The sequence below is a fragment of the Pinus tabuliformis genome, chromosome 3_1 (genome assembly GCF_031772625.1).
Source record: "Pinus tabuliformis cultivar Carrire ecotype Pingquan chromosome 3_1, CPIR1, whole genome shotgun sequence".
NCBI classification, from domain to species: domain Eukaryota; kingdom Viridiplantae; phylum Streptophyta; class Pinopsida; order Pinales; family Pinaceae; genus Pinus; species Pinus tabuliformis.
This window is the reverse complement of record NC_142301.1, coordinates 304,622,872-304,744,767: the sequence shown is the minus strand read 5'-3', so window position 1 is coordinate 304,744,767 and position 121,896 is coordinate 304,622,872. Positions and strand designations below refer to the sequence as shown.

At 36.5% G+C, this 121,896-nt stretch overlaps 1 pseudogene; it reads right to left on the bottom strand.

The window, feature by feature from the left end:
- Nucleotides 1-5,659: 5,659 nt before the first annotated feature.
- LOC149186996 (F-box/kelch-repeat protein At5g15710-like) lies at nt 5,660-76,126 on the bottom strand (annotated as a pseudogene).
- Nucleotides 76,127-121,896: the final 45,770 nt, after the last annotated feature.

Here is a 121,896-nt window from a genome sequence, read left to right as displayed (position 1 = left end):
ACAACTTCTATGGATGATGCAAACATTACAAGATAAACAAATCAAATGCTATCCACCCATCTCCATCGTATGTGATAATGCAAGTGCTATTAGTATTTCGAAAAATCTTGTTATGCACTCCATAACCAAGCATATTCCAATTAAGTATCACTTTCTATGAGAACAAGTTCTTGAGAAAAAGGTTAAATTGGAGTATGTTCCCTCAAAAGAACAAGTTGCTGATATATTTACTAAACCTCTTCCCAAAGAAGCATTTGAATATCTCAGATAGAAACTGGAAGTTGTCTCTACCTCATTTTGCTGTTAATCTAGTCTTCTTAGACTACAGGTGAAAATTCATAAGGTTTCTTTCTGTATGCGGGTTTCATGAAGTATAGACGAGTATATACACAAGTTTCTTTGCAGACAGTCGCATATGTTTTTCTGTGATAGAAAAACAGTGGGACATACTCAAGATCAACCTCTGACATGCTACTGATAGCTATGATTTGATTTTTCTTGGTCTTATGTTAATGAATACATTTTGTTGATATGGTATTGAGTTATGTTTTTCTCATTGATATTTATTTGTTAGATGAAGATGCTTTGATGAATGAGTTGTTGAAAATGAACAGGTAGCACAAGTTCAAGGGGAGAATTAGCCTTGTAGAATATAATGCATTGTTTGCATTATGGTTGCTGAATTATGCTACTATTAAGATCTTTTAGTCTCAGTTATTAATGTCATATCTGTCATTTGATGTAAAGGTTATGTGGAGACCTATGCTATAATAATTGTTACATTTAGTCATGTATGAACTTTTGAGGTCATGTCAAATATGTAATCCCACTTGGTTGGGTGGTAGTGTCAAAAATGTAATCCTACTTGGCTGGGTGGTTGAATCAAATATGTATCCCCACTTGGTTGAGTGATTGTTGTAAGTATGAGTCCTTGGTGATAGGAAGGTCATACTCAATTGAGTTATAGATTCATGTTATTCATTTGAAAATCTTTCTGAAGATTCAACATGTGCTTAGGGGGAGTTTGGACAGTATAGTGCAAATCAAATCCAAAGGGGGAGCTTTGGTCCACCCTTTTCCCTTGATGTCAAAGGGGTCTTCTTAGACTATAGGTGAAAATTCATAAGGTTTCTTTCTGTATGCGGGTTTCATGAAGTATAGATGCGTATATACACAAGTTTCTTTGCAGACAGTCGCATATGTTTTTCTGTGATAGAAAAACAGTGGGACATACTCAAGATCAACCTCTGACATGCTACTGATAGCTATGATTTGATTTTTCTTGGTCTTGTGTTAATGGATACATTTCGCTGATATGGTATTGAGTTATGTTTTTCTCATTGATATTTATTTGTTAGATGAATATGCTTTGATGAATGAGTTGTTGAAAATGAACAGGTAGCACAAGTTCAAGGGGAGAATTAGCCTTGTAGAATATAATGCATTGTTTGCATTATGGTTGCTGAATTATGCTACTATTAAGATCTTTTAGTCTCAGTTATTAATGTCATATATGTCATTTGATGTAAAGGTTATGTGGAGACCTATGCTATAATAATTGTTACATTTAGTCATGTATGAACTTTTGAGGTCATGTCAAATATGTAATCCCACTTGGTTGGGTGGTAGTGTCAAAAATGTAATCCTACTTGGCTGGGTGGTTGAGTCAAATATGTATCCCCACTTGGTTGAGTGATTGTTGTAAGTATGAGTCCTTGGTGATAGGAAGGTCATACTCAATTGAGTTATAGATTCATGTTATTCATTTGAAAATCTTTCTGAAGATTCAACATGTGCTTAGGGGGAGTCTGGACAGTATAGTGCAAATCAAATCCAAAGGGGGAGCTTTGGTCCACCCTTTTCCCTTGATGTCAAAGGGGTCTTCTTAGACTACAGGTGAAAATTCATAAGGTTTCTTTCTGTATGCGGGTTTCATGAAGTATAGACGAGTATATACACAAGTTTCTTTGCAGACAGTCGCATATGTTTTTCTGTGATAGAAAAACAGTGGGACATACTCAAGATCAACCTCTGACATGCTACTGATAGCTATGATTTGATTTTTCTTGGTCTTGTGTTAATGGATACATTTTGCTGATATGGTATTGAGTTATGTATTTCTCATTGATATTTATTTGTTAGATGAAGATGCTTTGATGAATGAGTTTTTGAAAATGAACAGGTAGCACAAGTTCAAGGGGAGAATTAGCCTTGTAGAATATAATGCATTGTTTGCATTATGGTTGCTGAATTATGCTACTATTAAGATCTTTTAGTCTCAGTTATTAATGTCATATCTATCATTTGATGTAAAGGTTATGTGGAGACCTATGCTATAATAATTGTTACATTTAGTCATGTATGAACTTTTGAGGTCATGTCAAATATGTAATCCCACTTGGTTGGGTGGTAGTGTCAAAAATGTAATCCTACTTGGCTGGGTGGTTGATTCAAATATGTATTCCCACTTGGTTGAGTGATTTTTGTAAGTATGAGTCCTTGGTGATAGGAAGGTCATACTCAATTGAGTTATAGATTCATGTTATTCATTTGAAAATCTTTCTGAAGATTCAACATGTGCTTAGGGGGAGCATGGACAGTATAGTGCAAATCAAATCCAAAGGGGGAGCTTTGGTCCACCCTTTTCCCTTGATGTCAAAGGGGGAGAGTATCTTGGTGTTTGAATAACGGTTATTTGATGTATCTAACAGGTTTCTATAGGTTGAGGTGATCAACACCAACATGGTTTCCATCAAGTCCAAAGGGGGAGATTGTTGGCATTATGATGCATGTGTTGTCCTTGATGGCAACTCACTTGTAACAAAACAAGTATATGGTAACTAGATGAATCCACAGGCTAGTTTAGAGGTGATAGAGTGATGGAATAGAATAACAGAATGATGGGATAAAGGTTTACAGATCAGAATCATAAGTTTGATAAAGGTGAATATTAGAAGATCTATATGCAGGTCCATCAAGGCCAAGTCGCGTATACATGCAGGTACAAAGAAGAAAAGTTGGGTACATGGTGGTGCACTAATTTAAGAATACCAAGGGTCCTTACCATGGTATTAGGCCACAATATTGATCGCAGTAACAGTTACTTGATCCTGTCCAAGATTACCACTGGCACTAGTGTAATTTTGACTCATGGTATTGGCAAAGGCTCTAAATATATAAGGATGTGGAGATCAAATTTCTAAGTGTGCATGTGAAAGGGTTTTTTGATGACTACTTCAATCTGAAGTGTATTTTCATTGTAAGGGCCATAGTTGACACATAGATCTAAAATAATTATGCACTGATGAATAAAATGATGGATCAAGATCATGAGACTTGAAATGAATTTCCATTATATGATCTTCTCATGGATTGAATAGATCTAAGTATTGACACATGTTTTTATCTCTGAATATTATTATCTCGATCTATTTGAAGTTTTGAAGAGCTGTGCAATTTTAGGTCAAAATTTGGAGATTTGGACGCAGGTTGGTCTTAATTAAGTCATGTATACACGTAGGTTCGTTTCTTCAAAGTCACGTACATAAAGGAAAGGTTTCTATTAATAAATGTCTGATCAACTTGAGCAGTGCTATTGTATCTCTACTCTCTGTCAATGATGTCCTCATGTTGATCTGGGGTGAGTGTAATGTCTGAAGTATAATTGATTGAATGATGAAGTTGAATTTGGTTACATTTTAATTGGTTGAAAATATTATTGATGCTGATAACTGTATGAGGGTTCTGTAAGCTAACAAAATATCTCAAAATAACTCTAGTCAGCTCTGTGTCTGATTCAAAATTACAAGTTTTTAGTATATTTAGATCTATACGAAGGTTTCTCTATAGAAAAGTTCGTATACAAGTGAGTTGCCTTAAGTGAAGTAGCATATTCATGTTGGCATATGAATGATGAGGGTTGCATTTGATTCTGTGTGTTGATGCAGTATTCTGAGTTCAGTTATGTGTTATCGTTACAATGATCTCATTGTTTTGTTTGAATTAAGTTGGTGTTTGCTTTAGTTGATCTACAAGTTGTGATGTATTAAAGCAAGTGGAGCCAGTGTGAAAATTTATGAAACATGGTCCAGGGATGTCGCTGAGGGTTGGAGCCTTCAGTGAGGAAGTCAAATATTCTTGCCAGTAGTAGTTGGTAATCAAATTAGGGGGTTGGAGCCTTTAGTGGGGAATCGAAGCTTCCTGCTAGTAGTAGCTAGTAATCAGATTAGGGGGTTGGAGCTCCCTTCTAGTAGGAGCTGGAGAAATAGTGAAGATTATAGCCTTCAATAACTGGGTGCCTGCATAATGGCATGAGTCTGCACCAGTACAAGAATGTAAGAAGTTTTGGATATTAATAAGTTTGAAGACTAAGACGAAAACAATAGTGGTTTTCTCCAACATTGGCTTTCCAAATTAAACCTTGGTGTTCATGTGTGTTTCTTATGTGCAATACTTTATTCTATTCTTACTGCACCTCATTAATTCTTATCTAATTCCTGATAAATATCTTACATTATAGTTTAAGTTTAATAGATAAAGAATTATCTGCTTTACAAGTTTACTAAGCATACACTAGTTTCTTTTACAACCATCGTGTACATATGAGAGTTGGGTTCAGTAAAGTTGTGTACATATTTCAGAAAAGAAAATTATTATTGTGAGTTTTTAAAATACTGATTCACCCCCCCTCTCAGTATTTTTCCCAACAATTGATCCCCCTCAATACTTACCTTACTTTCTTCAAAAATCTATGCCTTTCCAGGACCCCATATTTCTTTCCTTGAAAGGGTAAGTTATAGTTTATAAAGAACCAATCCATCTTCATGTCTGACCCTTCCTTATATCATTTCCCCTTCAAAGAACTTTGTGAAGAGATGGATTTATTCAAGACCAACCAAAACATTTGGATAATCTGGAATGTGACATGGCATGCCTGAAATCCCCAAGAAATGCATGGGAAAGAAGGTTGAATTCACCCCAAAAAGAGTGATTCTAAGATGGATTTGACTTAAAATATGTAGAAGTCAGTCTAGCGCCATAAGAAAAGTAAGAAAAACCTATAACATAAATACCAACAATGTTAGTAACAAGGGTGGATGTAGAACCACCTACAAAAGCAAGGGTGGCAACATATGTTGCAAAGGCAATTGTTTAGTATCCTATAGTGGTTTCAAAGCTAGATGTTTCATATTGTATCTTAGTTCATTCATGAATCAAATAGTAGCATTAGTTAGTCAATTACATAGCTAGGGAATATTGTATGAGCTTGGAAGCAAAGAGATAGGAGAAAAACCTAATGAAATGGTTCTAAATATTTGTTTCTTACAAATAGGAAGCGTTGATGGCTTCCCATCCCACCTGCAATGCTTATCAATAAAATTTTGTGATTCTTGTTAGCAAGGCTATTTGAGTTTTCCTCTTTAACTATTTATGTAGATATGAAAGGGCCAATAGGGAAAACTTAAATATAAAGTCAAGCCTATCCATGGAGAAATGTTCTTCTACATGGGCCAGTCAACAAAAAGCCATATAAATGAGTAGAATTCCCTATCTTTGTCACATAATTATGGAGAGACACAAATGAAGGTAAGAAAGCCCACATTTTGAATGCAATTTACAAGATTTCATAATCAGGAATAGTTTAACTAAGATACCTGCATTATACCATTGCATTAAGGAGGATCTCCAATGCAAGGAAAAACCAGCTTGGCTTACACAAGTGACTGCAAAGAGAACAATGTGGTAATCCACACCATCTATTCTCCAAAAGATCATACTGAAAATTACTGGAGAGTAGTTTCTGTAAAATCAAATCTTGCCCCAAACACCAACATTGAAAAAGTGATTAATATTACCATGATTGAATTTAATGAAGGGATGATCAGGCATACTGCACACTTTCTGTCATTGCTTGACAGACTCATCGAGCTCCCATATACTAATCTTCTTCAAAAATCCAAGCTCCTTGATACCCCCAACAAGAATCAAGGACCCCTCGTGCTCTAGTATATGTGGGCAAACTACAAGGGGCATGGTAACCTCAACCAAATCCCAAGTTCCAACATCAACATCAAAGGCCAACAAGTGATCACGACCATGGGTGAGGCAGAACAAAATGTCTTCTAAATGAGCAAAATTCCCCAACATGGAAAACCTCTTGTCAAAAATACCACAAATGTTCCATGAATCACTCCTAGAATCATACACCTATGAAGAAATCCCATCAACAATACTTACAACTAAAATTTGATACTCACTATCTCTCTCTGGATACACCACCATTGCTACCACATAGGGAGACTTCATAGGTAACATGGGAGGAAAAATTCTATGGGTTTTGGTGAATAAATTACAGACAACAAGGGACCCCTTTCTATTCTCTGCTACCAACAGACCCCCACCTAATACTATAGGATTACAATTGCAGGCTTACTATATGTCAAATTCAGGTAAAAATAGTGATTACTTAATAAAACAAAGGCTTTTCCATAAAACATTAACCCAGTACAAGGGCTCGGAAATACCTTTCCAGTAGTAGTAACAACCTTGACTTAAACAAGAGCACATTCGATAAAGGAAACACTTACACTGTAGACTTCACACACCCGCACTGTAGAGTTTACACACGCACAACTTACACATCCGCAGCTCAACAACGCTAGGTTACAGAGAGAAAAAAAAGGATGACTTCCAATCTCTCTTTCTCGAATATTTAGACCAAGAGTCCACATTATCTCGCCTTAAAAATGACCTGTGCTCTTCCACCTCCTGAATTGAGCGGAAAAAGATGAATATTAACTGGTGCAAAATCTCGATGGTCTCCTCGACACTGCTCTGCTATGATACATTATGTCTATAGACCAAAGTGTCTTTCTTGAAAACAACCTTTGTTCTCTTCTTTCATGTAAAACTCTCGAATGGAGACTATATAATTTATAGAGGCAAATCCCTCGAATTCAACCCTGCCCTCGATTTGCAAACCAGGAAATCAGGGCGATTGCAACCAAATCCAACCTCCAAACCAGGAAATCAGGGCAAGTGCAAGCAAATCCAACCTCCAAACGAGGCGAATCGAGCCTTTGCATTGTTTATCCACCTTATTTTTTTATGGCTAAAATGTAATAATTATTTATTTTTTAAATAAATTTTGGGCTAACTATAGAAAATGGGTGTAATATAAAAAATTCGCCCCTCCAAAATATAAAACCCCTTAAATTTTTCCCTTGGGCTAAGATTCGCCCCTCAAATTTTCTATGCTGAGGAGTTGGCTACTAAGAAGAGTTACCAGACTACGTAGCAACTCGTGACCCTTGAATCATGCAAACATGTGAAGATCTAGGCTCAGATGACACAAACAATGGACCATAATATGCCCCAAGTAACAAGGAATCTTTATAGACTTTTGGACCAATCTTAGTAAAATATGGCATTGTATCATTAGAGAGATTTTGAGGTCTAAATGGGCCTCAAAACAAAAATTTGCAACCAAAATCGACTTTATGAGAACTGATAAGATTCAAGTTGATGATGTCAACCATGGGGGATGATTCACCAATTTTGGAGTAAAAAAGTAAAAACATTAAAAAAAAATGAAATTTTCAACTCGTATTTTCAACTTATCTCCCTATGATTTTAATCAAATTTTGAGAGGGATCACTCATTGGATTTGGAATTTAATTTATCATCCAAGGAGTACCCACGTTGCATACTTTTGATGGACCTTGCTATACAAAAAATGAGAAATACATGAAAAACATTATTGCAATCACGTTTTTCATGCATTTCTCATTTTTCATGTAGTAGGGTCCATTGAAAGTATGCAACATGGGTAATTATTAGATGAGGAATTACATTCCACATCCAACAAGTGCTCTCACTCGAAATTTGAGTAAAATTGTAGGGAGATAAGTTGAAAATACGAGTTGAAAAAATAGTTTTTTTCTTTTTTCCCTCTAAAATTTGACAATGTAATCTATTCTTATTTTATTATTTCCACTATTATTTTATAGTATTCCTTAGGAGGCCCAATTTATACCTCAAAATTTCTCTAATGGATTTCCATCCATGGATGAAATGACATTCTTGGGAGATGCCTTAAGCTGAGGATCGGAGTATGTCACGTGGTCAACGATAACGATCTTCCCATTATGGGGGAGGCTCATATGATGATATACAAAAGAAGAAACTACCTTCATGACGAATATGAATCTACATACTAACAAAAGGTTATAGTCAAAGGGGGCATCAATAACCTCCACATGGAGCAAGACTTCCTTATTGGCCAATACAATGGGTTAATTTTGGTACAAACCTACAGGTCGTGAAGGGATACCATCATATGCATGAAGGTGATAGTGGATAGTAAAATTTCAAGAGAACCATGATGCTTATATACTTGGGAAAAAATCATGTAGGTGGATGCACCTTCAGCGTATTGAAGAATCTAGGGAAAATGAGGTTAATGAGATTATTCTTATCATGATAACTATTTGTGAGGTTCTTTAACATTTTCTTATTAGTACAATCATTCCTAATCATTAGAGTGTGTTTAATTAGTTCATCAAATAGTTACCAAAATCAAAAGAGACAAGAACACACGATGTTGGATTTCTGCTAGGGCCAAAACCTCTCACTCTTTGAGAGGAAAACCTGCATGAAATTCTTCTTATAGATATTCCCATTGATGAATACCAAGACCAAGACCATGACCCTTAACCTAATCAAGCCACTCCAAGACCGACACATAAATCCTCTTCTTTGTCATTGCTGAGATTATCACCATCATTGCTGCTTCCCCAAGGTCATCATTGAGATCATCATAGCTTCTCTATCATCAAGATCATTACTGTGAATTCACTAATATGATCATTGTATATTTACTGAGATCATCACTGTACAATCACTGATATCATCACTGCACCAACAAAATCTATATATTGAAGCTGCATCGATATCTTTTATTATGATGATGAATTTATAATTATATCTTCATGAAATCACTGTGCCAAGATTATGACTACGTCCAGAATATGAGACAGAGTGTGTCTCTGTGGGATCACCGAGATCCTTGTCATCACACTTATGCTTTGACTGTGACTTTTCCTCAAGAGTATGAAGGATGTGTATCTCTTCATCACAAATATACCGAGACCATGACTTCATCTTGAGACAAAGATTATGATTTGTATGTATCATGACTTTGTTTAGTATGTCAAGATTGTGATCTTTAGATGGCTGAGACATAGAAATGTTGTCACTGTAATTACCCATCCAAATTATACTCCTGTAGTGCAGATCATAGAGAGTGTACTCTTTCGAACATTGCATAGGATCCTCACTCCTATAATGCGAATCCTTGACTTGTACCCATCTAGATTTTACCTCGTGACAGACCCCAAAAATTTTAGGTTTTAACCCCGTATATAAATTACTTGCATACGAATTCTAAAACACAGAAAATAAACAATGTGAGAGCATAACACATAAAACACATATACACAAAGATTTTCCTCTGGATCCCAAAACTGGGACTACCATCTTGATTTTTCATTATGTTCCTTTCAATGTTATAATACATATTTATACATGTCGAAGCATCCAATACCATGGACTGAAAACCATCGCATCCAATACCATGGACCAAAAACCATCGCATCCAAAAACATGTGTGAAAATCATGCACAAAACCATAGGTGGGTCCGCCCATCCTAACATAGGATCCAAAACCAAAATTTTCTAAGGCACTGCCCTGGGCCCCATAAAGTGGGGTTACGAGTATGCCTCAAACCCCCTGTGACCCCCCCCCCCCAACTACACAATTGGCACAATGAAGGGGGGCTCTGCCCCCCCTCTAACCCCCCGGTTAACTACATGGGCTAGTCGTGGAAATAATATAACACAACCCAACATTCTACCACTTGTTGTTTCTTTCCACAGGGGGCCACAAGAGAGCTTAGTCATTTTTCCAGCCCTGAAATGCCCAATGCATCTCTACACCAAGAGAACTTCTTAGAGCTCATAGATTTTGTCAATGCATCTGCAGTATTCTTCAAAGTGTCCACCTTTACCAGCAACACCTTTTTGTCGTCTATCATATCCCTCACAAAGTGATACTGAACATCAATGTGCTTTGCCTTTGAATGATATGTGGGGTTCTTTGCCAAGAAAAATGCACTTTGGCTGTCACAGTCTATCCTTATAACTCCCTGTACTAACCCCATACTTGAACACAATCTCTGCAACCAAACTGCTTCCTTGCTTGCATGAGTGGCTACCATGTATTATGCCTCTGTAGTTGATAGTGCCACTACAGATTGTTTCTTACTCATCCAACTGACTGCACCTCCAAATAGGTTAAACACATACCCACTTGTAGATCTTCTCTGATCTAGATCTCCAGCCCAGTCTGCATCAACAAAGCCACGAATATCCAACATTCTATCCAATCCTGGTCTTCATTGGTAGCACAAACCATAATCACTAGTGCCACGAAAATACCTGAAAACCTGCTTCATTGTTGTCTAGTGCTCCTTCCCTGGCTTTGACATAAACCTGCTCAATACTCCCACTGCATGTGCAATGTCTGGTCTAGTACAGACCATTGCATACATTAGGCTACCGACTGCACTTGCATATGGAACACAAGACATGTCCTCTTCCTCTTCTTGTGTCTTGGGACACAATTCAGCAGATAACCTCAAACCTACAGGAATAGGAACCTTCATCGGTTTACTATCCTGCATATTAAACCTCTGCAGTATTGTCTCAACATACTTCCTCTAGTTTAACTAGAGCTTCCTCTTTGCCCAATCTCTTTTAATTTCCATGCCCAAAATATAGTTTGTAGCACCAAGATCTTTCATGTTGAATTTGGAGTACAATTGGGTCTTCAAATCCTGGATAATTTCTTTGTCATTTCGAACCAGCAACATATCATCCATATACAAGACCAGATAAATAACACGGTCACCAATTAATTTAAAATAAACATAGTGATCTGCTTTGCTTCTGGTGAAGCCAAGTCCCCGTATAAATGTATCAAATTTCTGATACCACATCCTTGGTGATTGTTTTAACCCATACAAAGACTTTTTTAACTTGCATACTAGTTCTTTCTTACCCTTCACTGCAAAGCCTTCAGGTTGCTTCATGTATATTTCCTCTTCTAGATCCCCATGAAGAAATGTTGTGTTCACATCCATCTGTTCTACCTCAAAATCAAAAGCAGCAGCAACAGATAAAAGTAATCTAATAGAAGTTACCTTGGCAACAGGAGAAAAAATATCACCAAAATCAATTCCCGACACCTGGGAATAACCTTTTGCTACCAACGAGCTTTGTATTTCTCCACCTTTCCTTCTGCATTTGTCTTCTTCTTGAACACCCATTTGCTGCCAATGGGTTTCCTTCCAGCTAGCAACTCCACCAGATCCCAAGCCTCACTTTTGTGCAAAGATGCCATTTCATCAATCATGGCCTCTTTTTAGAGTTTTCCATCCTCTGAATCTATTTCTTCCTTCACAGTTTTGGGATCATCATCAGTAATAGATAAATAAAAATTTGAATAGAAAGCAGATAGACTATACCTTTCTGGCTGCCTTCTTTCTCGAACTGATCTTCTCACACCCAGAGTTTGTGGCTCTTCATCTTCTGATTCCTCCTCTACTGTAGAGTCTGATTCTTCCTCCTTAAGCTCAAACTCTAGCTTCTCAGGTTCCTTTGGTTGGACTTCATGTTTAATAACATCTTTTACCTCTATAAGCACCACATCTTGGCTGTACACAACCTTCCGTGTGACTAGGTTCCAAAGCTTATAACCCTTTAAACCATCCTTATACCCAATAAAGATGCACTTTTCAGATTTACTATCCAACTTGGTTCGTTTCTCCTTTGTAACATGTACATATGCATCACATCCAATTAGATGTGAAAGAGAGGGTTTCTTACGAGTCCATACCTCTTGTGGAGTCTTATCCTCCAACGCTGATGAAGGTAACCTGTTGACTAGGTAACATGCAGTATCCACCGCTTCTACCCAGAATTCCTGTCCTAACCTGGCACCACTGAGCATGCTTCTTTCCCTTTCCATCAACGTCTTATTCATTCTTTCTGCAACTCTATTTTGCTGAGGTGTATATGGAGTAGTCTTTTGTCGTGCTATACCACACTTCTTACAGAATTCTTCAAATTTCTTGCTGCAAAACTCTCCACCATTATCTGTCCTCAACACATTTATCTTCTTCTCTATCTGATTTTCCATGAGAGCCTTAAATTCTTTAAACCTGTCAAAGGCTTCAAATTTCTTCTTAAGGAAATATATCCATGTATTCCTTGAGACTTCATCTATAAATGATACATAGTACACAGACTTACCCAGTGATGGAACCTTCACAGGTCCAAACACATCATTGTGCACAAATTCTAATATATGTTTCACCCTCTTACTACCAGAGGGGAAACTCACCCGATTCTACTTCCCATATACACAATTTTCACAGAAATCAAAATCCAGAGAGTTATTACTCATACCTTCTACCATACCTTTACCATGAAGTATTCGAAGGCCCTTCTCTCCAATATGTCCAAGCCTTTGATGCCACAACATGGTCTTCTCTCCAGAGACCACTAGATTTTCTGCTCCACTTTCAGGAACCACAGAACTATTGCACCCATCAATAACAGTGCTACCTTGCAACTTGCACAGAGTTCCAATTCGAACTTCCCGCATCAATGCCAGTGCTCCCCAAACCATTTTGCAGGTATCCTTCCCGAACACTGTTTTTACACCTGCATCATCCAGCTTGCTTATAGAAATCAGATTTCTGGCCAATGCAGGAATATGCAGAACAACCGAAAGTGTTCTAACCCTTCTAGCTTGCAACTTCAACTTTACTTTTCCACGACCAATGATTCTAGCCTTCCTATCATCCCCTAAGAAACCACCACCACCATCGTATTTCTCATACTCGCAGAACGACTCTCTATGGGGAGTGAAGTGAAAGGATGCACCTGAGTCAATCAACCATGCCTCATGATCTACATGTGTACTTGAAGAAGCCAAGTACACATCCCCACCTTCATCTGAGGTGGTTTTAGCCTCTGCAGAAGGAGCATCATCAGATCCCTTTCCTTTATTAGGAGCTTTAGATTTACAGTCCCTTTTGTAGTGCCCTTCCTTTCCACATTTTCAACACAACACCTTTACAGGTTTTCCTAGAGATTTAGATCTCTCGCTAGATTTAGATCTCCCACTCGATGACTTATTTTTTTTTCTATTCTGGGACCATCCTCGTACAGACAAGGCATCACCATTCTGGCTCTCCATATTTTTCCATCTCATCTCCTCCGTCAGTAAGGATGAGACTATTTCATCAAACTATAAGGCAGTTGCATTGCTACCTATTGCAATAACCAGACTATCCCACGAATCTGGTAGAGAACACAACAAACTGATGCACTTATCTTCATCTAAAATTTTAATATCAACAGATGCTAACTGACTTACAATAATATTAAATGTGTTCAGATGCTCTTTGACTGAGTCTCCATCTTTCATCCTCAGGTTATATAGCTTTTTCCGTAGGAACAGTTTATTCACCAGAGACTTAGATTGGTACAAAGTCCCTAACTTTTCCCACAAATCCTTTGCTATAGCTTCCCCTGATACATTTAGCAATACTGAATTTGAGACACACAATCGTATTGTTCTCTTTGCCTTCCGATCCAAATTCTTCCATTCTTCATCGGACACTCCCATTGGTTTAGTACCTAGATCTACTGCGATCCACTGATCTTTATCCACCAACAGATCCTCCATCTTGAGTTTCCACAACTCAAAATTCTCACCATTAAATTTCTCTATCTCTATCTTTCTACTGCTTGCCATCTTCTTTCACCACCATAATCGATCTCACAGATCTCCCATTGAACAGGGTCTACCACACGCCCGAGCGAAACCCCTCAGCAACAAAGGCGTCCCATTGAAGCCAAAACTTCTCTGATACCAAATGTAGGTTTTAACCCGATATAGAAATTACCTGCATACGAATTCTAAAACACAGAAAATAAACAATGCAAGAGCATAACACATAAAACACATATACACAGAGATTTTCCTTTGGATCCCAAAACCAGGACTACCAGCTTGATTTTTCATTATGTTCCTTTCAATGTTATAATACATATTTATACATGCCGAAGCATCCAATACTATGGAATGAAAACCATCGCGTCCAATACCATGGACCGAAAACCATCGCGTCCAATACCATGTGCGAAATTCATGCACAAAACCATAGGTGGGTCTGCCCATCCTAACATAGGGTCCAAAACCAAAATTTTCTGGGGCGCTGCCCTAGACCCCATAAAGTGGGGTTATGGGTTCGCCTCAAACCCCTTGTGACCCTCCTCCTGCTACACAATCGACGCAACGAAGGGGGGCTCCACCCCCCCTCTAACCCCTGGTTAACTACGTGGGCTAGTCATGGAAAGAATATAACACAACCCAACAAAAATCTCAGACAAGTCTAAGTTTTATGTCTCTATTTTGCGGATGCCCTAGCTCGGTATATATAGGGGTTTTTCCTCTATATTTAGCCAACCTGACATAGTGAACCAATGTGTCTCCTTCTGCAAGACGACATGAATTCTACTTAATTCATTTTTTGGCTTATGTGAAGAGGATTGTGCTTGTCATTTTGGAGGCCTGTTAGACAATTTTTATAGACTTGTATACATCATACATAGGCTCAAGAAGAGCTCTTTATACATGACTTTGAATCTTTGACTTTCCTAGACCTATGAAATGAGAAATAAACTCATTCTTATAAATTACAAAATAATATTTCTTTTTCCTGACAAGGACAAATATCAAAATTACATTTGTAAATACCAAACCTAGTTACACTTTCTTCAACACTCCCTTAACTAGGGAGGTATTTATAATGGTACTTGGTCATTCTCAATGTGAATAATTTCTCATAAGAAGAATCAGATTGGTAACCCATCTGTATAGCATCATAGTAACCAACATTGTTTCCACAACAAGGCCTTTACTGACATCTCTATCTCTCATCAGATCACAACACAATGTTGGCAAGACCAATGACTACAAAGACCTTCATCATTGTCTCTCAAGGTACATACCCACCCGGGTGCTCAATGAGTATGCCCTTCGAGGACTATTCTTCTCTTAGATTCCTAGCCCTCAAAGAATATCGTTCCTCTCTTGTCTTGGATTCCCTACACATCCTCAAAGAGCATTGGATTCCAGATGATTACCCAATCCTCCATTCTTTCTTCCAAAGTGAAGAAAGTAATGTTGTGTTTATCTCTCCCTCTCAACTGGGGAAGATATGCCCAAGCTCCCTTTTAATTAGAAACTTATCAGAGATCCCTCTTAGTTAGTAGCTCTTCTATATATCAAAAACTTCTTCTTTGTGGGTCCTTCAACATATTGATCAACTTTTCTCCCTGATGTCATGAAATTTAGTTGAGCTTTTTCCTTGTAGGGAAACAACCATCGGTCAATTTCCTCCTTGGTTTGTCATGCCATTCCTTTCTTCATGGAAAGTGGCCTTATTCATATCTAGAAACTTCATCATATGACTACTTCTTTTTCATCATTCTTCTTCCATCCATCACATGAATGCTAGTTGTACTTGTAAGTAGTCTAGCATGAACTTATCCAGATACTATTCAAGAAATCAAAACATATCATTAAATCAAACTGTACCTTACTAGATGGCTCTTCATCATGACATATTTCTATAGGTATCAACATCCTACATACATGTTGACACATCTCCCAAATATATCCATTGTCAAGGGTCTTCATCTTTTCCATCAAAGTCTTCATATCATTTTGGGAGATTTCCTAGTTAAGTCTTCCTGGTCTTTTGGATGTTGATTGCCTTTATTAGGGTTGCATATCTCACGATATCTTCCTTCCTCATACATTCTATTCTCAGGGTTTTCTAATCAAAGTTATGTAATCATAGTCAACCACCTCATACTTTATATGAGGACATATTATGTTGATTTCATCTAGTGTGACTTATGCCTTTCTGCATCTTTTCATAAGAGGAGATCCTTTTCCCTTGATCATGCTTATTAAGATAGAAGTCATGATCTATATTACCTACAACCATACGACATGACATTATAAAATTAAATACACGCATACATAACTCATTTCACCTTTGGGTCATCAAGGATTCTTCCAACAATTTTCTTGATTGAAGTGTCTTCAACCACTTGATCTGCTTCTCTTCTTATGCCACCATAACATCATCCATGAATTCCATGAGTTGGAGTTCTTGATGAAACACTTACTTCCTCTCTATATTAGTGAATCCTCGATTAGGATTCTATCAGAGAATATTGAGGATCTTGTATATTCTCATATGGCAGATTTTTCCCTTTTGACTTGATGTATGATGAGACCTGTCCTGGATTACTTCTTCCTTTCCTTCAATGTCCAATGAGGTTCCCAAGAGTTATGTCTTTCATGTTTGACTTCCATGTATTTTGTTCTTCATGATTCCCATGTTGATGCCATGAGATATCGATTCTAATGATTTCATGATGCCATGATGCATTTTAATATCATGGTCATATATTTAACAAAAGATCAAGGAGCTTATAATAATATCTTTTTGTGAGGGAGGAAGTCTTAATCGTAGTGGAGATATATTGCTCCCTCTTTCCTTGGCCCTTTTCTTCAGCTTCCTCCATCTTTTCAGTAGTATGATCTTCTTTCCATATTCTTTCCATAACATTGGATCTTATACTATTATATCTTTTCCTTTCCTTTCTACACATAATTAAGTCCTTCAACATTTTTTCCTTCTATCTAACATAGATACCACAAGTTGTCGAATGAGGTAACCTTCTTTTTTCATGGATATTTTTTACCTTAATGATTATCTTCTTATCATATTTCCTAGATATCTTAATTAAGATTGTATGAAGATATTATTTCTTTCTTTGGTACCTTCATTTTGTGTAGATCATGTCGAAGTGATGTGATCTTCTATACTACATTATTCAAAGAATGTATCCTCTAGCATTTCATATATCTCTTTGATGTCTTCTTTCTTGGTACATGAGGATGAGAGAACCTTAAGAGTTCCTTCCCATGAATTCAAAGAAGACCTTTTACCTTGATATGATCATCGCATTCTTTTATCTATGAGGATTATGACAATCCTCCTCATTTCATGCAAGGACCTTTGATGACCCATTCAATCCATAGATCTCCTTGCAGTCATGAAGTCATTTAACCAAACTTGATTATAAAAATGAAAGATACTTACTTGACAAGTGAAGATGAACTCTTCTACTTGATCGCTTTGATTCTGGTTGGAGAAGATGTATTGAAGTTTCCTCTTGGATGATCTTCTCTTCGATGGAAAGCCTTTATTCAATGGAAAAGGTTGATCCCTTTTGATGAGGATGATCTGATCTGTTGATTCCCTTGGATAATATTATGCTAGGGAAAGGAAATGATCCTTGCTTTTATAACCTAGAAAGTGATGAAAATGCTTTTTCTTCTTCAATATGCTTTGCCTTCTTTAGTAGTGTAGATTAGGATTGTTTCTAGGGTTTCAACCTATTTGATCTTTGATTTTGTGATCCTTTGAGTTACCTTGCTTTGTAAACATATTGATGAGGGTCTTGGTGGCCTTTTGATGATGGTTGTGGAGACACACGTTATTGTTGTTGTAGACTGCATGTTGCAAACTTGATCCTTCAATCTTGACAAAACCTTCAACTTGATTTGATGCCCTTGAAGAATGATCCTTGTATGTCTCTTTACTTCCCTTCCTTTGACTTCTGAACCTTAGCTTTGATACCATGTTGAAGAATCTAGGGAAATTGAGGTTAATGTGATTCTTCTTGTCATGATAAATATTTGTGAGGTTCTTTAAAATTTTCTTATTAGTAAAATCGTTCCTTATTATTAGAGTGTGTTTACTTAGTTCATTAAATAGTTACCAAAATCAATATAGACAATAACACATGATGTTGCATTTATACCTGGGCCAAAACCTCTCACTCTTTGAGAGGAAAACCCGCATGAAATTATTCTTATAGAGATTCCCATTGACGAATACCAAGACCATGACCCTTAACCTAATTAAGCCACTCCAAGACCGAGACATCAATCCTCTTCTTTGTCACTATTGAGATTATCATCATTACTACTGCTTCATCGAGGTCATCATTGAGATCATCGTAGCTGCTCTGTCATCGAGATTATTACTGTGCATTCACTAATATGATCACTATATATTTACTAACATCATCACTGTATAATTATAGAGATCATCACTGTACCAACGAAATCTATATACTGAAGCTGCATCGAGATCTTTTATTATGATGATGAATTTATAATTACATCTTCATGAAATCACCATGCTGAGATTATGACCGTGTCCAGAATATGAGACAAATTGTGTCTCTGTGGGATCATCGAGATCCTTGTCATCACACTTATGCCTTGACTGTGACTGTTCCTCAAGAGTATGTAGGGTGTGTATCTCTTCATCACAAATATACCGAGACCATGACTTCATCTTGAGACAGAGACCGTGATTGTATGTATCATGACTTTGTTTAGTATGTCGAGACTATGATCATGAGATGGATGAGACATAAAAATGATGTCACTGTAATTACCCATCTAAATTATAATCCTGTAGTGTGGATCACATAGAGTGTACTCTTTCTAATATTGCATAGATCCTCACTCCTATAATGTGGATCCCTGACTTATACCCATCCGAATTTTACCCTATGGCAGACCCTATAAATCTCAAACAAATCTGTGTTATGTGTCTCTATTTTGTGGATACCCTAGATGGGCATATATATTGGTTTTCCATCCATATTTAGCCAACCTGACAGAGTGAACCGATGTGTCTCCTTCTGCAAGCCAACATGACTACTGTTTAATTCATTTTCTGGCCGACGTGAAGAGGATTGTGCTTGTAATTTTGGAAGGCTGTTAAACACTTTTTATAGACTTGTATACATCATACATAGGCTCAAGAAGAGCTCTTTATACATGACTTTGACTCTTTGAAATTCCTAGACCTATGAAATGACTCATTCTTATAATTTACAAAATAGTATTTCTTTTTCTTGACAAGTACAAATATCAAAATTACATTTTTAAATACCAAACCTAGTCATACTTTCTTCAACACATCCATGATACATTGCTAAACAATGATGTTCTTGATGATGACTAGGATCTAAAAATAAATAGATGGGGGGAGACAAAGATGAACATCCTTAGTAATTTCAAATTCAATCATGCGATCATCTGAAGGATCCACAACACCTAAAGTGGACAATAGAGCCTTGCATTGTAGGTCTAGAGGACTTCAAACATTGACATGTTAGTAGGAGACTATGCCAAGTCATGTACTATGAAATAGTTATGGACAAACTGGGAGTTGGAAAATTTTTTATGTAATGGTCCTTTAGTGATTTTGGGAGGAACCTCGACCTTAGGTGGAGGGATCCTTAAGGTACCATTGGATGATGAAGGAGGCTTTGTGGTGAATTTCAATTGCAACTCATGAGGTGGATCATATTGGCATGATTGAGTTTGAATGTTGACTTCCTTAGAATTCATCATGAGGATTTAATAAGACCTATTCCCATTCTGATGGGGAGGGAACAAGAGGATTTTGGCCAGCCTAGGTGGCCACATATTGTTAGTTGGGAAAATGATTCCTAAGCATTACTAACTACATAGAGGGAGGGGTGGATGAAGGCATAGGTTTCTTTCCTATAGAGGCAACTTCTTGGTCTTCCCATGATTTTCACTTCTCAGCTGAGGGAGAAGGGGATAGTCATGTGTGTAATGACCATAAGTATCACAACATGCACAAGGTTTTTTCATGTAAAGGGCCTTGTTATGATTAGGATGGGTACCCTATTACTAGGTTGTAGTATGAGACTTATCACCCTTGTTGGCATAAGGCTAATTACCTTGGTTTCCTGATTTTCCCTGAGATTGCTAATTTTGGTTACCCTTCCCTTTATTCCTTTACTTCTGATGAAGGGGATGAGAAACATTTTACTGAGTGTACACCTACGTGGTGGTTACTGTAGTAAATGGGGATGAGGCATGGGAGGATAAGTTGTTAGTACCATTGGGGTTGGATAATTATCTAGTGCATAAGAATAATACATATTCCCAATCACATTCTAGTAACTAGGTTGAGAAATAAATGGCCTATGCATCAATTGATGTGAATGGGGAAATGCGTAAGAATTACTTGTGCCTTTGTATGAGTTAACACCTGAAGGGTCAAGGGGAGGATAAGCGTATATGGTACTGAGTCACCCCTAAGGATGGACATATCCCATAGGTCCATGTGGATATGTGGAAGGATGCTAGTGAGAGACTGATCCAATCAAATCGTCCATGGCATGATATTCCCTCAGTGCAAAAGAAGCACCAAGTCAAGGAAGGTCAGGAAGAATAGGAGTGTAGACATAACCTAATTAGCCATAGATTAGATCAAGTTACATAACCTTTTGAATGACTTCTTATTTGGTTTAAGGAAAGGTGGATGCACCATATTTACCAAATGGTGCATGAAGGGATCTCATGAACCAATCCAAAAAGATTTAGTATTCAAAATATAGAGATTTGCATAAGCTCTGCCTTCTATGTCATTCCTGGACATGATCAACAATATGGGTTGTAGAGGTTTGTCGAAAGGTGGTAAAAATTTCAATGTTGGTATCATAATGGGTGGGTAACTAAAAATGAGATAAAAAATCATTCGGAAGAGTTGTAAATGCTTGGTGTGATGCATGGGGTTTCTCTACATACCACTTCGTGGTAGAGCCAATGAGGGTGCATTGAAATAGGTGTAGATGAATGTAATCCTTCATTATGGAATTGGAGGAACACCACATATGGAAGGACCTAATGTGATTTGTGGGATCCTCCCTAGAGTTCCCTTTGAACTTTGGGATGTCTAATGGGATCTTGGTTGGCATAGGGGGCCAATCAGGGTCATGTTGAAGAGGATCAATAATTAATCGGTTCGAACTAGGAAGGTTTAAAACAACCATATAGGGAAGGAATGGTTGAGTGATAGTCATTCCTGGTGAGGTTCCTATGTTACCTCTAGGAGGGGGACCCTGAGTATTACCCTCATTTCTATTGGAATTTCCTTTGTTATTGGTGCCTGCATTGGGGCTTAAATTTCCACCATCATTTGCACCAGACATGGTAGTGGATCAGGGTTGACAGGTTTCAAAATTTCCGTATGCAAGTGGGAATTGGAATTGTAAATAAGAAATTGGGATGAATAAAAAAGGAGAGCTCAAATGTTGTAGGATAAAAATGACAATGATGATAGTGATCATATGTAAATGGTGAAGGAAAAACCTCTCTATTTATAATAAAATGCTAGATTAAACTAGATCTAGTCAAATAATAAAATATTTGGTTGACAAGATCAAGATCTAATCATTATGAGTATTTTATTATTTTTGGGACAGGAAAATATTAGAGAAATGGTCAATAATCTTTATTTAGTTAACTAACTCAAAACATAATGCTTAATTGTGTTAATAAGAATAGTGGTTGAAATAATTAATAAATGAAATGATTTATTAATTATTTCTAGGAGATATGGTCAAGATAAGTTAGAAACAATTATTAAATAATGATTAAAAAATATTTCCCGGAGAAAAGTGAAATGATTAAGGAATAATAAATACATAATAATTTATTTAATTATTCTTGTAGAAATGGTAAAAGTGGGTGAAAATAAAATTTATTACTTTCATATAAATGGGTAAATTAAATGGAAATAATTGAGGAAAAGTGGTTCACTAAATTATTTCTTATGGTGAAAGTGGGTTTTAATGTGTAAAACTCATATTACATGGTGTTAGGTCCCTATAATACTAGTGTATTCATTTATTATTATTGTCATTGTGTCCCTTTATTGTTATTGTTGTGCCCATGTTGTACCCATATTGTTATTATTGTGCCCCATAGAATCCCACTATAGTTATTGTTGTGCCCTTACATTATTATTGTTATGTCGGCTTTGACTATATTGTGACCCCTTAGACTCCTATATATATAAAGGAGGTATTGTCATTTGTATCACCCAAGAATTGTTCATTTGTGTAATGTAAAGGAGTTTTCCCCCTCAAAGAGACTGATTTTGAAGTCGTTGATTTATATTTTCTTCTATTTTGTGAGCTGGTTGCATAACAATTGGTATAAGATCTTTGGATTCTAGGGTTTCATTGCTTCAAACAGGTCATCATGGAATTTGCATTATAACGGTTTTTATACGATGTTTTAGAAGCTAAAATTAAAACCCATTTGAGCAGAACACTTGATGCACCTCGGGTATGAATTTCAGAGCTTGTCTCGCTATATTTTTAGAGATATGATTCAAGGAACTTAGGGTTTTTTGCAGTCTCCAGAATTATATCTCCAACATGTGACCTATGCAAAATTGTCATAACTTTCTCTCTAAGCATCAGATTGAAATTTTGTAAAAAGGTACATAAATAGGACAAAATTTAGTTTTATGTGTATTGGTTTCAGGTCTGAAGGTCAAAACAGTGACACATGGTACTTCATACAAATTCGCTCTACTGAACCCCTCTATAATCAGGTCATCGTGGAATATTTGGAATAACTTTTTCTTGGAGAATCCAATCTGGATCAGACTTGCCGGGTTGGAACGAGGACTTGAAGGGATACCACAGGACAAATTTCAAACCTTGTATATTTGAACTTACAGAGATACAACATATTCAATATCGAGCTCCTACAACGCCAAAAAAGGTGTGTAGTATTTTTAAAATTTTGCATACGTTTGGTTTGAAAAATTAGTTTGAAGGAATTCAAAGGACATAGTGAAGCATAATTATCATTAATTGATGCCTCGAAGAAATAAAATAGAAACACCTAGTAAGAAAACTAAAAGCTCTAACATGACTCTTGAAGAAGAGGAATAAATGCAACATGATATATCAAAATTACGAGACCAAGTGCAACAAATTTCACACTCACAAAAATTAGCAGAAGCTAAGATGGATGGTTTAAAGAAAGACATGGAAGCTAATATGGATGGTTTAAATAATGACGTAGAATCTAAGGTGGATGGCATGGAAGCTAAGATGGATGGTTTAGAAGCAAACATTGAAGATTTGAAGAAAGACATGGAAGGTTTTAAAGGAGGTTTGGCAAAGTTGCTACAAGAAATGCTTCCTAATGGCGAAAATGTTGCAGAGGAAACTCATGATGAGAACAAAAGAAATTTTAGTCATGATTTCATAGACTCTAATGTTGGATTGAAGACCCACCATGTTCCAAAGATTAATATGAGGAAGTTTGATGGCAAGGATCCCATAACATGGATACTACAGATGGAACACTATTTTGATATCCATAATGTGCAAAACACACAGAAGGTACACATTGCGACTTTATATTTGGAACCCAATCAATTTGTATGGTATCGATGACTTTTCTCTCGTAAACAAATTGTCACTTGGGAAATTTTTATGGAATAAATGATAGCACATTATGAGGATACAAAAAGAAACACCTTTTTTAGCCAATTGATAAATCTCAAACAAAAAGGTTCAATGGTGGAGCACATTGAGGACTTCCAAAAATTGAATATAAGGGTAAAATATATTCCAGAGTGTTAGGATATTCCAACACATAGGAAATAGTTAAGTATAACTCGGTCTAGTGTAGAGTTAGGTAAAGTGTGTTTCTTTACTATGTACTTTTGTAACTTACAATCCGACAATCACAGTGTGTTCTATACATGAAGTGATCCGACGGTTCATTCTCTCCTCGGTATTAACGACACTTGATCTATGGCTTAACACTCGATTGGTCCATGATCTCTATTTAAAGAGCATGGAGGGTCATTTGTAGGTTAACCGTTCATGAGAGAAGCTTATGTAAATTTTCATTCTTTTATTAATAAATTGCCTGAAGTGGCCGCATTAGCTCAGGCCATGGATTGTTTCCCTATTTGAGGGTTTTAACCACGTCAACAATACTAGTGTATTGATCTGTGATCTGTTTGTGAGCAGTGTCCTTTGTTGTTCTGTTTGTAGAACTTACCCTGTAAATTCCTACATGGTATCAGAGCTATTTGAGGGCCGCATCCGTTGGTGATCCAAATCTGAAGCCGATAGAACTGCATTTGACTATCGTTTCGTAGATCTATTGTTACTGAATGCTTTCGGGATGAGAGGGCTGCTCTATTGTGATAGGAGCATCTGTTCCAGTGAGGAACCCCTTTCGTTTGACTCGAAAAGGTTTCCGGTAGCCCTAGCTACATCATTTTTAAGATCTGGAGGTATAAAGTGTTTATTTGCAGTTTTTAGTTATTTTCTCTTTGTTTATTTCAGTATTTTTAGCTCTTTGTTTTTTTATTACCTGATCTATACCTTTCATTTCTGCGTATGCTCTTTGCCCCACGACTTTGTGTGATCTGGGCAAATTAGAAACAGAAAGGAAGGATTTTTCTCATGCGTATGCTCTTTTCCGCTGCGCCTTAGTTGGATCTCAGAAAATCAGAAACATTGTTTTTTTTGTATGTTCATGTTGGGTTTTGTGTTTTTTGTTTTGTAGGCAAAAGAAGAGCTTTTTCAAGTATGCACGCACCCCAAAGCTTCAGTGACTCAAAAAAAAAAACCCCTTCCTCTTTTCCAAAAATTACTAACCTTTTAATCTAGCTCACTTGGTCCAAAGCTACTTTATGAGAGTAGAGGTCTTGAGTTCAAGTCTTTCTTTTTTTTGAGATAATTAGATTAAGTTTGGAAAGGGGGCAGATTTTTTTAAAATATAACATTATCATTCATTTCCGCACATTCTCGCACTTCGTCAGCATCTTCAACAACTTTTCTTCAAAAAGCCATAACTTCTTCATCCAGAAGCTGTTTTCAGAGCCATTTTTTTCGAATCAGCCTAATTTGTCGAGATCTTTCCATTGGAACACTTAGTTTCAACATATATAGCTTTATTTTCTATTAAAATGGAAATTCCATGCCAAGTTATTCTTGATAGCACCAACTACTTCCAATGGTGGTCCTACATTGTGGATTTACTTGAAAGTAAAGGTCTTTACAGAATAGCCTCAGGCCAAGAAACCAAACCGAAACATGAAGATAAGGCAGCCAAATGGAAAAATAGGCAAGATCAAGCACGTGGGTTGATAGGGATGTCTATTTCTCCAGACCTTAGATTCCATATTGCAGAACTTGATACTCCTAATGAAGCAATGAAATAGATCACTAAAAATTTTGGAATTAAAAATGAACTTAGAGCCCATCAACTCGAAAATGAGTTGCTTACGTTGGACCCCAATAATTTTTCTTCCATTGAAGATTTTTTGTCCAAGTTCAAGACCCTTAGACTTCTCTTGGAAGGTGTTAAGGTTAAGAAAGAAGATGGTAACCTTATCTATTCCATTCTTACTAAGTTGGGACCAGCCTACTCTGTGTTTGTTTCCACCTTCCATTCTACAAGAGAAGCCTTCATTTCTCAAGGACAAGACTACAAGTCCCCTTCCTTTGATGCCTTTTGTGATTCTTTAATAAGAGAACAAGAAAAACTCTTACATCTTGGTCTTCTTAATCTTGGAAACTCTTCTAAGAAAGCCTTAGCCGCCTAGTAGCAACCAAATTCAAAGAATCCTAAGAAGCTGTATCCTAAAAAGAATGGTCCTAAACCAAACAAGGGTCCTAAGCCATTTCAGTCTCAAAATGAAAAATCATTTCAACAAAATGATAAGGCAAATAAAAACAAAGAGAAGAAGATTGATAGACATTGCCACTTTTGTAATCGAGATGGCCACTTAGAATCCAAATGCTTTAAGAAGATGGAAGCCTTGGAAGCAACAATGAAGAAGCATAACATCCTTTTGTAGCACTCAACAACTTCAACTTCATCTTTAGGAATAACACTTTCTGCATGTGGTTTTCAAACATCTCGGTCTGGATATGCACTAAATGTATCTTCTTCTAATTCTCATGAGTGGATCATTGATTCTGGAGCTTCTTATCACATGGCCAAAAACAAAGCCATGTTTTCTTCTTTAAATGATTGTAACACCAAAAATATATATGTTGGTGATTATAGATCTCTTAGTGTTGTAGGGACTGGAACTGTTCATATAGACAATGGTCAATTTAATGATGTATTATGTGTTCCAACCTTATCCTATAACCTTCTATCTGTATATCAGATAACTCATTCAGGTGAAGGTAAAATCGTTGAATTTTCACCTCACGATGTTGTAATTAAGGACCTAAAAGATCCTAGACAGATTTTAGCTACTGGCATTGCTAATGATTCTACAAGGTTGTATAAGTTTAACAACTTTGGGTCATCAAATCTTCCCTCGGTATTTGTTGCTCATAACGATGAAGTGAGCAAACTTTGGCATGAGCGATTTTCTCACTTAAACTATCGCTCCCTTCAGAATCTATGTAAAGAAAATATGGTGACAGGTCTTCCAATGGTATCTTGTAGAGATGGTGTTTGTTTCGGATGTGTACTCAGAAAACATCATCAAAATAGTTTTGAAAAACGTGCCTCTTGGCACGCCTCAACCCCTTTACAGCTTGTGCATAGTGATTTATGTTGTCCACTTCCAGTTGTTTCATTCTCTAGCTACAAGTATTTCTTAACTTTCATTGATGATTTCTTCGGACGCACTTGGGTATACTTCTTAAAAATCAAGAGTGAAGTATTTAACATGTTCTTGGCCTTTAAGGCCTTTGTTGAAAAACAATTTGGACGTCCAATTCTTAAGCTAAGATCTGATAATGGCGAAGAATATGTTAACAAAAAATTCATCAACTTTTGCACTGATAATGGAATTCAAATGAAACATACTATTCCATATACTCTACAACAAAATGGTGTAGCTGAAACGAAGAATCGCACCTTAAAGGAAATGACTAATTGTATGCTTCAATCTAAAGGACTTAGTCTTAATTTTTGGGCAGAAGCAATTAATTTTGCAAATTACATAATAAATCGCACTCCTACTAAGGTTTTAAAGAATAACACTCCAGAAGAAGCATGGAGCTCAATTAAACCAGATGTAAGTCACTTTTGTGTTTTTGGAAGTGAAGCATGGGCCCATATTCCAGATGAGAAACATAAAGCTTTAGAACCTAAGAGTGAAAAATGTATTTTTTTTGGATATTTTGAAGATGTCAAAGGATACAGTCTTATTCCACTTAAGTCCAAAAATGTTATCATTAGAAGAGATGTAAATTTTGCTGAAAATATATCGGCCTATGAGCCTAGTTCGACGACTGTGCCACCTCTCTTTATCCCTTCTACTTCTGAAAATATTTCTTCTTCAGATGATGATAGTGAGGATGACAATCCTCCCCCACCTTCTCAGGATCCTCCTTCAGCTCCTTAGCTTCCAAAATGGGTCTGTGCTACTCACGATGTAGTAGGTGCTCTTGCCGACGATCTTACAAATTAGCGTCGTACACATTCTCAGTTCGATAGAGCCTCTTCTTTACTGGCTCAAGCTTCATCGAATTATGATCCTAACACATTTGTAGAAGCTTTAGGCCATCCAGATTGGGATGCAGCTATGAATGAAGAATATCGTTCATTATTGGCAAATGATACATGGGATCTTGTTCCTCTTCCAAAGGGATGAAAACTTGTTGTATGCAAATGGGTTTACAGAACCAAGTATGGTCCAGATGGAAAAGTTAATAAACATAAAGCTCGTCTTGTTGCTAAGGGTTTTTCACAAGTTGAAGGCATTGGATATACTGAAACCTTCTCCCCTATTGACAAAATGAACTCTATCCGCCTTGTTCTTTCCTTTCCTGCCTCTTTCAAATGGGAAGTCCATTAGATGGATGTTAAATCTACCTTCTTGCATGGAGACTTGCATGAAGAAATCTATATGGAACAACCTACTAGCTTTATACAAACATACTCTAGCCTTGTATGTCAGCTTAAGAAATCCCTTTATGGTCTCAAGCAAGCCCCTCGAGCTTGGTATGCCAAAATGGATAGCTTTCTTTTAGAAACTGGCTTTTCTAGGTGTCATTCTGACAATACTATCTACACCAAGAAAGTGGGCAAGTCTCTTATCATTCTTGTTCTTTATGTTAATGATCTTACCCTTACTGGTAGTGATCCCAACCTTATAAACCATGTGAAGTCCAGCCTTAAAAAGAAGTTTGAAATGACAAACTTAGGACACTTGCATTATTTTCTTGGTCTTCAAGTCTTGCAATCCAAGGAAGGTATTTCCCTTTACCATTCCAAGTATGCCTGTGATCTTCTATGCCATTTTCACATGGAAGACTGTAAGCCAACCCCTTCTCCCTTTCAGTCTGGAGCCAAACTTTTAGTCACTTGTACTTCCCCTAAAGTTGATGCTACCTTATACTGTCAACTTGTAGGAAAACTTTTGTATATGACCCATACTCATCCTGACCTTTCCTTTGTTGTTGGCCTTATTGGTTGGTTTATGCAAAACCCACATGAAAGTCATTGGAAAGCAGCTAAAATAATACTTCATTATCTTCGAGGTATAGTTCAGTTTGGGATTCATTACAGTGTAGAAGCATCTCCTCTACTGGTTGGTTTTATTGATTCTGATTGGGCTGGTGACCCTGATGATCAGAAGTCTACTGCAAGTTATGTGTTCACTCTTGGTTCAGGACCTATTACATGGGCGTGCAAGAAACAAAGTGCCATTTCTCTTTCTTCAGTGGAAGCAGAATATCATGGTGTCGTAGAAGCTAGTAAGGAGGCCCTATGGCTTCATCATATCCTGTCAGATTTTGGCTTTCAGCAGCAGCATACGACTACAGTTTGGTGTGATAATCAAAGTGCCATTCAACTATGCAAAGATCCAGTCCAACATCAGCACAACAAACACATTGAACTGCACATGCACTTCATCAAAAAGCTCATTCATGACCATGTTCTTGAAGTGCAATATTGTTCAACAGATGATCAAGTTGCAAACATCTTTACTGTTAGGCCAGGAGGTAACTCCTCAAATCAAATCATTTTATTCATTTAGGTTGTTCATTATTATATACAAGAGGGAGTGATTGTTCAGTTCATCTCTCAATGACTCTCCATCTTCTCTATTATTTATTTAAACTAATTACAGTTGTTCACCCAATCCCTATGATTAGGTGTCAACATTCCCCCCCTTAATCTGAAGGGATGTTGGTGAGTCCAAGCATCATTCTGAATCTTTCAAGCTTTTCCCTTCCAAGCGCTTTGGTGAAGATGTCTGCAATTTGCTCATTAGTGGAATAATGGCGAAGATTGTTTTGGCCTCAACATGATGTCAAATCAGATGATATTTTGTATTGACGTGCTTTGTTCGATCATGGAACTTTGGGTTCTTAGCCAACTTTATTGTCAATCATGAGTGGAGTTGATTGTACTTGTTTTACCTGCAAACCTTCAAGAATTTTCCTGAGCCACACAATTTCTTTTGTTACCTCAGCTGCTGCCACATATTCTGCCTATGTTGTGGAATCTGTTGGAACTGATTGTTTGCGTGATCTCCAGGAGACATCTCCTGATCCAAGACTCATAGCATAACCTGAAGTAGATACCCCGGTTTCTTTATCTCCATCAAAGTCTGAATCAGAGTATCTAATCAAGCTGAAGTCGCCCACCTGTGTATACTTGATTCCAAAGTCTTGAGTTCCCTTCAAGTACTTTAGAACTCTTTTTGCAGCAAACCAATGTCCCTCACAAGGCTTTTGCATAAACCTGGAGAGGATTCCAACAACAAACGAAATGTATGGTCTGGTAGTAGTTAGGTAGTTGAGACTTCCTACAAGCTGTCTATACTTTGTTGCATCCTCAAATTCTTTTCCTTCAATGGATGTGAGCTTTAAGTTTTGTTCCATTGGAGTAGTCAAAGGATTGCATTCAGTCATGCCAAACCTGTTCAACAGATCTCCAATGTACTTCTTTTGAGAAAGGAATATGGACTTCGGATGTTGAGTTACTTCAATACCAAGATAGTAATGAACATAGCCCAAATCAGTCATTTCAAAACCTTTCCTCAATTCCTTCTTTATGGATGCAATGTAGCTCTCATTGTTCCCTATCATCAAAATATCATCTACATATACCACAAGATATACAACTGTTTTTCCAATCTTCTTAACAAACAAAGTTGCATCATCAAGATCATAATGTTTGAAATTGAGTTTCAGAAAATACTCAGTTAGTTTTCATACCAGGCTTGCGGTGCTTATCTGAGTCCATACAAGGATTTCACAAGTTTTCATACTTTATGTTCATGTCCTTTTACAACAAATCCTTCAGGCTAGGACATAAAAACATTCTCTTTTAGATCTCCATTCAAGAAAGCAGTGTTTACATCCATTTGATGAACTTTCCAACCGTTCTGAGCTACTAGGGAAAAGAGTGTCTGGATGGTAGCCCATTTTGCTGTGGGGGCAAAAGTCTCCTCATAATCGACCCCTTCTTTTTGTGCAAAACCTTTTACCACAAACCTGGATTTATGTTTGTCAAGTGAGCCATCAACTTTATACTTGTTCTTATAGACCCACTTGCAGCCAATTGGTTTGGTTCCCAATGGAGGATCAACCAGCTTCCAAGTGCCATTCTTTATCAGGGCATCATACTCCTTTTGCATCGCTTCTTTCCATTCATCATGAGATGCAACTTCTTTGAAGGAAGTTGGTTCAAAATCTGTAGACAAATTAAATTCACAATCATAAGAAACATCCATATCAACAGGTGAATCAGAGTCATCTACATCACCTCCATTTTTCCAGTTTGAATTTCTAGTTCCTGTCTTTCCAACCTCATCAGGATGAACACTTTCAAGTGTCTTTTTCAGCCACTTTGGGGGCCTTTCTCAGATGGTCTAGGCTTCTCCGTTGATTGAGTTGGGACTTAATCAAGATTGAGTTTCCCAATTCTGTCAATCACATCACTCAAAGTATCATCCATTGTTGGAGTTTCATGCGGGGGAGAGAGTGCTTCAAAAGAAGATTCTACAGTTTGATCTAGTATAGGAATCCCCCCTTCAAGAAGTGGAATCTGGTTATCAAGTTCTTGAAATGATTTTGCATTTGCAAATCTATCCAAGCAATCAAGATACCACTCAACAACATTGTCAGCTTTGGATGATTCAAGAAAGATTACATCTCTAGATACAACAAACATTTTATTGACTTCATCATAGACACAGTATGCTTTGGAGGTGTTTGAATACCCTAGGAAGATATACTTATGACTTCTTGCACCAAGTTTGTTTCTATGTACCTTTGGTAACAAGGCATAACATGTGGAACCAAAGACCTTGAGATGCTTTACCAAAGGAATGTGCCCATACCACATTTCATAAGGAGTCTTGTTTCTAATAGCATTAGATGGACATATATTCTTTACATATACAACACATAGAACTGCATCAACCCAAAATATCAATTTTAAATTTTTGAAAAACATCATGGAGCACACCATATTTAAGATTGTCCTATTCATTCTTTGAGCTACTCCATTCTGTTGGGGATTATAAGGCATAGTTGTTTGATGTTTGATCCCATGTTGGCGAAGATAGTTTTCAAATTCATTTGAAGTGTATTCTTTTCCATTATCAGTGCGATAGATCCAATATGAGATTGTGCAAAATTTTCAATCCATGTATGAAAGTTCTTGAATGTTTGAAAAGCATCAGATTTGTTCTTCAATAAATAAACCCAACGCATTTTGGTGTAGTCATCAATAAATGTCATCATATATTTATTTCCATTTGTAGAAGGAACATGCATTGGACCACATAAATCTGAATGAATGAGTTCAAGTTTTCTATGTGCTCTTGAATGTGAATAATGAAAACAATGTTTGCTATGCTTTCCTAAAATGCAAGCATCACATTGCTTAAGTTTCCTAGGAATTGTAGGCAAACCAGTAACACCATGTTTCTTCAACAAGCGAAGGCTGTCATAGTTCAAGTGTCCAAATCTAGCATGCCATAATAAACTTGATGGAAATGTATCTTCTTCATAATGAGAATTGTATGAGAGATTTTGTGCATGAGCAGAGGTACCCTATAGCTTGAGAAGTCTTTCTTCTTCTATCCCCATCATGACAAGTGACTGATCTGATTCTTTTCTCACCTCAAGCTTGCCATCAAACATATGAATGAAGTGTCCTTGCTGGTGGATGTGGACCAAGGACAACAAGTTTCTCCTTAGCTGTGGGAGATATAGAACATGATGCAGAAGAAAGTATGGAAGACCAGGCAATTTAAGCCTGATTGTGCCAAGCCCTGATGGCTTGAGTTTTGATTTGTCTGCAAAGTATACTGCTCCATCAACATTGTCAGTAAATTCTTCAAAAAAATCTCTTCTGAAATTCATGTGGCAAGTTGCTCCTGAATCAAGCAACCAATCATTTTTCCAAGAAGCAAGTGAAGCATTAAATAAGCCTTCATTTACTCCAATATTACAGTGTGCCACAACATAGTGAGCGGATTCAGGTGCTTTACCTTTCTCTTTATCATTAGTTTTACCTTTGGGTTGGTTTATTTCCTACTCAATTCTGTCCCAAGGAAACTTGCATGTGGATGCATCATGTGATCCATCTCTTTTGCAGCGTATGCAGTGCAAATCTAACTTTTCTCCTTGAGAGTGTTTGCCCCCTTGCCTCTGAAATTTCTTCCTCTTCCTCTTCAACCACCTCTTCCTCTGGAAGAATCTTGAGCAAGATTATTTTCTCTATGAGCAAGGCACACAACCTCTTCAGAAGACTTAGGAGCTATCTTCTTCCCAAAAGCTTTCTCTCTTTCAACAAATTTTTTCATAAGGGAGTCAAAGGTAATATCTTTGAGGTTTCCATTTGCTTGCAATGACTCAAGATAATTTGAGTAAGTGGGATAAAGTGCCTTGAGAAAAGCTATCAGAGGAATATCCAGTTCAACATTAGTGACTTTGATATCATGCATTATAGATTTTACTTCTAATGCAAGAGAAAGAGGATCATTATTTTGTAATTCAAGGGTGAAGAGTTTAATCATGAGTTGAACAACTTCAAGTGTAGAGTGTGAGTCATAGAGTTCCTTCAGTTTTTGTAAGGCTTCGAAAGCATTTGAAAATGGAAAAATATGGCGACTCACCTCTTCATTTACTGATGTTGCAATCAATGCATAGGCTTTGTTGTTCTTATTTTCCCAAATGGTGAATTCCTTGTCTGAAGTAGGTTGTTCTGGCTCTTTGTCTCCGTTTCCAACACACACTCCTTTCCACAGCTCATTAAAAATGAGAGTGTGTTTGATTTTCCGCGACCATTCTGGATAGTTATCTTTGCCGGTGAGAACCAATCCAACTATAGAGATCAATGAATGCATTTAAATGTGTACTATGTAAAAAAAAATTCTCCTCTACTAGCAAAAATTTGCACTTGTTGTGTAGACAAAAATGTAAAAAATATTATTCTGATATGTAAATATCAGAGGGCTTTTTCGAAGTTGTCATAAGATATAAACCAGCTTACAGGGTCACCTATGGCGGAATTGGTAAGAATTTATGTTCCTCGAACTAACTCGGCATATGAACAGAATCAGTTAAAGCTGTAAGCAATACACGTTATATATATATGAGGTTTGGGAGCGTTCGAAAATATATGATATGGAGGAGTTGTGAGGTGGTATAATACCTGTGTGGAACAATGTTATATATGAAACAAACAGCGTAGGAGTCAGTGTAGGAGACAAACAAACAGCGTAGGAGCCAGCGCATATATATATAACGTGTTTATGTATATGGAATAGCATAGGACCAGAGCGATATATGTAGGGGAGAGGGCCGAGATTATGTAGTTGGGAGATCCGGTATTACAAAAGTAACAGGTATACGAGGTGGATTAAACATGTAGTAGTATTGTAGTGGAGTATTGACAGGATATATGAGGTTTGAACCCTGTTGTCAACGCCACAGCAGATTCGGCAGCAACATGGAACAACATATACCAGGAATTATTTCAACAATTTTCAAAAAACCATTGACATCAATGCATATGGTTGATAGCATATGAAATGTTAGTGTCAGTCTTTGAAGCCTTCTACCAGTGATCAAATATGCTCTTATAAGGTGGTATTAGGGTGTCAAAGTCAATTTTTTCCATTTCAATGAGTCTTCAAGTAAAATTTGGTCACTAGGTATTAGGTCTAGGATTTGTTTTCACTCCTTTCAAATTTTTCCAAGTGTTGGTCCATGTCACCATTCGGCTAAGTGTACCATCATTCAAAAATTTGTCGTCTTTCAGTTTCCAATGGTTCATTTTACATCTTGTTTGTGCTTCAGTTGTGCTCAGGTAATGCACATTTCCCTCTCCTAGGGTTTTTGTTTCTGAGCAAGAAAAAATGAATTTGGAACACATGAGAGAGGTTTTTGTCCACAATAGGCCAAGGAAGAAAAACCTCCTTCACTTTTTACACAAGTTTCATGGTTTTAGAGAAATTTCAAATATACGGTTGCCTCAGGAGAGTTAATGCACCTCTGGAGTGACCTTGGGAAAATAAATATTTATCCTAACCTGGTTGACCAAATGACTTGCTTGATGAGTTAAATGATAACTATACACAAAGATATTTCCAATGAGCTATCATGAGCTCAATTTGGAGTTAAGGAATACCTTAAAAAGTTGACTGCAACAGTACTCTGCATTTTGGTAGCCTCATTCTACACATTTTGACCAGTCTTGGGAGATTGGACTTTTGACAGGGAAAATGAACTCCAAATTGGAAAATTCAAGATGTTCTAGAAAGTAGACTCGATAAGATTTCCAACGAGCTATCACACGCAAAATTTGGACATAGGGAAGGCCTCCAAAAGTAGGTCTGAAGTAGCGTTGCGCATAGGAAAGTGGCACTGCGCATAGGATAAATTTTGCAACACAGGAATTTGGCATAGGTGCGCAGTGCCACCGGCGCTGTGCTTTTGATGGAGACACTTTTTGAAAGAATGGCTTGCATATTCAGATTCAGCATGATGAGAACATCAATCCCTGAAAGTTTCAGCAATTTTGGAGCAAATCTTGGTCACCTAAAGGTCAAAAAACCATCAAAAAATGCCCTCTCTGCCTCTTTTTGGACACACAGGAAGCAGTCTTGGGAGATTCCACTTTTGAGGGGGAAAATGACCTCCAAATGCAAAAATTCAAGATGTTCCAAAAACTAGACAGGAAGACCTTTTGAATGAGCTATCTTGGGCTCAATTTGGTCAAGGGGAAAGCCTCCAAAATTGGGTCTGAAGTGGCATTGTGCATAGGAATAGTGGCGTTGTGCATAGGATAAATTTTGCCAGTTTTGCTCAAAAATCAAAATTTCGCCTAGTTTTTCTACAAGTTGACTTTTTCTTTCATCTTGGATGAATTTATGATTGTAAATGATGCTATGCTATGTAAATGTAATTGAAAAATGACCTTAGAGGGTAGATTCATCATTTTGAGGTGGTTGAGGGGTAAATGAATCAGTTTCCATGGTTATAGAGGCAAGCTGTCCACTGCCTATATTCCTGTTCCTAGTTTAGAAATGGTTGAAACCACCCCTCTTCTCATGGATTCGACCCCTGATGGCTAGCATAGGTGGTTTGATGTCTATATTATGTATTTTTTCAGTCATTAGCAAGGGTTGGACTCTTGTGGATGCTTTGAGCTACATTGTACATCTCTGCAGCAGTTTGGCAAGGAAATAAACCAGGATTTGCAGCTATTTTTGTGGGATTCTTGTGGTAATGTGTTTTAGCATTGTTTCTCCTTCTGTCATTAGTTTTTCTCATGTGTTATGTGTTCCAAAATCTAATTCATTCTTCTAAACTAAATGAAATCAAGATAGATAGGTAGAATACATTGGTAACAATGCTCTGCCTTGGGAATACGTTTGGTTTTTTATGTTTTCAGCTATTTGAGGAGGAATCATGATCTTTTCATGCCCTCCTTAGCTCCTCATCAGTCTTATACCTACAATCTCATTCAATTACAAGTGCATAAACACCTGCCTACCTCGCCCCACAGAACACCCTGCATTCCTGACTTGATTTCTCGGACCCAAAGCTGCTTGCCCCATTTGATCCAGCAAAAAAACCATCAAAATCAACCCAAAAACCCTAGAGCTACTATACCTAGCCTAAAATCCATATTTGATTCAGTCATCTCAACTGAGATTGACAAGAAGAGAGCCCTCTCTCGACCTGGTAGGGCTAGCTACCAAGTTAAGCGTGATTTGTGGTTACCCTAGAATTGCTTCAATTCAGCCTGAGGTCAATCTAAGCTCTAACACAAAACATACAGTAAGATTTACCGCTCAAGAGTTTTGACCAAAGCGCAGTTCAACGCTTCAACTCCTTTCACTCCTTTCACTCTCAGTGAATATTATGAGCCCACACTTCAAAACGCTCCATTTCCTTCACAAATTATTACTCTTGGCAATGTTCAATCCAGCGTGGAGGCAGAGGGATAGAGGAAAATGGCAGGAAATGCAGGACAAATTTATGAAAAAAATGGCAGAAGGGAGTTACAATGGCAGAAAGGGATGCCAAAAATGGAGCTGGCTCTGATACCATGTCAGGCCAGGAGTTAACTCCTCAAATCAAATCATAGTATTCATTTAGGTTGTTCATTATTATATACAAGAGGGAGTGACAGTTCAATTCATCTCCCGATGACTCTCCATCTTCTCTATTATTTATTTACACTAATTATAGTTGTTCACCCAATCCCTATGATTAGGTGTCAACATTTACAAAGGCTCTCACAGAGGTGAAGTTTACTAAACTTTGATTTATGGTTGGAGTTTAGGAAGTTGTCAATAAGGGGGGATAGGCTCTAGTGCCTCCTTCCTTCTCCTATTGTGTCATATTTGTACATCCTTCAATCCTATCCCAAGTTGTTCTTAGGGGGGGGTGTTAGGATATTTCGACACATAGGAAATAGTTAAGTATAACTTGGTCTAGTGTAGAGTTAGGTAAAGTGTGTTTCTTTACTATTTACTTTTGTAACTTACAATCCGATGGTCACAATATGTTCTAGGCATGAAGTGATCTGACAGTTCATTCTCTCCTCGGTATTACCGACACTTGATCCATGGCTTAACACCTGATTGGTCCATGATCTATATTTAAAGAGCATGGAGGGTCATTTGTAGGTTAACCATTCATGAGAGAAGCTTGTGTAAATTTTCATTCTTTTATTAATAAATTGCCTGAAGTGGCTGCGTTGGCTCAGGCTGTGGACTGTTTCCCTCTTTGAGGGTTTTAACCACGTTAACAATACTGGTGTATTGATCTATGATCTGTTTGTGAGCGGTGTCCTTTGGTGTTCTGTCTGAGGAACTTACCCTGTAAATTCCTACACAGAGGAGCATAGGATTGATGTGTTCATAGGGACATTAAAAGATAACATCCAACATGAGGTTCGCCTTTGGGAACCTAATTCATTAGAGAAGGCATTCAGGTTGGCAAGAAAAAATGAAAGAAAAATTATGGCAACAAGGAAGCCTACCAATCAAAACTATAAAGATGGAAGTGTTGTTACTCCTAGCCTTCCACAACCTACAAGGTTGACACCACAACAATTGGAAGAAAAAGGAGAAAATAGGTTTTGTTACACTTGAGATAGAAAATACACTAAAGGTCATAACTGTGCTGAGAAGAAATTATTTTACATAGATTGTGAAGAGGAAGAAGAAAAGGAACAAGAAACATCAAAATAAGAGGATACACACTAGGAACAAAGCCAAGAGAAAGAAGAAATGAATTTGACCATATCTTGTAATGCATTGGTCGGAATAACCACTCCTCAAACTATCAAGATAGAAGGACATATCAAGAAGAAAAAGGTAATAGTGTTGATTGATTCGGGCAATACCCATAATTTTATTCATTGTAAGATAATGAAGAAATTGAATTGCTTCCTATATTCAACACCAGAGTTTCAAGTGATGGTTGCAAATGGAAGAACCATAAATTGCTCTGGAAAGTGCCATAATATCAATCTATCCATGGGGGAATATGTTTTGAATAGTCCAATGCTTTCCATTCCAATGCGTGGTATTGATGTTGTAATAGGAGTCCAATGGCTACAATCTTTGGGTACAATAGCTTTTAATTTTGAAGAACTTTTCTTGAATTTTTTTTTTTCAGAAGGAAAGGAAGTTGAAATAAGGCATATTGTAGGGAAACCGGGAAATATAATTAGCTCTAACGGCATGAAAAATCTTCTAAATAAATAATAACATGGCATAATTGCACAATTATGCTCGCTAGAGGTTCCCACGTCGAAATCATCTATTTCTCTAGATCTCCAAAAAGTCTTGGACAATCATTCCAAGGTATTTGAGACTCCCAAAGGCCTCCCACCTAGTCATGATCAAGATCATGCTATTCATTTGATTCTAGGAAGTGTTCCTCCAAACATCAAGCCTTACACATATCCCTATGCCCAAAAGAGTGAAATTGAACGTATGGTTGTAGAAATGCTAGAGGCTGGTATAATTCAACCTAGTCAAAGTTCTTTCTCTGCTCCAGTAGTATTGGTGCACAAGAAGGATGGATCATGGCTCATGCGTCCGGATTAAAGGGAGCTCAACAAGCTCACTATTAAAGATAAATTTCCCATTCCTGTCATTGATGAATTATTGGATGAATTTCATGGAGAATTTTCTTCACCAAGTTGGACCTTCGTTCAGGATATCATCAAATCAGAATGAAGACTGAAGACATTCCGAAAACAACACTTAGAACTCATGAGGGTCATTATGAATTTTTGGTCATGCCTTTTGGCTTTACCAATGCACCTTCTACATTTCAAGGTTTGATGAATTCCATTTTTAAACCCTTCCTTAGAAAATGTGTGTTAGTATTTTTTGATGATATACTAATCTACAACAAGTCTTGGAAGGATCATTTTCAACATATTGATAGAGTGCTCAAACTATTGGAGGAGAAACAATTATATGCAAAAACCTACAAATGTTTCTTTGGAGTACAAGAGGTGGAATATTTGGGTCATATTGTATCTCATGAAGGTGTTAAGGTAGACCCTAGAAAAATTAAATCCATTAAGGAATGGAAAATCCCCACATCCATAAAGCATCTACAAGGATTTCTCGGATTTATAGGGTATTATCACAAGTTTGTTAAGAATTATGGGAGAATAGTAGCACCTCGAACAACATTACTGAAGAAAGATGCATTTTCTTGGACTCCAGAAGCAACGAAAGACTTTGAACATCTTAAAGAGGCAATGTGCCAAGCACTAGTCTTATCTACGCCAGACTTCAAAAAAACCTTTATTGTGGAATGTGATGCCTCAGGAAATGGACGTGGTGTTGTTTTAATGCAAGAAGAAAGACCCATTGCTTTCAAAAGTCATCCAATCAAAGGAAAGTATTTACACAAAGCTATTTATGAGAAGGAAATGTTGGCAATACTACATGCACTTAAGAAATGATGACCTTACCTAATGGGAAGACACTTCAAGGTAAAAACGGATCATGATAGTCTTAAATACATTTTAGAACAAAGGTTATCTTTATAAGAGCAACAAAAGTGGGTCACAAAGATGTTGGTTTAAGACTTTGAAATCATCTACAAAAAAGGGAAGAAAATTGTTGTTGTAGATGCACTCTCAAGAAAGGACGAGGATGTGGAAGCATTGCTTTATGCCATTTCTATTATCCAACCTGTTATCACCTAGATTGAACCTCAGGATGAAGGAAGGCAATGCCAGGGTAACCACAAACCACGCTTAGCGAAGTAGCTAGCCCTACTAGGCCAGGAGAGAGATCTCTCCATAAGGATCTTATCCAAGATGACCGGATCACGAAAAGGATATTAGGCTAGGTATAGTAGCACAAAGTTTGATTTGATTTTGAAGGGGTTTTGCTAGATTAGGAGGAGCCAAACAGTTAGGGCTAGGGAATTAGGTCAAAATTGCAAGGTGTTCAATGGGGCAAGGTAGGCATAAGGTTTAGCACTCTAGGGCTTGATGGGTGAGGTGTTTTAAGACTAGTAAGAAGCTAGGAAGAGCATGTTATTACCATGGATCCTTCCTAGACTGTAGAAAACATATAATGGTGAATATTTCCCCAAAGCAGAGCAATGATGTTATGAATTCTACCTATCAACTTGAAAACATTCACTTAGAAGCAATGAAATGATTAATGAAGTACACAAAACATATTAACATATGATCACAAGAGAAGAAACTAAACTAAACTCCATACCACATGGATCCCAAAGAAATATCTGCAATTTTTATTAATCTCCTGCTAAACTGCTACAAAACGATGTACAATCAAGGCATAAGCATCCAATTGAGTCCAACCCTTTACAATGAGAAAGAAGAAGAAGATATAGGAAATGTTTCAACTTCCTCCCATACTTAGGGGTCGAATCCCTAAGATGAGGAGCTAATCTAACCAACACTGAACAAGAAACAGGAATATAGGCATCTTAACAACTTGCCTCTAAAAGTGAAAAACTGATTCATTTGAGCTCAAATTGACTTTTAATCTAATGAATCTACCCTCTACTACTAATTATCCATCATATTTACAAGCCAAGTCATCATTTACAATAGTAAAACATCATCCATGAGAGAAAATCCATGAACATAGTCAAAACACAGAAAAATAGCCATCCTGTGCAAAATTTGCCCTACGCACAGTGCCATTCGCCCAATGCACAGTGCCACTCTAAGGTCCTTTTTGGAAGTTTTCCCGGCATCCAAATTGAGCTAATGATAGCTCATTTGAAAGGTATTCAAGTCTATTTTCCAAAACACCTTGAATTTCTTCATTTGAAGCTCATTTGACTCCTCAAAAGTTGATTCTCCCAAGACTTCTTCTGTGTGTCCAAAAAGTAGCAGAAAGGTCATTTTTAAGGTGTTGTTTGACTTTTTGGTGGACTATTTCTGCCCCAAAAACTTAGAAAATCCATACGGTGCATGTAATCATCACTATGAATCCAAAAAATGCAAGCCATTTGTCCATTGGGTGACCCTAGGAAAAGCGCAGCGCCACCGCCAGATTTTCTGTGTGTGCAATTTCCAAAATTTGCAAAAAAAAAATCTTCTCCAAACTTGACCAAAATTTGTGAGCAGCACCATCATCAAGCATCTTGATGAGCCAAGGAAGCTTCAGCAAGCAACCTAAGCCTATCCTCCTCTTTTTTTCCCTTTAGAGCCCGCCTTAGCCTAGCTTTCATCTTTTTGACCCTCATGTTGCAAATTTTGTTTCAGGTCTTGTAATGGTAGGCCATGTGCCTGATCATATGGTTGTCCCTATTGGCCTTTTGCAATAGCTTCTCTAGATGAAAATTGACTCTCTCAAGCCAAGTCTCTCTATCATCCTCAATTTCCTTCTCAATAGGAGTCAAAGTGACCTATGCCTCCTTGTCACCTTGTCGTTTCACCTTGAGAAGTTCCAGCTCCATGAGGACCTACTTGTCACTCAACTGCTTGTTCTCTTGTTCCAAATATGTGATGACATACTTGGCTCTCTCCAAATTGTCCATCAATGCTTGGACTTGAGCCTCCTTTTCCTATATGATGATGTCCTTTATTGTTTCTTCATCCTGAGCCTCTAAGTCAATTATTTCCATGCCATGATGAGTATAATGTTGCTCCGGCTCATCATGCTCTATCAAATCAAAGTCTCTCTCTTTCTCCTCATCATCAAAACTTTCCTCCAACATCTTTTCTTTCCCTTTGTGTAGCTGCTGCACCCGTACCTGTTGTGTTGATGAAGAAGGCAAAGCCCCTTCCACATCCTATGGAGCTAGCATTTACCTATGAGTTGATGAAGAAGGCAAGGTACCTTTAACATCCTGTGGAGAAAACACTTGCCTATCAACTGCAAACAATCTCCTTGTGCCCCTCTGATATGTCATGTAAGTCCCAGGCACCTCTGTAGCTCTAGTCTCTTTGGCCTTCTCATATGTCTTCACCTGAGCAGTGCTAGAAAGTCCTCCTGATTCTTGGGACACTGGTGGAGGAATTTGAGGACCTCTGAAGATGTCATGAGCAATAAATGTCTCCCAAGAGATGTTGAGGAGGCTAAGATGATGAAGCACAATCATCTTGATAAGGGAATAATGATAGAGACTGCTAATCTACTGAGGGTATGGATTTTTCTACATGAAATGGGCCATCTTCTCAATATTCTTGAACAAGAAATAAGGGAGATTCAACATCCTCACCTTGGTAAAATGCATGAGAAGCCTGATGTGATAGGTGTACAGTCTAGAAAATTTTCCCTCACAAGTGAAATATTTCATGATGATTTTCATCATGGGGGCATACTTGTCTTCAAGGAATCTGAAAGGAAAAAGTCTTTTTGCCTCATTTCTGTACCTGGGTTTGATGTAAGGCTCATAACAGTGTTCATCCAAGTCTTGTGCCTTGTACCACTTCTCCCCTATATTCAGAATCCTGGTTGCATCTGTAATAATCGAAGGTGAAACTGTAAATGTCACCCCAGCAAGAGTCACCTTATTGTCCTAAATATGGGCTACAAAAATCCTGGTGAGCTCAGGATGGTGTTGAACTCTCTCTACCTGCTCACAGAACTCATAGCACCCTAGATGTTTGAAACAAGTGACAGCCAACTGAGAGGCCTGCAATTCTCTGAGGTTTGATGGCTCTTCCTTGATAATTCTGCCTCCCTTGTGTGGTTTTCTCTGATGTCGAGGTTTATTTGTCGAAATGTCACTGCCAGTGTTTTCCTCCTCCTCATAGTCTTTGTCTTCTTTGTCCATATTTGCAAAGTTTGAGGTTGTGCACTCTCGATTGAGAGATGAGAGGGTTATTTGGAAGTTTTTATGAAGTTTGGAGGCTTTCTGGTCTTTGCTACTCAACGTGCAGCACCAACTACAGACGCGTGGTGCCCTCCTGAACGCGCAGCGCAATGTAATTTTGCACTGCTAAAACCTCCCTACGCGCAGTGCCTGGCTCAGAGGCGCAGCGCCAACCTCCAAAAGCGCATCACCACTTCTTCTTGGCCCAAAACTCACTCAACCTCTCCTCTTTTCCTCACTTTTTGACTCCTTCTTTTCCAAATGAGAATGATGAACTTGAAAATTAAATGTGACACCTTATATAGGAGTAGATTTTGATTTTTCACTAGAAAGACCCACTTTCTAATGTTTCTTGACCTTTTCCAAATCTCTGTTTTTAATGCCTTCCCTTCTTTGTTCCTTTTCAAGTGAATGATGCTCAACTTGAACTGTTTTTTGCAGTGTTTTTTTGTCTTGTAGCAAGGAGAGATGCATTGGTGTAGCCGAGATCATTTATTACATAAAGTGACTTAAAATTACATAGTAAATACAAATTAACTCAAAATACTTTGTTTTCACCTCAAAAACATGTTTTTTGAGGTGAAAAATACATTAGTTAAAAAGATAATTATATAGTGACTATGACCTACAAGCCATCATACTTGACTTATTTATCATCCTCATACCCTTGCTTCCCTTTATTTACACTTTTAAATCATGCTCTTGACCTTGGAAATGAAACCCTAAGACCTAATGAAAACATGCCCTATGACCTAATGAAAGCATGATTGCAAATTGATCATGAAACCATACCTGAAGACAACCTAAAGAAGGGTCAGCAAGTATACTCTATGAGCAAGAAATTAGATTTTCTGAAGAGAAGACAACCATCAGTGGATCAGTTTGACATGACCTAATGAATTGATGTAAAAAGTTCAGTATGGGACCCCTAAAATGAAAATGAAAAGAGAAAATTTGATCCCTGATGGAAGTATGCAGATACTGACACTAACATTTGCCTTATTGGCGATGGCAGCTCCTTGGAGGTGTCAAGAACACCGTAGACCAAGTTCCTCATTCATTGGGCAATACGGTCAAACAAACAAAAGACTAAAATAAGAAAAATGACTCAATACAAACTGAAGACTGACTCACGACTGACACTAAACTTGAATATAAATCAAATCAACCAAACTCGACACAAATCATTCAAGCTTTATAGCCTTCACTTCAGGACCCAAGCTCAGATGACAGTGTACTTGAAACCTGGTGAGGAAAAGTAAATCGGTATATACAATGAAGGTGAAGTAACTTCAGGGAACAACCTCAAAAGTAGTAGTGTTTCAGGAGCCTACCATTCACTGGTCCTCCTGAATATTCTTGACCGACCATTTCCTTTAACAAAAATGCATTATGTCCTTGATAAGCAGAGATCTTATACTGTCCTTTCCATAGATTGTCAAACTTACCATGCTTTCATTTTTCTTCATTTTGTGCATCCCATCACAGCACTACATCTTCCAACTGAAATTTTTCTGCCTTGGTTTTGCGGTCATAAATTCTCTTGCAACTAGAAAGTGTTTTGGGAAACTTCTTCCCTTATTTGCTGAAGGTGAATCATTTGATTAATTCTGTGCTGAATATCATCCTCTTCGCTATCAGCTTCCTGTAATAATCTCATGACCGGGACTACAAGTGATGTAGGAAATACTGTATCAGTACCATAAACCAACTCAAAAGGTGACATACCTATTGATTTCTTGTTGCTCACTCTGTCGGCCCACAAGGAATTAACAAGCTTTCGATGCCAATTCTTCTTGTTTGCCTCCAACATTTTCTTGATAATGTTCACCAAGGATTTATTTGATGACTCAGCCAATCCATTACCCTATGGGTAGTATGCTGTGGAGTGACCCAATGTAATATTATACTTGTTGCAAAACTCAACCATCCTCTTTGACTTAAATGCTGCTGCATTATCTGTTATAATATTGTGAGGAAAACCAAAATGAGACAAGATATTAGATTCTAAAAACTGGATAATTACCGTGTCCGTGGCTTGCCTTGTCAGAATGGCCTCAATTCACTTGGTGAAGTAATCGGTAGCTATCAAAATCCATCTGTGTTGTGATGATGATGTAGGATAGATTTCTCCTATAAAATCAAGTCCCCACTGCTGGAAAGCTGCATTTATTTCAATTGGCCTTAGAGGAAGAGGAAGCACCTTTCTTTTTCCTTAAAAAACTTGGCATTCATGGCAGCTCATAACTGTCTTATATAAATCTGAAAACAAAGTTGGCCAATAATATCCTGCTCTCAACACTTTGTTAGCTGTTGTTTTCCAAAACAAATGACCGCCACAATCACCTCTATGAAAATCATTCATTACCTGCTGAGCTTCATCTTCAACCAAACAATTAAGAAGAACTCCTCCCAGATCTTTCCAATAGAGAGCACTATTTAAAATGCAGAATTTTGCAGACTTTAGTTTTAGTGATCTACCTTTACTTCTTGACATTCCAGGAGGTGGCGAAAGATGCTAAAGAACATAAACTATATCAGAATACCAAGGTGATTTGAGAAACATTTCTGATACTTGAATGAGTGAGCCATCATCTTTGTCATCTGACATTGCTGCAATGAGATTTATGTCTAGAGCGTGCAAATTTGATTCAGCCATCAGTTTTTCCAAGCCTTGTCCTTTGATCAGTTTGGTAGGCTTAATCTCAAGATCATACTCCAACATTGCTGCTATCCACTTACCTCTTCTTCCCTCCGGATCAATTTGCATGAGAACATCCTTGACAACTACGTTAGGAACATATGCTATAGTATGTGAATGCAGAATGTATACTCTGAAATCCTTCAATGATTTTATAAGAGCCAGAGCTTGTTTTTCAATGATATTGTAACACAAGGTAGTATCTTGAATAGTCCTACTAAAAAAAGCAATGGGTTTCTCCACTTGATCCCTCCTTTGCATCAACACCACAGCCATGGTGTGCTCAAACGCAAATGAAAATATAATAAAAATTATAATCAAGACTGATCAAGACTAGGGCTGTGGTCAAAGAAAACTTTACCAAATTGAATGATTTCATGGCATCCTCGGTCCATTTCACAGTGCTATCCTTATTCAACATATTAGTTAATTCACGTAAATGCTCAGCCAAATTTGGTATAAATCTACGTAAGAAATTCATCTTACCATTGAAAGCCTGAATCTCATTTTTGTTGTGCGGAAAGTCTATTTGTTGGATTGCCTCCACCCTTGAAGGATCAATGTGAATACCATCTTTAGAAATTATATGACCAAGGAGTTTACCCTCGTCCATGGAAAAAAGACTCTTTTTTGGGTTTAGAGAAATCCCGAACTTCCTACATTTCTGAAATACAATCCTTAAGTGGTGCAAATGCTCATCATCAAAACCAGAAAATACCATCAGATCATCTAAATAGACTACCAAGAAAACATCCTTCTCATTAGCAAAAGCTATGTCCATCGCCCGCTGAAAAGTGGCTCTGGCATTCTTCAACCCAAATGGCATTTTGGCATACTAAAAAGTTCCCCATGGTGTTGTGAAGGCAGTTTTGTCTTGGTCTCTTTCATGCACCAAGATCTGATTATAGCCTGAGTAGCCATCTAGTAGTGACATCCATGATGCTCCAACTACTCTTTGCAGAATATGGTCCATCTTAGGAAGAGGGTAATTATCCTTTAAGGACACTTTATTGAGGTTCTAGAAATCTATGCACAACCTTATTTCTCTGGTCTTCTTTCGTACTGGGACCAAATTTGAAATCCAATCAGAAAATCTAATTGGAACAATGATGCCAGCTTTAAACAATCTATTTACCTCTTTCTCGATGGATGGCAGTAGCTTTGGATTGATTCTTCTCAACTTTTGTCTAAAAGGTTTTTGATCCGGCTTGATAGGAATAGTATGTTGAATGATATTCTTGTCATACACTTTCAAATCTGAATAATCCCATGCAAAAACATCAGAAAATTCAGAAAGTAACCTAACATACTTAGCCTTTACTTCAGGAGACAATGTTTTTGATAACTTTACAAGCTTGGGCTGGTCAGTTGTTCCAAGATTTACATCTTCAACTCCTTTGTCCATAGGAACCAAGGTCGGTTTTCTCGCCACATCATCCTGATCAAAGAGCTCCTCTAAAGGTATGAGACCTCTAGGAATAATATTATCCTTTAGCTGTAAAACCTCCATCTGATTTACCTCAATATCTTGTTCATCAGAATCACAAGCATCATCAATGAAAGCATTTTTAAACTTTCATTCATTCTGAAAAAGGCATTAATTTCATTGTCATCCCAAGAAACTTGCCAATACCTCAAATTATCAGGAACAACAGGCCTATGTTTGACATGAATTTCAAATTTGTTGCTAGAATTCATTGGAATCTTCAAATTGCTGGCTACAGTGGCTAATGAATCTGCAATGATGTTTTGAGTCTGGGGTACCACTATTAAGGTATATTCCGAAACATCTTCAAAATATCCAGAACTGCATTTCTGTAGGCTCTCATCCGCAGATGTTTTGCTTGATATTTTCCTTTTACTTGTTTAATCACCAGATCTGAATCACCATAAACAGAAAATACTTTTCACATCCAGTTTCTTTAAAATTTTAAGATCTGTAATCAAAGCCTCATTTCTTTAAAATTTTAAGACGTGTAATCAAAGCCTCATACTCTGCTTCATTATTAGAACAATCAAAAGCTAACTTGTAGGAACATACTCTAACATTACTTGGGACCTTGGCAAGCTGGAAAGCAGGGCTTCGAATCCAAATTCCAATACTAGCATTGTCTTTACCCATAGCTCCATCGAAGTCCATGCTCCAAAGGCCGGCTTCATCTTCTAGATGCTAGAATTTTATTTCTTTCTCAACCTTACCTTTGCTGATTACTTCATTTTTCTATTGTTCACTGACCTTTTGCTGTTGTGTAGGCTGCTCAGAAGAAATTGCTATTTTTTCTTTTTCTTGATTAAGAACTGCTCTAAAATTCTTGGAAATTTCTGGTACATCGTCTACTTCTACAAGCTGAATATCTACATCATTCAATCCAGTATCAGAGTACAAAATAAAGGACTCTAAATCACTCTGTACAACATTTATCGGATGATTCACAGGCTTCTCTTTACTAGTGATCATATACTTCATTTTCTTTTCCTGGTACAAATTCCTCAATTGACCAAAAACAAGGATTGTAGCATAAGAAAAGTCAAGTTTTAAAGTGCCTTTGAGTTTAGCACCCCACAATCTAGATAAGAGCATACCAAATTGCGGTGGTATATCAGCAACTACCACATCCATCAAGACATTTTTGGCTAGGATTTGATCTAAAGAAACCACCAAATCTTTGATGAGACCAATGCAACGAACTCTACCAGAGTCAAATGAGTACAAATAATGATATTTCTCCATGATATTCAGGCCCAACTTTTCCATAATAGCTTTGGGCATCAAATTACGGGAAGCTTAGGAATCTAACATAGCATTATGGAGAATATACTCATGCAGTCTAAGACTCAAATAAAAGGGAGGGGCTTCTCTATCTTCAGGCTGACCTTCTATGGTTGGACCAAAAATGAGTTCAGGATGATCATCCTCAACATTCACCATGTCTGAAAAAAGGATCTATTTGAAATATTCTAGATACATGGTGTTTATAATTTCTATTCTTAATAAGTTCAGTCAAAGTAATGGACACTTTTAATTTAGCAATTTCACTTTCTAAATTAAAGGATGAAACTTTTTCTACCTATTTGACACCAATGTCCTTCTTATCTATTTTCTCTTTCATTGCACTATCTTTTTGTTGATTGCTCTTCTTGTTTGTAGCGACACTTGTTGATGGTACCTTGTTGGGATTCGGATCAACAAGCTCTTTTCCTTTCTTTTGAGTGTTTGAGGAATCACTCTTTGATTGCACATCCTTTCTTTTCTGAATGGGATTGACCGGTACATCTCTACTCCTTAAAGAGTACTTCCTCTGTTGTGCAGTCAAAGCATTCATATAACCACGCTGATAATCATCAAATTCAGCCTCCAAAACCACATCATTTTCTAAGATGTAATCCTCATCCCTTTGAATGTCTGGAACTTCTGTGTGTTCTTCATCTTTGGTCAGAAATATGGGCATACCATCAACAGTGAAAAAGTGATTTGTTTCAATTATCAGATCTTCCTCATCTTCTTCTTCCATTCCTTGAACATAATTTTGCTGTAAGGGAGTTTTGATCTGTTGTTGTTGTGCTGGTTGCTTTGGTTTTTTTTGTTCTCTCTACTTGATTCGGAATTGGGGCTATTGTTGTCCTATAAAATTTGGATTCCGAATTTGTGGTTCAGATCTATTTGTGATGGATAACCGATCAACCATCCTCTCCACTCTTCGAATCAATGTATCCATATTTACATCTGATGTAGATGCTTCTGTTGGAAATAATACTAAGAGGGGGGCTGAATTAGTATTAGCAAATCAATAATTTTACATTTCCATAATCAAATTCATATACGCTACTTCAGTTAAGGGAACCCACGTGTACATGCAACTGTGTTTAATGCAACTAGCGTATATCCAATAAACTTATGATTTTGTTAATTCATCATATTTTGATAATCAGTGCATCAAAACTTCATTAACCATATAAACAGTAACCAAGTGCAGTAAAACAGAACATATCATCACACATAAGAAACACACATGAACACCATGATATACGGTGGAAACCCAATGCGGGACAAAAACCAGCTGTTGCTGTTTTCTTTAATATAAGAAAAACATGTTTACAATCTTGTACTAGCACAGACTCATACCAGTACATAGGTATCCTCCTGTAGAAGGCTACAACCTTCTCTCGTTCTCCAGCTTCTACTAGAAGGGAGCTACAACCCCCTAGCTCTTGTACTAGCTGATATATTTACTAGTATGTAGGCGCCGACCTACAGAAGGCTACGACCTTCTCTTTTCTTCCAGGGACCACGTTTCATAAATTTTCAGACTGGATCCATCAATAACATCAAAGCACAAAATCAATCACCACTACAATACAACCATCAACTATATCTGCATCATCAATCTCTGAATCACCCAACACTGAATCACTGAAACCCTGTCATCAAAACACAGTCACCAGAACACATAGCAGAACCTAGAACTCTGCAACAACCACTAGAACCAACAACAACCTCAAATATCAAATCTCATAATGTATACGCTACTTGGCTGTGTCAAACTAGCGTGTATACGCTCTTTCACCAAACGGAACCAGCGTACAGATATGAAAATAAATACTTATACCTTCGCTGCAATTTTCTACTTTAGATATACCCAGACCATCAGATATAAAGGATAAGACATGCGTCAATATTCAGATCTGAACTATACCATATAATGATAATGCGTTTTAGTCTTCATGATCCCGGTCCATCAACCTTCATTCGCCACATAGGTGTATCCTTAACAAAGCATCACATACCCATAACCTGCATACCAGATCTCACACTTCATCAGATATTCAATACTTGAGTGCCTTGGCCTAATGATCTTCTCCTCCTTTTATAGTCTTAGGCCTTTCTCAATACCATGGACCAAAACCAATTAGGATCAATACCTTGGATCCAATACTTGGGGTCAATACCTCGGACTAGATACCTTGGATCAATACCATGGATCAAATACTTCGGACCAAAAACTTAGTTTTCCAAGGTATACGCGCTTTTCCTCTTGTGAAAGTGTGTGTGTACGTATACGTGACTTTGTATATAGTGAACCTACATGTATACACTACTTAGTCAATGGTGAACCTACGTATACCTTATTCGTATACGGTGACTTTGTATATAGTGAACCTACGTGTATACGCAGCTTGGTCAATGGTGAACCTGCGTATACCTTTCTTTCTTCATTCTTTGATGTTTACCTACTATACTGTGATTTGTCATCTGAGTGAGTTTCCATCAAGGACAACACCTGTATCATACCTGTATCATAATGCCAACAATCTCCCCCTTTGGACTTGATGGCAACAACCACACCAAGTCACTCTCCCCCTTTGACATCAAGGGCAAAGGGTGGACCAAGATATTCTCTCCCTTTGATATACGTTATGTTGTCCATACTCCCCCTGAGTACATGCTGAAATCTTTGATTGAGCTCCCCCTTTGTACATGCTGAGATGTACCAATATGCAGAGTGTGCAAAAAAATATTTTTCGAAAGAATAACATGACTCTACAACTCAACTAAGTGAGTGTGACTTTCCTATCACCAATGACTCATACATACATCAATCTCCCAACCAAGTGGGGATATACCAAATGTTTATACATGACTGAAATAGAAATTACATCATCCTTCCCATGCATAATGGGGTTACAAATTACATCATCCTTCCCATGCATAGTGGGGTTACAAATTACATCATATGAATCATGGGTATTTAAAAGATATACATGAAATTTTTAACACAGACCAAAGACCTAAACAAGACCATGATAGTCATCAGCAACTATCATACACCATATGAGCTGCACCATAAGCATTTCTCAGCAACATCAGCAACCTATAACCTGCAATACCATTCTCTTGGCCAACCAACAATAAGTGGCAAGATGTATCATTTAGCCACATAAGCATCATCACCAAACACTTCTAACCATAATGCCAACAATGCATTTTTCGAAACATATGCTCCCCCTGAACCAGTGCCAACCAACACAGACCATGACTGAACCATATCAAACTTCTTTTTCTTGAGTCTATCCTGCTACTTTTTCTTCAGAGCACCATATACACAACTGTGCAACCTCTAAATCACGTATATACATGACTTCTCTTCATAATAGCTATGTATGAAAATTGGAATGTTGAATATTTACACTTTTAGCTTCCCCTGGGTTTGTTATGTCTACAAACTGAGCTATGCCACATCTTTCTGACAATAATTCTATCTTCTTCAATACCTGGGATTGGGATGGTGTATGCTCCTTTTTCTTTGGTGTCCAAATTTTGCTCCTACATTCCTTTACTTTATGTCCAAACTTGTTATGCGCATAACATCTTAAATGTTTCATATTCCTTTTATTGCAATCAATAGCTTTGTGACTGAACATATTGCAAGCAAAACAGTATCCCTTAAAGTACCTAGAATTTGATGATTTTTCTATGTGATGGTCTTGAACCATTTTACTTCTGCACTTGGCTACAACATGTCCAAAATCATTCAACATCATTCTTTGAAGAAAATAACCGACTATTACTTCCACAGTTAGGAGTAAAAGATTTTCTTTGAACAATTTCTTTCCTTAGTAGTTGATGGGGTTGTCCTTTCATCTCCTTGTTGAGCATTTTAGATTTCTTATTAGAGTTCCTTGCCTCACCTTGTGAGCTAGATTCCCCTTCAACAGATTCATGAAAACCAAGACCAGTTTTGATGGTAGGAGACCTTTGACTACTAAGAATATTATCCAAAATCTTAGTACTGTCTTGTAATCGTAATAGTTTATCCTTTTCTTCTAACTTATATTTTAAGATATTTACCTCAACCTGATGTTGTTCTTCCTTTTCCAGATATTTCTTTTTTATGTTTTCTTCAGCTTTTCTTCCTTTTTCCACTTGTTTCCTTAATTCGAGAACTTCATGTTCTTGTTCTTCAAGAGCTTCTTTATTCTTCTTCTTTGATTCTTCAAGATCTTCCTTTAGAGAGAGGATCTTGGATTCAAGTCTCTGGATTGTTATGCTCTGATCATTTATTTCATTTCTTAATGATATCACTACATCCCGCAGTTGCTCCCTTACTCTAGTTACTGTCTCCAGCTGATCTTTTAATCTGGTAACTTCTTCTTTTTCTACGTCATTATTTTCATATGCCATGAGAAGTTTAATTTCCTGATTGTCTTCATCACTATTGGACAAGCCATCACTATTATCATGAGTATAATAACTTCTATTTCCTTCTTCAGACATCTTTCCTTTGTTATGAGGGCATCTAGTAGCGTAATGACCAATTCTACCACAAGAAAAACATTTGAAGGGTAGCTTACCTTTGAACCTTCCAAAACCCCGTTGAAGCTTCTTGACAAAATTTACCTCATATTCATCTTCTAAAATGTATCCTAATTTATTGAGTTTTTCTTTTCCCTTTGTTGATGCTTTAAATGGGGCTTCTCTCATATCTGATGGTCCTCCTTTTCTCATCTCAAAAGTAGTTAGGATTCCGTGAAGCTGCATCATAGTGATATTCTACAAATCCTGTTTTTCTTCTATGGAAGATACTTTGGGTTCAAATTTAGCAAATAAGGATCTCAAAACTTTCTCAACTAAGAAAACTTCCTTAATTTCTTCACCCAGATTCTTCATACAATTGACAATCTCATCTATACGTAAGAAGTAATTAGCTATGCTTTCATCACTATGCATTTTAAGAGTTTCATACTGAATTCTGAGAGTTTGAAGCTTAGCACGTTTTACATGAGAGTCTCCTTTGTAGCTCAGAATGATTTTGTCCCATATTTCTTTAGCTGATTTGAGTTGCATGACCTTGACAAACTCTGATTTTTACAGACTTCCCAATAAAATAGTAACAGCTTTGGCATTGGTTTCATATTGCTTTCTACCTGCCATATCTATAGGAATCGCTAATGGAAATGTATATCCTCCTTCCATGATTTCCCAAATATCAGTTCCAAGCGATTGTAGATAGGCTATGGTTCTTATCTTCCAGTAAACAAAATTTCTCCCATCAAAGATTGGCGGTCTGATGGATCCCTCTCTTTCTTGATTACTCATGATTATGGATGTTCCTTCAAGTGATCAAGCTTCTTCTGAAGGACCTGCTCTGATACCAATTGTTGGAAATAATACTGAGAGGGGGAGTGAATCAGTATTAGCAAATCAATAATTTTCCATTTCCATAATAAAATTCATATACGCTACTTCAGTTAAGGGAACCCGCGTGTACACGTAACTGTGTTTAATGCAACTAGCATATATCCAGTAAACTTATGATTTAGTTAATTCATCATATGCTGATCTTTAATCAATGCATCAAAACTTCATTAACCATATAAACAGTAACCAGGTGCAGTAAAATAGAACAGATCATCACACATAAGAAACACACATGAACACCATGATATAAGGTGGAAACCCAATGCAGGACAAAAACCACCTGTTGTTGTTTTCTTTAATATAAGAAAAACTTGTTTACAATCTTGTACTGGTGCAGACTCATACCAGTATGCAGGCACCCACCTGCAGAAGGCTACAACCTTCTCTCGTTCTCCAGCTTCTACTGGAAGGGAGCTACAACCCCCTAGCTCTTGTACTAGCCGATATATTTACTAGTATGTAGGCGCCAGCCTACAGAAGGCTACGACCTTCTCTTTTCTTCCAAGGACCACATTTCATAAATTTTCAAACTAGATCCATCAATAACGTCAAAGCACAAAATAAATCACCACTCCAATATAACCATCAATGATATCTGCATCATCAATCTCTGAATCACCCAACACTGATTCACTGAAACCCTGTCATCAAAACACAGTCACCAGAACACAGAGCAGAACACAGAACTCTGCAACAACCACTAGAATCAACAGGAACCTCAAATATCAAATCTCATAATGTATACGCTACTTGGCTATGTCAAACCAACGTGTATATGCTCTTTCACCAAATGGAACCAGCGTACAGATCTGAAAATAAATACTTATACCTTTGCTGCAATTTTCTACTTTAGATATACCCAGACCATCAGATATAAAGGATAAGACATGCGTTAGTATTCAGATTTGAACTATACCATATAATGATAATGCATTTTAGTATTCATGATCCCGGTCCATCAACCTTCATTCGCCACATAGGTGTATCCTTAACAAAGCATCACATACCCATAACCTGCATACTAGATCTCACACTTCATCAGATATTCAATACTTGAGTGCCTTGACCAAAATCTTCTCCTCCTTTTATAGTCTTAGGTCTTTCTCAATACCATGGACCAAAACCACTTAGGATCAATACCTTGGATCCAATACCTGGGGTCAACACCTCAGACTCGATACCTTGGACCAATACCATGGATCAAATACTTCGAACCAAAAACTTAGTTTTCCAAGATATACGTGCTTTTACTCTTGTGAAAGTGCGTGTGTACGTATACGTGACTTTGTATATAGTGAACCTGCGTGTATATGCGACTTGGTCAATGGTGAACATGCATATACCTTGTTTGTATACGCGACTTTGTATACAGTGAACCTGCGTGTATGCGCACCTTGGTCAATGGTGAACCTGCGTATACCTTTCTTTCTTCATTCTTTGTTGTTTACCTATTATACTTTGATCTGTCATCTAAGTGAGTTGCCATCAAGGACAACACCTATATCATACCTGTATCATAATGCCAACAGCTTCTTCTTTCATGGTCACTCTTTTCTCAGATCTCATTCTTGCTCTTTTGGTCAACAAGTTTGCTTCTACACTCACAACATTCTTTTGCATGTCTTCTAGTGTGGTAGGATCATATTCCTGCAACTGATATGCCATATTAGCATCGAAACCGTCCAGAAACTTGATCAAAGCCAATCCCTCCAATGGTTTAATGTTTGCAGGAATAGCATTGTATACTGCATTAAACCTCACACAATAGTCTTGCACACTCTCGCCAACATTTCTTTTGATGTTCTCATACTGGGACAAAATCTGAAGTGGATTCTTCTTCACCTCCCATCAATCCAGCAACTGCGTATGGAGGATTGGTAAAGTGGTGATAGAAGCTGTTGGTAAAGCTCTAAACCATTTCCGAACTTCACCTCCAAAGCTTTGTACAAACAATCTCATCATCACATCTTCAATTTGTACTTCATGGAGGTCAAAGAAATAATTCATTTTATCTACATGTTGCTGAGATGTAATGGTTTGAGTGGCATCAAAGAAATGTATTTTGGTTTGATAATCAGCGGGCATGGCACCAAGATTCTGAGGTAAAACAAGGGGTGCATACCAGGCAGCCATAACTCGAGGTGGGGGTGGTGGATTTAAAGCAAGGATTGGGGTACTCAGTATATTCAACGGGGAATTAACAATAGCTAGAGTAGTATGAACTATCTGTAAAGATGAAAGCAGTGGGTAACGAATTGTTAGAGTTGCAGTAGATGTAAAGGAACTATTTTGAAAATTAAAAGATGGCCTATTTTTCACCCAAGTGTCTACATTTGAAGAAAGTTTTTACAACTGATCGAGAGCATGAATAAGATGTGACCCTGATTTACTTTGTGTAAACAAGTCTTCAACGGGGTATTCAAGAGATATAGAGGAATCAACAACTATTTGATCAATCCAACTCAAAGATTTACTACGAAATAGACTTTCCTCAAAATGAACATCGAACTCAATATCTTGCAGAGTGTCTAACCTTTCCAGGAGTGAATGAACACGAGGAATGAAAACTTCACTTGATTGTTTTTCTGCTACACTAAGTTTCTCTACAGCTTTCTTAGATTTCCGCCCAATTTTGTGAGAATCACTGACAATGGCTGGAGGATTTGGATCTGGATTGGATTTGGTGTACTTTCGCAAAGCCAGTATGCTCAATTTTGAAATTTTATATATTTCTTTACAACTTTCCAATTCAGCCTAGTAAATTCTAAAAATCATCATCCATAAACTTAAGAATTCAAATGAAATATACTACTGGGGTGATTAATCTTTTGTTCCCTAGTATGGTCCCCACTATGTTATCACCTGGATTGAACCTCAGGCTAAAGGAATGCAATGCCATGGTATCCACAAACCACGCTTAGCCAAGTAGCTAGCCCTACTAGGCTGGGAGAGGGCTCTCTCCGTAAGGATCTCAGCCAAGATGACTGGATCAGGAAAAGGATATTAGGCTAGGTATAGTAGCACAAAGTTTGATTTGATTTTGAAGGGGTTTTGTTGGATCAGGAGGAGCCAGATAGTTAGGGCTAGGGAATTAGGTCAAAATTGCAGGGTGTTCAATGGGGTAAGGTAGGCATAAGGTTTAGCACTCTAGGGCTTGATGGGTGAGGTGTTTTAAGACTAGTGAGAAGCTAGGAAGAGCATGTGATTACCATGGATCCTTCCTAGACTGTAGAAAACATATAATGGTGAATATTTCCCCAAAGCAGAGCAGTGATGTTATGAATTCTGCCTATCAACTTGAAAACATTCACTTAGAAGCAATGAAATGATTAATGAAGTACACAAAACATATTAACATATGATCACAAGAGAAGAAATTGAACTAAACATCATACCACATGGATCCCAAAGAAAAAGCTTCAATTTTTATTAATCTCCTGCTAAACTGCTACAAAATGATGTACAATCAAGGCATAAGCATCCAGCTGAGTCCAACCCTTTACAATGAGAAAGAAGAAGAAGATATAGACATTGTTTCAACCTCCTCCCATCCTCAGGGGTCGAATCCCTAAGATGAGGAGCTAATCTAACCAACACTGAACAAGAAACATGAATATAGGCATCTTAACAACTTGCCTCTAAAAGTGAAAAACTGATTCATTTGAGCTCAAATTGACTTTTAATCTAATGAATCTATCCTCTACTAGTAATTATCCATCATATTTACAAGCCAAGTCATAATTTACAATATCAAGACATCCTCCATGAGAGAAAATCCATGAACGTAGTCAAAATATAGAAAAATAGCCATCCTGTGCAAAATTTTCCCTACTCGCAGCGCCACTGGCCCAACGTGCAGCGCCACTTTCAGGCCCTTTTTGGAAGCCTTCCCGGCATCCAAATTGAGCTCATGATAGCTCCTTAGAAAGGTATTCAAGTCTATTTTCCCAAACACCTAGAATTTCTTCAATTGAAGCTCAATTGATTCCTAAAAAGTGGATTCTCCCAAGACTACTTCCGTGTGTCCAAAAAGTGGCAGAAAGGTCATTTTTAGGGTGTTTTTTGACTTTTTCGTGGACCAGTTTTACCCCAAAAACTTAGCAAATCCATAGGGTGCATGTACTCATCACTCTGAATCCAAAAATGCAAGCCATTTGTCCATTAGGTGCCCCTAGGAAAATCATAGCACCGGTGGCACTACGCGTTGAGCTAGATTTTCTGTGTGTGCAATTTCCAAAATTTGCAAAAAAAACAAAATCTTCTCCAAACCTGACCAAAATTGGTGATAAGCACCATCAGCAAGAATATTAATGAGCCGAGGAAGATTCAGCAAGAAACCTAAGCCTATCCTCCTCTTTTTTTCCCTTTAGAGCCCGCCTTAGCCTAGCTTTCATCTTTTTGACCCTCATGTTGCAAATTTTGTTTCGGGTCCTGTAATGGTAGGCCATGTGCCTGATCATCTGGTTGTCCCTATTGGCCTTCTGCAACATCTTCTATAGATGCAAATTGACTCTCTCAAGCCAATTCTCTCTATCATCCTCAATTTCCTTCTCAATAGGAGTCAAAGTGACCTATTCCTCCTTCTCACTTTGTCATTTCACCTTAAGAAGTTCCAGCTCCTTGAGGACTTGCTTGTCACTCAACTACTTGTTCTCTTGTTCCAAATATGTGATGACATACTTGGCTCTCTCCAAATTGTCCATAAATGCTTGGACTTGAGCCTCATTTTCCTGTATGATGATGTCCTTTATTGTTTCTTCATCCTAAGCCTCTAAGTCAATTATTTCCATGCCATGATGAGTATAATGATGCTCCGGCTCATCATGCTCTATCAAATCAAAGTCTCTCTCTTTCTCCTCATCATCAAAACTTTCCTCTGGCATCTTTTCTTTCCCTTTGTGCAGTTGCTACACCCATACCTACTGTGTTGATGAAGAAGGCAAAGCCCCTTCCACATCTTGTGGAGCTAGCATTTGCCTATGAGTTAATGAAGAAGGAAAGGTCCCTTCCACATCCTATGGAGAAAAAACTTGCCTATTAGCTGCAAACAATCTCCTTGTGCCCCTCTGATATATCATGTAAGTCTCGGGCACCTTGGTAGCTCTAGTCTCTTTGGCCTTCTCATCTATCTTCACCTAAGCAGTTCTAGAATGTCCTCCTAATTCTTGAGACACTGGTGGAGGAATTTGAGGACCCCTGAAGATGTCATGAGCAATAAATGTCTCCCAAGAGATGTTGAGGAGTCTAAGATGATGAAGCAAAATTATCTTGATCATGGAATAATGATAGAGACTGCTTATCTGCTGAGGGTATGGCTTTTTCTGTGTGAAATGGGCCATCTTCTCAATATTCTTGAACAAGAAATAAGGGAGGTTTAACATCCTCACCCCGGTAAAATGCATGAGAAGCTTGATGTGATAGGTGTACAGTCTGGAAAATTTTCCCTCACAAGTGAAATATTTCATGATGATTTTCATCATGGGGGCATACTTGTCTTCAAGGAATTTGAAAGGAAAAAGTCTTTTCGCCTCTTTTCTGTAGTTGGGTTTGATGTAAGGCTCATAATAGTGTTCATCTAGGTCCTGTGCCTTGTACCACTTCTCCCCTACATTTGGAATCCTGGTTGCATCTGCAATAATGGAAGGTGAAACTGTAAATGTCACCCCAGCAAGAGTCACCTTGTTGTCCTGAAGATGGGCTACAAAAAGCCTGGTGAGCTCAAGATGGTGTTGAACTCTCTCTACCTACTCACAGAACTCATAGCACCCTAGATGTCTGAAACAAGTGACAACCAATGGAGAGGCCCACAATTCTCTGAGGTTTTATGGCTCCTCCTTGATAATTCGGCCTCCCTTGTGTGGTTTTCTCTGATGTCGAGGTTTATCTGTCAAACTGTCACTGCCGGTGTTTTCCTCCTCCTCATAGTCTCTATCTTCTCTATCCATGTTTTCAATGTTTGAGGCTGTGCACTCTTGTTTGAGAGATGAGAGGGTTCTTTGGAAGTTTTTATGAAGTTTGGAGGCTTTTGGGTCTTTATTGCTCAACGCACAGCGCCAACTACAGAGGCGCAGTGCCCTCCTGAACGCGCAGCGTAGTGTAATTTTGCACTGCTGAAACCTCCCTATGTGCAGCACCCAGCTCAGACGCCCAACGCCACCCCGTGAACGTGCAGCGCTACCTCCACTGCCTGAAACGCGCAGCGCCAACCTCCAGAAGTACAGTGCCACTTCTCCTTGGCCCAAAGCTCACTCAACCTCTCCTCTTTTCCTCACTTTTTGACTCCTTCTTTGCCAAATGAGAATGATGAACTTGAAAATGAAATGTGACACCTTATATAGGAGTAGATTTTGATTTTTCACTATAAAAACCCACTTTCTAATGTTTCTTGACCTTTTCCAAATCTCTGTTTTTAATGCCTTCCCTTCTTTATTCCTTTTCATGTGAATGATGCTCAACTTGAACTATTTTTTGCAGTGTTTCTTTGTCTTATAGCAAGGAGAGATACATTGGTGCAACCGGGATCATTTATTACATAAAGTGACTTAAAATTACATAAGAAATACAAATTAACTCAAAATACTTTGTTTTCACCTCAAAAACATGTTTTTTGAGAAGAAAATTACATTAGTTAAAATGATAATTATATTTATGACCTACAAGCCATCATGCTTGACTTATTTATCATCCTCATACCCTTGCTGCCCTTTATTTACACTTTTAAATCATGCTCTTGACCTTGGAAATGAAACCCTAAGACCTAATGAAAACATGCCTTATGACCTAATGAAATCATGATTGCAAATTGACCATGAAACCATAACTAAAGACAACCTGAAGAAGGGTCAACAAGTATACTCTATGAGGGAGAAATTATATTTTCTGAAGAGAAGACAACCATCAGTGGATCAGTTTGACATGACCTAATGAAATGATGTAACAATTTCAGTATGGGACCCCTAAAATGAAAATGCAAAGAGAAAATTTGATCCCTAATGGAAGTATGCAGACACTGACACTAACACAACCAGATTGGATAAACAAAGCAAGAGATGAATGGAAGAATGATGAAGAAGTGTTGGCACTCATTTAAAATATACAACAAGACCCCAGTATATCTAATACATTTATCTAGAAAAATGATTCGTTATGGTACAAAGATCACTTATACCTCTGTAAGAATTCCCAACTCAAATAAAATATTCTTATGGAATTGCACACCTCTCCCTTAGGAGGGCACTCGGGATTTTTAAAAACTTACCACAAGGTTAAGAAGGATTTTTTTTGGGATGGCCTTAAATATGATATTCAAAAGTTTGTGGCGGAATGTTTGGTTTGCCAACAAAATTGTTGGGTGTGGAGCCTAATTATCTTCTTTATTCAGAGGTATTGCCGCATTGGACACCTATTTGTAATGTGGCAGCAATGCCACCCGTAAATGTATGCCACCAGGGGGGTCCAAGGGGGGGCGATGATGATTATTTGGAGCCCCCCCTAGCAGGGGATCAGGGGTAGCGCCCCTGAAGCTAAAAATAGATGTAAAATTGCTTTGTAAAATGTTGTAATTTTGTAGTCAATCTGGGCCATTCATTAGGTGGAGATCTGACAGTAGAAGTTATGTTTAATTTAGGGTTTTTTACCCTAGAAGGCAACCCCTCGCTATATATGAGGGAATTGTATTGCGTCTATGTAGATCTATATTCTGAGTGAGAAAGAGAGAGGAGATTGTGTGAGAGCGAAGAGGGAAATATATCGTATCTATTGTAGGTTGTATCTCTTCAGTTTTCTAGGTAATATAAAAGGAAGGACTGGTTGTTTCTCCGTGGACATAGCCCAAATTAGGTGAACCACGTATATCTGTGTCTCTCTTGTTTTATGCGTTTTCTGTGTTTATATTTCTGCAATATATTTTATGTGTTCCATTTCTTTGTAATATATAATTTTCTAGAAATTGGTATTAGAGCCGAAGGTCTATTTGGCTGATAAAATTGCAGGAGAGAAGGGTTCCTGGTTCAAGTGGGAGCAATGGTTGAAGATGGTAGGTTTAGGGTCAAAAACTTTAACGGCCAAAACTACCAGCTATGGAAGATGCAGATGGAAGATTATTTGTATCAAAAATATCTGTATCTACCATTGAGCGGAAAGACAAAGAAACCGACAAGTATGATAGACACAGAATGGGATATTATCGACAAAAAGGCACTTGGAACAATACGGTTGTGCCTAGCCCCATCAGTAGAATTTAATATTTCAAAGGAAGCAACAACAGAGGGTTTAATGTCAGAATTGGCCAAACGATATGAAAAACACTTGACCTCAAATAAGGTATTTAGTATGAAGTGTTTATTTAATATGAAGATGTCAAAAGGTGGATTTGTTGCTGATCATTTAAATGAATTTAATACAGTTACCAATCAGTTAATTTCTGTAGGCGATGTGTTGCACGATGCTTTGATTCTTTCATTAGAAAATATTATTGATGCCTGGGTGGTAGATTCAGGGGCCTCATTCCATGCCACACCTGATAGGAAACATTTTCGTGATTATGTTCAAGGAGATTTTGGATAGGTTCAATTGGGTGATGATAAACCTTGTAAAATCAGTGGAATGGGTACAGTTTTCATAAAACAGCAGAATGGACATCAATGGCTAGTGAAGGAGGTAAGGCATGTTCCAGATCTGAAGAAAAATCTAATTTCAACAGGGTAGTTGGGAGGTGAAGGTTGTGTAACTACTTTTATAGATAAAACCTGGAAGGTCACTAAAGGAGCCCTAGTAATAGCAAAAGGAGAAAAGGTTGGTACATTGTATTTATGCAATGGTATTTCTAATTCTATTAATGCTTTAACCTCTACAGGAGAAGATACGACATTGTGGCATCATACGCTTGGGCACATGAGTGAGAAGGGGATGCAGGTTCTTCACTCAAGAAATTTGTCTCTAGGTTTGAAGCATGTTGATTTAAAATTCTGTGAGAATTGTGTTTATGGAAAACATAAGAGATTCAGATTCCTCAGAGTTAGGAAAGAAAAGAAGAGAAAAAAATTAGAGCTTGTGCATACATATGTATGGGGACCTGCTCAGGTATCATCTCTCGGTGGCTCTCGTTATTATGTTACTTTTATTGATTATGCAACCAGAAAAAACTGGATTTATTGTATTCGAAATAAATCTAATGTATTTGATACTTTCAAGAAATGGAAAGCTTTGGTTGAATATGAGACAAGGAAAAGGTTGAAGTGTCTCAAATTAGACAATGAAGGTGAATATTGCAGCAAAGAGTTTGATAGGTAATGTTCAGAGAATGGAATTCACAGAGAAAAGACAGTTCCAGGAACACCACAAGAAAATGTTATGTCAGAAAGGATGAACAGGACAATCATGGAGCATGCAAGGTGCATGAGATTGCATGCAGGATTGCCTTTATAATTTTGGGTAGATGCTGTAGATACTGTTGTTTATCTAATAAACAGAGGGCCTTCAAGTTCCTTGGATGGTGGTATTCCAGAGGAGGCATGGATAGGTAAAAAGGTAAACTACTCATTTTTAAAGACTTTTGGTTGTGAAGCCTTTGTCCACATTAATAAAGAAAATAGAACAAAGCTTGAAGCAAAATCAAATAAATCTACCTTTATTGGATATGGTGTTAATGATTTTGGTTATCACTTTTATGACTATGAAAAACACAAAATAATTAGGAGCAAAGATGTCATATTCAATGAAAAGGTTTTGTATAAGGATTCGATGCAGGAAAAGAAACATGAAAAAGAAAACAGAGAATACACAGTGATTGATGAGATCACAGAAAAAGTGAAGGTGCCTGAAAATCATAATGATCAACAGCTAGAACAAAAACAACAAGCACCTCAAATGCCTGAAAGTGGTGTTAGAAGATCTACCAGGATAGGTAGACCCCTTGACTGATACTCTCCTTCATTATATTATGTATTGTTGACTGATTCTGGTGAACCAGAATGTTATGAAGAAGCAATACAGGTAGAAACTAGGAAGAAGTGGGAGCAATCCATGAAAGAAGAGATGGACTCCTTAGCACATAACTAGACTTGGGACTTAGTCAGGTTGCCTGCAGGTAAAACAACATTTAAGAATAAATGGGTTTACAGATTTAAGGAATAAGAAGGAGGTATAAAAAGGTATAAAGCTAGACTTGTGGTGAAGGGGTTTGCACAGAAAAAGGGTATAGACTTTGATGAGATATTTTCTCCTGTTGTTAAAATGACTTCAATCAAAACTATTTTAAGTCTAGTAGCAGCTAAAGATTTGCATCTTGAGCAGTTAGATGTAAAGATAGCCTTTCTCCATGGGGATTTGGAGGAAGAGATATATATGCAGCAACCACAAGGATATGAGGTCAAAGAGAAGGAAAAACTAGTGTGCAGGTTGAAGAAGAGCTTGTATGGCTTAAAACAGGCTCCAAGACAGTGGTATCTAAAATTTGACAAGTTTATGTCTGAACAGGGTTATACTAGATGTCACTCTGATCATTGTGTTTATCTCAAAAGGAAAAATGATGGCAGCTATATTATATTGTTATTGTATGTAGATGACATGCTTGTTGCAGGTTCTAACATGCAGGAAATAAATGTGCTCAAAAGAAAATTGTCAAACTCATTTGCAATGAAGGTTTTGGGTGCTGCAAAACAAATCCTTGGTATGAGAATAACTAGAGACAGGAAGAATAAAAACATCGTCTCAAAGTACATAGAAAAGGTGTTGAAAAGATTTAATATGCAAAATGCAAAACCTGTTAGTATACCTTTGGCTAGCCATTTCAAACTAAGTAAGGAGGTGTGTCCCAAGACTCAGGAAGAAATGGCTTATATGTCTAAAGTTCCATATGCATCAGTAGTTGGAAGTTTAATGTATGCAATGGTCTACACAAGGCCTGATATTGCACATGCAGTGGGAGTTGTAAGCAGGCACATGAACAATTCAGGAAAAGAACATTGGATGGTGGTGAAGTGGATTCTCAAGTATTTGAGAGGTACCACAAATCAAGCATTATGCTTTGGTGGTTCAAACATTTCTCTACAGGGATATGTTGATGTAGATATGGTGGGTGATAGAGATAACAGGAGGAACACCACAGGGTATGTGTTTATTGTAGGTGGAACAACTGTCAGTTGGGTTTCAAAACTGCAAAGTGTTGTTGCACTCTCAACAACAGAAGCAGAGTATGTTGTTGCTACAGAGGCTAGTAAAGAAATGATTTGGTTACAAAGGTTTCTGGATGAATTGGGTAAGAAGCAGGAGTTGGGCAGGTTATACAGTGACAGCCAGAGTGCCATACATCTTGCAAAGAACTCTGCATTTCATTCCAAGACTAAACATATACAGCTCAAGTACCATTTCATACGATCAGTGTTGGAAGATGGATAGTTGAAGCTAGAAAAGATACACACTATCCAGAATCCTGCAGATATGTTAACAAAAGTTGTAACTAGGGAGAAATTGAGATTTTGCTTAGTTTCAATTGGTCTTCAAGTATGACGATGAAGATGAGAAACAACCAGATCCAAAGTGAAGTCATTGTCCAGCAAATGAAGTAGCGGTGGAGTTGCTATAATTAGTCTCCAAGTGGGAGATTGTTGGGTGTGGAGCCTGATTATCTTGTTTATTTAGAGGTATTTATGCATTGGACCCTAGTTCGTAATGTGGCGGCAACACCACCCGTAAATGTACGCTACAAGGGGGGTCCAGGGGGGGCGGCGATGATTATTTGGATTCCCCCCTGGCGGGGGATTGGGGGCAGCGCCCCCGAAGGTAAAAATAGATGTAAAATTGCCTTGTAAAATGTTGTAATTTTGTATTCAATCTGGGCCATTCATTAGGTGGAGATCTAACGGTAGACGTTGTGTAAAATTTTTATGGGCAGGTCGGCGGAGTCAAACCCGTGACCTCAGCCGAACAAACCACATGACTTACCACTATACCCGCACTTTAGTTCTTAACATATTACCGTCACAACATATATTTAAAGTCATAATTGTTGGCTATTGGGGGGAGGAGGGAGCCAGCCCCCTCCCATGTGAACACATCACAAAAATCAGCGGCTAGTGGTACCATAACCATCAACTTAACTCGTAGCTTAACCATCAGATAATCTGCATGTGACCATTACATCATTATATGCCAACCATAAACACGTGGTATTAGCGCTAATTGCAGTTTTATTGTAATTAATATGAGCTTATCCTAATTAACTGTGGATTAATTAAGATGGCGGAAAATTGCTTGGTCCCCCAAATTCGGCGGTAACTCCAGATTTAGTGGAGTTAACTGGAGTTCCTCCAGTTTTATTAGAGAATTCCTAGGAGAAATTGATTTTTCCATAACTTTAGCAAAATTTAACCAAATTGGAATCAGGAAAAGGCATTCCTAGATGATTTGGATGTATAGAGCACATTGTAGTAGGTTTCAGGAGTAGTATAGCATTGTAAACAACACTTTTTTCCATTTTGAGTTAATACAAAGGCCCAAGCCATGGAAGCTGGACCAAGAAGATGTAGCCCAGAATGGGTGAACTCCTTCATCAAAACACTATGTTAAGTGTTCATTTTGATGGTTTGTTGTACATTTGTTTGCTATTGTTTAGCACTTTAATTTCATGCTATTTTTCTCATAAATTTGATATAAAACTTGATAAAATTTACCTGTTACATTCATAAACACCATAAGGGAACCTATGCACAAGAAGCAAATGATAAGCAAATGTTTTTAATTCTGAAGTTGAAATTAGCATAGCAAAACTAACATTCAACAATAGATCACTCATTAATAAAAAGGCTTCTCAGGATTAGTGGGCAAGACTTGATCAGTTCAGTTTTGGAGCTCTCTCATTATTCTTTCTCTCTCTCCTACTCTTGGATACTTATAATTTTCTTGGAGCACTCTTGGCAGGTGTGGCGTACTTGGATTTTTGGAGCAAGAAGGCAAAGGAATAGCAGGAAGGCGCAAGAAGGCATTGACATCAGTAGCTACATCAGATTTTCTTGTAGGTACCGAGTTGCATGTATGATTTCTTCACTAGTTTGGACATGCATGGTATATGCATGTGGATTCTTGGTGATGATCTTTCATTGGCATGGAGGATTGCCTAGATTGATAGTGGATTGCCTAGCCTTTCCATTTCCTGGATAGTCATGGTGATTGTGGGTTTATTTTCATTGTTTTGTTTTGGTTGGTTCTCATGTTTCCTTAGCTTGGGTTGAGTTATTAGTTCCTGGAGCCTTGGTTGGAAAAACACTCTGGAGCCCTATAACAACTTGGGTTGAGTTACTAGTCCTGGAGCTTGAGTTGGATAAATGTTCTAGAGCCCTTGGTGGGTTGAGTTACTAGCCCTGGTGCCTTGGTTGGACAAACGCTTTGGAGCCCGATGACAGTTGTGGGTTGAGTTACTAGTCTTGGAGCCTTGGTTGGAACAAATGCTCCAGAGACCTGGATGACTAGGATGGAGATCGATCTGGTAATGGTTTTGGTGATGTCTGGCTATGAGGTGGAATCACTATTTGATGGGTTGAGGTGGATGGCATCTGGAAGCCCTGGATGAGTTTGATTGATGTGTTCTATGAGATCCCACATTCATGCTTGGAATATGGCATGGGGGTGAATGGATGAAGAGAGAATTGGCTCAGCCATTCTATGGTCGGGTGGAACATGGTAGTCCCATCTCTGGTTGGTTCATTGCATTAATTAATGAGACATCCTTTCCCTTGAATTTCATGTGTAAAGGTATTGATGTATTTATGGATTTGATGGTTGAAATGTTTATTGTATTTTTGTTCCTATTATGCTAGTTGTATGCACATTTTATGACAATAGCTATGTATGGCTCTCAGCATGTTTTTACTTGTATGTGAATGGATAATGTGCCTATGACCTAATAGTTGATAATGAAGCAAATGGAATGAGGGAACAATGGTTCATAGTGATTCTTAGATAAGTATGAGATCCCTACACTTAATTTTGTTGTTTACACTTGTAGGTTACATGTCGATGATATGTTTGATGAAATGTCTGTCATGGATAGTAGGGAACAAGTCAAGGTCTTGAAAAAATATTTTCTTTAGTACTTTCTTTTTTTTGGTAGGTAAGCACCCATGGTGGATTTGAACTAGTGACCTATAGCAAGGAGTTCCTTAACAATGCACCCATTCACTGTCAATCCAAAGCCCTGTGGGAATTTTCTTTAGTACTTTCATTTCCATGTTACTTTACTGATTTGAAGAGATGGATTAGTTCTGGGAAGTGTCCAGGGCTCTGGGCCTGAAAAAGTGTCTCAAATCCTAGAGTCGTTGGCACAACACTAGAAATTTTGGTCCACAATTGCTGGTAGGTAGGCCTGTGAGAGTGACTTTAGGTTGTTGGTCGCTCCCTTTCCCATAGCATGAGAGTGATTGTGGCCCAAGAGACCCAAAACAACAGTGGGACCCAGGGACAAGCTGTATGAGTGGCTGACTTGTCTTCTAAGGGTTCTATTCATGATGTTCGATGTTTGTATGATGTGTTTTTGTTGGTTCCACTTCCTTAATGTGACTTAGGAGGTTGAATCATATGATAGTGGCCTCTTGTCGCATGTTTACCCTGGCTAGCCAGTTTCTTGGGTAGATGTGAGAGGAGGGTGTTACACCTTTTAAAATATCAATAAAGTGTTTTATCTTCTTTAAATGTGTCACTTTTATTTTCTGTTATTTAAAATTCTTCATATAAACATCACAATTCTCTATATTTTCCATACAATATAGTATATCTTCTACATACTCCATCATAAATCCTCATAATCTTCCTTTCTTTATATATAAATTTTATATTATCTTTACACCGTGAATATGTCACCCTCAAACTAATCCATTCACACTTTCCTTCATCATATTCTATCTTATACTATCCACAATCTACCTAAAATTTTCATAAATACTTGTACAAATTGAGGTATACAAATGTTTGATACAAGACTTTACAATCCTGATTCCACTCAGAAAAATGGCGTAATCTGACTATTATACATATTGGATTTTTTGGCCAGAATCTGGCAATTTTGTTTTGGTCAAATCTTGATCTTTGTTGTTTAAAATGGGATTTTTACTACATATATGGATTCAAAACCCTACAAAACTCTTGGGGCATTCGTATTGTGGAGAGTTCACAACTCAGACTTCTAATTCCAATAAATACCTACTGGATTCTGGGAAAATTATACTGGAAAATATGGACGAAAACCCTCCAAAATTTATAATAGATAAATTATGGCTAGAAAAAATAGTATGCCATGGGTACCTATTAACATTCTGATTTATATGTATTCATGATATCCCTTAGCTTAATGATTTCATTGTAAATAAATGTGCATAAGTTTAATTTTCGTTTAAGTATGCTACATTAAAAGGCATATAGACATTTAATCATCAGTAATTTTGTTGATGGTAATTGTTTGTAAATTCGTAATTATGTTTTTATTTTATAAATAAAGACAAAACAGGAAATTGATGGTTAAAGTGTATATGGCTGAAAGAGGAAAAAGGTTGTAATTTTATTTTGGAAATTATCATTATCCATCAACAAGTCCTATGCATCTAATCTAGGTGATTAGATTTAATTATGGAATTATGATATTGGAAAATTAAATGTTTACTAGAAGACGGTGAGTTCTCTTTAGAAGTGGGAAACAAGAGTTCATTAATGAGCAGTTAATTGCGCACCACTTGTTGGTGAGGTGGAGGCAGTTAATAACCCCCCAAAGAGTGGTGGATGGATAATTTTTTTGTGATTTTACTTTCTTTTGTCACACAATTTCCAAGAGAAGAATTTGAGAGAAGGAAGAGAAGCAAAGGGTAATAGACAAAAATGGAATTGTAGGCCTAGTTTCTTTGGGGGACCAACATTGGTTGTTTCAAGGTTGGGAGGAGCCAAATACTTAACTCTTAATTTACTAGGAAAATTGTTCAAGTCAGTGTCTCTAACTCTTGTATTTTCTTAACAACATTCAAATGAAAATTGTTTATTTCCTTTATATCTGGTTTACTATTTCTTTAGTTATAATGAAGAAAGGAAAACTAAAATTAATATGTTACTAAATTTAAGTACTAAGTATTTATATTTTTTTCCTTCGTATGATGATATTAATTAAAGAAAGAGAAATTATATGACAAAAGGAATAATATCTATTTAAAATACACAATTCGAACTTGGTAGAAGAGAATAGATATTATTAATACTAGAATTTCTTATATATGTATGTATGCTACAAGTGGATGCCATATGAAAACATATAGATAACACAACTGAACCTGTAATTAAAGAAAAATATTACAAATAAAGAATCATAAAATACAAAGATGACATTCAGAAGAGAATGTACAAATATACAAGTTTCCTTTATAAACTTGAATAAACCCATAGTATGTCAAACACCATGTTATTTATATACACATAGACATATATTAAACCATATTCATGAATAGTGTTGTTTAGGAAGAATTTGAAGAAAGTGTGTAGTTGTTTCGAATGTTCTAAAGGAGAAACAATAAAAATTCTCCGATCAAAAGCATATGTAAATATAAATATTAACCTCAACACATAATCCTTGAGGTAGGAACAAGAGGAATTGATTAAAACCATAATAAATAAACTATATACCTAAATATTGAACTAGAGTTTAATACTACTCAGAAGATTTTCCTTTGTGAATTTTTTTAAGGAAATAATGAATAATTCCTACTAAAATAAATGGTGAAGCTATTCGGATGAAACAATAAACACATATATAACACGTTAAGGAGATATCCAGAATAAATGATGTTCTCTTAGAAAAGTTAAAACAATTCTATAACATAGTATTTGTATTTGGATTTGTAATAATCCTTTTCATAAAACAATAATTTCCTCAGTTTGGGAAATCATATTCCCTTGACAAATGACAAAATAAGAACTGAAAAGAAAAACTAACAAGAGCATATAGCTCATTATCACTATCCACACACACATATATTCACCTTTTCCCAATGAGAGGCTAGAGGGTTTGAAGGGTTATCCAACCCAGAGAAAGTACAAATCCAGCATTAAAATTTAAAACCCAGAGAAATACTTTTATTTCCAGTAACGCCTTTGCAATAGAGCACTTTGGAATAATTCAAATAGTGAATATTTGTTATAAGAAGAAAAAACAAAAGTCTAAATGTCACGATTGAGCATGAGTTTGTAAAATGGATGAATCTATGAATTGGAATTTTTGTTCAAGAGTGGAACAAGAATATCACCTTGTATGGTCATTGAACCATTTATAGGAAAACTTTGTTGTATAAGAAAGAGAAAAATGGCTAGTTAAATGGATAAAACAAGGAATCAAACAAATAAATATAGAAGTATTCAAAGAGAGAACTAAAAATATGTGTAATTATAACCATGGAGATCGAAACGTTCTAATACGATACATAGATACAAGGCCAACAACTCTACAACTATCTAGAGTGAAAATAGAAAAGGGAAAGTAATAAGATTTCAACAGAGAAGGCTCGATAGACTTGGCTAGCCAATAATAAGGGCACACATTGTTAAACAAAACCCAATAATACCATCGATGAAATTTCAACACATAAATAATAAATAGAAACTACCCTTCTTATAGCAAAAAACCCTAGGGGAAGAAAACATCTTCTTGTAATCCTAGTGGCTATAGAAAATATTCTGAAACTTAGGCACTAGCCGAAAGAACAAAGGTGAAATTATAACAACAAAAATAAGTATTTTTATAATCAAACACATGAGAGTAGTTACAATGTTTCAAGTCTTAAGGATGCACTAGAGGAATTTGCTCATAGTTCCTCTCTGAAATCTATGTGAATATAGAGATTCACTTCCTCAAGACTTAAGGAATGTCCTTGCAAATATGCAAGAACATAAATTGTAACGTTAGACATGTATTTATACCATTGCAACCGCAATTTCATGTTAAAAATTGAAAATAAATCTACTATATAAATCAACCTTTAACTTTGGAAAGGATGTTGACACATTTCAGGGAGAAACAATTTCCACTCGATAGAAAACTGAGTCAACTACATATAAGTGACAGATGGAGATGTCATACCTAATAAAGATAACTAGAATACACCTGTGGATATGGAGCCAAGGAAAGCAGTGGTTGTCATTGAAAGAAATATTAAAACCCTAGCCGCAAAGTGGCATAATCAAAGAAGGGAAAGTGAGGAAATGAATCAACACAATAGTGACCAAATGAGGTCATTAACCAAGTGATAAAACTCTAATTTCAATACAACCATTGATTCATTCGCAAATAATCTGAGTCATTGGTTAAGGTCAACCCAAAACTATATACATGGCAAGTGGGATGATATTCCCTCTTAAACATAGAACAATCTAGAAGGATGTTGATAACACATATAACTCAGAATAATTATTCAAATAATACCACATCAAAACAAAAAACTTAAAACCAAAACATTATATATGTGTCTCTGATTACAATAATTCCAAGTCGAGAAACTTCTTCGAGGAGGATGTGTTGCATAGAAGGATAACCAATAATGTATTACAAACATTAAAATGATTAATGTTTAGAGAAAAAGATATATATATATATATATATATATATATATATATATAATAGACTCTAAAGGAGTTGACTATTTGTTTATGAAATTTGATAGTACAAAGTCGCTCGTTCTATCATACCGGGAGAGGAATACCTTTCAATAAATAACCCTTCCATTACGAATACGAATGAAGACCTTTCCTAGATATATAGCGAGAGAGAGAGAGATATACTTACTGAGGAATGAACTAAGTCCCTTCCTTTTATTAAGGTCGAAAGAGAACCTTACAATAAACCTAGAAAACAATGTACCACATGCATCATCCAAACAATAAAGTAAACACATAAATAATCATAGGTTGGTTGTTTGAAAAAGGAAGGTAGTCATTTATTAAGATAGTGTATTAGCTTAAATGTGTATAGTGGAAGAAATAAGAATTAAGCATTATGGTTTAAATTTATATCTGATGAAATTAAATGTAGCACCATTGTATTGATAAACCTTTGGGAATAAAAATTGTGTAAAAAAGGCATAGTTGGTATGTGAATAAAGAAGATTATAAAATTGTTTCTCAACACAAACTTTTAAATACAAATGTAAGAGATGATAAGAACATGACCTCCATAATAATTGCATTCATTCAACAATGAGTTATGGAATATGACATCCTTATAAACATTGTTGGGACTAGCTAATCATCCATAGACAAGTAATTATCAAAAGTGAATATTTTGTAAGCATATTATCTTTATTAAAAAAAGAATTGGAATATTAGGGGTCTTTACACCCTGTAAGCTATAAAAGTGAATATTTTGTAAGCATATTATCTTTATTAAAAAAAAGGTAAATTATTAAAAGTCTTTACACCCTATGGGCTATAAAATAGTTTTTTTATTGAAATTCTTTTTTAATTTATTTTTCACTAAATTATTGAACATGTAATATAATACCATCATTTTATTTTTATTATATTTATAAAAATATATTATATTCATATTATATTTAAATTTTTTTATAAAAAGAATTTATAACTAAAACATACTTTCAGCCACTTTATCAAAGATCACGTTACATTATTGTCGGTATAACCCTGCATTGCATTACTATTCCTATAACTTTTTGGACTAATATTAAAATTACTATAACTTTCAAAATAAGTGACTCTCATAAAATTCTCAATAGGTGATATCATCTTTTTAATTTCATTTTTTAATTATTTAAATTACATTTTTAAATATATAAATAAATCAGTATCATAATTTATTAAAAATATTTAGATGGTATAAACTCAACTTAAATTTACATTTTTAATTAAATTATAAAATAAAAAAATTAAATGGTAAAATATTTACACTTGATTTTTAAATAAATCATTACATTATAATTTTTAGATCATTAAAATAATTTACTTAATAATATAATAATGAATAAATTACAAAATAAATATATATAATTCTTCAACCTTTGTACATCACATTGTGAAGTGTATGCTATAATAAAAAAATATAATAAAAAGTTAGATATAACATACTTTTATAATTGTTTAAGGCAAAGTATAATATAATCAATTTGGATTAAAATGTTTTAATTTTTAATTAATTTACAAATTTTTAGAAACTATTTCCAAATTTTATTAAAATTTTGTTAAAATTAAATATTAACTTATTTTTTTTAAAAATTGAAAATTATTTTTTTAATTTTTAAAATTTGAATTTCTAATTTTTGATTGGTGGATGACTATTTTTATGTGGTTTAAAATCAATTTTTCATAGTTTAAAATTGTTAAAAAAAAATTCACAATATTTTTTTTTTTGGTTAAATATATAGATAGACCTTAATGATCACTCCTTCCTTAAAGTCCGATAGACCATATGGTCTTAGTGGATGGTAATCATCATCATCCTCAATTAATTGTTGTATTCTTTCTAATAAAAACTTTTTTTTCTAATAACAATGTTTTTCCACCATTTTTCATTAATATATTTTATTAATCATAATATTTTTTTATTGTTAATTATTTAATTGTTGTGGACACTTTTTCATTAAACTATGTTATCATGTACGGATAGATTGTTAGCAATTTGATTCCCCCTCCACAAAGGTTGTGGTGCTTAAATCATGCACTTAATATAACTAAGTTATATGATCACATTCACCTAGAATTTCTTCCCTTGTCTCTCCGCATCACCTATTATCTCCATGAAAATTAAAATGATTTATATTAATTTATTATTCTTTTCTCTACTTATATATTTCAATTTTAGGAGAGAATGAATGACGTTTTATGGAAAGATCTTTAATACTTCATATGTTTGTTTATTTAATGTTCTCTAGAATATATATCTCTCTCTCTCTCTCTCTATATATATATATATATAATCATGCACTTAATATAACTAAGTTATATGATCATATTCACCGGATAAGAATTCTCTACTTTTTGTATAAGAAACAGGTACTAAGCAGCAACATTGCATAGTACACTTGTTAAAATAAAATTTCTTCGATTGTCTCTCTACAACACCCCAGTTCTCCATGAAAATTAAAATGATTTCTATTAATTTATTATTCTTTTCTCTACTTATATATTTCAATATTGGGAGAGAATGGATGTCATTTTATGAGATGATCTTTAATACTTTATTTGTTTGTTATTTGATACTCTCTTTTATATATATATATATATATATATATATATAAAAGTTGTTAAATAAATTTTGTATTTATAAATTTAATTAAAATAAATATTTTTATTTTTATTTAAAATATATAAACAACAATTATAAATAATTAAATAATTTCACTCAACATTAAATTAATTATATTGTGAAATATTAAAAAATACACCAAAATTTATAATTTAAATGATAATAAAATTAAGTATATTATTTATGGTGTTGAGAGGTGCCTTATAACTTAGTATGGTAGTGATGTTATAAAACGTTATTTAATATAATGTTTTTTTTTGTAAGTTGAGGTAGTGCCTTTCTATTACTTCAAACTGTAGTACGTATTACAACATTTTTATCCATGGCCAGATGGTTTCAACCTCTCTAGTGGGAAACTAGGTCTGTTAACCATTTGGTTGCATCATAACTAGTCCAAATTTGGAAATGTCCAAGAATTTCGAGCAAGGAAAAATAAACAAGAGTGCCCTTATACCCTCTGATATCAACTAGCCTACTAAAAAAAGCCAAAAATACCTTCCTATATATTTGAGCAAACTTAATCATCTAATGATTCTACTAAAGTTGGATCTTTGGAAATAGATCCAGGCTGCTCTAACGGAGGCATGCATGAGATATGTCTCTCAATGGGTGCCAGGTGGGCATTATGTTGCAGAATTTGGCATTAAATCAATTAGAGTTCCCTCTGAGTTATCTACATATCTTCTAAGGGCTCTGGGATACCTGTAAGTGGCAACATTAATGCCTTAGCTAATAAAATCTTCATCATCTAATAAATATGAAGAGTTTACATTAACAAGGTTCGTCTACCATGTGTGTGGCCCAAGTCTGGTAAAATATCACCAAAGTCAGCCAAAATCTCTTGGTCGTTGGGATCCGCCTCATTATATATTTCCTCCTCCCATTCTCTAATTTCATTTCTGGCCCATGATGGAATGCATGTTCTATCAGCATTAGCTACTACATTCCCCATACAACTGATTCTCATATGTCCACAGCCCCTGAAGGATCTATTCTAATTACCTCCACGACCACGCCCCTTGCCTGAGCGCAAACCATGATTCCAGAGGGACGACGAGTGTATCATGGTTGCGTGAAAGACCCCTAACAAATATTTCCAAAGTGTCCTTGCAATTAAAATCCTAGAGTCGTTGGCTCTCGATTGGTTGTCCACAGAAGGTAACCCAGGTGCAAATAGAACAATATAAGGCTTAGTGTCTCAATGAGGGTGGGTTCTTGTGAGAAATAATAGACAACAACAACCAAATAACAATTCAATAAAACTGAATCGTAATTTCATATCTTGATGTTTCCCAAGGATTCTCTTTACTAGATTAGTCCATTCTCGATGATATGAATCTTAAGAAGACTTACGAGGCTTATCTTGTAGAGTGTAACCTTGAACCATATTATATTCACTACACCAATGACCAAGAGACCCTATAAGGAAATAAAGGGTTTTCCACCTTCTTCCCAGACTGAAACCAATAACCTAGGTGTACTGACTTCCAATTGACCATAGACACATCAGACTCAAAGCAACCCTTTTCAGAAAAATTAAACTGTGATTGGTGTCCCCTGAGCAACTTTGCATGCGCTAGAAACCACCCATGCTCAAACCCCAAACTGTTATAGATGAACCATAATCAAAAGAAGGCTCGACCCCCCAACCCCAATCAATGGTTTGGCTTTGGTTGTGGAGAGGAGGGCTTTAAGGGCTTGATAAACCCACAGACCAAAGGGCTTCAAAAGTGCAAGATATAAAACAAACACCTGCATGTACATACGAATCCCAAAACCTGACAGAAACTGCCATGCATACAAACCAAAACCATTTGACATGGAGAAAAAGCATCGAAGACATAATAAAAATAAAAGGGTCGACTGTAACGTACCCACAGGAGTGAAGGCAATGTGGAGAGGACCGGACACCTGCCTAGTAAACTGCCCTCGATGACCCCTATGCAGTATACATATCACTCAACCCCAATGCCTGATTACCTGCAGAAAGTTTATGGATCCTTCCTCCCAAAATTATAAGACAGGTTTTACCCTTTGGATTGATGGCCTCACACACCATTGTATGCCACCACCTCTTTGCATCAATATGACTATTCTTTCCTTGCATGGGCTTATGCGTGTGGGGGTGGCCATGTCTTCCCCCATCCTTCATTACCATCATTACCATGGGCACTGCGACCCAAATCCCACAGTGCTTCCTTGCATGCTTCGCACCTGATCGTGGGCTTATGTAATGTAATGTTATGTTGATTCAATCAAATTATTTAAAATAAAATTAGAATTAAAAAGTAATAATTAATACTTAATATAGTTAGATAATTTTGAGTTATTTGTTCGATGGGTTTACTAATGGTGATTTACAAACCCATGGTATTGCATAGCCCATGGTATTTGTCTATGATATTTGTTATGATGGAGCCCATTTGAAGGTTTGAAGAAATACATTATGGAATGCAATAGTACTAGTTTAAATCCATATTAACTCCAAACTCGATCCCTCTTGATGCTTGGTAGATCCATATTTAAGATGGATCTAGGTTGGTTTTATTTTAGAAAACATAAAATTTATGTCAACACACACACACAACATATTATAAGATTTATGACTTAAAATAAATATAAAATTGAGACATCTAATTTTTGTTGATGATGATGATGATTAATATATACTAAAATTAAAGTTGGTCTAACCAACCTTAAGAAATGTAAGAGGTTACTTAGATTTCTTTAAAATTTTATTTCTATAATAAAAAAAAATTAAGATAAGTACTCCAATATCACCATAGTTTTGATGACTCGAGAGGTTAGGAAGGTTGATATTGTGATAGATATTTTGAAATTCTAATCCAATTTGAGTATAAATAGGGCACTAGAGAAGAAATATTTTTTCATCTTCAAACTTCTTAGTATAACAAAGAAGATAGATTCTTGCATCCAACTGTATTTTGGGAGTTGTAGATCACCCAATTTTTCCATCTAGGGCTTGCGAATTGGTAAGAATTTTACCAATGTTGATTTTCTTCTTTGCACTAGTTAGAATTGAGAGATACTTTTGATCTTCTAGATTAGGGTTGAACACTTCCTTATAGTATATTTAGCTTCTTTTCATCTTCTTATTATCATTATTTAAAAGTAATAATATTTTTAATATTTTCATTATTTTGTAAAATAACATCTCTTGTATATACCAATAAATTAGCTAAGACTTTACATTTTGATGTCATCCTAGTTTGAGTTACTTGTGGTTTTGGCTAGAACTCCAAGAAATCTTGGGGATCCTCTTGGCATCTATGTCATTTATCTTGGTCTTATACATTGAGTGCCTAACCATGGTCATGTACTCAATGAGGACAAGGCTCACTTCAATAAAGAAAATAAAATAAAATGTATTGCCTTTAATTTTGATATATTTGTTTTTACTTTTTTCCTATAAGTTTTAAAAATATTATATCCCAAACACAGTTTGAGTGGGCCTAATGGTTAAGAGCAGGTATTTTCTCTTAAGAGGTCGCAAGTTCAAAACTAGAGGGGGGTAGAGTATGTATGTCTTTATAGACTTAGCAGTCAAATCGATGCACGGAAATGGATCCCTTGTACCACAAACAAAAAAGTCTCATACACTAATTTGGCGTTTGGCTTGATCGTAACCTTAAAATTAAATAATAATAATAATTTTATTTACTTTTCTAAAATAAAAAATACCAATACCAATTAAAAAAAATGGATACTTCTAAGGTGAAATTAATTTGGGACCCATTCTTTCGCAAGTAGGTTAGCTGTCATTCTATTCTCACGTACTTGTCATGCTTCATGCTTCTTTTTTAATGTATGAGATAGGCCTAATACTTTTTCACACACTTGAACTAGAAGTTCAAGCAATGACTTGTGAGTGTTGTTTCACTGGGATGCGTAGTGTGGAATGGCAATTGCATGTGAAAATTTAACGGTGGGGGCATGGAAATATCAGTGCGAATAATTACTTTAGTGGGGCGACATGAAGAATGGGATCTAACTTTATTAAATTCTTGCTTTTCTAATCTTTAAAAGAAAGTAATTGTATACTCGTTCTTCTTTATCTTTATACTTAATTTGATAGGACTGTGTTTCTATGAATTAAGATAAAATAAAATAATGAAATTTTTTATATTATATAATATATTTCTTAATTATAAGTTAAGATAAATTAAAATAGTGATATCTTCTCTAACCATATATTTGTTAATTATACAAAAAATAGTTTGTAGACTCAATATTGCATATCGAAATAATGAATACTATAATAATGATTTTATAAAATATGATAAGTAAATGAAAAAGATGCGAGAACACTATATTTAAAAGTAAATGAAAAAGATGCGAGAACACTATATTTAAATATAAATTGAAGGGATTTATATTTAATTAAATGTATAGTTTTATATTGGAATTTACAGATTTGGCTTTGTTATTATGTTATTAATTTTAATAATGGTAATTTGTATATTATTTTTAACAATTTACATTTAAAAAGATAAACAATGTTGATTCATATGAGGATTTATTTTTAAAGATAAGTTTATAAAAAAAATTGATAATATTATTAAACTGAAAATAAAACACTTTTCTAAATGACCATAAGCTTTATGATTTCTTTAGTGTTTTATTTTAAATCAGTTTTTTTTTTAAATTTTATTTAAATTATTTATTTTTATATATAATATTAAATATTTTATTATTAATTTGATTTTAAATTGATTTATTAATTTCAAGTTTTTAAAAATGAATTTATCAATGCCAAAATATTATGGTATATGAGGATTCATCATATTTGCAATACTAAGAGGGTTGAAGATGAGAAAAACTCTCCTAAAAACATTACCTATACTCAAATTAAATCACAATTTCAAAATAACTTTATAATGATATTCAACTTCCTAACCTCCTAAATCATCAAAACTATAGTAAAGTTGAAACATTTTTCTTGATATTTTTTAAATATGAAAATAAACTTAAAAAATAAATCTAATAAATCAATTATAACTCATATATATTAATCATTAATATTAAAATAAAAAATCACTAAATATTATCATTATAATAAAAAAATCACTAAATATTATATTAGTCAAAAGATACTCCAACTCATAAGCATACTTTAACAACATTCTATAAAGATACTTTAACAACATTCTTAAAATTCTTTTATAACTTAAAATCTAAAAGTTAAAACCTTAACCTAAATAATAATATATAAAGAGCAACAAAGATAAATAATGTTGATTCATATGATGATTTACTCTTAAGTTCATAAAAATCATTTTGATAATATTATTAAAATAAAAGTAAAACACTTCTCTAAATGACCATACGCTTTATGATGCCTTTAGTGTTTCATTTTAAATTAGTTTTTTCTAAAATTTTATTTAAATTATTTATTTTTATATATAATATTAAATATTTTTATTATTAATTTGATTTTTATTTGATTTATTAATTTCAAGTTTTTAAAAATAAATTTATCAATGTTAAAATATTATGGTATATGAGGATTCATCATATTTGTAATATTAAGAAGATTGAAAATAAGAACTCTCCTAAAACACATTGCTTATACTCAAATTAAATTACAATTTCAAAATAACTTTATAACAATGTTTAACTCTCTAACCTCCTAAATCATCAAAACTATAAGAATGTTGAAACATTTCTCTTAATATTTTTTAAATATAAAAATAAACTTAAAAAATAAATCTAATAAATCAATTTTAACTCATATATATATTAATCATTAACATTAAAATAAAAAATCACTAAATATTATCATTATAATAAAAAATTACTCCAACTCATAAACATACTTTAACAACACTCTATCAACATACTTTAACAACATTCTTAAAATTCTTTTATAACTTAAAATCTAAAAAGTTAAAACCTTAACCTAAATAATAATATATAAAGAGCAACATTACAACAAAAGAGAACACATGCATCAAGACATAATATCTACACTAAACCCCACTTTCATATCGACATCAATTGAAAAAAAATTAGTGTATCAATTATAGTTTCACCTCATGATTCCCAACTTTAAAATCCTAAATAATTATAATCATACTCACTTAAAATAAACCAATTATACCTGAAACTCACTTATTTATCATCCCGTCGACATAATACTCTCAAAAGTCCATGCTATCAAACAATAAGATTCCTTCATAACTATCTAGTCGGTAACCGCCTGTGTGATATTCTTTTATTTAAATAAAATAATATAAAATTTTAATTTAAGGCCTTATATGCTAATCAACAAATTTTAACATTGTTTTTAAAATTATATATATAGTAAAGTTTAATATTATATATTTTTATCATAACATTTATCTATAGTAAGTTTAAAAAAAAGTTATAAGATCTAATTTTAACGTTGTTTTAAAAATTATGTATATATAAAAGTAAAGTTAAGTTTAATATTATATATTTTTATCATAATATTTATCTATAATAAGTTATAAGATATATTATAATACATATGATTTACACGATTTAATAAGTTTAGAATAAGTTATAAGATATGTTTTCCGAATGTAGATTTTTATTGTTCTAATTTATAATGAGAAAATAATGTTTATGGAGAAATTACGTTAATAATAGTTGAAATATTTTATTTTTTAGGTGAATCTTTTACCTAGGAAGGACATGAAGCAAGAAACAAAAAGAAATAAGAAACATAGATGAAGAGAAAGAGACTAATTTTTTAAAAATGCAATGGTATTGGGAAAATGTTGGGAAAGATGTTAGAGAAAGACGTTAAAAATTATTGAAAATAGAAAATGTTCAATTATTCCTTAAAAAAATATTATAGAAAAGGTTTAATTATTTCAAGAAATAATATTATAGAAAATAATAAGATATAACATGATATGCTTATATTATTTATTAAAAATTGAATAATTATAACTAATTAATATTAAAATAATTATTATTATTATTAAATTAAACAATGTAAATTTTTAAGCGAAACTATATACTCAAAACGAGAACTCTAGCCAAAAAACCCACAAAAAAACCATGAAAAACAACCCAAAAATAAAAAGTGTGTATTTTTGAATGATCTTTTTTTAAGGGTAAATTTTCAACATTTTTTAAAAATGTCAGTAAAAACCAATTTTTTTGTGCAAAATAGATGAAAAACACACTGAAAATGAAAAGTGTTGATCCTAGAATAATTTATTATTTTTTCAAAGTACAATTTCAACATTTTTTAGCAATGGCATTAAAGATAAATAATGGGACCCGGAAAACCTTAAAATTTTGACCATTTTTCAACCATGGAATTAAAAACCCTTAACTTTTCAACATATTTCAACCATGTCATTATGAACAAATTATATGACTAAAAAAAACTTTAAAAATGAAGACTTGAATGAAAGAGTCATTATTCCAAGAGTAATTTTTATTTTAAGGCTAAAAGCATAACTCTTTTCAGATCTTAGCCTAAGACAACTTCCCACCGTGACTAAGGGGCCCTACGAGTCACAAGCCTGGACAAGGGCACATCTCCCATCCCCGCATAGGCCTGCAGCCCGAAGGTCCTAGGCGCCTAGGGTCGATTCTTGGAATCGGCTCTAGCTACCCAGGGTTGATTCCTGAAATCAGCCCTCGACTCCTAGGGCCAATTCTTGGAATCAACCCTAGGTTCCCACAACTTCTCGCCTAGGGTCGATTCCAGGAATTGACTCTAGGTGCCCAAAGCTCCTAGGGCGCGGGCCTCGGCGGGGGCACGAGCGGGTGAGGTGACCAAGCTCGCGACCCAGTGGCCCTAGGCACCTAGAGCCCATGCGTTGCAGGCCTAAGTGAGGCATTCCCCCTCTCCCCCCCCCCCATGCTTACAGCCCAAGGACCTTGGGCACCCAGGGCCGATTCCGGGAATTGACCTTGGGTACCTAGGGCCCCTGGGCCACTGGCCAGGGCAGGGGCATGCAAGGTACCTCCTCCCAGGCTCCTGGTCAAGGGCCCTGGGCACCGGCGAGCGAGGCGCCCCCACCCAGGCCCGCGACTCAAGGGCCCTAAGCACCCAAGGGTGATTCCCAGAATCAACCCTCAGTTGCGGTCCTTGACGCAAGTAAGAGAGGCACCCTCGCCTAGGCCCGCAGCCCAGGGGCCCTGGGTGCCCAGGGTTGATTTCAGGAATCACCTATAAGCACCCAGGGGCCCTTGGCGAGGGAGGGTTGGCACTCCTACCTAGGCCCATAGCCTAGAGGCTCGAGGTGCAAAGACTCAATTCAAGGAATAGACCATGGGCACCCCAAGCTGATTTCGGAAATAACATAAGTCGATTTCGGGAATCGCTGCTGGGCGCCCTAGATAAGGGTCGATTCCTGGAATTGCCAAGGGTTGATTCTAGGAATTGCCCCTGAGATCCATGGATGTCACCTAGGGTCAATTCCAGGTATCACCTAGGGTGTCAATTATGGAAGTCACCCAAGTTTGATTTCAGGAATTTCCTAGGGTCAATTCTAGGAATCTCCCAGGATCGATTCTAGGAACCGCACAGGGTCGATTCCGAGAATTGCCCAAGTTCGATTTCGAGTATCGCCCCGAGTTTATTCCAGGAATCGCCCCTAGGTTCCCAGAGTATTGCCTAGAGTCGGTTGCGAGAATCGCCCAGGTTCGATTCCGGGTATCTTCTAGGGTATCGATTTAGGGAATTACCCAAGGCCAATTCCAAGAATCACCTAGGGTCGATTCCGAGAATCACCCAGGGTCGATCCCGATAATCGCCCAGGGTTGATTCCGAGAATTGCCCAGTGTCGATTCCCAGAATCACTCAAGGTTGATTCCGAGAATAACCCAGGGTTAATTCTGAGTATCATTAAGGGTTGATTCAAGGAATTGCCCCTAAGCGCCCAAGACTAGGGTCGATTTCGGAAATTGCCTAGGGTTGATTCTGGGAATCGCCCAGGGTCGATTCTAGGAATCACCTAAGGTCTATTCAGGGAAGTGCAAAGGGTATCGCCCAAGGTCAATTCCGGGAAGCGCCAAGGGTATCACCCAGGGTCGATTAGGGGCCTAGAGCCAAGATAGATTCCGAGAATCTCCCAAGATCGATTCTGAGAATCGCCTAGGGTCGATTCCAAGAATTGCCCAGGGTCAATTGCAAAAATCACCCTGGCTCAATTCTGGAATTCGCCCCAAGTCAATTCCAGGAATTGCCCCAGGTCAATTCTTAGAATTGCCCGGGGTCGACTCTAGGAATTGCCCAGGACTAGGTTCGATTCTGAGAACCACCTAGAGTGAGGGTCAATTCCAGGAATTTCCTAAGGTATCGTCCATGGTAGATTCCAAGTATAACTCAGGGTATCGATTCTGAGAATCACCCAGGGTTGATTCTAGGAATTGCCTGGGGTCGATTCCAGGAAACGCACAAGGTTGATTCTGAGAATCGCCCAGGGTTGATTCCAAGAATATTCCAGGGCTAATTCTAGGAATCGCCTATGGTCGATTCCAGGTATCGCCTAGGGTCAATTCTGGGAATCGCCCTTAGGCACCTATGCTATCACCTAGGTTTAGTTCCAGAAATATTCTAGAATATCACCAAGGGTCAACTCTGGGTATCACCCAGGGTATCAATTATGGTAATCATGAAGGGTCGATTCCAGGAATCACCCATGGTCAATTCCAAGAATCGCCTAGGGTCGATTCAGGGAATCACTTAGTGTCAATTCTGGGTAAAGCCTAAGGTCAATTTCGGGAATCACTCTTGGGTATCCATGTGTTGGGACGAGGTCCCATGGGTTAGATTTTGTTAAAGTTTTGTTAAGTTTGTAAAGGTATTATGAAGTCTCCGCATTTTAGGGAGTGGGGCGTGATTAGCGTAGGTCAATAGGAGTCAAAGGGGATTTAGGAAGGTCAAAGCCCCTTAGTTTGTTAAAGTCAAGTTGTTTTGAGACCCGCCCATGGTTTGTGAACCATGGTATTGTAATGAAGGAAGAGTATAAAAGGAAGTCATAGAAGAGTCATAGGTTAGCTAAGTAGGAAGTGCATGAGTTGAGTATGAATTTGTCTATTTTGTACTTGGGTGAAGGGGAAGTCTGCTGCAGCTATGTGCGCGGAGACCTTGGTAGTCTACAGTTGAGTGCACGGGCCCTTGCAGCTATGTGCGCAAGGTTGGAAAGAGTTTGTAACTGAGAATCTGAAGAACAGCAAAGACATATTTTGAACTGATATCTGTGTATCTTTGTATTATTGTTTATTTCTAAAGTTGTTGTATTTATGATCTGTTGAATGCATTTAATTAGGAAAAGTACTTAATAGATCCACGAAGAGGTAGATTTGCTTATTTGTATGATGTTATGCATGTTTAGCGTAAGAGCTGAAGGACATAAATCTGTTAACTGTTATTTACTGTAAGTTCTAGGTTTCATGGGTTAGGGTTCATGAAGGTCAAGATAAAGCCCTAGATCTGTAGAAAAAATATTACATAACCCTCTGGATGCAGAAACCTAGTTCTAACATCCCCCAATATTGCCTCAGGTGAGACTGCAGCCTGCGCTACGTGGCTTATTGTCGAAAGGGTTGGTAGTGTAGGGTTTTTTGGTTAGCACAGCTAACTTCGAACCTGGGTCCAAGCCCCATCAATCCAACACCATGGCTAGGGTCGATTATGGGGTCATGAATCTCCCAGGGTTGGTTCTGGGAAGCACCCAGGATTGATTCTTGGCCTAACGCGAGGGTTGATTCCGGGAACCGCCTAGGGTCGATTCAGGGAATCGCCCAAGGTCGATTTTTGGAATCGTCCCTTGGAACCTAGACTATTGCCATGGTCAATTCTAGGAATCTCCAAGGGTATCGCTCATGGTCGATTCCAAGTATCACCCATGGTATCAATTCCAAGTATTGCCTAGGGTATCGATTCTAGGAATCACTTAGCGTCGATTCAGTGAATCACCTAGGGTTGATTTTGGGAATCGCCTAGGGTTGATTCCGGGTATTGCACAGGATTGATTTCTTGAATTGCCCAGGGTTAATTCCTTTAATCGCTTAGGTTCAATTCCCAGAATCACCTAGGGTTGATTCCGAGAATCACCTAGGTTCAATTCTGCGTATCGTCCAAGTTTGATTCCAAGTATTGCCCAGGGTTGATTCTGGGGATCGCACCTGGGCTCCTAAGGTATCACCCAAGCTTAATTCTTTGAATCACCCAAGTAATCGCTAGAGTTTATTCTAGGTATCACCCAAGGTATCGATTCTAGGAATTTCTCAAGGTCGATTTCGAGAATCACCCAAAGTCAATTCTAGGAATTGCCCAGGGTCGATTCTAGGAATCATCAAGGGTCGATTTCGGGAATCGCCCAGGGTTGATTCTGGGAATTTCCCCTAGGCATCCAGGGCTAGGGTCGATTCTTGGAATCATTCCTGGGTGCTTAGGGCTATGGTCGATTCTGGGAATCACCCCTGGGCACCCAACAACGATTTTTGGAATCACCCAAGGCTAATTCTGGGAATCACCCAGGGCCATTTCCGGTAATCGCCAAGAGTTGATTCGGGGAATCTCCCTTGGGTGCCTAGGACTAGGGTCGATTCTAGGAATCTCCCAAGGTTGATTACGAGAATCGCCCAAGGTCAATTATGGGAATCACCCAGGGTTGATTCCAAGAATCATCCAAGGTCGATTGCGCTAATTTCCCCTGGGTGTCCAGGGCAAGGGTCGATTTTGGGAATCAACCCTAGGTATCCAGCGCCCCTAGGTCGTAATCATGCCCCCACCTAGGCCCACGGCCCTGGGCGCCAAGGGCCGATTCCCGGAATCAACCCTAGGCATGCAAGGCCCCTGGGCCATGAGCCTTGGCATGAGCAGGTGAGATTTGCAGACATTAAAGATCCATCAAAAGATATTTTGGGAGAATTGCAGACATCGAAGATCCATTTAAAGAGGAAAATGACGAAACTAGAGCACAACATATTATGGAAGAAGACAATAATGAAACTCTAGAAGATGGTGAGAATGGATTATATGATATTATTGATTAAATTTAAATGATGCTTGCAAATCAAACTCATTTTTTAGTACTATTCAACAGTTATACTTGTAATGTTTTGACTTTGAGATTTTATGTGTAGAAAATCATGTAGATTCACAAGCTCGTGCAATGTACTAAAGCACAGGACAAGAATCTACTTCTACTATCAACCAATGGAATCCAATAGATTGATTAAAATAATATGAATAAGAAGAAGATAAATCAATGACACATAACACAAGATGTATCTGGGGAAATCCATTGCTCAAAACCCTACTATATGTATTGCATATATCAAAAATATGAGTGAAGATACAAAGATTTTTCTCACTAGAACAATTCCACACAAGTATGCTCAACTCTCTCAGCTCACAAGCTAGCTCTTAGCCAACACTTAGTCAATTCTGCAGTTCTCCAAGCCCCTAATCTCTTGTGTAATTCCTAGGATGAATAACCTGTATTTAAAGGGAATTCATGTTTCCAAAATTGCGCAATCCAAACATAGGATCAATCACTGATGCATGCATGATATTTACACTCCAGTAAATAATACAACTGATAGTAAATTGTCCCTACACTCTAGTCTCAGCTAGGTCTTTCTCAAAATAGACATGCATGAGTTTCTAATGATGGAATCTTCAGTTAACTAGAGTGACACTTGTGGATGCACTAGTGCAAAAAATGACTATTAACTCTCCATTAGTTCCTCAAACAATTTGAAATTAATTTAACTTAACTTAACTAGGTAAATTGAGTGATCTAATTTCCAACTCAATTTAAACTCATACTAGACCCCTAAAAAGTAGGGAGAACGTATACATGAATACAGAAAGACTTCCAACTCAAAATTCCTAAGTCAATTAAGTTAATTAAACTTAATTAACTATTTATAAGTTGCTATGAGAATATAATTTGATTTTAATTCTCAGTTTAATTCAAGGACAAATTAAACTGGAAATTCTTGTTGCCATTTCTCAACTTTATGAGAAGAATAAGTATCCAATTATTGTTGTTATATGTTTAATATATGTATTATATGATTTTTCACTTTACTTTTTATGTGAATCATTATTTTTTTTTAAACTATGATTATTATTAATTTTTTACATAAAATTCATAAAAAATTGCTATCTTTTAAACTTTTTTTTTGTTAGAAATTTTCCATAAAATTTGTTTATTTGACAAGTGACTTTTAGCAAAAAACTCTCAAAATGTGTATTTTTTTCATTATATTTATATCAAAAAGTGTATTTTTATGTCAAATATTAAAAATTATTGCTTTTTTAGTGACAATTATTTGATGTGCATTGAAATATTAATTAACAATAGATAAATTATAGAAAATCGTAACTTTAAAATATACTATGCAAAAAATGAAGATCTCACTAGAAAAAGAAGAAGAAGAAGAAGAAGAAGAAGAAAGAAGAAGAAGAAGATGATGACTACTTCAAAAATTGTTAAATTTAAAAAATAATTATCCGCACTTGATATATTAGAAATTTTAAAGTGTCAAAAATAAGTCTTCTAAAAAAGGGGGTTGATGTTGCATCAAACACTTTTCAAAATAAACATGAAAATCACTAACATTTTAAAAATAATGTGCATACTTGATACATAAGAAAACTTAAAGTGTAAAAAATATGCTAAAAAAAGGTATTTATAAATCAACATTTTTCAAAATCAGATGATTTTTTGGTACTAAAAAAACAGGGTCTTAGTACAGTTCACGTTTGATATTTTACATTGTTATTAATTAATATCGAAATAATTATAATTATTAAATTAAATTATTAACATTGTTAGAATAGGACCATAAGGTGTTATAAAGAAATAATAATTAACATTTAATTAATAGAATATAGCTATTAAAATATTAATATTAAAATAATTATATTATATTATTAAAATAATAACTAATATTAGTGATTATTAATACAGTTTCTCCATAGATATTTTCTTTTTGTTATAAGATATACTACCAACCTAGATCCATCTTAACTTTGGATCTACCAAGGATTGAGAGGGATGAAATATCTTTTCACTTTAAAATAGGCTTACATCTCAAGGGATTTGACGCCTCTCGATGCTAGGTAGATTCAGAGTTAAGATGGATCTAGGCTAGTTTAGTTTCACCCTTTAAATAAGTTATATTCCACATGAATACCTTGGGTCAACACTATGAGTTATTTTCATTTTTATTATTGTTTTATTTTTATAGGAGTAGTCTTTAAGTGTGACTTTTGTGAGTTTCTGGTGGATTTCTGGCCGTAATCGAGTGAAAAATTATGTGGCCAAGTCTTGATTTTTATTGTTTAAACTAGTTTTTTTACTGCATATATGGATTCAACAACCTCAAAAACCCCTAGGGAACTTTTATTGTGAAGAGTTTACCTATCCAACTTGTGATTTTAGTGAATCCCTATTAGATTCTACACAAATTAGATCGGAAAATAAACTAGAAAACTTTCCAAAAAGCCACACTTAAAGACTACTCGATTTTTATAGGGTTATTTTTATTTTTATTTTGACTGAGTTAAAATGTTTACATTACATGACATTACATTACATTACAACATCTCTACCATATTGGGCTAGAGAGCACCTCTCAATGCAATAATACATAGAGTTTATGGGATTTATAAGATAGTTTATTTAGTGTATGATTATGATTTTGTTTTTTTAATTTAGAAAAAGATTTTATTAATTTATACTTATATAAAAATAAAATACATTTAATATTAGTGGAGGTTTACAATAGGAAATATGGCATCTCCACTAGCATGATATTAGTATGATTAATATATGTTGTTGTGGTGTTATTTAAATATGAGTAAGCAAAAGAAATTATTACTACTAGCCTATGAAAACCAGACATAAAGAGTAGTAGATTAAGACTAAAACATAAATTACATAACTAGGAATGATGGAATTTCCTCCATGACGAGTTCCAAAATCATAGAGTTGGATTTAAAAGTAGCTTGGGCCAAGGTAGATGGTTGAGCATCCTTAGGGAGATCAATCGGGTTGGATGGCACACCCATAGAATCATGGGGGGCATCCTCACCATTTCCTTTGTTTTCTTTCTCATGCACAAACTTCACTAAGATGTTGACCTTGAAAATCCCTTTGAAAAAGGCTTTGAACTTTCTCTCAAAAACATGGATCAACTACCTAATGTCTTCCGTCTCTTTCCTACCTAGTTCCAAGGCCTAAGCAATCCCAAACTTCACTAACCAAAAATTTTCCACTAGCATGAAATACTTGATGTCCCCTATACGAGAGTGGACAATATTCTTCACCCAACCTTCAACCTCTTTCATAATCTAAGCATCACTTATCTCTAGGAATTTTCATTTCACTGCTGCCTCAATTTCCTCCATTTATGCTTTGGTCACTCTTGAATAGTGTTGCATGAAATTATCCTAGCTTCCACTTCCTCCTTCCCTATTTACATGACATGTCAGGAGCAAGAGGTCCCCCTAATGGGGTAGACATTTCACTCATCTTCATGTGCATCCTCCCCTCATCTAACTACTAGAATGCTATGAAAGAATAGTGTCCCTCTCCCCCTTGGCTGGTAAAGGACCATAAAAGAAGTTAAGACCATCAAAATCCTCTGCCCACCAGTAAGAATCCACCATTGTGCTAGATTGATTTGAGTGAGATGGGGGATAAGGATACCTATATAGATATAAGCACATGTAATTCCCTTCTTAACTATAAGCTCTATGAGGATTGCAATTTCATCTTCTTCTCCCTAAGAGTTGAGACAATATCTATATATTCCTCTAGCTCATGTTAAAACTCTCTCCCTATCGTCAACACCCATCAACCAACCACTGACATATATTCTTGCATTCCTTAGATCATTATGGCCTTGCATTGGTTTTGTACCAAACTTGCGTTGGAGCTCATTTTGGACATAATGACCCCTTCCCTGTGATTTTTTCCACCTTCGATATTGATGAACTGTCACCATCCCCTGTAGATTTACCTATGTACAAATATGGCAGTGTTAAATATCGCAAGCCCCCCTCCCCCGGAACCTTGTTGGAGCATTAAACTTGTATTCATGTCCCCATGTTACCCATCTATTATGAAGCAAACATCTTGAAAATCATAAAATAATCTCAACCAATAACAATTTACTTATCATGGGAAACATCATATTATAGTAAATCAATGTATAAGACAAGTTGAGATTATTTTAAAACTAGGTCTTCTTAGTATATATGTAGGAAAAAAATGTTACAATAATAATTAAAAGGTCTAGCTGATCTAGGTGGATATTGGTGGCCACCCACCTATTCCACTTTGACCCACACCATTGTTTCTTTTAGTTTCCCTAATTGTAACAAAATTTACTATTTTTGGCATTTTTCAAGTCCTAAACTTTCAGAGCCATTTTGAGGCCCTAAACGACGTTTTTTTGGAATACGAGCAAACATGTGTCATACAACACATGATTGAAGTTGAGAGTTGTATTACTCATATATATATATATATATATATATATATATATATATATATATATATATAGAGAGAGAGAGAGAGAGAGAGAGAGAGAGAGAGAGAGAGAGAGAGAGAGTGAGGTATCATATGTGTCAAACGAAGATCATATTACAAAGTTACGGCCTTGAGAAGTTAATGTACCAATTTACCCCAACGAGGCCCACAAACTTTTGGTGCTTCATCTCCTAGGTTAGGATTTTTGATGTTTAAAGTTTTCCATTGTTTCTCAATAATAAATAGGCCTTCAAGCCTCATTGTAACACAGTTCAAAAGGCATGTACCCACCACATCGCTTCTCAGAGATAAGTTACCATTGCTTGAGCTATTTTATTTCCATTTTGCATGTAAACACTTCTCAATACTTTGTTATTAATTAATTGGATTTTTGTTTCCACTCTATCACTCTATTTTGTTTATATATGTATTTCATTTTGTTCATTCATAAAATCTGGATCACTAAGTAACCATACTAATATAAAATTAGAAATATAACTCATTATCTAGAGATTTACATGGGGAATTATGTTTAAAATGGGGCTTTGTCTATGGTTTAACATTCCCCTCCCCTTCAAACGAATGTTTTCCTCACTAACTACAATTGTTTATGCATGAATAACTAATCTTCCAATGTTTCATTTTCTACTGGTAGGTTCTTCCATTTTAGAGGTGCTCAGTAATTGTTGTATTTCATAGCCACTTAATCTTTGTTTGAAGGATTGTTTCTATTTCTAGTATGATTTTCTCTTCTTCATTAATCTTTGGTAAAATAATTTGGACTATGATCTTGTCATTGATTACCTTCCTTAAACAAGAAACATGGAAGACTAAATGTACACATGAAGATGGAAAAAACTCCAATTTGTAAGCTATACTTCAAATCATTTGTAACACCTTTTAGGGGCCATAATATTTGGGTGTTGATTTATTATCCTTGTTTTGTTACTTGAGGGACATATATTTATATGGTTGTAGTCTAAAAAATACACAATCTCCAACTTCAAATTTCCTTTCATTTTAATGTTGATCTACTTGTTGTTTTAGCCTTTTCTATGCTATAACCAACTTATCCTTTACTAATTTGAGAACCTCTTGTCAGCACCCTATGTTGTCCTCCATTGCTTAAACCTTTGTAATCCCTTTCAAGGGTGATGTGATGGATGGAGGATGATATCCATAAAGTTCCATAAATGGGGAAATTTTCGATGAAGTATAGAAGGATGTGTAACATTTCTTAATTAAATTGAAGTTAAAAATTTTCTCTTTTGAATGTGCTAGAAAATCCTCATGAAGACCTAAAACTTTTGAAGCGTTTAAAATAGGTTTCAAGATGCAACACTTCCATACAAAAGTATAACCATGATGGTTTCTAATTTGGAAAATTAAAGGGTTACTAAGAAGGAATAAATAAGTTATGTTTTTCTTTTCATATGATAGCCCCATGTCTTAGCTACATCCAACACTTTATGAAATAAAAAAAGAGGACATTAGCCCAAGATATTGTCAATTTTCATTCTATCTTAATAGAGATTTTCATTGTATTCTATCTCCATTTTTACCCTTTTACCATTTACTTTTTGAATTTACTATTTATTACTTTAACTCTTCCATTTACCATCAACCACTTTCAATTTTCCATTATTAGATACCCTCGTGTTATTCTGAAATTTTTCATACTCTCGTTCTTCCATACTTAGCCTTTTCACTTTTAATTTTCCTTCTCTTTCCTTTTACCAGTTCGAAAATTGCCCATTTCCATTTCCAACTTATTTTTAATAGTTATACATTTATATTTTCTAAATAACTAAAAATAATCTTTTGTTTTCCATATTATTTCCCTTTTCCATACTTATATATATTTCCATATGATTTCTAATTTCCCCCATATCTAAAATCTTCTCTCTCTCTCTCTCTCTCTCTCTCTCTCTCTCTATATATATATATATATATATATATATATAGATATAGATATAGATATCTGTTATAACATTTAATTTTTTTTTAACATCCTTTCTATGGAGCTTTGGTGAATATTCCCTTTATACAAACCTTTCCTTCACACAAACCTTTTCTTCACACACCTCACCTTCCATCCTTGCAGCTTGATTTATTGCTTAGTATTTTTTACCTTTTATTTTTACTTCTTCACATTTAAAATATTTTCCAAATTTTTGCATCTCACCTCAATTTCACCTGGTGTTCATGTTGACATTTCCCAACTAGTTGTTTATGATCAATATGATGGTGAATTGAATCATGAAGTAGGATTACAATCTGATCACGAGTTTAGTTCTTGTTTTGAACATACTTTAGATATTTTTAATACTTGTCAGAATAAGGGTTGTGATAACTTAACTGAATCAACATTTTTGCAACCTGTTTATGATAACTATGAGGAAAATGAATTTAAAAATGAAAATGAAATTAAACATATCAATTCTTTCCTTTCATCTCCTCCTAGTTATTATAGATATAATCGATCTAATAGCCTACAAGATAATCATGATTTAAATTCACATTTTTCTAAGCATAAGCCTTATAATGAGGAAAATGCAGTTTCTCATATTTCTAATGATGAAACTTTTAACCAAAATTTTTAGGTTGTTGCATCTTATAATGACAATAATGATTTTCATTTACAATCTCTTTCACAACATGCTGAGGAATTGGATCATAATACTACAAGCTTTAGTTTGAAATATGAACAATATGCTTTACCAGTTTTCAATCATGAATTATTTGAAGAATGTTGTGGGACTGATTGTATCTCCATCTTAGAAATCACTAAAATACCACCCTATGAAATGATGGCTGAAAGTTATATGTGTGAAAACTTTGATCATTTAAATTTTCAAACGGGATATTATGACTTTGTGGAGGAATGGATGAATCAAGTTTTCAAAATAACATCAATATCATGCCACTTTTACTTCTACTATTTTATAGGATGCGTGTTAGTTGACGAATGTTATGCTCTTAACCTGCAAAGTAATACCGAACATAGAATATGCGAAGAAAAGATACCCAGAACACAGAATATGCGAAGAAAATATACCCAGAACACAGAATAGCAATGATTTTATTACTCAGAGAGAAATGTTCACAGGCCTCTTCAAGGGGGCAACCTCCAATAGAGCAGAGCTCGATTACAAAACAAGACACGATACTCCTCGCAGGGAGTCTCTATCCTTTATATATGACTCATATATGCAATTCCACGGGCCAATACCGTGGGTTTTATTAATACCATCTATCTAATACTACCGCCCATTTACCATCTATCTAATATTACCGCCCATTTGCAACTAACTGTGGTCCTGTCTTTAATTGCGGGTTAACCACTTACAAATATTAATATGGGCTTTATTGACTCTTGACTATGACGTGATCCCATGACATAAATAAGGGGGTTAGGGTGGGACCCTAACATGCCCTCCCCCTTAAGACTAGCCTTGTCCTCAAGGCTGAAGCTGCGGAAACTGCTGAAGAATAGTGGCTGGTTCCCAAGTTGCATCTTCCGGAGAGGTGTCTTTCCATTTGACGAGGACCTCCTTAATCATGCGGCCTCGCAGGTGCTTGTCTCGTGTGTCTAGAACCTGTTCAGGTTGAAGCCAGATTGACCCTTCTTCGTCCAATTCAGGTAGACTGGTTTGAACTCGGCAATTGTTCCCAATCACTTTCTTGAGGCACGATACATGGAAAACTGGGTGGATTTTTGCTGTAGGTGGCAAAGCCAACTTGTAAGCCACTTCTCCAATGCGCTGAAGTACTTGGTATGGTCCGTAGAATTTTGGAGAGAGCTTTTGACAACCCTTGTCTTTGAGTGATGTTTGCTTATATGGTTGCAGCCTCAAAAAGACCTGATCCCCTTCTTGAAATTGGCGCTCTGAGCGATGTTGGTCAGCCTGTTGCTTCATACGGTTCTGAGCTTGATGAAGATTCTTGCGCAGATGGGCGAGCATGGTTGCGCGATGTTGTAGGAGTTGATCCACGGCTTGTACTTTGGAGCACCCCGTGAGATAAGAAGTAGGGGAAGGCAGAAGTTGACCATAGACTGCTTCATAGGGAGTCATTTTGGTGGTGGCATGATAGTTGGTGTTATACCACCATTCCGCCAAAGGTAACCACTGTACCCAAAGGTGTTGCTTTTCTGAAGTGAAACACCTAAGGTAGGTTTCTAGACATTTGTTGACGGCTTCGGTTTGACCATCTGTTTGCGGATGATATGAAGTACTGAGTTTGAGTTGAGTGCCTTGTATTCTGAAGAGTTCCTGCCAAAAATTACTGGTGAAGATTGGGTCGCGGTCGGACACAATAGAAGTGGGCATGCCATGCAATTTGAAGATCTGATCCACGAAAGTTTGAGCAACCAAAGTTGGTGTAAATGGTTGGGGTAGGGCGCAGAAATGAGCATACTTCGACAGTCGGTCCACAACCACCATGATGACTGACTTGTTCCCAGACTTTGGAAGACCTGTAATGAAATCCATGGAGACCTCCATCCAAATTGACGCCGGAATGGGCAATGGTTGTAATGTGCCTGGTGTGTTGACGGTTTCCCCTTTGTGGCGTTGACAGACGTCACATTTTGCTACGAAAGTAAGGATGTCCTGTTTCATGCCGGTCCAAAAAAATGATCTTCTGGTGCGAGCATACGTCTTCTGAAAGCCCGAATGTCCTGCAATGGGAGATGAGTGCAATTCTGCCAAAATGCGACTTTTGAGGGTGGATGTTGGTGATATTACGACTATGTCCTTATAGCGAAGAATATCATTCAACCATGAGTAGCCCTTGCTGGAATTAGGATCTACCTGCAATTGAGAAATGAGTTGGGAGAGCCCGGGATGTGAAAACCATTCCCTGCGAGCCTCTTCAATCTAGTCTGGAATGGGGAGGGAAATTGCGAGCAGAGTACTTTCCTCCTCAAATTGGCGCGACAATGCATCTGCTACACTGTTGTCTTTCCCTTTCTTGTAAATGATCTCATAATCATATCCCAGCATTTTGGCTAACCGTTTATTTTGTTGTGGGGAAGATAGGCGTTGCTCCAAAAAGTATTTAAGACTGTGATGATCTGTGCGGATTTGGAAACGTCGCCCCAACAAGTAAGGTCGCCAGGTCTCGACTGCATGTAAGATGGCCATCATTTCCTTCTCGTAGGTAGATTGGCCCAGATTCCTCCCACTTAGTTGTTGGCTGGTGAAGGCCAATGGTCGCCCTTCCTGCATTAAGACCGCTCCAATACCTGTTCCCGAAGCATCACATTCAATGACAAATGATTTGGTGAAGTCCGGTAGTGCTAAGACGGGAGTGGAACACATGGCGGTTTTGAGAGCGGTAAATGCCTGTTGTGCTTCCTCGTTCCAGAAGAAGGAATTTTTCTTTAGGAGTTGCATTAGGGGCTTCGCTATGCGGCCATAGTTGCGGACAAATTTATGATAATAGCCTGTGAGACCCAAAAATCCTCTCAAGCTTTTCAAGGTCTTAGGTTGAGGCCATTCTTGCATTGCCTGGATCTTTTTGGGGTCCACCTTGACACCTTCACGCCCCACAATGTGGCCCAAATACTCAACTTCTTCCATGCCAAACGAACACTTAGACATCTTGAAAAATAATTTATGCGTGCGGAGCAGTTGCAAGAGTAGATCTACATGCTGAAGATGTGCCGCCCAAGTGCCACTATAGATGAGGATGTCATCGAAGAAGACAAGGACAAATTTTCTGAGATATGGTTTGAGGAGGTGATTCATAAGGCTCTGAAAAGTAGAGGGGGCATTACAGAGACCAAATGGCATGACCAGGAATTCATAATGGCCTTCATGAGTTCTGAAAGCCGTCTTGGGAATGTCGACTTCCTTCATGTGAATTTGGTGGTAGCCTGAGCGAAGATCCAACTTAGTGAAGAATTGAGCCCCATTGAGTTCGTCCAGCAAATCGTCAACCACCGGGATGGGAAATTTATCTTTGACTGTTAACTTATTGAGGGCCCCGAAGTCGGGACACATCTGCCACTCCCCATCTTTCTTGAGGACCATGACCACTGGGGATGAATAAGGACTAATGCTGGGACGAATGACACCTGCTTCCAACAATTCCTTGATGATTTTTTCTATTTCATTCTTTTGGGTGAACGGATATCTGTATGGCCGCACATTTGGGGGTTGGGCCCCTGGAACCAATGTGATGCTATGATCATGTTCCCCTCGCGAGGGTGGAAGCTCATGAGGCTTGTCAAAGACCGTCCGATGTTTATTTAAAATCTGTTGCATCTCAGGATGAATTGGCAGAGACATGGTGTCGACTACCTGGATGGCATTAAATTGAGCTACCACTCCATGGTGGCCCTTTTTTAACAATTTTTCCATCCTATGTGAGCTGATGATAGAGGGGGCTCCCGCCTGTAGTCCACGGAGGGTATGTGTGGAGTTGTTATGCTTAAAGCTCATATATAACTCCTGGAAATCCATTGTGATTGGAACAAGAGTGCGGAGCCATTCCGCGTCTAGGACAATGTCGCAACCCCCCATGTGTATTGCAAACATGTGGGTTTTCAATTGATAATCCCCCATTTGAAGTTTGACATTTTCACAGTGACCTTCACATTTCATTGTGCCCCCATCTGCAATCTGGACTTGGAAGTTAGAAACTGCCCTGACGAAACAATGTGTTGCTTCAGCGATCTTTTGATGGATGAAATTATGGGTACTTCCACTATCAATCAAGACTACTACTGGGCGATGTTTAAGAAAACCCCTGATTTTGAGAGTTTGAGGGGAAGAAATTCCTGCCAATGCATTTAGCGAAATAATTGGTTCATCAGATACAATCTCCTTTTGGTTATCTTCTTCGATCGCCTCCGGTTCCTCAAGTGGTGGATCTTCCTCGGTGGAGCTGTAGTCAGTGGCATCTATTTGAAAAAACTTGGGCTCTTTGCATTTATGACCCAGGGAATATTTTTCATCACAATAGTAACATAGTCCTTGCTTCCTTCTTTCGGCCATTTCCGCAGGTGACACCTTTTGAATCTTAAGTGTCTGAGTCGTATTGGGAGCCTGTGAGGGACGACCTTTAGCGGGGAAGTTGGGGCGGCTGGATTGGGCTGTTAATGCACGTTCCACCTTACGAGCTACCTGGCAAGCTTCTGTCCATGTGGGGGGGTGGTGGAGTAGAACCTGAGCTTTGATGGCTTCTTTAAGACCGCTGATAAAGCATTCCATGTAGAACTCATCTGTGAGACCCCTAGTGCGGAAGGCTAAGGCTTCAAAAGCAATAATATATTCCTCCATTGTACCCGTCTGTCGGAGCTTAGTGAGACGCCCCAAAAAAGAGTCTTCCTGTTCAAAGCGACTTCGAAGAGCTTTGGCAAATTGGGCCCAATTCTGAAAATGTCCATTGCAACGCTGATGCCATTCCTTCCATTGCCATCGTTCATTGTCCAAGTACATGGTGCCCACCATAAGCTTAGTCCCCTCATCTATGATATGATTCAATTGGAAATATTGCTCCATTTGTGCTAGCCATGCAGACGTGTGAGAATCGTCAAATTTATGCATATCCAATTTGGGAGGTCGCTGACTGGGTGGTGGATGGGTGTGCCAGACGTGATGAGAGTGGCTAGACTCACCCTCATGGTATTCATGGCCATTATACGCCTCCTCGTGGGCTGGCTCCTTGCCCTTTGGGAGTGCATCATGTATCTGGAGACTTATTCCTTTAAGCTCAAGTTCGATATTCTTCACTGCAGTTTGGAGGGAGTTCACATGGTCTTCAATTTTGTCTATCCTTTCATTGGCCATTGCTTGAGCGCGAGTTTCTACCATACACCAACCTGATGAAAAATTGGGACCGCCTAAAAAAATTTTACTAAGAAATTGAATGGTACCACCTTGCTCAGCTCGTCGTCCTGATTCTGATGGGCTAGGTCACCAATAAGCGCCCCGGAAGATCTCAGACTTTTTTTTTTTTTGGAAAACTCCTAACGAAGTTTTACTCCTTCCTGATCAATACTGCAGTCGCCAAATCCTCAGAATGTCAATGCCGCCAAAAGTCCTGCGAAAATTATATCCAGGGACAGGAACCCTTCACAACTACTCCGATCTGGTGGATCTGAGAGATCCAAATGGTGGAACAACTGCTGCTGCTGATCTGATGGAGCTGCGGGACTGATGTCGGCTGCTGCTGTACTTGCTGATCTGGAATAGGTGATGTGTGATCCCCCGATAGAAAGGGAACTATGGTCTTGAGGAGTGTCAGGTGCTATAGATCGCAATATACATAAGGGTCTGACAGTAGTACTCGGCCCAATGTTTCAGGGCTCTAACTAAGGAGGATCGACCGTACCCTTAGCCGTACAACCCGACTACCCTATCGTACGGGCGAGTAATCTCTCCGAGTGCTGTTATCGGTGTACTGTAGCCACAAGACGGCCGAAGGTTTATCTATGGCGAGGCTTCAAGGGAGCTAGGGGGCTTCCTATATACCCAGAGGGTACGTGGAAGACAGTCTTTGCGCGGTTCTATCTAATGCGCTACTACTCGAAGGGGTACCCACAGGGGTTACAAGGGAGTCCAACAGACGTGACCACCTCTTGTATTTCCTGCGTGCATGCCTCCCCAAATCCGCAGGTTTATGCACTTAACGACAGATCCCGTGGTTTAAAGACGCCGGAACATGTCTCTAGCCAAAAAAAATTTTTGCTAAAATTTGGAGATCCCACCGAGCCCTGGAAAGTGCTCTGATACCACTTGTTATGCTCTTAACCTGCAAAGTAATACCGAACATAGAATATGCGAAGAAAAGATACCCAGAACACAGAATATGCGAAGAAAATATACCCAGAACACAGAATAGCAATGATTTTATTACTCAGAGAGAAATGTTCACAGGCCTCTTCGAGGGGGCAACCTCCAATAGAGCAGAGCTCGATTACAAAACAAGACACGATGCTCCTCGCAGGGAGTCTCTATCCTTTATTTATGACTCATACATGCAATTCCACGGGCCAATACCGTGGGTTTTATTAATACCATCTATCTAATACTACCGCCCATTTACCATCTATCTAATATTACCGCCCATTTGCAACTAACTGTGGTCCCGTCTTTAATTGCGGGTTAACCACTTACAAATATTAATATGGGCTTTATTGACTCTTGACTATGACGTGATCCCATGACATAAATAAGGGGGTTAGTGTGGGACCCTAACAACGAAACTTACTCTTTTCTTCCTATACTACAATTTTGGTTAAGAATCAAGCCTAGTGTTAGGAAGTTTTCCATTGAAACGATTTTGGTTTGGTTACACTGGATTTTTTACTTTTTTGATAAATATTGTCATTGAGACACATTGTATATAAATCATCAACATAAATAAACCTTTTATGCTTCTTAGGTTTAGAATGAATAAAGATGAAGTTTTTTGCATCTTGAAGAGTCTTTATGTGATCAAAGTAGAATGGAATACACATATATGAGTCCTTAGTATGAACCATATTAACAAGATTTTTAGATACATATTTAAAGACTTGGTTTGTAAATCATGTTTGAGGGGTAACAATATTTAAAGGGCTCATATCTCAGTTTCTTAGTAATGTCACCTTCATATTGAACATTCTTCACCACATCTCTCTTTCATACTACTTACACATAAATACTAAGGGATCACGTTAAATCATAAGTGCTAGACCTATAATCATAAGATTTGGCCTCCATAAAATTCAATTGAAACTTTGGTAAGACTAGTTACATTATGACCATGCATGAGACCTTCCCTTATCACCATACTACCATAGGGATATGAACCTATGTTTTCTTGGGTGGGGCATGTTGGTGTCTCTTCCGGGGTAATGAACAGGCTCGTTGGCAATGGATCAAGGCCAGTGGCATTAGATTAAAATCTGGTGTGTAATCCCCGCATTCCTTCTGTTCAGGTATCTTACAATGGGGCATGCTGACATATCCACCGAGACTATGAACGCTCGCTATGAGTGGAGCAAGGTCAGTGGTATTGGACTAAGTCCAATGTGTAATCCTCCCATCTTGTGAATACTATGTTTGCTAAATAAATTTGAAAGGAAGCCTCTAACACGAAGAGAAAAAACCAATTCAGAGAGTTCCTCATCTCAGGATAGTGGGTGACTATGGTGGGGTTATGGATGCTCGATGACAGTGAAGCGGCATTTGATTATGGAAATTTGTGTCATGCAAAAAAAAAAGAAACCAAATCTATAACAACTAGTCTCCCTAGTTTCAATAAAAGCTTACTAAAAATGGAAGTCACTGTTATGAATCTTAATTAGTTCTATGATTTATGCAATTTCATAATCGTTAACTGTAAGCAGGTATGACTTTTTATAATGTTGAATGTTCTTATGAAGTGATAAATTTATCATTTTTAGATCATGTGCCTTAAACATTATCATAGCTACCCCGATACACTAAATATACAAACAAATGTATTTTATGTATGTAAATAATCATTGAACTTGTTACTCTATATGTATTGGGGCCTCACATTTATTCCTATTTCGTTCTTGCTATTGATTGACTAAGCCTTTAAGATGCAAAATGTTTTCCTTTTATTACCCTTTGTCTCTTCAGTTTCTTTTTTCGACTCCATGCCCAATATGAAGACTTCTGGTCTACGTTCTTGATCCTTCGCAAGGGAGCATCATCCTCAGTTGGAGCCAAATGTTGTAGCCAATTTGACCCCAATTAATTATTGGCCCCTTCCGTTAGTTTCACCTTGTACCTCCTCTCATATTCTCATGATCGAAAATCACTCCCTTGAATTTTCTTATTTACTCTACATTAAATTGATTGTTATAGTAAACATTATAACTTATAAAAATTATTGCATTAAAACAAAATTTGAAATTCTAACTGTAAATTAACTTTTTCATAAAAAAATACTCTAAATATAAATTATAATTTTCATTATAATAATCATTATTATTAACCTAATTAAAAAAACACAATTCAAATAAAATATAATTAATTAAAAATTAATAAACATGAATTAAATAAATTATAACAAAATTTTATATACAATAATATCAATCAAACATTAAACAATTATGAATTAAATAAAATAAAACAAAAATAATAAAAACTAAAAAAATAATAAAATATTAAATAACTTACATATCCTCACCAACTCATACAACTCATAACAAACATTTCAAAAAAGGAGATGGAGTATAACCCAACAGATGTTTCAAGGACCTTTCCAAAGCTTTTGAAAGCAAGTGAAAGGTATAAACCCATTGTACCTATTTGAAAGGTTAATTATCGACTCCATTCTCATGCGATGATTGTTCAATTAAATTCATCAGCTTACCTAGGTTTTCCCTCTCTCCACACCCGACAAAGGTATTAAATATGTTTAAGAACGATTTCTAATAAAATTCTTTTATATATATATATATATCTTATATAATCTTATTTGAAACTCAAATTTTATTTTATACAATTTTATATTCTCTAAGTTGTTTAGAAAATTATTTGAAATTTATATCAAAATAGAAATTTGGAATTTATAATTAAAATTTAAGACATATATATAGATTTCAGATTTCATTCATTTAAATCAAAAAATTTATTTCTAATTGTTGGGCAAAGAAATTGTGTAGATATTGATTTAGCATGGGAGGAGAATTGAGATTTCATGGCAGATTTTATAGAAATGCAAGCATTTAAAAAGGGAAAATCACATTAAATTTATTGAATTTAATATTTTTTATTCTATCTTGTGTTTCTAGAAAATATGTTCACGTTAAATACATCATTTATGACCTAATGTTTTATATAGTGGGAAAAAATTTACTGGGTCTCACCTAAAGTAAAAAATAAATTTCATTAATAATGTACATGAGATAATGAGGAGAACATTATGAAAGGTAAGTTTATGGTTTAATCTAATTTATTATAATCATTTATATTGTAGAATTAATTTATATATTTTCTTTTAATGTAGGGGATATTATTTAAAGGATTTTTGGCGTAGAGGATTTGAGTGGACATTTATTTAAATGATGAAATATGTATTACATTTAATCAAAATAACTATCATTAATGTATTTTCATTTAGGAAGTTGCGAGAGATTTTCAAACATATAAAGCAATAACAACATGAAATAAACACATTGGCACATAAATATCAAGAAAGCATTAATATATATGATATAGTGGATGTAAAATAAAAATGATACATCAAAGATGATACCAAATCACGATGTTCCCTGATAATTGTCTAATCAAGGTCTCAAATGTGGAGAACATATACAAAATTTCTATAAAAGTATCTCATCATCTTGAGTTATATGTAACAAAAAAAAAAAAAAAACTAGTAGCTAGTTATCTAATATCAATGTCCTCTCCCCCTTTTACGAGAAAACATGATGGGTTCTTTTCCAAATCTGCCCCTAGCAGTAAAAGGCCTTGACCCTGCACCTAATGTCAAATAATGATTGTTGGGTATGGAGTTTTGCTCTCCTATATCTGTAGCAGATGATGTTGACGTTGACGCTCCCACAATCTGCTCCTCCTCCTCCTCTTCCTCCTCCTTGTGTTTCTCCGCCCCTGTGTCCTCATCCTCTTGTTTCCCCTATACTAATGGTTCCTCCTCTAACCATGTTGGTGACTCCCCCAAGATGGACACCTCACACTCACCCTCCACTTGTGAAATACATCAATATTGTCTAAGGAAATGACATCTTGATCCATTGGTTTCTCTATTTGTTTCTCTCGAAGTCAAAGACTGTAATGAACATACACTAAAACATTGAGGCATGAGAACTCCAACCTGTAAGAGTGTCAAAAAAACTAATGAGTCTTGACTCTTGACACTTGAGGGTCATAAATTAAAATTACAATAAATGTAATTGCTCCACCAAAAGGCCAAAGTTCAAAGTTATACATGTTTCACTTTTTTTAGTGTATTTTCTCAAATACAATCCAATTGTGCTCATATGCTGAACAGCTGCAGGTTTGACTCGGGATTCTTATTGCCAATTATGCAAGTTATGAGAACTAAAAATGAAACAAACTTCCAAACATTTAAAAGAAGATGTAGAAGATTGTTCTAAGGAGCTTTTTGGCAGGTTGGAGGATGGTAGCTCTGAGGAAGAAGACTTTAACTATTACAACCATCTTGTACATGTTGCAAATGGTCTCCTTCATTGTGACATGGAGGTTTTATTAATAATATTATAATTTATTTCTTTTATTTTCTTCCATTGTGTTCTATTTAATTCAATTTTATGCACTGGTTCATTGTTCCATAATGGTGGCTTAACTTGATTATGCATTATTCTTGAACACATTAAATGATTTTAAATACTTTGGAATACTTGATATCTAGGGTTTTAAAATCATATTTTGAGTTTATTGGTTGCAGGTTTAATTCCATGAATACATGATATTTAGGGTTATGTGCACCATAAATTCAAATACCATAAAAACTAGTTCTTTAAATTTTATTTCCTTTTTTTTATTCTTGTTTTCACTATTTTCCCTCACTGGAAAACGTGAAATTATTAGCCATTATTTGACTTGTTCATATTGTTTAATGTTTCACACATTATATTTAATTTAATATTTCTCCAATATTTATTACTAGAAGTTATTAAATTAAATTATTCTAACTGTTATGTAGGTTAATTAATACTAATAATAAATGATGTTATGTTATTTAAACTACATAGTTCAATTAGATGTATTTAACCCCAATGTGTTTTAATTCCTTTCTTTTCTTTAATTTTTATTTTTATTTTTATTTTTCACTAACCTTTGTGAATTATGATATATATTAATTTACCTCATTTGTCATTAATAAAAATATAATTTAATAAGTTTTCATGAGCTATGTACCTACCATTTCTTTTTTTCCAAAAAACCTTATTTTATTTAAAATACTCTTTATTCAATAAAATGACCTATATATTTATTTAATTAGAAAATCTATTTAATTCACACTATTTTACAACAAGTATTCAATTTTTTTGTCACCCGGGAATACTACCTCTGGTGAAAGGGAGGCTAGCCCTTGCCACCTAAAGCGGGAGCATTTGGGAACCTCAGTGATGTGGCCCCAGACTGTCCCTAGTTAGTGGGACAATTTGAGCACCAACACCCAGTTTGTTTTTCCTTAGACCCACCATTTTCCTGAGTTTATTTCCTTGTGCGAAAATCATTATATATCAAGTCAAAGGGCCATAGTAGCCATCGATGGAGAAATCATGTTCTCTATAACTCCAAAGTCCATTTTCCAAGCCTTGCAGGTTAATCTTTCAAATTATCTTCATACATTTTCAGCTAATGCATTGATGGAAATCTACCAGAAGCTTACTTTCTAGCAGAGAGCCCATATTTTTGAGTCATTTTTTCCATAAGATTATTCTTTTAGTGATTTTGCATATCAATTCTTGTACTTGTCACTTTTCCTTCTCAATACGATGAAGTGCCAATAATTTGACCTAAAATTAAAAGAATTTTACATTTGAGTGAACAAACGAAAGTTGGAGACTGGTATCTACATAAGAGTTTTACAGATATGGTTGTGAATCACTGCCTTACAAGTTACTAGTATTTTTTTCTATGAGAGATTTTGCTTTGGAATTTATAAGACATAGTTTGAATGTAGACAAGATACATTTTGTATCAAGAAAAAAAAAATCTCAATTCAAATTGAAAGCTCAAGTGGGCCCTTTCATAGTCAATACTAGAGCAACCGATAAAGAAGTCGAGGTTTTACTTTTGCAGATGAAGTTTAAAATGAGTTTCTCTTAGCCTTATGATCCTTTGGGGGGGAATTTTATCTATCAGAATTGAGCATAAGTATGGTAACTATAGTCATGTTTCAAGAGTAGAGATTGAAAAATATTCAAATTTTAAAGTATGAGAAGAAAATACTCTATAGGAGATGGAAGAACAGATATCAAGTCAGACAGAATTGGAAACACCTATCCCAAAAGAGAAAGAGTTGAAAAGGACCATAGAAAGTATTTCTCCTAGTGCTTTAGGCTCCAAAGAAACATAATTCTAAGTTTTTAAAATGAGGAAGACAAAAGATATAGAAGAAGAGCCATCTGAAACTAGGACCACAGAAGTGTCTACTACACTAATGGTATCAAGCGAGCTATCCCTGATGTATCTTCTTCTCCTTCTTCCAGTGAGAAGATTATTTTTTCTAAATTTAGAGAAATAAAATAGAAGAATGAACTTCTCAAATCTAGCACCTATTCCCATTTTTGGAAGCAAACATCTACCACTCATAACAAGTTATTATCTACATTAGATCTTGATAAAGGGAAATTTCAATTTGCCTTTCTTGAGCCAAAGGTCCCACTTCCAAAGACTCCACAAGATTATAAAACATTTGTTCTCTTTTGATACAAAACAAATTCATCCCATAGATCAAATTGATCTACATAAACAGACTGGTGAAATGCTTTTTTCTTCTCTGAAATTTTTTTCCATGACTTCCTCAAAGTTACATGTTTCTTTAAACAATATGCACTCACAGTTGAAGCTAGAAATAATGTCATCATTGGCCAAATATACAAGGATAAATCATATGGAAGATTTAATTGTTAAATTAGGAATATATCCTAATGAAGTTGATGCAGGAAAGGAGAATATCAAGAATAGTAATGTTGATATCCAGGCCCTGAGGAAAATACTAAAGCTACCAACAATACAACACCCCAAGTGTAGGAAGTAGAAGAAATATAGAAGGATAAATAAGTCATGTTGCATATGATTGTAGATTAAAGTGTGCAAATACAAAAAATGGAGGTAGAGATGGAAAAATTGTTAAAGTAAAAGGAACAAAATGTTGCAACCGGAATTCCAGTAATACAAGCAAAATCAACAAGCCAAGATTTAGTAGATCAATTATCAAAAGCTATAATTGAATTATCTTTAAGAAATGTATAAATTGAGAAACTACAAGCATCTTTGCTTAAAATGGAAGAAAATAAAATTAAGCCAGATAATGCATATATTTCAGAGGTACAAAAGAATTTCGAGCTCACAAAATAGCTTGAAAAGTATATGGATGAATCAGTTAGTTCTCAAAATATATCAGAAGCCAAAGAGAAAATTTAGGTAGATATCAATTCAATTATCTCAGAGTTTTGGCCTTCCATATAAATTATTTTTGAACAGGAACAATTGTTGCAAATCGAAGGCAACCATTCAAGAAATAAAAGAAGAACAAGGTCATAAACTTGGGAAGCCACTAATATTATTAAAGTTCTTAATTCAAAAATTAGAGATGAACTAGAGGATATGGGAATTGAAGACAGGACAGATGTAGTCCTTGAGGTAATAAAATTATTAACCAAGAAAAACTTGATGCTACAGCTAGAAAAAAATTTGAAAACTTGGAAGGTCAGATTAAGAAATTCCATAAGAAGCTCTCGTTAATTCAGCAAAAAGGGGTTCCTTCACAGAGAGACCCTTATGGAGGATTAGTTCAATGGGAAAGTTATCAAAGAACTTTACATGACATAGCAACAAACAAATCAAAATTTTCCAAGGTAAAAGGAATCATTAGTGGTCATAATTTCATTCAAGGCATAGAAAATGATTTATTTCTCTCACGTGAAATCCATCACCTCTTTATCAGTAAGCCAACTTTTGAAAAGTATATTGAAGTAGATGAGGCTTACAGGAGGGTAATAAAATTTTCATGCCCAGATGATGATCAGTGGGATACGTTTGTTGAACTTATCAGTTGAGTAGGTTTTCAAGGAATTTTGCAACAAGAAGTAGGGAATTATAGAGCACAATCAACAAATTATATATTTCAATCTAGTAGTTGAAAACAACATCCTTGAATAATGTGCAGTTCCACTAATTCAGTTCAAGGATTTTATTTTGATTTATTTAGATTAGGATTATCCAAATGGATTTGGATAGATTTCTTATTTAATTGTAAAAGAAGTAATTAAATTAGATATTTTTAAGACTTTATATATACTTTGCAATCCTAAGTAAGGAGGGTTAATACTTTGACAAGACCAAGAAACATTTTTGTATTTTGGGAATTTTTGAAGATAATCAAAGGCTTATTGCTTCAATTTTTAGTAGCATTTCTGTTCATGTGAGTTTCATGATGTATCATTTCTATTATTCTTCATATATTTGAGGTAACATAGAAGTATTGGGTAAAGCTAGGTCAAGTTTTGATCTCCCTCACATCCAGTGCAAAGTTATTATCATTACTGAGAATAACTAATTGAACAAGTTTTTAAATTGGTACCTCTGCATCAAAAACTTATTGCCTTTTATCATATCTTAGATATATATGTGTTAGATATAGAAATATTTCTATATGCCTTTGATATGTTTGATAATTAGATATTCAGGAAGGATATTTCGTTATCAATTATTTTCATCTTTCTTCTATCACAAGCATTTAAAGAATTGTATTTTGTTAATATTGGAATCGGTACTTTGAGAAATCTTTGAAATCTTTGGATAATGTGTATGTGAATGGTTTGAGTCGTTGATCATCCATTTAAAATAAATCCTCATTTAGATGCTTTGGCACAGTGCTTGAGCCTGGAACTATTTACAAAGAAATAACATCAGATTGGTGAAGTTTCTAGGGAATAAAGTTTTGGAGTTTATGTCCCTGGGAAAATGATTAGAATTGCCTCTTAATATTGAATAAGAGGCTAGCATGCTAAAATATTTTACCTAGTGACTTCATAGGCTAAATTTGGCTTCACGCAAGCATACTAGATATCATTATGATCCTGAGATATTTACTCCATTATTGGATCCAAAGAGACTTGTATGAATTGCTTCTCTCAGAAGTAGATTGGAAGCTTCTACTTATACTTCTATTCCTCCATAATCAATTTCACAACCTAAGCAACCTGAAAAAATTCCTATACTTTTTGATATGTCGGATTTACCTCCTAAAGTCTTAGAACTTCTTTCTAAGGGAGTAGACCTTCAATATGGCTTATTGATCCATCAAATTGAACCCTTTGAATTTCTTGTCTCCCTTTCATAATCCTTTGATATAGAATCATTACTTGAATTAAATTACCTGAGCTCGAGCCTGGAGATTTCATATCCTTTGTTATCCATACTTAGCCTTCTACTTTTGATCAACCTTAGGGAAATATTATACAAACCCTTTAGTTTTTGAATATCAAGGCAAGATTATTCCTGAAGTTGAAAAGCTAATCATTCACCCTCAATTTCCAAAAAAGCTTATTCATTCAAGGAAGCCATCTCTCAAGAAACCTTTGTCTCCTAGACAAGCAATTTCAGAAAAACAATAAATGGATGGGATATGACTAATTATGGCAGCGAGATAAGCAACATTAGTGCTACCACCATCATCTCAAATTCATGATTGTCCTAAAGGTTGTTTAAAACGTCTGCCTATATATAATGGGGAAATAGGACCAAATGCAGAAGATCATTTATATGCATTTTTAGATTTTGCAGATAATATGAATATAGAACATGAATATTTTTATATGGGGTTGTTTGATCAATCATTATAAGGAAATGTTAGGATTTGGTTTAGACAGTTATAACCAAATTATAGTCATACATGGGTAAAGTTAACCAATATTTTCATAAAACAATGGAAATAAAGAAGGATCATGTTTATTATTTAATTGAGTTTGAGTACCTCAAAAGGAATCCTAAAGAAACTGTCATAGATTTAATCAAGAGATTTAATAAATTTTACAGCAAAATTCCAATTGATTGCAAACCTCCAGTCACTATAGAAAAGGTTATATTTTATAAGGCATTTGATGATGATTTTTATTTAATGTTGAGAGAAAGAAAATATATAAATTTGGCAAACATGCAAACTGATGCAATTGAGGTTGAGACTAATAGAGAAACATCAAGTAAATTGAGAGCAAAGGCAGAGAAAGAAGAAAGAAAATTGAAGGCAAGAACATAATCTGGTTCATCTTCAAAAATTAAGGAAGAGGAACATAAATTAATGAAACCAGTTCAATGTTGAGAAACATATCTAATAGAATTTCAAGGATGGAAACATAACCTAGACAGGTCCAACAATATGTGAATATACCACCAAGGCCTTATAGAAGACATTTTCAACCACAGATTTTACAGAGGGAAAGATAGAATAATGTCCAGCATTGATGATAAATAATCAATATGTGGAATAAATAGCATCTATTGTAGATGACATAAATTATTCTGGAGGTCAACATCTTGAAAATGCAATTTTTCGTATGAATCAAGTTAAACCTGTAGCTCAAAATATAGAAGCTGTAGAAGTTTCTAAAAAGATATGATATAAAACCAAGACAAGGTCCAGGTAGACTCGTAAATAAAGTTACCTTTGATTTATCACAAAACAAGATTGTCAAAACTTTACCTTTGTCACCTCAAAGTCAGTCACGCGATTGATTAATAGTAGAAAAACTTGTTTACTTTGCTTTTAATGTAGAGAAGGAACTATAAAAAGTCAAAATCCCAATTCCTTTATTTGAGCTTACAATAAATCATGGTTATAAGCATCAGGTTTCTAAATGGATTCAGTCTTCAAGTGTGCATGCTGAAAGAGATGTAATCAGTTTGTAATATGAAAAACCTTATGTGATTTTTGGACCAATTCTAGACGTTCAAGATGAAATTGTTCCACCTTTTTATTTAAATCTAAATATTCATGATTTTCTCCTTTGTAATTGCATGTTAGATTCTGGGGCATCCCATAATTTAATGCCAAAAATTATTATGGATCAACTTCAATTACAAGTCACAAGAACCTACCATGATTTATATACATTTGATTCAAAAAATATACAGTGTTTGGGTTTAATTAAAGATCTAGTAGTAACCTTAGCATTGATTCTTGTCAAAAGTGTTGTAATGGATATAGTGGTTACAGATATTCCTCCAAAATTTGGTATGTTGTTATCAAGATCCTAGTGTGCTAAACTTGGAGGAAGTTTACAAATGGATATTTCATATGCTAACACTCTAGTCTATGGAGGAGAACATTCAAGATTGTACAGAGAAGTAAGGTTTATAAATAGTGTATGTAATGTTAGAAAATATGTAAATAACCCTATATATGTTGTGGACCAAGATTTAGGGTGTTTCATTTTAGTTGTAAATGGTTAGTGCAATGTACAAAAAATAATTGAAGACAGTGTAAGTATTCCTCAAGCTTCAGAAAATGGCATTTGGAAGATGTATTTTGATGGAGATTCTTCTAGAGATGGATATGGAGTTGGGATTGTTTTAATTTCACTTGAAAAGAAAATTATCACTCAATATTTTAAATTGGATTTTGAGATCACTAACAATGTGGTAGAATATGAAGCTTTAATACTAGGATTAGAGTTGGCCAAGAAAATGAAAGTTCAATCATTATGATTATTTAGTGATTTAGAATTAGTGGTGAAACAAGTCAGCAATATTTGTTAGAAAAATCATCCTAGATTAAGATCTTACAAAAATGAGACATGAGATTGTATAGAAAACTACTTCCAAGATTTTAACATTGAAGCTATACCAAGAGAGGATAATATGCAAGAAGATTATTTAGCAATTTCTGCAAGTACCTTTAAAGTCCCAGACTCCTTTCAATTGCAATACCATATTGAAGTTAGGTACAGAGCTTCCATCCCTTATAATATGAAACATTGGAAATTATTTGAAGATGATGAGCAATTGAAAAGTTTATGCAAACTATTGAGGAATTTCCTTGCCTGCAAAGTGATGAGGAGAATAATGAAATAGTCACAAAGAGTATTGTTGATTCGGAAATAAATTTCAAGCAGAAAACAGCTGACCATGATATTATTTAGTTATCCAACAACCACATTCCTAAAGGACTAGTTCCCCTTCAGAGATTGTTTGACCATAATGGTGTCATAAAATCTTTAGGGATAACTTCACAGCAAGATGATGTACAAGACTATAATATTGGTACAACAGAAGAAATTAGAAACACCAAGTTTTCATCAACACTACCATAGGATATCAAAGACAAATATGTTTAATTATTCAAGGAATATAAAGATTTTTTTTGCATGGAGATACAAGTATTTGAAGACATATGACACATCTACCATTGAACATAAAATTCCTTTAAAAACAAGGGATAAATCGTTTCAACAAAAATTATGAAGGATAAATCCAATACTGTTGCCAATAACAGAAAAGGAAGTAAAGAAACTGCTTGACGAAAAAATCATAATTCCTTTAAGATATTCTGATTGGAAAGCTAATTTTGTATATGTCAGGAAAAAGAATGGAGAAATAAGACTATGTATTGACTTTAGGAATCTTAATAAATTTTCATTGAAGGATAATTATCTACTACTAAAGATGGATCATATGCTTCAAAGAGTAATAAGGTGAAACATAATTTCTAAGTTAGAGAGTTTTTTCAAATGCAATCGGATATTGGTCAACAATGAGGATGGGGAAAATACAACTTTCACCACACCATGGGGTACATTTATGTATCTTAAGATGCCTTTTGGCCTAATAAATGCAGGGGCAACCTTTCAGAGAGCAATGGACTTAGAATTTGTAGGAAAAGTAAACCAGTTTATAATGATTTACCTTGATGATTTAACTTTTATTTCAGAATCTAATGCAAAGCATATCAAACATTTGAAGATAGTTTTTGAGAGATGTAGAAAATTTAGGATTTCATTTAATCCTAAGAAATAAATATTTTCTTGAAAGAAGGAAAATTTCTAGGCCATATCATTTCAAAGGAAGGACTCACAGTAGAGCCCAAAAGAGTATCAATTATTCAGTTAATTAGTTTTCCAAGAATGAAAAAATAAATCCAAGCATTTTTAGGGAAAATCAATTTCTTGAGAAGGTGTATACCTAACTATGCTGAGATTGTAAAGGATATGACCGATATGGTTGAGAAGAATCTTTAGGTTAAATGGAATGAAAAGGCTATATTTTATTTTTTTCAAATCAAAAAGCACTCACAGAAACACCAGTTCTAGTCATTCTAGATTATTCAAAGCCTTTCAGTATTTTCTCCTTTGCATAAAATAGTACAATAGAAACAATTTTATTACAGAAAAATAAAGATCATTATGAGCAGCCAATTTATTTCTTTAGAAACGTTATGAGGGATGAAGAATTAAAATATGATATAATTGAGTAACGGGCTTATGCTATAGTTCAAGCTTTGAAAGATTTTAGAATTTATGTGTTGCATTCTACAATAGTAGCTTTTGTACCCAATAATGTAGTAAAAACAATCCTAACTCAACGTGCTACAGATGGAAAAAGAGGGATATGGATAGCCAATTTTTTGGAGTTTGATTTGGATATCATACCTACAAAGCTAGTAAAAGGACAAGGATTGGCTAAGCTACTAGCAGAATCAAATTATAAAGTTCTGGGCATGAATTCAATTATGCATATTTTAGGTACCAAAGGAGAACAATCCACAAGAAACTTCTCCTATTCTGGAGGAGAAGAACCCACAAGAACCTTCTTCTAGTTTAGTAACACTCCCACTTCCTTTGCATATTGATGAGCATTTTTGGTTATCAGACTGGTATAAGTATATTGTACATTTTCTGCGAGATTTTGAATATCCTCTTGAGTTCATTAGAAATCAATTTCAATCTCTTAAGCTTAAGGCATTGAAACATTGTGTACTTAATGAAAACCTATATTGTAAAGATCCATTGAATTTGAAAGTGAAACAAAGGGCGTAATTGAGCAATTTCATGAAGGAGTATGTGGAGGTCACTATACTTGGAAAGAAATTGAACACAAGATATTGAGAGTAGAATTTTATTGGCCTAAATTGCTTGCCCAAGTTGGTTTAAAAGTACGAAGCTGTATTCCTTGCCAAATTTTTGCATGAAAACAAAAACTAGTTGCTCTACCTCTAATTCCAGTACTAGGTGAAGCTCCTTTTTTTTTTGTTGAAGCAAGAGTCGTTCCTTCTATTTCATTATGCTATAAAATATTTTACATAATGTACAACCGTCCACCCGGCACTGTAGACCCAGGAAAATTTAAATGCTAACTGACTAAGGCATGAACCCCCAACCCTACAAAGGTAACCTCCGAACCCTTAGATTACAAACTGATGGGGCCAGCCCACGTGGTCCCGCCTCACCTAAGCTGATGTGTAACAATTCTATGAACCAGACAGTATATGTTTGATATGGTATTAATTTTAGATTGATTTACAATCAACTTGGCATGTACTGGGGTGGTCTTATTGGTGGACAACTGTCCTTCTCGGGATCCTAGAAAGTTTTCGCTTGGGTTTTACCCTGTTCGCGCCCTTTGGGTTATTATTGTTACCCGGTGGTTTGGCTCTACAGTCTCTGCGATTTTTCCTTCGTATTTGTTGTATGGTCTGTGGTGAAACACTATGCAGTCTCTGCCTACTCGGGTTACTGTATGGCAAACGTTTGGTCGCGGTTCTGTTGCTCCTGGTCCGGCTTGTATGCCTCGACGGTCTGGTGTCGCTTTGGTAAGTTCGCTACTGTTTCGTTTGTATACTTGTCCCTTTGTCGTTTGGCACTTCCCACTGGTGCTGTTGTTTATCATGGTGATATCTGTTCATTTCTCACAAGAGTCCATGGTTATTCGAGCATTATAAGTTAATGGCATTCTGGTTACATTCTCGGTTCGTCAGCCTCCAAGTTTGATGGATTTCGCGGCTTGCCCTGTTCGGCTCTCGGCTATTTCAACAGGTAAGCTCTCGTTCCCTGCTAGATTTCTTTACCACAGCTTATTTAGACTCTAATGGCTCGGCTCCTCTGTGAGCAGGGTTTGTTTGTTCGAGGGTTTTGCTTTGCAGTCGTGGCTCACCTTCAGGTATGGTTTCGTGTTCCTGCTCTCTGCATTTTTCCCTTTCACTTTCTCTGTTTCCCGCTTTTCTTCAAGGGTTGGAAATTAACCCTTCCTCCTTTTGTCTCTTTACAGGTGGAGCCGCTCATTGGGTCGATGGCATTGGCGTTCGGCTATTTTGGATATCTTCCGGGTAGACTTGTTCTTGTTTCTTGTCTGTAATGGATTCTTGTATGGGTCGTTGGTTTGGTTGTTGGCTACTGTAGCGTAGAGTCCTCACCGTGGCTTGTGTTCATGACTTTTGTCAAACCCTAGGCTTGTGAACTAGGTAGGGTTGAAGCTACGTTAAACACTATTTCGTATGCTGAGATGGACTGTTAATATTTGTATTTATGCTGAGATGAATTGTTAGTTATATGCGGAAAGTAAACTTGTATCACCTTCAGTTTCATTTGCATACCTTGTAACTGTATTTTTCTGGGTGCTGTAACTCGTGTCCGGTGTTGGTTGGTGTCACCTCTCGTTTGGTGGTTTGTCCTTCTGTCGGTTCGAAGTCTGTCAAGAATTTATAATGGGTTTTGTACATGAAAGAAAAATGAAATGTAAACATAGCATGGAATTGTACAGTCTCTATTTTTCTGAGGACGCATGTAAGAGTTGTTTGTGCACTGAAAAACAAGATGTAAATATATTTATTTATGTTCCTTCTTTTCTCTTCTTACTACTGAACCCCTATGGGCTTGCTTTCCCTCGTTCTTGTACATTGTTTTCAGGCAGTTAGATAACTGTTGTCAGTTAGTCAATTATCAGTTACATCAGTTATTTCATATTTGACTTTTATCCATGGCTAGCTTGTTTCCCTTTGTCTGTTTTTACAATAGTAAATAAATGTTCAGCGACTAATGATTCTAACTAATATTACTGTTCCTAATTAGAACTCGTTACAGTATTCTAGGCATTTTAAACAGAAGCCAAAAACAACAACAAATAATAAAAATAATTAAAAATAAAGACGAAACAGACATGCTGTCCGTTCTGTGAGCTATGTCCTCTGTCCTCCTCAGAAACCATGTCATCCTTCTTTCTATCTCCGCCCTGTTAACCAGATGCTCCTGCATCAGGCTTCCGGGGTAAAAGAAATTTCATGGCTCCGTTCCATGAGTTCCTCCACCGAATAACCAGCCTTCTGAATCTGTGCCGCGTCGAGCCACGAGTTGTCCTCCATTGGATGGTCTCTCTACTTGACGAGGTAACGCAGATATTCCTTCCTGCATGTCTTCTTGGCTACCTGGGTGCTGAGGATTCCTTCAATTTCATCGGTCCGGGTCGAAGGTAACTGTTTCTTCCAAGAACTGCTTTCTAACTAGGTGTTCTGTTCTGGCTGTACCACACTATCCTCCTCTGCCTGGGTGTGATATGGGAACAGATCCGCCACATTAAAAATAGGTGATATGCCTATGTCCGGTGGCAGCTGAATCTCGTAAGCGTTGGCTGAAAATTTCCGTAGGATCTTGCATGGACCAATTTTCTTATATTTTAACTTGTTATATGTGCCTTTAGGAAACCGTTCCCGGCGCAGATGCGCAAGGACCTCGTCCCCAACATTAAAATGCACCTCTCGTCGTTTTGAGTCTGCTTGCTGTTTGTATTTCTGTACGCTGTCCTGCAACCTTAGTTTGACTTTTTCATGAAGCTCGCTCATGGCTTCTGCAAAATCTTCCCCATCTGCGCTCCTCCGTTCTAGCTTTCCCAAATCTCGCAGTTCATATATTCCTCAAGGATGCATGCCATACAAAATCTAGAATGGGCTAAGTCCGGTGCTACGATTGGGTGAATCGTTATAGGCGAATTCCACCTGGGCAAGAGCTCGATCCCATAATCGTGAATTTTCTCCAGTCAAACTCCGTAATAAATTCCCCAAGCTCCTGTTCACCACCTCCATTTGTCCATCAGTCTGCGGATGATACGCAGAGCTGAAATTCAATTGCGTGCCCAACTTTTTCCACAGGGTGCGCCAAAAGTGTCCTGTGAACTTTACGTCCCTGTCTGAAATGATAGTTTTGGGTAAGCCATGTAATCTAACAACTTCCGTGAAGAACAGGTGTGCCACATACGTGGCGTCACTAGTTTTCCGACAAGGAATAAAATGAGCCATTTTTGAAAATCTGTCTACCACCACCATTACCGAATCATACCCCCGCTGTGTTCTAGGTAGTCCGAGAACAAAGTCAATGCTGACCGAATCCCATGGCCTGCTTGGAACGGGTAGTGGTGTGTAAAGTCCAGTATTCTGACTGTGTCCCTTGGACAGTTGGCAAACTTTACACCAGTTTACCATTCTTTGTACATCCCTCCTCATTTTAGGTCAATAGTAAAAATGTCCGATTTGCTCCAAAGTTTTGTTGATCCCGAAATGTCCTGCTAATCCACCACTATGCTTCTCCCGTACTATATTCTCCCTCATTGAACAGTCCGGGATACATAACTGCCCCCCTCGGAACAATAATCCTTCCTGTAAATTATAATCTAACCATGGGCTTGCATTTCTCAATACGGGATTTTGGCAGGCTTCAAAAGCTTCCTTGAAGTCTGTGTCCGTCTGATACAAATCTTTCAGATGTTCGAATCCCATCACCTGTATGCTGCTTTCCTGTAGGAGCAAGGCTCTCCTGCTCAAAGCATCTGCCACTTTGTTGGCTTGCCCACTTATGTGTTTTAACACAAAAGTAAAACTCTGCAAATATTCTACCCACTTGGCGTGCTTATGGTTTAACTTGTGCTGCTGCATTACATATTGTAATGCCGAATTATCAGAAAACAAAATGAATTCATTGCCCAGTAGGTAGTGCCTCCAATGTTTCAAAGCTTGGACCACTGCATAAAATTCCTTGTCATATGAGGAATATTTCTGCCGACTCTCATTTAGTTTTTCACTAAAGAACGCCACTGGTCTGTCTTCTTGACTGAGCACAACACCAATAGCTGTTCCACTTGCGTCACATCGAACCTGGAAAAGTTTATTAAAGTCGGGCAGTCTCAAGATTGGCCTCTCCGTGATCTTCTGCTTCAAAAGCTGAAAACTGTCTTCTGCCGCCTTGGTCCAGCAAAAAGGTTGACTTGCCTTTTTGATGGTCTCTAACATTGGTGCGCAGATTTCACTGAAATTTTTAATAAATTTCCGATAAAAACTTGCCAGTCCATGAAAACTACGTACCTCAAATAAGCTTTTTGGTGACGGCCAATTTATAATTGCTGCAATCTTTTCTGGGTCCATTTTCAGTTCATTTTCTGCAACCACAAATCCCAAATAGACCAGCTCCTTCTGCAGGAAAGTGCATTTCTTCAAGTTTATCAGCAGTTTGTTCTGCTGTAACTTCTCTAACACCCTTCGAACATGTTGAAGATGTTCTCCCTTCGTTCTGCTGAAAATCAAGATATCATCAAGATAAACTATCACGAACTTGCCAATAAATTCCTTTAACATCTCGTTCATCAATCTCATGAAGGTACTAGGAGCGTTTCTTAATCCAAATGGCATGACCAGCCATTCGTACAGTCCCTCATTGGTTTTAAATGCTGTCTTCCACTCATCTCCTTCCCTAATTCTGATCTGATGATAACCACTCTTCAGATCTATTTTTGTAAAATAAGCTGCCCCACTAAGACAGTCCATCATGTCGTCCATTCTGGGCAAGGGAAATCTGTATCGAATCGTGATTTTGTTAATGGCCCGCGAATCTGTACACATTCGCCATTCTCCACCCTTCTTAGGTGCAAGTACTGTTGGTACTGCACAGGGGCTCAAACTTTCTCTGATCAGTCCCTTATCCAGCAACTCCTGCACTTGTTTGCGAACTTCTTCATTGTCCTTCGGACTCATCCTGTACGCTGCCTTGTTTGGCAAGCTTGCTCCCGGTATAAAGTCAATGTGATGGCTGATACTCCTCTTGGGAGGCAATTTATCAGGTAAATCATCAACCACAATGTCTTGGAATTCTTTCAACAGCTCCTGAATTTCTTTAGGCAGTTCTGATTTTTCTGTGTTCAGCAACATCGGCTTCGTCCTCCTCACAATTGCATAATTGACCTCATTTTCCTCAACCTGCTTCACAAACTGTTTTCCTCCAATTAATAGTGCCTTTGTTCCACTCGGTTCCACTGCATCCTCTTCCTTGATGGGTACAAGTGTATGTTTGATCCCATCTTTCACAAATTTATAACAATTTGTCTTCCCATCGTGTGTCACTTTCCAATCATACTGCCAGGGTCTTCCCAACAGTATATGGCACACGTCCATTGGCATAATATCACAGACCACCGTGTCGTGATATTTTCCAATGCGAAATTCAACTTCACACTGTTCATCAACTAATAACTGGTGGCCTTTCTGTAGCCACGACACCCTGTAAGGTGTGGGGTGTTTAAGTCGCTTCAGTCCCAGCTTTTCCACCATTTCGGTGGCAACCAAATTGTCTGTACTTCCGCTGTCTATTATCAATTTACAGCACTTTCCACGTGATTTACAAACTGTTCGGAACAGTGCTTTTCGCTGGGTCTGTTCAGCCACCTCCTTGGCTGGTTTCAACAGTACTTTATTTAAAATCAAAGCTTCCCCTATTTCTGCCATGTTTTCTACCTCCCGGGGTTGTGCTTCAGCTTCCTCAGGCTGTGCAACAAGTGTTCCCCTCTGGCCCGCATGCTCAGCTTCTGGGCATTCGAAGGATCTGTGCCCCCACTTATGGCACCTGTAGCACTGGACATTAGTCCCTCTTCCGCGGCCATTTCCTCGTCCCCGCTGATATGGCTGACCTCCTCTGGTGCTTTCTCCTTTCTTTGCTGTCCCTGAAGCTCTGGAACTGCTGCCTTCCTCGCTGTTTGCGGCAGTTCTCCCTCTGCCATAGGACTGTCCTCGTCCTCTGCCATTTCCTCTCCCTCTCCTATTGTTCTGTCTCCTGTTGATTTTTTCCTCCGCCTTTACAGCACTTTGAAAGGCTTCCTCAACACTCCGGGGAGAGAGAATGCTAATCTCATCCAATATTTCCATTCTTAAGCCATTCACGTACCTTGCTGTTTTTTCGGGAGTATCCTCCGTATAACCAGCACGTAAATTTACACGATAAAATTCTTCTGTGTATTCTTGTACAGTCATACCTTTCTGCCTTAAATTCTGCACTCGCCGATAAAGTTCAACCTGGTAGTCTTTAGGCAAAAATCTACCCTTCAGTTTTGCCACCATCCTTGGCCATTTTCTTATCGGCAGTTTGTTCATTCGCCTTCTGTCCGCTTGGACACTATCCCACCATAGGGCAGCGTGTCCTTTCAACTTGGTCACAGCAAATCTAACTCTTTTGTCCTCACTGATCTCCTCATTCTCAAAATATTTGTCTAATTCACTCACCCAATCCAACAAGACATCCGCGGACAGACTACCATCATAGTTAGGGATCTCCGGTTTGGGCTTGCTGCTGGCTAATAGAACTGATCGCAACAGCCTCAACTCTGGGGCTTCTTCCTCTGACCCATCTGTAACAGTTGCTGCCTCGTCTTCACTGTCATCCCCAAGTTCCGGGTCTCGTCGCCTACCCGCCTCTACTGCTTCTAAGCGAGCTGTAAGGATTCTCAGTTGTTCTCTCAATCCTTCATCTGCTCCTCTACGTGCACCTCTTCCACGTCCTCGCCTTTGTACTTCCATCTTCCTCTACTTCCTCAAAACGCTGCTCTGATACCACTTGATGGGGCCAGCCCACGTGGTCCCGCCTCACCTAAGCTGATGTGTAACAATTCTATGAACCGGACAGTATACGTTTGATATGGTATTAATTTTAGATTGATTTACAATCAACTTGGCATGTACTGGGGTGGTCTTATCGGTGGACAACTGTCCTTCTCGGGATCCTGGAAAGTTTTCGCTTGGGTTTTACCCTGTTCGCGCCCTTTGGGTTATTATTGTTACCCGGTGGTTTGGCTCTACAGTCTCTACGATTTTTCCTTCGTATTTGTTGTATGGTCTGTGGTGAAACACTATGCGGTCTCTGCCTGCTCGGGTTACTGTATGGCAAACGTTTGGTCACGGTTCTGTTGCTCCTGGTCCGGCTTGTATGCCTCGACGGTCTGGTGTCGCTTTGGTAAGTTCGCTACTGTTTCGTTTGTATGCTTGTCCCTCTGTCGTTTGGCGCTTCCCACTGGTGCTGTTGTTTGTCACGGTGATATCTGTTCATTTCTCTCAAGAGTCCATGGTTATTCGAGCATTATAAGTTAATGGCATTCTGGTTACATTCTCGGTTCGTCAGCCTCCAAGTTTGATGGATTTCGCGGCTTGCCCTGTTCGGCTCTCGGCTATTTCAACAGGTAAGCTCTCGTTCCCTGCTAGATTTCTTTACCACAGCTTATTTAGACTCTAATGGCTCGGCTCCTCTGTGAGCAGGGTTTGTTTGTTCGAGGGTTTTGCTTTGCAGTCGTGGCTCACCTTCAGGTATGGTTTCGTGTTCCTGCTCTCTGCATTTTTCCCTTTC